The 144,179-nt window shown below is 35.6% G+C and overlaps 2 protein-coding genes across 5 annotated transcripts; both read left to right on the top strand.

Moving 5' to 3' along the window:
- Positions 1-29,028: 29,028 nt before the first annotated feature.
- On the top strand, positions 29,029-56,568 carry RNPC3 (RNA binding region (RNP1, RRM) containing 3). Of its 3 annotated transcripts, none has more exons than XM_028102156.2 (15): positions 29,029-29,346; positions 30,830-30,877; positions 36,452-36,570; positions 37,175-37,258; positions 37,871-37,982; positions 39,272-39,340; positions 40,902-41,044; positions 44,705-44,827; positions 45,841-45,989; positions 49,479-49,640; positions 50,733-50,827; positions 50,916-50,974; positions 52,865-52,997; positions 53,903-53,974; positions 55,006-55,377. In XM_028102156.2, exons 1-14 carry the CDS (start codon positions 29,152-29,154, stop codon positions 53,960-53,962), a joined length of 1,551 nt encoding a protein of 516 aa, XP_027957957.1. In that variant the 5' UTR covers positions 29,029-29,151; the 3' UTR covers positions 53,963-53,974; positions 55,006-55,377. The 3 variants fall into 3 exon arrangements, with proteins under 3 accessions (XP_027957957.1, XP_027957956.1, XP_027957955.1); XM_028102155.2 differs by lacking the exon at positions 55,006-55,377 and adding an exon at positions 56,481-56,568 and having other exon boundaries at positions 29,031-29,346; positions 45,838-45,989; XM_028102154.2 differs by having other exon boundaries at positions 29,031-29,346; positions 45,838-45,989; positions 55,006-55,374.
- On the top strand, positions 56,480-111,005 carry AMY2B (amylase alpha 2B). 2 transcript variants are annotated; one of them, XM_028102153.2, is made up of 12 exons: positions 56,480-56,555; positions 94,272-94,429; positions 102,503-102,710; positions 103,028-103,174; positions 104,007-104,204; positions 104,837-105,067; positions 106,049-106,182; positions 106,963-107,085; positions 107,186-107,285; positions 109,167-109,285; positions 109,388-109,513; positions 110,778-111,005. In XM_028102153.2, the coding sequence occupies exons 2-12, from the start codon at positions 94,422-94,424 to the stop codon at positions 110,965-110,967; spliced, it is 1,584 nt and encodes a 527-aa protein (XP_027957954.1). In that variant the 5' UTR covers positions 56,480-56,555; positions 94,272-94,421; the 3' UTR covers positions 110,968-111,005. The 2 variants fall into 2 exon arrangements, with proteins under 2 accessions (XP_027957954.1, XP_027957953.1); XM_028102152.1 differs by lacking the exon at positions 94,272-94,429.
- Positions 111,006-144,179: the final 33,174 nt, after the last annotated feature.

Below are 144,179 nucleotides of genomic sequence, written 5' to 3'. Positions count from 1 at the left end.
TTCTTTGCCAATTTGGATGCCTTTGATTTCTTTTTGTTGTCTGATTGCTGTGGCTAGGACTTCTAATACCATGTTGAATAGCAGTGGTGATAGTGGACATCCCTGCCACGTTCCTGACCTTAGGCGGAAAGGTCTCAGTTTTTCCCATTGAGAATGATATTCGCTGTGGGTTTTTCATAGATGGCTTTTATGATATTGAGGTATGTACCCTCTATCCCTATACTCTGAAGAGTTTTGATCAAGAAAGGATGCTGTACTTTGTCAAGTGCTTTTTCTGCATCTATTGAGAGGATCATATGTTTCTTGTTCTTTCTTTTGTTAATGTATTGTATCATGTTGATTGATTGGCAGATGTTGAACCAACCTTGCCGCCCAGGGATAAATATCATTTGGTCGTGATGAATAATCCTTTTAATGTACTGTTGGATCCTATTGGCTAGTATTTTGGTGAGAATTTTTGCATCCATGTTCGTCAAGGATATTGGTCTTTATTCTCCTTTTTGATGAGGTCTTTGTCTGGTTTGGGGATAAGGTAATGGTGGTCTTATAAAATGAGTTTGGAAGTTTTGCTCCATTTCTATTTTTGGAACAGTTTCAGAAGAATAGGTATTAATTTTTCTTTAAATGTTTGGTAGAATTCCCCTGGGAAGCCATCCGGCCCTGGGCTTTTGTTTATTGGGAGATTTTTGATGACTGCTTCAATTTCCTTAGTGGTTATAGGTCTGTTCAGGTTTTCTATTTCTTCCTGGTTCAGTTTTGGTAGTTGATACATCTCTAGGAATGCATCCATTTCTCCAGGTTATCTAATTTGCTGGCATAGAGTTGCTCATAATATGTTCTTATAATTGTATTTCTTTGGTGTTGGTTGTGTTCTGTCCTCTCTCATTCATGATTTTGTTGATTTGGGTCATTTCTCTTTTCTTTTGGATCAGTCTGGCCAGGGGTTTATCAATCTTATTAGTGTTTTCAAAGAACCAGCTCTCCTAGTTTCTTTGATCTGTTCTACTGTTCTTTTGGTTTCTATTTCACGATTTCTGCTCTGATCTTTATTATTTCTCTTCTCCTGCTGGGTTTAGGCTTTATTTGCTGTTCTTTCTCCAGCTCTTTTAGGTGTAGGGTTGGATTGTGTATTTGAGACCTTTCTTGTTTCTTGAGAAAGGCTTGTATTGCTCTATACTTTCCTCTTAGGACTGCCTTTGCTGTATCCCAAGGATTTTGAACAGTTGTGTTTTCATTTTCATTAGTTTCCAGGAATTTTTTTAATTCTTCTTTAATGTCCTGGTTGACCCATTCATTCTTTAGTAGGACGCTCTTTAGCCTCCATGTATTTGAGTTCTGTCTGATTTTCCTCTTGTGATTGAGTTCTAGTTTCAAAGCACTGTGGTCTAAAATATGCAGGGAATGATCCAATCTTTTGGTACCAGTTGAGACCCGATTTGTGACCTAGGATGTGATCTATTCTGGAGAATGTTACATGGGCACTAGAGAAGAGTGTGTATTCTGTTTCTTTGGGATGGAATGTTCTGAATATGTCTGTAAAGTCCATTTGGTCCAGTGTGTCATTTAAAGTCCTTATTTCCCTGTTGATATTTTGCTTAGATGAAATGTCCATTTCAGTGAGGGGGTGTTAAAGTCCCCCACTATTATTGTATTGTTGTTGATGTGTTTCTTTGCTTTTGTTATTAATTGGCTTATATAATTGGATGATCCCATGTTAGGGGCATAGATATTTACAATTGTTAGATCTTCTTGTTGGATAGACTCTTTAAGTAGGATATGGTGTCCTTCCTCATCTCTTATTAGAGTCTTTGGCTTAAAATCTAATTTGTCTGATATAAGGATTGCCACCCCAACTTTCTTTTGGTGTCCATTAGCATGGTAAATGGTTTTCCACCCCCTCACTTTCAATCTGGGGGTGTCTTTGGGTCTAAAATGAGTCTCTTGCAGACAGCATACAATGGGTGTTGTATTTTAATCCACTCTGATAGCCTGTGTCTTTTGATTGGGGCATTTAGCCCTTTACATTCAGGGTAACTATTGAAAGATATGAATTTAGTGCCACTGTGTTGCCTGTAAGGTGACTCTTACTGTATATTGTCTGTGTTCCTTTCTGGAACTCTCTTTGCTGTTTTTAGGCTCTCTCTTTGCTTAGAGGACCCTTTTCAATATTTCTTGTAGGGCTGGTTTCGTGTTTGCAAATTCCTTTAGTTTTTGTTTGTCCTGGAAACTTTTTATCTCTCTTTCTATTTTCAATGACAGCCTAGCTGGATATAGTATTCTTGGCTCATATTTTTCTCATTTAGTGCTCTGAATATATCATGCCAGTCCTTTCTGGCCTGCTAGGTCTCTGTGGATAGGTCTGTTGCCAATCTAATGTTTCTACCATTGTAGGTTACAGATCTCTTCTCCCGAGCTGCTTTCAGGATTTTCTCTTTGTCTCTGAGACTCGTAAGTTTTACTATTAGATGTCAGGGTGTTGACCTATTTTTATTGATTTTCAGAGGGGTTCTCTGTGCCTCCTGGATTTTGATGCCTGTTTCCTTCCCCAAATTAGGGAAGTTCTCTGCTATAATTTGCTCCAATATACCTTCTGCCACTCTCTCTCTTTCTTCTTCTCCTGGGATCCCAATTGTTCTAATGTTGTTTCATCTTATGGTATCACTTATCTCTCGAATTCTGCCCTCGTGATCCTGTAGTTGTTTATCTCTCTTTTTCTCAGCTTCTTTATTTTCCATCATTTGGTCTTCTATATCACTAATTCTCTCTTCTGCCTCATTTATCCTAGCAGTTAGTACCCCCTTTTTTAATTGCACCTCATGAATAGCTTTTTTGATTTCAATTTGATTAGATTTTAGTTCTTTAATTTCTCCAGAAAGGGTTTCTGTAATAACTTCCATGCTTTTTTCAAGCCCAGCTAGTATCTTTAAAATCATCATTCTGAACTTTAGTTTTGATATCGTACTAATGTCTGTATTGAGTAGGTCCCTGGCAGTTGGTACTGCTTCTTGTTCTTTTTGTTGAAGTAATTTTTTCCATCTTGTCATTTTGTCCAGAGGAGAATAGATGAATGAGAGAACAAAATGTGAACAGGGTAACAATGTCCCCAGAAAATATACTCTAAACTAATCAGAAAAGACCTGAAACCGGGGGAAAAGAAAGGGAAAGGAAGAAAAAAGAAAAAGATAAAGATAAAAACAAACAAAAACAGAACAAAACAAAAAAATAAACAGAATATGATCAAATATGATCAGGCTGTTGCATAGATCAGTGCCACACAATAGATTTTGGGTGTATTTTGGTCTGTTAGAAGAAAGTGCCTCCCAAAATTTTAAAGAAAGTAAAACTTATATATGTACAAAAATAAGGGTTAATATGATGAAGGGATGGCGTATGACTGTAAAGATGAAAATTATAAAAAATTTTATAAAAGGAATTGATAAGATAAGAAGTTTGAAAAAAGAAAGAAGAGGAATTAAAAAAAAGGGGGGGAGAATGTGATTAGGCAGTAGACTAGAACAAAGCCATACACTAGAGATTTAGGGTATATTTTGATCTGTTAGAAGAAACTGTGTCTCAAAATTTTAAAGAGAGAACATCTGATATATATATGCCAAAAATAAGGGTAACTACTATGAAGGGATAAAATATGACTCTAAAAATAAAAAATACAGATGTTTTTTAAAAAAGGGATTAATAAGATGTTGGTTGAAAAAGGGAAAAAGAAAAATTCACACACACACAAAAAAAGACAGTTAAAAAAAATTAACTTTGAAAGACTAGAGAAGCATGGTAAAAAAGCCGTGAATTCTATGTGCAGTATTCCCCTAGTGTTGGAGTTCTGCCGTTCTTATTGATCAGTAAACTTGGTCTTAGCTGGCTGGCCTTGCTGATCTTCTGGGGGAGGGCCGTGTTGCCTTTGTTCCCAAATGTCTTTGCCAGAAGCAGAATTGCCCCACCCTTTCCTGTCCAGGGTAAGTAATCTGCTCGGGTTTGCTCTTGGGAGCTTTTGTTCCCTGCAAACTCTCCGTACAGCTTTGGAGGAGGAGAGTGAAATGGTGGCCTCCCAATCTCTGCCCCGGAGGAGCCGCGAACTCGGGGCCCCGTTCCTCAATAAGTCCCAGAGAAAAGCAGTCAGTCACTCCCATCTCCCTGGTCTCCGGCTGCACTCCATGCTCACCCGGCCTGTGACCAAGCGTTTCTATCTCTGGCACCCGACTCGGTGTGGTCTCCAAACCCAGCAGACCCCTGAGGTGCGTTCCCACGCCGCTCCTCCCAGGGGAGGAAGGGGGGTCTCCCTGGATCTGCCGCTTGTTGGGTCCCTACTGGAGGAGCAGTGGCCTGACTGTGTCATGGATCACGGTTTATGGCAACCCCGAGCTGAGAGCCCACTCCTCGGCTCTGTCTCTGCAGCCGGCTTCCCAGCTCCGATACCTGCGAGTTCTGCCGCACTCAGGCACCCCCAGTCTTTCTGTGACCCCGAGGGTCTTCAGACCGCACTGTCCCTGCGAGGGTTCCACCGCCTGCTTAGCCACTGGAGCGAAGTCACTCAGCGGAGCCGACTTCTAAAAGTTCCGATTTTGTGCTCCGCTGCTCTATCACTTGCTCGTAGAGTTTGACAGAGGCCGCCTCCCCCGCTGTCTATCTTCCCAAATATCGCCTCGGATTCACTTCTCCGCACGTCCTACTTTCCAAAGTGTTCGCTTTTCTGTTCAGAGTGTTATTACTATTCTTTTCTTCAATCTCCTGTTGAGTTCATAGGTGTTCAGAATGGTTTTATCCCTATCCAGCTAAATTCCTGGGACCTGCTGAATTCCTGGGACCAGATGAAATCCAGGTCTCCTACTCCTCCAACATCTTGCTCCGCCCCCAATTTGATCATTTAGAAGCTGCCTAATTTGTATGTTCCTCAACACTTTCTTTTCTTTCTTTTATACCAGGTGCCTGTTAATAATTTTGCTAAACAAAAGTAAAGTTAGACAAACACAATAACATTGACCCCAACAGTTTCTTTTTCCAAGATGGTACATTGATAGCTAGAGAACAGAAATGGTTCACATCAGTGTACATGACCAATAATCAAAATAAAAGTCAAAGTTCTTGCTCAAGAATGAGGAATAGAGGGTTTAAGGCATAGAGCTACTCATGTCCCAGCCAAAATCATAATGGAATTTTAGAACCAGCAGGTATAGGGTTGAAAGAATTAGGAAACTTTCATTAATAGTGAATACTATAAGAGAACTTTCTAAACACTGTTTTTCAATAGAAAACTATGAATAATGTAACAAGGGGCTAGTAGAATGACAGAAATGCCAAAAAGCATCACTACGCGAGAGATTAGCTGGTCAGAAAGGTAGAACACACAATAGAAGAATGAAGCAGAATAAAATATATGTGATTCTTCTTATTTTATGATTTAACTCTCATCTTCCTACCATCCTGCCACCTAAAAAACATATATGACATTTCCCCCTACCTTGCACTTTAACTCCCTTTATGAGGCTTAACGCTAGCAACATTTGCCTTGCTTAGAACAAGCTTGCCATCTAGTGTCAATCACTGGTAACTACAGAATATGGGAAAGCATTAGGTGCATACAAACATGCAACCATTACCTCAAAACTTAAACCACTCTCTTTTTTTAACATAATGTGTAGAGTTCCTATTATGAGCTGGTGTCTGGAGATACAGTGGTAAGAAAAAATATTAATATGGTTCCTAAAAGTCTCATGGGGAAGACAGACATTCCTCAAATAATCACCCATTAAATGTATACATGACAACAAATACAACTTCAATAGCACTGACACTGTGCCAGATTAATTCATATAATACTCATAAAAAGCCTATAAAGGAAGACATTTTCTCCATTTTACAGATTAGAAAACTGAGGCAGAAAGGTCACAAAACTTCCCCTGGTTGCACAGCAGAACAGGAATATAAACCCAGGCTGTTTCACTCTCAAATCTGTGCGTTTAACTGCCTCTGAATGCAAAATTGAAACTTTGACATATGCAAGCAAGATAAATATATGATTGAAAAACACTTATTAATTCAAAAAATAATTTCTGACCGCCTAAAATGTGCCAGGTACTATATTTGGCCTGTGGATGAAGAAGTGAACAAGAAAGACAAGACAAATATACTTAACCTCATAAAGCTTGTAACATAAACATGCACATGCATGCACACACTCACATATATTAGCATTAATATAATGTCTAGGCTGTTATATGCCCAAAATTTAATACATCAGGATAAGTGATTAGTGATGGGAAGGTGAGGAGGTACACTATTTCCAGATCAGTAATGGAAATCCTCTGAGGAAAGGACATCTGAACAGATATATGTTGAATAAATGTGAGGGATATGAGCATCTAGAAGAATACTAGAAAGAGAGATAACAAACACAAAGGCCACAAGGAAGGATTCTATTTTTCATTCCTTGCCTCTACCCCATCACCCCTACCCCCCCACTGCAGCCAGAATGACTAAAGGGGAGTGCATAAGAAACAGATTAGAGGACATGATAAGGACTTCATATTCCAAGAGTGATAGGAAACCAATTGAAAGGTTCAAACAACACAATCAAATTTGTATCTTTTTTTAAAAAGATTTTATTTATTTATTTGAGAGGGAGAGAATGAGAGAGAGCACGAGAGGGAAGAGGGTCAGAGGGAGAAGCAGACTCCCTGCTGAGCAGGGAGCCCAATGTGGGACTCGATCCTGGGACTCCAGGATCATGACCTGAGCCGAAGGCAGTCACTTAACCAACTGAGCCACCCAGGCGCCCCTAAAGTTTGTATCTTTTAAAGACCACACTAGTTACTGTGAGGAGAATAGACTGTAAGGTGTATAGAGTGGAAACAAAGAAATTGATCAGGAGGCTATTGCAACTTTCCAGTTAAGACATAATGATGAAATCTAATAATCAGGGGTGCCTGACTGGCTCAGTCCGTGGAACATGTGACTCTTGAATCAGGGTTGTCAGTTTGAGCCCCACATTGGGTGTAGAGATTACTTAAAATATTTAAAAAATTTTTAGATCTAATAATCAAATCAAACTTATAAATGACTATAATACAAAGGAAACTGTAAGTGCCATAATAGAAGGTACAAAATATATAGGTCATCAAAGTCTGTATTTGTATGAAGACCAAAAAAATCATCATTAAGGGGCTGGGATATGCAGCATATCTAAGTATATAGAGAAGAATATATGAATGTGTTGAAAAAAGAATAAATACTTCAACTTCCCTGTAGCATAAGGTGAATGTAAGGGTAAAACATGAATTAGAATCAAATAATGGAGCAACTCAAAGCACTAGGGAGATAAAAATTAGTCTCTTCTTTATTTTTTTCTTCTCTGCTTTCTTACACAGCTTCCTGTAACAACTCAGTTACATGCTGGTTTCCATTTGTCAATGTATTTGGTCTGTCTTTTTAAATGTCCTTGAGGGTGCTGGGCACAGAAAATGATGTTCAAAAATGATTTAAAAATCTGCTCAAAGACCACCAAAACATACCACATCTATAGTCTGACAAACATAGGTTTATTTGCTGCCATAAGAAATTTCACATTAGAGGAACTGTCCGTAGAGCCAGTGGTCTTATTAGTTTGGGGACAATGTAAAGTTTAACTAATCTTTTTTTAAATTTTTAAATTTATTTTAATTGCAGTATAATTAACATACAGTGTTATATTAGTTTCAGGTATACAATATAGTAATTCAACAATTCTACACATTACTCAGTGCTCATCACCATAAGTACACTCTTAATCCTTTTCATCTATTCCACCCATGCCCCTACCACCTCCCCTCTGGTAACCATCAGTTTGTTCTCTATATTTAAGAGTCTGGGTGTTTTTTGTTTTGTTTTGTTTTGTCTTTTTTTATTTGTTCCTTTGTTTAGTTTCTTAAATTCCACATGGGAATGAAATCATATGGTATTTGTCTTTCTCTGACTTATTTTACTTAGCATTATACCCTATAGATCCACCCATGTTGTTGCAAATGGAAGATTTCATTTTTTTTGTGGTTAATATTCCATTGTGTGTGTGTGTGTGTGCACACACACACACACATACACATATATATAAAACACCTCTTCTTTATCCATTCATCTTTTGATGGAAACTTGGGTTGCTTTCACATTTTGGCTATTGTAGATAATGCTGCAATAAACATAGAGGTGCCTATATCTTTTCACCTTAGGGTTTTTGTATTCATTGGGCAAATGCCCAGTAATACAATTATGATCATAGGGCAGTTCTATTTTTAATTTTTTGAGGAACCTCTATACTATTTTCCAGAGTGGATGCACCAGGTTGCATTCCTATCAACAGCATTATGACGGTCCTTTTTTTTTTCTCTACATCCTTGCCAATATTTGTTTCTTGTGTTTTTTATTTTAGCCATTCTGACAGGTGTGAGGTGATATTTCCTTGTGGTTTTGATTTGTATTCCCTGATGATTACTAATATTGACAATATTGTGTCTGTTGGGCTTGTGGATGTCTTTTTAGATGAAATATCTGTTCATGTCTTCTACCCATTTCTAAATTGGGTGTTGTTTGGTTTTTTTTTTTTTGGTATTAAATTGTATAACTTCTTTACATATTTTGGATACTAACCCTTTATTGGATTATGTCATTTGCAATAATCTCCCATTTAGTTAGTTTAGTTGGTCTCTTAGTTTTGTTAATTGTTTATTTCACTGTGTAGAAGCTTTTATTTTGATGTAGTCCCAATAGTTTATTTTTGCTTTTGTTTCCCTTGTCTCAGGAAATACATCAAGAAAAATGTTTCTGTGGCTGAGGTCAGAGAAATTACTTCCTGTACTCTCTTCTAGGATTTTTATGGTTTCAGGCCTCAAATTAGGTCTTTCATCCATTTTAAATTTATTTTTGTTTATGGTGTAAGAAAGTGGTCCAGTTTCATTCTTTTGCATATACTTGTCCAGTTTTCCCAATATCATTTGTTGAAGAGACTGTCTTTTTCCCACTACATATTCTTGCCTACTTTTTTGAAGATTAATTGACCATATGTTCATGGGTTGATTTATGGGATCTCCATTCTGTTCCATTGATCTATGTGTCTTTTTTTGTGCCCGGACTCTAATGCTTTGATGACTACAGCTTTGTAGTATAACTAGAAGTCTGGAATTGTGATGCCTCCAGGTTTGCTTGTCTCTTTTCAAGATTTCTTTGGCTATTTGGGGTCTTCTGTGGTTCCATACAAATTTGAAGACTGTTCTAGTTCTGTGAAAAATGCTGTTGGTATTTTGATAGGGATTGCATTAAATATGTAGATAGTTTTGTGTAGTATAGACATTTTAACAATATTTGTTCTTCTAATCCATTAGCATGGAATGTCCATTTCTTTGTGTCATCTTCAATTTTTTTCTACATGTTTTATAGTTTTCAGAGTACAGGTTTTTCACCTCTTTGGTTAGGTTTATTCCTAGGTATCTTATGGTTTTTGGTGTAATTTAAATGGGATTGATTGCTTAATTTCTCTTTCTGCTGCTTCATTATTGATGTATAGAAATGCAACAGATTTCTATAGATTGATTTTGTATCTTGCAGCTTTACTGAATTCCTGTATCAGTTCTAGCAGATTTTTTTTTAGTCTTTCAGGTTTTATATATATATATATATGGTATCATGTCAACTGCAAATTGTGAAACTTGTCTTCTTCCTTACCTATTTGGATACCTTTTATTTCCTTTTGTTGTCTGATTGCTATGGCTAGGACTTCCAGTACTGTGTTGAATACAAGTGGTGAGAGTGGGCCTCCTTGTTTTGTTCCTGACCTTAGGGGAAGGCTCTCAGTTTTTCCCCACTGATGATGTTATCTGGGTTTTTTTGTGTGTTTTTTTTTTTTTATATATGACGTTTATTGTGTTGAGGTATGTTCCCTCTAAACCTACTTTGTTGAGGGTTTTTATCACAAATGGATGTTGTACTTCGTCAAATACTTTTATGCTTCTTTTGAAATGATCATATGGTTCTTATCCTATCTCTTACTGATATGACATATCACGTTGATTGATTTGCAAATATTTAAACATGGTTGAAACCAAGGAATAAAGGCTACTTGATCATGGTGAATGATGTTTTTAATGTATTTTTGGATTTGGGTTGCTATTATTTTGTTGAGAGTTTGTGCATACATGTTCATCAGAGATACTGACCTGTAGTTCTCTTTTCTTCTGGTGTTATCTGGTTTTAGTATCAGGATAATGCTGGCCTCATAGAATGAATTTGGAAGTTTTCCTTCCTTTTCTATTTTTTGGCATAGTTTGAGAAGAATAGGTATCAACTCTTCAAATATTTGGTAGTATTCACCTGTGAAGCCATGTGGTCCTGGACTTCTGTTTGTTCAGAGTTATTTTGATTACTGATTCAATTTCTTTGTTGGTAATCAGTCTGTTTGAACTTTCTATTTCCTCTTGTTTCAGTTTTGGTAGTTATAGTTTTCTAGGAATTCATCCATTTTTTCCAAGTTATTCAACTTGTTGGCATATACTTTTTCATACTATTTACTTTATATTGTTAGTATTTCAGTGGTATTCAGTCTCTGTGCCTGTTTCTGTGTGTTAAGGAAGTTAGCTACAGCTCCTGTTCTTGAGAATAATGGATTTATGAAGATGAAGTCTTTTAGTGCCCTGCCATGTAGCGTTCCCCGTTCCCCAGGCATTGGCACTTCCGAAAGTATAACCAACTGTGCTGCGTGTATTCTGCTGTTCTATCACAGCTGCTTTATCCTTCAAGCCAGTCGTCTGCAGAGACTGTCTGTCTGTTGCGGGCAGTGTTTGGTCCCTGGCCTGAATGTGGCATGTTTTAACTAGGTGTGTTCTGGTCTGCTTGTGAAAAGAGACCTGCTGCTGGAACTGAGGTGCTGTAAAACTACTGGGCTGGGAGACATGGTGTTGGCAGGGGTTTGGGCTGGTCTTCTGGGGGAGGGGTCCCAGGCACTTTGGGACTGAAGCATCTGTGACTGGGAAGGGTGATTCTTGCAGAGCATGGGGTGGGGGTGCTTAGCATAAGCAAATTAGGTAGGGAGAGCCAGCCCTGTACTGGTTCCTGCAGGTGGCTCTGTGTTTATGCTGAGGGGCAGGGGGAGGGAAATTGTGCTTGCCAGTTCCTTTGTTCTTGGAGAGTTCTCTTTGTTAATGCTGTCTCTCTGGGAAATGTTCCAAGATAAGCAACTAACCTCCCCACTCTATGCCCCAGGCACTCTTCAGAAGGCTGTTTCTATGTATAAGTCAGTGGACTGTTTGCCTGCCTTCTCTGCAAGAGAAGCCCCAGTGTCCTCCAAGCTTTCCCAGAGCCAAGCATGCTGACCTTTAAAACTCCAGGCTTTAAGCCCCACTGGTTAGAGAACTTAAAAAATTCAGGCTCTCTCGCTTTCCAAGCCAATTGCTATAGGGATTCATTTCCTCATGTGCTCCTGAGTGTTAGTCTATCTCTCAACCTTCTCTGCAACCATGGCTTCCTCCCACCACAGTGGCCACGATCCATTTCTCTCCCAAGCTACATCTCTGCACTTTCTACCTTCTTCAAAGTGGCCTCTTTTCTACCTTTAGTTGTGGAGTTTTTTCTGTCAATCTTCAGATCAATTTCTGGGGTATTTAGGATGATTTGATAGTTATCTAATTTTATTTGTGAGACAAGGTCAGCTTCAGGTCCTCCTACTCTGCTGCCATCTTCCCCTCCCAAATATATTCTTATTATAAGACTAATATATACTATAATATATATTCTTCAATATGCATATAAATTTTAAAATCTTATAATAAATAAAAATTATATATTCATAGAGAAGATAGATACTAATTTTGAGGAACTGGTTCCTGTAATTATGGAGGCTGAAAAGTCCCATAATTTTCCTTCTATCAACTGGAGATCCAAGAAAGCTGGTGGTATAAAAGTCCAAATCTGAAAGCCTGAGAACCAGGGGAGCTGATGGTATAAATCCCAGTCAAGGCCAGAGGTAAAATATTCCAGTTCAACAGTGAGGTAAGAAAAAAGGGGTGGATTCTTGCATCATCCACCTTTTGTTCTATTCAGGCCCTCAAAGGATGGTATGATGTCTACCTGTAGTGGACTAGGCAAGCTACTTCACTGAGTCCACCAAATCAAATGCTAATCTCATCTAAAACCACCCTCCGAGACAAACCAAGAAATAATGCTTAATCTGGGCACCCTGTGGCCAGTTAAGTTGATACATAAAATGAACCATCAGAGTGTATTACTAGAATTAGCTTTGATATGGTTAAAGAAAAAACCAAAAAACCCTAAACTATCAATGCATTTAACATAATAAAAATTGTTTCTTAATTATGCAAAGTTTGGTGAAAGTCCAGCAATTTCCTAAGGCAGTTGTTACTGATATGGTAACTAGGTATTCTATGTTAAGTTTACCTGTCTGCCTATGTTTGCCTTATCTCTATAATCTCAATGTGTGGCCTCTATCATCACTGCTTTCACATCTACTCTTCCATGATGTAGTCTGGAATTGACACGTTTCTTTCAGTAGCAGGTCATTGACCAGAATGAATTACATAGTCCCACCTAAAAACAAGGGAGTTGGTAAATGAAGAATACATGGAATAATTGTTGAGCCTTATTGTGTCTGTCCAGGGGGCAAGGACAAAAGTAGAATGGCCACGAGACTATTGCAATTTCAGAAAGTTCATGGTGGCTTTGACAGGGTGGTAACAGTGGGGATGGAGAAAAATGGTCCAATTTTTGAGATATTTTCAAGGTAAAATGAGAATTTGCTGAATGGAGAGTCATGGGATATAAAAGATAAAGAGAAATCAAAAGTGATTGAGATAGAAAAAATTTAAGAAGTTTAGAAAAAATATCAAGAGCTCAGTTTTAAACATGCTGTGATTGAGATGATTATTATACAACAGGGAGGAGGTGTTAAAGTAAGCACTTAGATTTATGGTTTTGAAGCATACAGGGAAGAGGTAAAGGCTGGAGATATAAATTACAAGTCATCAATATATGGATGGTTTCTAAAGCCATGGAACTTGTTGAGATTATCTGTAGGATGAGTAGAGTAAGAATAAAAGATTGAACCCTGAGAAATTCCTACATTCAGAGGTCGAGGAGGAACCCGCAAAAGAAACAAAGAGAGTGACCAGAATGATGGAGGGAAAACATGGAAAGTGTGGTACCCAGCAAGTCAAATGAAGGGAGCTTAGATTTGGGGTTGTGTTTTGTTTTGGTTGTTTTTACAGCTGAGAGTAAACCACTGTGTTTAGTGATATTGATAGATCAAATAGGATAAGATCTGAGAAATAACCATTGGATTTAGCAATGTAGGGGTCATTAGTGACCTTGAGAAGGGCAATTTCAGTAGAATAGTGGGGTTGTTAACTTGATTGGAATAAACTGTTAAAGAACAAAAATTCAATGGAATAAATTTGAAGATCTAATTGGCTTTATGAAGTGACTCCTGAATCAGGCGGCACCCCAGTCAGCAAGTTTAGGCTGGAGGGTGGAGCAAGACGTTATTAGCAAAAGAAAAGAAAAGATTTTTCCAGGCAAGGTTACCTTCCCTTAGGGGATCTTAGACAGATTACCTCATCTTCCCTTGGTGGAGAGAGAAGCCCCATGTGACAGGCTGCCTAATTGGTGCTTAACAGAAAATTCCTGACTGGTTAAGACTACATTTCTGGGGCAGGTTAAAACTGCAAATGGCTCATTTGGTTAAGTGTCTTGACTTTTGCTCAAGTCATTATCTTAGGGTCCTGGGATTGAGCCTTGTATCTAGCTCCATGCTCAGGGTGGAGTCTGCTTGTCCATCTGCCCCTCCCCACTATTGTGCTCTCATGCTCTCTTTTTCTCTCTCTCTCAAATAAATAAATAAAATCTTTTTAAAAAAATGCAAGTAGATTATACATTAAGCTCTGGTTTGGTGACTTGACCTAAGTGAAGCCATTTTGGGGTCTATGGTTTTCTTTTTTTTTTTTAAGATTTTTTTGTTTATATGAGAGAGAGAGAGCACATGAGAGGGGGGAGGGTCAGAGGGAGAAGCAGACTCCCTGCTGAGCAGGGAGTCCAATGCGGGACTTGATCCTGGGATTCCAGGATTATGACCTGAGCTGAAGGCAGTCGCTTAACCAACTGAGCCACCCAGGTGCCCCAGGCCTATGGTTTTCTTTTAACAATTCCTCCCTTTTGCTCAGACTCTCAGCTTAACTGAGAGAGATGTGATCAGAATTTAAGGCATCAGAACCACTCTCAGCTATTGCTCTAAAATTCTTGCAGTTTGTGTTTTTCCTTTGTGTGGTATCTATAAGTCATGCTTAATCTCTGTGATATTCACAGGTCATGGCTTCAGGTTCACATTCTTTAAGTCAGTCATTTTCTTGGCTTCTCCTCTGAGGTTCAAGTACAGGGAGATCATCTGCTTGGTAGTTAGCAGCTGCAAATACGCATTTTCAGTTTTTGAGAGGCTACAATGTGCCAGGGAGATTATAAACAATAATTCCCAATGTTCGTAGTACACTTCAAAGCCACAGTCCCCAAGACATAAATATAATTCATAAATTCATAAATATAAATCAATATTAAGTAAAAGAAAGACTGCCCTAAAGTGTCTTTTTTTTTTTACGATTTTATTTATTTATTTGAGAGAGAGAGAGCAGGGGAAGGAGCAGAGGGAGAGGGACAAGCAGACTCCGCAATGAGCACAGAGCCTGATGCAGGGCACATTCTCATGACCCTGAGATCATGACCTGAGCTGAAACCAAGAATCAGATGCTCAACCAATTGAGCCACCCAGGCACCCCACCTAAAGTGAACTTTTTAAGCCAAGTGGCTCCCCCCCAATTTTATGTAATTGAGTTTTAATTTCCCCAGAAGTGTTAATCCAGGTACAGCAAATGGTGTTGGCCACAACACAGACACCTCCTTGCTCAGATGAAAGATAATTAAGGGCTATTCTATTATCAAGAACTTTGGCCATAGAGTCTAAGAATCTTTGTAGGGCCACTATTACTTCAGCAGCAGATTCTTCAATAATTAAGAGTTAAGGAGAAGTTCTTGGTCATAGGCTCATTTGCATTTATCCCTAACTAGGGAAATAGGGTCCTCCTATAAGGAGTGAATCCTAAATTATGAAAGCCTCCTTGGTAGGTCCTTTCTAACTCAGCAATGTAAATTCGGGGGAGTCAACCAGAGATATCTCTTACTTTGCTTGTGAAAAATTAGGGGCACAGTTAGATTTTCTCCTAACCTGAAATAAATTCTAGATTACCCCCTCTTAGCAATGGCCTGAGAGATACAGATGAGGGCATTATCTTTCTAGGCAATGCCAAAGTAAAGGAAAAGAAAACAAGGTGAAAGAGTTTCATGTTTAGTTAAAATATTAAGTTGATCCATTGTCTCGGGCTGAATCAGTTACTTCAATGTCAGCTACTCCTCTTCCTTGTCAATTTGATTCAGAGATCTCCAGTGTCTTCTAGTTTTGCAACAGTGTCAGCAGTCAGGAAAACTTGGTAAAGTCCCTTCCAACTGAGCTCAAGAAGTGTCTTCCTCTGATGATGTTTCCAGAATACCTAGTCACCAGGCTTTAGACTGTGACCAACAGGATCCTTTAAATTGGGATCCACAGAGTCTTCTATAACCTGTTGACAGGCTTGAGCATAAGATATGAGAGACGTACAGTAGTCAGTCATACCAGTATGAGACAACAAGGGATCGGCAGAAGGTTGTACACCAATAGACATTGGTCTGCTTATGACTATCTCACATGGTGTGAGGTTATACTTCCCAAAGCGCTAACTTCTAGCAGTCAGTAAGACCAAGGGCAATATCTTAGAACAGTGAAGCCCAGTAGTTTTGGCAAGTTTAGAAAGGCTCCGTTTGAGGATCCCATTAGTTCTCTCAACCTTGTCTGATGATTGAAGTGATGGGGAGAGTGATAATTCCAAAAAGTTTTCAAGGTTTTCATTAAGGCTTATAAGATTTTCCCAGGGAAGCAGAGGTATCTTGATCACTGGAGATCATGGAAGGTATATCAAGTAGAAAACACATTTTCTAATAGTTTTTTGCCACTATGAGGACATCGGTCTTGCAGTTAAGGGAAAGCTTCAATCCATCTGCAAAACACACATATAAGAATAAGAACATAGTGGTAACCCATACTAAGTGACAGTTGAATGAAGTCCAACTGCAGGTGTTCAAAGGGTCCAGAGGGAAGTGTGAAGTCTCTTGAAAAACAAAACAAAATAAAATAGTTTCTCCAGGATTATGAACATGATGAGTCAGACATTATTGGTAGACTATTTTTGCAATTTTATAAAAGTTTTCCCATCAACGTCCATTAATAATTTGAGTCATCTTGAATGCACCAGAGTGGGTGAAGGAATGAAAACACCAAAAAAGTGAGGCTTGCCAGGGAGCCAGAAAGAACTGTGCAGCCATCTTGGGTTGCCCACAGCCCTAAGTGTTCTTTTAATTTACAATTATTGTTTCTTTGATTTAGAAGCAGGCTGTTGCCATGTGGCAAGGACATCAGGATGGCAAAAGTCTGGCACCAAAGGGTCATTTTCTGCAGAAGCAGAATAGACTTCATCCATATGTGACACAATCTTTACAGGTTCTGTTTCTGCTGCCTTTGCATGAAAGTCAGCTAAAGCATCTCCTTGATACTCAGGCTTAGTCCTTTTAGTACAAACCTCAATTTTGATGAGAGCAACTTCAGAAGGTAAAAGAATAATATAAAGTGATAAAGTTATATCAGGACACATATGTCTAGAAATTTCACATGATTTCTAGAACTCTTATATACCTATACAAATACAATATAAGGAAGGCATAATATTAGATATTATTTGACAATGCTTCCCATATAATTTAACATATCAAATAAGCCTAATTAGGTTAACAAATCCTTTGAAATGTTAAGGGAAACTTCTGGAAAAATTCTAGTTTCTTCTAGGACAAAAGACTTCATTTAGAATTTGATTTTGGGAAGTTTGTTAAAATCACACACAGACAAAAAATTTTAAAGTGCTTGCTTGGGTGGCTCAGTTGGTTGAGCATCTGCCTTCAGCTCAGGTCAAGATCCCAGGGTCCTGGGATCAAGTCTAGCATCAGGCTCCTTGCTCAGCTGGTAGCCTGCTTCTCCCTCTGCCTGCCCCTCCCCCTGCTTGTGAGCTCTCTCTGGCAAATAAATAAATAAAATCTTACAAAAAAAATAAAGTGCTTGCCTGAATAGTATCACAGATTATTATGAAACTTAATAATTATCTATTAGCAAAATTTAGCTCCTTTAATATTAAGAACACTCAGTTTTCCTAGGTAATCAAAAACCTAATAAAGACAGCAGACACAGGAAATTATTTTTATAAAACACAAAATCACTGTTTCTAGGCAGAGCACTTAAAAGGTAAAGAAACTTTCATAATCTGTTATCAAAAGCAGACCAAAAGTCCAACAACTTTGGAATGGGACTTAATCCCAGGACCCTGAGTTCTTGACTTGAGCCAAAATCAAGAGCCAGACACTTAACTGACTGAGCCACCCAGGCGCCCCCGTTTTTCCTCTTTAGACAACCAGCCTCATTTTAGGACAAAATTACTTTCTTTTCCTTCAACAAAAAATGCATCTCAATTTCTCATATCTTCTCTTATTGAAAACACATCCTACTTCTTGGTATAAGAAGATGTTGCCCTTATTATTTCTAGTAGCTTTAATCACATACATTAATTAGAATTCTTAACCCTTAGAAACCTTAATATCTAGTGAAAACTAGATGTAAGCAATTGTGAACCGTTATATCAGTGAGTAAGGGACAGGCAGGGCTAGGCAGGGAGAGACAAGTAGGGGTCTATGCGATCAAGCTCACAAAAATCCCAGAAATGCTGAGGTGTAAGGAAACCAGAGATAAGGGAACATAACCAGACCACCTCATTTGTCTTAAACATTACTGATGAGATATTCAAAGGAGAAGTAATCATGGTGCTATCAGTGGTCACATCAAGAAGATTTAGGTTCCCTCACCAGTTTTGAATAAAAGACTGACCATAAAAGCTCACTGGCAACCCATTCAACCCCTCTCACTCTAGAGGGCTTTCTTTGGGTTCTTACCTTAACTTAAACTATCACTGCACCCTTTTGTGTCCAAGAGATTCATTCTTCACCTCTGTGAGACAAGAAAACTACAACCCTGTAACACCAGCATTCTTTAGGTTGGCAAATTTACAAACACATTTCATAATTTCTAGAAGTATGTGCCTTTTCCAATGTAGCACTAACACATCCAAATATCTTTTAGTTTCTCTGTCATATGAAGCCAAAAATAGATAAACCTATTCTCAGTAATTAATGTTTCATTATTATCTTATTAGGAAATGATGCAGATATTCAATGAATTTAACTTAACTCATCACTTAGCAAAACTTTAAGGTTTCAAGTTACCAAGGTTTGGGGAAACTATTTAAAAAATTTACCTAAAATTATATCTATTCAACCTACTTGTTCTTAACAATTATGCTTAGATTATGCACAAAAACTTTATGAGACACCAAAGTCAACCATAATTCTAAATTAGTTTTGCTGACAAATTACAAATAATATTACATGAATTTAATTAGTAAATAAATTTAAGTATTAAAATAAAGGTTATTTACCAGAATTATATTCAATGTTGATAACTCTAAAGACATGCCTGTTTTAGTTAAACCAATGAACTCATTAAACTAACTTTAATTTACTGAAGATTATACCAGATCACAAGAACTTGAAAAACATGGGGTTAGTTTCTATTATATTTCTGAGAATTTTTATGAATACTAATTTATGTAAAGTGCTTGTTTGTTTAAGCCAATTAAGCAGAGCTTTTACAAATTAATTTTGGCAATACCATCTGGAGGTAGAAAATACCACACATCTACAACATAGATATGGATACACACTAACTGTATGTTCAGATGCAACAGAGACCTTATAGCTTCTGTTTTAAAATTATTGCCATGAAATTGGTGTAAAATTCACTAGTTATAAAAGATAGATCTAGGTTTGTTTTTCTGGTAAATGGAACAAGCTAAAGTTACCTGTATAGAGGGCTAAAGCTTTTTGTAATATTTGTGGAGAAGGCACTTAAGATTTGTTATTTATCCTTAACAAATCAAGTTCTAAATAATCTTTCTGCTTTTGTATTTTTCTTGATAAGAATTACCTCCCCCAAATTTGCTTTTTTTTTTTTAAAGATTTTATTTATTTATTTGAGAGAGAGAGAATGAGAGATAGAGAGCACGAGAGGGAAGAGGGTCAGAGGGAGAAGCAGACTCCCCGCTGAGCAGGGAGCCCGATGTGGGACTCGATCCCGGGACTCCAGGATCATGACCTGAGCCGAAGGCAGTCGCTTAACCAACTGAGCCACCCAGGCGCCCCCAAATTTGCTTTTTAAAAAGATGGTCCAGGGCGCCTGGGTGTCTCAGTCGGTTAAGCATCTGCCTTCAGCTCAGGTCATGATCCCAGGGTCCTGGGATCAAGCCCCACATTGGGTTCCTTGCTTAGTGGGGAGCCTGCTTCTCTGCTTCCCACTGCTGCTTCCCCTGCTTGTGCTCTCTCTCTGTCAAATAAATAAGTAAAATCTTAAAAAAAAAAAAAAAAAGATGGTCTAGATAAAAGTTCTGGGGAAGACCCTAGGTACAACATTTATAATTCAAAGGAAAAAATAAAGCAGGATGTTCCTAGGATGTTTGTTCCCTTGAGGCCAGAGTTTTTACAAGTTTTACTTACAAACCTCTTGAGATAAATAAGGGAGGTTTGGGAATAGGTAAAAAGGATCAGTGGATTCTGAATTGTTTCTGTAACCACACTGTTGGGCCTGTAAAGACTAGGTTTGTAAATAAGGAAAACTGCTTTAAATTCCTCAATTAGGTTAGTTGCTGCCAATGATATCAAAGGACTGATGCACCCATCCACCTACATTAGAATTTCTTCTTTCCTTTTGGTTACATTTAGCCTATGGGACAATGCCTAAAAAACTTCCCATCAGGCTCTGAATATCAGCTTCCACTTTGGTCAAATTTCTGATCATAGAGTTATTAATATCTTGATATCAATATCTTGACAAATATCTTGTCATGTTTCAGCCTGGACAAACAATAAATATTTCTGGCAGTTTTAAACAACTTCATGGACCTATGAGGTGTCCTCAAAGAGGGTGTAAAAGATTTTATCTTCACAAGATTTAGAGTTACTCCCAAAGATAACTAAAGAAAGAACCAATAACCTGCACATCCCAGGCAGGTAAAAAATCAAGCCAAATTCTTAGGATGCAAAAAGTAGATAAACAAAAAGGAAATAGCTATCTTGGGAGAGAAAGAATCAATAACCAATTGGTCTGGATTTGGAAAGGAGAGGGACAATGTGAAATTTTATCTTCCTTTTCTTGAATGGGGTCAGGAGGCAATCTATTTACAGAAACTTTTGAGGATCCTCCCTGGGTTTAAAAAATTCTTAACTATAGCCCTTAGTTTGGTCTTTGACTAAAGAGTGAAAGATACCTGAAGAGGACTACCTGTAGCCTTGAGTGGTTTTAATTTAAAAGGCAACTGTTAATAGTTTCTTCAGAATGGGTAAAAGTCTTATAATCTTTTAGGTACCTTTTCTCTCTTTAATTTTTTATTAGTCTTTTGCAATGAATTTTCCACTGAAATGACTTTGAAAGTTTGAAAATTTTTGGAGACTTCTGCATGTAAATTAAAATAAGTATCCCAAGGGTGCCTGGGTGGCTTAGTCGTTAAGCGTCTGTCTTCGGCTTAGGTCATGATCCCAGGGTCCTAGGATCAAGCCCCGCATCGGGCTCCCTGCTCCACAGGAAGCCTGCTTCTCCCTCTCCAACTCCCCCTGCTTGTGTTCCCTCTCTTGTTGTGTCTCTCTCTGTCAAATAAATAAATAAAATCTTAAAAAAAAAATAAGTATCCCATTCTATTTAATTTGGGAACCATTAAGTACAAGTGTTCTTAAATGATCTTATCTAATTGTAACATTCCCCTTAATAGCCATTGTAATCCCAGGTTGTTTTTAGTAAAATTGTTCCATCTTGCTAGATATCTCCAACTACCAGGACTATAGTTCTTAGACACAAAATAAGCAGGTGTGCCAGAGGCAATGTGCTCAACTCCCTAGATATAAAGAATCCTATTTCTTTTAGCTAGGCCTTTTAGCTAGGTTTCTTAGAGGCAAACTAATATCTAAGAGGGATGTGCCATGGGGATGGTATTTGTGGGGTGTTTTACAGTGTACCTCATTGCACAGCAATTTTCTTGAAGTTGGCAAGTGACCTAGTGTCAGTTTAACCCATTCCATAACCAACTTATCCTATAGTGGGAGACTTCTTGAGGTGGCAAAGCCTTTAAATGCTCAATCCATGACCACCAATATTTGCAGCTTTATTTCTGGCTTCCAAGATTCCCCATTAACAACTAGTTTTTATTTAAAACACCAAGGCCTCACACTAAATGCAGTCCAGCTCAAATCAGACCCGGTCCAATCCCAGACTCATTATGGTTCTTAAATCAGACCCAGTCTGATCCTGAACTCATTCTGGTTCTTAAGTCTAACCCAGTCCAGCTCTGGCTAGTCCAATGTGGACTAAACCAGTAAACCCCAGTAAATGGGGACTGCAGACTAGAACAAGGGAAGGGATTCTGATATGGAACTGTGACCTGAACTGAGGGCTGGCTAATGATCCGTTAGTGCTTCATTTTAGTCTAGAGTGACCTGTTAACCCTGGACAAAAAAGCCAATTAGATCAGGAGCTCAAATGCAGAGCACAGAGCTCAAACTCAGAGGAACTCACCAATGGCCTTTGAAAACAGCAAGAAAGACAGTGAATTCAAAAGGGTTAGCAGGGCACCATGCTTGTGTTTCTCATTGTCCCTCAATGTTGATGGAAATTGCTTTGGATCCCACTGCTGCCACCAAATCTGTTAAAGAACAAAAATTCAATTGAGTAAATTTGAAGATCTAATTGGTTTTAGTAAGTGATTCATGAATCAGGCAATATCTCATCTAGTAGGTAGGGGAGCTCCAAGGAGTTGTACAAAATAAAAGGTTTTCATAGGAAGGAGTGTAGCGCAAGAAGTTTATTAGCAAAAAAAGAAAAAAAGAAAAAAAGAAAAAAAGAAAGAAAGAAAGAAAAAGAAAAGAAAGAAAGAAAGAAAGAAAGAAAGAAAGAAAAGAAAGAAAAAGAAAAAGAAAGAAAGAAAGAAAGAAAGAAAGAAAGAAAGAAAGAAAGAAAGAAAGAAAGAGAAAGAAAAGATTGTCCCAGGCAAGATCACCTTCCCTTATAGGGAATGGTAGGAGGTCTTATTAGGTGGATTACCTCATCTTCCTTTGGGGGCAAGAAAGGGCCCATCTGGCAGATTACCTCATTGATACTTAAAAGAAAATTCCTGACTGACCAGTTAGGATTGTATGTCTAGGGGAGGTTGAAACTATAATTAGGTTATGTATTAAGCCTTGTTTTGGTGACTTGGCCCAGTGATACCATTTTGGGCCTGCAGTTTTTGTTGTTGTTGTTGTCATTTGTTGTGTTTTTCTTTTAACAAAACTAAAGAAAATATGGGAGAAAAAAGAATGGAGACAACAAACATACACCATTATTTCTAGCAAATTTGCTATAAACAGAAAGAAATGGCTGGAGAGGGAAGTGGAAACAAAAGGTTTTCTTTTAAATTTGTATATTGGCTGATATGAAATATTGGGGTTTTGGAGCAAATGGTCAAGAATTCTTGAGATGTCTTTGGTGCAAAAAAAGATGGTTTTATTAAAACACAGGGACAGATCCATGGGCAGAAAGAGCTGCCCTGCAATTGTGAGGAGTGACTGATTTTATATACTTTCAGATTGGGAGGGTGTTAGGGATAGCCTCAGTCCCTAAGGAGTTGGAAGCAAGGTTTCCAGGATCTTGACGGGGTATTTATTACTGTCTAGTAAAACCTTAGTCATGAGACCCTTCAGATATATATCAGTGGGCCATATGTTTGGAGGATGATTGCTAACATATATCTTGGGGCTGATATGGTTTGGAATTGTGGGGTTCGGAGCCAAAGGCCAAGAAAGAATTCTTAAGACGTCTCTGGTGCCAGAAGTGTTTTTATTATAGTAGGGCGACAGGACCCGCAGGCAGAAAGAGCTGCACTGGGGTTGTAAAAGAGAGACTGATTATGTAAGGTTTTTTATCCTACGGAGTGGAGGGTGATGTTAGGGCTCCAGTAAATTGAGTCTATAGGTTTTGGAGGCTGCCTTTTTCTTGTAAATCATTAAGACAGTTGCAAACTAATGGAGGCTCAGGTCCTGCTTGTGATCTCCATCAGTTAACCATTTTTTTTTTCCTTTCCTTTGTTCTAGGGCAGCCTGGAATGCCTGAGGAATGTCACGCATATGGGCGGGGGGCGGGGGGGGGGGAGTGTTGCTGGGTGTTAGCTTGTGCTATCTATGCCCTCATTTTGCCTTTTGCTCCCTCATTATGGGGGTAGAGATAAAGAAAGTTTCCAAAGGGATTTTTATATGTTAAAGAAGACTTTTAGGGTACTGGAGGTTGGGCTATTATCAAGCTAAGGTTGCCTTTTGCCTCTAGCAAAGTATTAACATTGAGGTAGTTGATTTTCTGGAGAAAGGTCACTCTGCATGTCCCAGGTATTTGTCAGTGGGCTATTAAGTTGTGAGAAAGTTTACTTTTTTCCCTATGTTTCCTTTGCCTTTGTTCTCCACATCATTTGCTTTGCTTTTTAAAAAAAAATCAAAATGATAATAGCATATATACTGAATGAGAATGATTCAGTAGAGTACACAAGAAGGCAGGGGATCTAATTCTGAAGTAAGAGGTTGCCTTAACTAAGAAGCACAAATGCAAGTATGACTGATGGGTATGGAAGTCTTCAATTTTTTTCAATGAGAATAAGAAACAAGGTTATCATTTAAGAGCAAAGGTGGAAAGAAGGTTCAAAGTTAGGGAACAAAGGAGAAAAAACTGAAGTTGAAAATTAGAGTCAGGCCAGAGAGAAAGTGAGCTAGAACAGTAAGAGAAATGGTATGTTTTGTAAACCAAGGGAAGATGACATTTCAAAAAGAATGTGGTCAAATGTCTCAAGTTCTGCTGAAAAGTTAAAATGAGAACTGAAAACGTCTATTGGATTTAGCAACTTGGTGTAACTGTTGACCCTAGCAAGAATTACTTTATGGACTGATGGGATCAGGAGCCAGACAGAAGTACATTTTGGAGTACAAGGTAAAGAAATAAGGATAACTTATGTCTCTTGATGTAGGAAAGATGTTGAGTTTTGGAGCCAATAGCCAAGAAATAATTCTTGAGATGTCTTTGGTGCAATAAGGGGGTTTTATTAAAGCACAGAGACAAGACCTGTGGGCAGAAAGAGCTGCATTGGGGTCACGAGGAGTGGCTGATTATATACTTTCAAGTTGGGAAGTGGTTAGGGAGAGCAAGTCTCCTAGGAATTTTGAAAGCAAGGCTTCCAGGGCCTTTGAGGGGACTAGCTATTGTTAGAAAAGGTCATTTATTACTGTCTAATAAAACCTGAGTCATGAGACCCTTCATATTTTTATCTGTGGGTCATATGCTTAGGGGATGACTGCCAACAAATATCTTGGGAGGTAGAGATAAAGGAAGTTTGCAAAGGTACTCTTTTTTTTTTAAATATATATATTTTTTTACTTATTTGAGAGAGAGAGAGTGACATCACGAGCAGAGGGCTGACTAGGGAGCCCAATATGGGGCTCAATCCCAGGACTCTGAGATCATGACCTGAGCTGAAGGTAGATGCTTATCCAATTAAGCCACCCAGGTACCCCGCCAAAAGTATTTTTATATGTTAAAGTAGATTTACAGTATTCTGGGGGTTGGGTTAAGATTACCTTTTGACCTTAGCAAAGTACTAACATTGAGGCAGCTGAGTTCCTAGAGGATGTCAGCCTGTTTCAAGGACTTGTTAATGGGCTGGCTATAAGTAGTAAGGGAATTTAATGTTTCTTTTGTCTTTGCTTCCCACATAATCTCTCTAGAACTTTGGCTGCAAATAATTCATAGAACTGAGAAGCAAAAAAATATACACTAACAATTCAATTAAAAATGAGCAGAAAATCTAAGTAGACATTTTTCCAAAGAAGAAATACTGATGGCTAACAGACACACAAAAAGGTGCTCAACATCGCTAATCTTCAGGGAAATGCAAATCAAAACCACAATGATACATCAACTCACACCTTTTAGAATGGCTATCCTAAGAAAGAAAGAAAAGAAAAGAAAGAAAAGAAAAGAAGAAAGAGAAAAAGAAAGAAAGAAAGAAAGAAAGAAAGAAAGAAAGAAAGAAAGAAAGAAAGAAAGAAAGAGAAAGAAAGAAGAAAGAAAAGAAAGAGAAATTGTTGGCAAGGACGTGGAGAAAAGGGAAGCCCTGTGCACTGTTGGCCACTATGGGAAACAGTATGGGGGCTCCTCAAAAAATTAAAGATAGAACTACCATATGATCCAGTAATTCCACTTCTGGGTACTTAGCTGAAGAAAACTAACTCAAAAAGATACATGTATCCCCACATCTACTGCAGCATTATTTACAATAGCCAAGATATAGACTAAACAACCTATGTATTTCTGAATGAATGAATGGATAAAAAATGTATGATATATAATGAAATATTTTTCAGAAATAAAAATAAAGGAAATCATGCCATTTGTGGCAAAATGGATGGATCTCAAGGGCATTTTGCTCAGTGAAATAAGTCAAAGATAAATGCCATCTGATCTCACTTACATGGGGACTCAAAAACAAAACAAAACGAAGCTCATAGATACACAGAATAGACTGGTGGTTGCCAGAGGCAGGATGGAAGATGGAGAAACTGGTGAAGGGAGTCAAAAGATATAAACTTTGAGTAATAAAATAAATAAATCCTGGGGATGTATGTACAGCATGGTGACTATAGTTATTAGTACTGTATTACATATTTGAAAGTTGCTAAGAGTGTAGATCTCAAAAGTTCTCATCACAAGAAAAAAAATTGAAACTATGTAAGACGATGGATGTAAACTAGGCTTATAGTGGTGAACATTTTGTAATGTATACTAACATATCATTATGTTGTATACCTGAAACTAATATAATGCTCTATGTCAATTGTATCTTAAGTAAAAAAAAACAAACAAAACAAAAAAACAGAGGAAAAAAAAGTAAATTCTTTTCTCAGGTTCTCCAAGGCCTTCCAGAAATACCAGAAATAGGCCCCAGGAGTTCTCCAGGCTTCATGGGAAAAAATAGGAAGTTTGGAAATTGAAAGGAATGCCCAAATAGACACATGGCTAAGTGAGGTAAACTGGAGATGTAAACCAAAGACCAAAGGGGAGGGGGGAAGCTACTCTTGCCTGAAAAGGTACTCAGTGATAGAGGGGGAATTGATGAATATGAGCCACTAAAAAACATTAGCAGAGGCGTCCATCAACAGATAGAACCAGAGAGAATCAGAGTGAGTTAAAGAATCAACATTTGGTCAATGAAGTAAGATACTCCTCACCTCTCACTTTCCTCCGCCTACCTTGCAATGAAGAAAATCAAAACCAAAAAGTAGTTAGAGTCACAGTTCTCAAACTGTGGCTGAGGTGTCCCAGGTGCCCCAACTACATCACAGAGGTGCTATGGAATATTTTATTTTTAACTTCTATTTATTTATTTTTAAAGTAATCCCCACACCCAACATGGGGCTTGAACTTATGACCCCAAGATCAAGACTGAGCCAGCCAGATGCCCCTGCTATGGAATAGTTTCAATATTTGAGGGAAACGGCAATACTCAAAATCTGTCAGACACTACATGAATCACCAGCCTGAAATATTTTTGAATTTAAAAATCTTTGCAAACCTGGGTTTTTTTCCTGTTGCTGTGTAAAATCAGGGTGGAACAGGAAGTGAGGAGGTACCAAGGGATGCTGCTGAAAAAAACTATTGAGACAATAAAAGCACCATGAGCTGAGAAAGTTTGGGAACCTCTGTGGTATCCCAAGAAAAGAAAATGAGAAATGTGCAACACAGAGCAGACCACACCCACTTCTACTTGAACGTGGGAGAGATGAAAGCAAATTATATCTTCCTCCTATCTCTTAGGTGAAGGCTGATATGAGAAGAGGGTAAAAAGTGAGGACTGAATATAATTTAGAGTTGACATTTTGAGTCCACTGGGACTATTAACTGAAAGTGACTAAGAAATTATGAAATCTGCCTGAGCTATTGAAGGGAAGGATAAGATATGATGATATTAGTAAAATGATATGCTGATCATTTTACTAATGGTGAAAGACATGGACAAAAGCCTACAAAGGATAGTGCTTAAAGTAGCATGCCTTCTCCAATCACAGTTTATCCCTCTACCCTGTCCGTATTTTTTCCCCCAAAAGCACATATTACTCTCCAAAGGAACTTATTTACTTATCTACATGTTATCATCTATCTTTACTACTAGGATGTAAGTGCCAAGAGAGAAAGGATTATCTTGTTCTTCCTCTCTCCTCCATTTCCCAACATTGACATGCCCCATAGATCAATACTGGGCCCCTCTCTCCCTGCCTACACTATCTCTTATCCCTTGGTAAATATTATATGTGTTGATGCTGTATGTGCATCCTGTGTTGATATTTCTCTAGAATACCAAATTTACATCCAATTGCCTACTTGAAACATGGATATTGACTAGGTAGCTTAAATTTAATATGTGTTCCTCCCTTTCCCACCCTTCCCTGCAGTCCCCAATCTAGCTACACTTTAGTCCCTCTTCTCATGCTCAAAAAATGGCATGATCATCATCCACCTAGATGGTGAACAGTTTGGGGCTCAAGCTGAAAACCCAGAACTATCCTTAACTACTTTTCTTCATCTACAACTCTTATCAATTCTACTTCCCAAATATATTTCAGTTCCAGATTCTTCTCTCTGTATCCACTGTTGCCAAACTATTTCAAGCAATTTTTTTTTTTTTCACCTGGGCTATTGTAGTAGCCCAACTGTCTTCTGGCTTCTATTATATTTTTCACACAGCAACCAAAGAGAAATTTTCATATCCAAAATTTAATCATCACACTGACGGAGACATTTCTGATTCACTTCTTGGGATGATCTCTGCCTTACTCCCTTCACAAACTAGACAGGATAGTGGATTAAAGTGTAATGCCCAGTTACACTAGCAGGGTGGAATCTCAGCTTTGTCATTTTTTAGCTGTGTGACTTTTACTTCATTTTACATCAATGTCCTTAAAGGTAAAATGGGAAGGAGTACCTACCCCTTAGGGTCGTTATTAGAATTAAATATATGAAGATCTACCGATCGATCGATTTATCTATATAATTATTTATATTCATTAGGGTATATCTCCTTAGAGGCCGCCAATTCCGTGAAATGAACACTGGCCAGAGCCTATTTGACCGCTATATGCACGATGATTCAAGAAAACAAAACACACTTAACTTTTTGCTCCTTTAACTAAGTTCTCCCACCTACGTGCACCTTACTGAGTCGAAGAATTTCCTATCTTTAGGTTTCACCATCCCAAGACTGTAAGCACACACCACTTCGCTTAATCCCACACCAAGTCCTCCTTCCCAGCCAGCCAGTCAAATGAGCTTTCGCAATAGGCCGGGTAACAGGACCCTAGCGAGCTCAGCTCCAGACCGCGCGGGCGCCACGCCCAGACTCGCTCCCGGCTCGCACAAGCGCAGCAGTGGTGTCTTCTGTCCTTGGGTTTATAGCCTTTTTCTTCACGCGGCTGAGGCCCCTTATACCTTCTTTGACAACTTTTTAAATGCTCGCGCTTCTCCATGGAAATTTTTTGTTTTTAATACCTTCAGCAGCTGCCCGGAATTTAAAAATCACTTTGCTCTCCCACCGCTATGGAATCTAGTCGTTTAGTTTGAGGAACCGGTCTTTGAAATAGGAGTCCGCCGTCCCAGCGCAAATCTCGCGAGAAGGTGACCATCTATCGCGGTACTTCCTTGTTTCCAGAATCCTTAGCGCGAGGCGGAAAAATACTCGTTTATGTTCAGCTTCTGTAGATTAGCGCACTTTCACTGCGTGCTCGTTTTTCGCCTTCCTTGTTGCGGTTTCTCCAAGGGAAATGGCGGCCCCCGAGCAGCCACTACCGCCGATGTCAAGAGGATGTCAGAGCTCTGCCTCGCTTTCCCCGCCGCGGGGCGACCGAACCCTTCTAGTGAGGCACCTGCCAGCCGAGCTGACCACCGAAGAGAAAGAAGACTTGCTGAAATATTTCGGGGCGCAGTCGGTGCGCGTCCTGTCAGATAAGGGACGACTGGTAAGGGTGCGCCCGTCTGAAGCCGCCAGGGAAGGCCCTTGGGTAGTGACTCAGGGTGGGGGAAGCTTTGACAGAAGGAAGTAGAAGAGAGTGGGAAAATGAGCTGTGTGGTGGGGTCTTCCCTGTCTTCTCTCTTTTACGTCAAAATGTTTTGCGTACCAAGTGAAGTTTTAAATGTCTTGAGCCTGTGTTACAGCGCTGTCGAAAAGAGCAGTGAAAAAGTCAAGGCAGAAGAATGGAAAATAGCTTACATCCGTTTTTCTGACCTATCTTGAGAATCTCAGAATAAACTCCTCGGAATTTGAGAGCATTTCTTTTAGACTCAGAGTACTCTCAGATATGAAGTACAAAGGACTTGTAAAAAAATGTTGGGTTATTTATAAGCCACAGTTAAGACATTCATTAAAATAGAGGAGAAAGTACAGTAGTAACTTAAGTAAACCAGTTACAGAATTTCTACCAGAGTTTTTAGGAAAAAATTCTTAATAAAAATTTTTCTGACGGAATCCGTTGGAATGATATTTTTAAGACTATTAAAGATTTCTACACAGGAGAAAAAAGTTTCTACACAAGAATTTACCCAATTATTTCATTTGCTTTTGTACCTGAAGATGTTTTGGATGGATTTCTCTCCGTTAAAATAGTAATGGTGATATTAAGTTTCTGCAAGATGGTCTGTGATTCGGCCATATATCAGTGGTTTTAGTCTCCTCACATGATTCTAATATGCAACCAGGGTTGAGAAGTACTGAGACGACTGACCAATTTTGATCAAAGTGTCACCTTCCCGGCAAATACAAATACTCTATGTGATTAGTTTAAGTACTCTTAATTAGGTCATCTTGGATCAGATTAGACAAAATTAGAATATGTTACATAAATACTCAAGCAACTTGTAAATGCTTTAAAAAGCATTTACAGATAGGAACATTATCCGTGGTAATGATTCATTTACTTTTTTTTCTGATAGTTTTTAAACTACTTACAGTTTATATTTTAAAATAGACTTCTCCCATTGAACCCTTATTACAAGGATAAAGCACAAAGGAACCATGCACTTGAGGAATGATTTTCTGTTGGTAAACATTTTTAAACTTTGTGTTTGGCTGTATAGAGGAAAGTTTAAGATTTTTAGATGTATTGTAAACTGAAGATACTTTAAGGGTTGTCCTTTAGTAGAGTAGGGGTTTTAAACTTCTGGTCTGTTGAACTGTTTGAAAGTGTATGTAAAACATGCTGTAGATGTGTGTACACCTTTATATAAAAGGCTACATAGCTGTTATAGCTGTCATCTCAAGGAACTCTGATCCAATAAAGATTAAGAACCACAGTGCTGAAATGAATAAACAGTTAAATGATCTCGATTTTCCATCCTTTTCCATGACCTTACTAATTTGTGAAATAACTGTCAGCTGGTAAAGTCATAACTTCTTACGAAAAACTGAAAGTATTAGAAATAATTTGTACCTTAATTCTTTTTCAGAAACATACAGCTTTTGCTACTTTCCCTAATGAAAAAGCAGCTATAAAGGTATGACTTTTTTTAACTATGAAAGTTACCAGCAATTTCCTATTAACTAATCATCGTTCAAAAATGGGACATAATGTTGAACTACAGTTTTCAAAAACAAAAGCACCTGTATTTCAAGAGTTTACCCCACAGACTGCATTTGGTTTATCAGTTGGCAAATCTTCCCCAAAGTTTAGGTATTTGGGCATAAGAATAGATTAACTGGAGGGGCACCTGGGTGGCTCAGATGGTTAAGCGTCTGCCTTCAGCTCAGGTCATGATCCTGGGGTCCTGGGATCAAGCCCCACATCGGGCTCCCTGATGAGCGGGGGACCTGCTCCTCCCTCTCCTCCTGTCTGCCACTCCCCCACTTGTACCCTCTCTCTCTCTCTCTAGTAAAAAATAAAAAAATCTTAAAAAAAAAAAGGATAGGTTAACTGGAAAGCAAATTAAAAATGAATTGTAATTTATATGTAATTAAAAATAAATTGTAAAGAATGCAAAGACTGATAACGCTCACTGTGGTAAGACAAGATGATGTAAGTATTAAAGGGAAAATACATATATTAAAAAACAAATCCTAGAGATGCATTCACAAAGGAGGTGACCTTTGAGGTAGACCTTTAATAATTGGGTTTTGAGAAGAGAAAGGGACATGGGCCTTTCAGGTTGGGAGAACAGTAAGTGAAGCTATAGGCCATAGAAAGTTGTAGGTAGAGCAAAAACTAAAGGTTAAGATGGAAGTAGGACTTGGAAAATAGGTTGAGTCTAAATTTGGGTGGGAGGGAGGGATTGAATTTTGTTCAGTAGATACTACTTCTGGCATGATACTTGAGGTGCGCAATAATATGGTCAGGTCGTTGAAAGATCTGGTAGTGTTCATGTAATGGATTAGATGTGGACAAGATTAGTGGTAAGAAAACCAAGTGGAAAGTCAAGACGAGAAATGTTGTAATGGCCAACGCAAGATAAAGGATCCAGATAAGTCTAGAAAAAAACAAAGGAAAAGGTAGGTATATACTCAATAAAGATTGAGTTTGTAGGTCTTATGATCCCTATAGATATAGAGGTTAAGAAAGGGAATATTTGGAGATTTTTGGACTGAGGTATTGGGTTATTACATTAGATGACATTAAGGGCAGGATTTAAAGGATGTTTGCAAAGGTAATGAATTCCCACTGTTACCTATTAATTTGAAGAGTTGTTGAGCTACTTCTATGAAAATTTTTTTAAGATTTTTAATTTATTTGAGAGAGAGAGAGCATGAACAGGGGGAGGGGCAGGAGGAGGGAGAAGCAGATTCCCTGCTGGGTGGGGAACCCTATCCGGGACTTGATTCCAGTACCCTGAGATCATGACCTGAGCCGAAGTCAGGCGCTTAACCAACTGAGCCACCCAGGTGCCCTGGAAATATTTTTAATATAGTTAAAAATATGGCTCTAGAGCTGAGACAGGGTCAAAAATGGAGTTTCTTGAATCAGGTGAATGGGTATGGTTGCCCAAAGGAAAGTACAAGCCAGGAAAGGAGAATGGGAGGGAGAAGTTAAAAAGGAAGTAGAACTAGAAAAGAAATTATCTTTCTTCATTGCAAAGAGAAGAAAGTTTTAAGAAGATGAGATTCTGTGATGACACAAAATGAGGAATGAATAGTCTTAATCAGTAAAGGTTTTTTTTTTTTATTGTGAAACAATAGAAATCATCTAAATTCTCATCAATAGGAGGAAAGGACACCTTATAGTATATTGATAGGCTAGACTACTGTCAAAGAATAAGGTCAAATGAATATATATTAGTAAGGAATGTGGCTAGATAGAGTACATGAATAAAGTTGGCAGACATTATGTATGAGATGTTGGATTTTTGGAAATCCAATAGTACATATGTTTATGCATAGGGAGAAAAATGTGGCAAAGCTGTACACCAAATCATTAATAAATGTCTTTCTGTCAAGGTGGGATTATAGAAGACTTTCACATTATATGTATTTTTTAATGTATAGGATTTTTTTTTCTCAGAAAAGATTCTTGTAAATATTATGTAAGGTATTACAAATAAAATATGGTAATGAAACCCGCATTGTTTTATGGTCAAGATTAACCTAGAGATGAGGACGTGGAGCCAGTCAATGTCTTTGGGAAATATTTGTAGTAGAGAAGGAATGAGAAGATAATAGCATCGGTATGGCTTGTAGGCTACAGTGCACGTGACTGATAGATTTTTAAAAAACAAGGGTAGAGAAATGTTTGAGAATAAAGTAAGTAGCTGAGCGAGGTGGGGAAATTAGTTAACATTAAAAGTGAAAAACTATATCCTTGAAGAGAATAGGTGTGATGTCCATTTTGCCAAGAAGAAAGTTGAAGCAGTTGAGCTTAGATGCCCTGTATTTCAGACAATCAAAGGTTCACTGATAATGAAGAGGTTTAGAATTGATTTAGGGGCTTGAAAATTATTGAAACATTTGAAAATGAGAGTCAAATAAGGATGCATAAAGATGGTAAGATAAAATTGTAGTCCTAATTAAGGCTTACAGGTCTATTTGTTCAAAAATATTACATGCTTACAAGGTGGTAGATGCTGCTTTAGTCTTGGGATAAATCAGTGAATAAAATATTTACAAAAAAAAAAATAAGGAAATAGGGCACCTGGGTGGCTCATTCGTTAAGCATCTGCCTTTGGTTCAGGTCATGATCCCAGGGTCCTGGGATCGAGCCCCGCATCGGGCTCCCTGCTCAGCAGGAAGCCTGCTTCTCCCTCTCCCACTCCCCCTGCTTGTGTTCCCTCTCTTGCTGTGTCTCTCTCTGTCAAGTAAATAAAAAAAATCTTAAAAAAATAAGGAAATAAAGACTTAATGTCCTCACTGGGGCTCATGTTCTCAAAAGGGGAGGCAGATTATAAATAATAAACTTAATATTTTAGGAAATGATAAATACTATGGAATAAAAAGGAAAAAGAGCAGTACGATCAAGAGTGCAAGTTGGGGATGGTTGCAGTTAAGATGATTAGGGTCATATTTGAGTAATAATTTGAAGGAGGTGAAATGAGCTAAGGGAATATCTGGGGAAAGTACATTCCAGTCAGAGAAATGGCTGGAAGAGGGCACTAGTGTAGGAGAATGCCTGTCATGTTGAAGTAAGCTAGAATGGCTGAAGCAGACAGAATGAGGGGGATGTAATTAGAATTTAAGGTCAGAGAAGTACTAGATGCCATATCATGTAGGTACTCTAAAGATCCTGGATTTTACTCCGTGTAAAATGGGGAGCTGTTGGGAGTATTTTGAGCAAAGCTGTAACATACTCTAACTTACATCTTTAAAAGGATTTGTTAGGAAGAGATGGGAGGCAGGAAGAGAAGAAACAGGGAAATCTGTAAAAAGGTTATGGTGGTAATTTAGCTCAAAGATGATAGCTGTTTGGACCAAGGCGGTAAGAAGTGGTTAGATTCTGGATATATTTTGAAGGTAGAAGCAAACAAAATTTCTTGATGGCTTGGATATGCAACATGGGGAAGAAGTCTTACAGATGATTCCAATATTTTTGATATGAGTAAGTGGAAGAATGGGGTTATCATCAACTGAAATGTGAAAGGCTCCACATAGAAAACATTTGGGGGTGGGTGAGGATAGAATATCAGTGGTTCAATTTCTGAAGTGTCAATTTTGAGATATTAGACACTTAAGGAGAGCTGTCTGGTGGTTTGGGTATGTTTTCTTGGACTTTGGAACAGGCTTGGGCTGAGGTTATAAATTGGGGAATTACTAGCATAGCGATGGGATTTAAACTTAGGATGGTGATTGGATCACTAAGATAGTAGCTCGAAAGAGGACCAATAATAGAACTCTGGAGTATGCCAGCATTTATAGTTGAAAAGGCACAAGCCAAGAGATTAAGGAGTAGAAACCAGTGAGGAAGAAAACTACGAGAAAGTAGGATTTTTTTTTTTTTAAAGTAATGATGTTTTAACATCAAGTGAAGAACATGTATCAAGGAGGGAGTGATCAACTGTGTTAAATGCAATAAAATGAAGACTGGAAGTAGACCATTGGCTTGGCAGTACAGAATTTGTTGTCTTTGAGTTGGAGACTGGATGGGGGGAGAGGAATTGTAGGTAAAGGGCTTAGATAATTTTTTTTTTTTATATATTTTATTTATTTGAGAGCGAGAGAGAGAGAGAGCGCATGCAGGAGAGCACAAGCAGTGGAGAGGGAGAAGCAGCTCCCATCTAGCAGGGAGCCCAATGCGTGGCTCGATCCCAGGACCCCAGGATCATGACCTGAGCCAAAGGCAACTGCTTAACAGACTTAGCCACCCAGGTGCCCTGGCTTAGATAAATACATCTTTTTTTTTTTTTTTTTAAAGATTTTATTTATTCATTTGAGACAAAGAGGTAGAGAGCATGAGCAGGGAGAGAGGCAGAGGGAGAGGGAGAAGCAGGCTCCCTGCTGAGCCAGGAGCCCGATGTGGGGCTCAATCCCAGGATGCTGGGATCATGACCTGGACCGAAGGCAGACGCTTAACCATCTGAGCCACCCAGGCGCCCTAGATAAATAAATCTTAAGGAGTTTTACTGCAGCTGTAATTAAAGGGGGGGAGGGGAGTAAAGTGGGATTAATAGATGAATTAAGAACAAATTAGGATGGGAGAAGTAGAAGCATATTTGTGTGCTAATATGGATGATTCAGTACAGGACAGAAAATTAGCAATGTAGTTAAGAACACTCCCCATACAGAGTAGAAGAGAGACTGTTGAGTAGATGAGAGGGTGGGATTTAGTATACAAGTCAAGTAACTGGATTTATTTTTTTATTTTTTTATTTATTTATTTTTAAAGATTTTATTTATTTGAGAGAGAGAGAGAGAGAATGAGAGACAGCACGAGAGGGAAGAGGGTCAGAGGGAGAAGCAGACCCCCTGCCGAGCAGGGAGTCCGATGCGGGACTCGATCCCGGGACTCCAGGATCATGACCTGAGCCGAAGGCAGTCGCTTAACCAACTGAGCCACCCAGGCGCCCCAAGTAACTGGATTTAAATAAAAACATGGATAATTAATATAACAAAAGGTAGAATATATGGATTCATCAGCTGGTAGATAGGAGTTATGGTGGGAATTTGAAGTTCTCATTTGGTTGTTTCAGTTTTCCCAAAGTGGAAAGCAAAGTCCTAGGCTAAAAGAATGGGAAAGGAATGTTGTGAGGTTGAGGAGCAAGGAGGAAGTACAAAGTAGTGTCTTAGAGATTAGAAAAAATGAACTAAAAATGTGATAAGTGTGGCATCAAGTTTCACCCCCAGATTTTGCGGTTGTGGTCATGAGTTTAAAGTGAGTCGAGGCTGATTATGTTTGTTTTCTAACCATTCTCAGCTGCCTAGGTATAGGGAGATTTGGATTTAACGAGATTTTTGGTTTTACTAAGTGATAGGAAGCAGTCTCTTAATAAATGACAAAGACTAAGCACCCTCAGGTTGGAAATCGGTAAGAAATAGCCAGGGAAATGTTAGCAGCATTCACAAAGATCATGCATAAACAATTTGGAGATGTTCTCTAATAAACAACTTTTGATGCAATTATCAAATATTTTACTCTTTTGTTTTTCCACCTGAAGGCATTGACAAGACTACATCAGCTGAAACTTTTAGGTCATACTTTAGTTGTTGAATTTGCAAAAGAGCAAGATCGAGTTCATTCCCCCTGTCCCCCTTCAGACCCTGAAAAAAAGAAAAGGTATGTAGATCGTTAGGTTTTCCTAACATTTTAAAGTGTTTTTTAATCAATTATATTGCTGTTGGGTTGTTTTCAGACTAGCAAGTAAATAATTTGACATAATAAATGATACATGTCTCTTGAATCTAGTACATTACGTTTATTTTTGTTCTTACTGTGCATTAGGAATCTGAGTGTTGATTTAATATTGAGAACTAATCAGTGTGAAGTGGGAAGAGGGTGGGGTGAAAAGCATTCAGCTTTAAGTGGAGGAACATAACTAGTATAAAATCCTTGTTGTATTACAGATAGCAGGGTGTCATGGATAGGCATGGCCTTTGAAATCAGAGACTGGTATTTGGTTCCCAGCAGTAACTCTTTGTAGTTATAAAACCTTTACAGATTTGCCTTATACTAGTGGTTCTCAGAGTAGTCCCTGGGCCAGTGGCATCATCTAAGATCTTGATTGGAATACAGATTCTTGGGCCTTACCCTAATCCTACTGAATTTGAAATTTGGGCGTTGGGAAGGGGAATATAAGACCCAGCAGTCTTAGTTTTAACAAACCCTCAATTTTTTACTCTATTTCTAAAAATAAGATCAACTTTGATTCTGTATTTTGTAGATCTGATGACCCTGTGGAAGATGATAAAGAAAAGAAAGAACTTGGTTGTTTAACCATAGAAAATGGAATTGCACCAAACCATGGGTTGGTGTTTTTTGTTTGTGTTTTGTTGTTTTTTGGTTTTGTTGTTGTTGTGTGTGTGTGTGTGTGTGTGTGTGTGTGTGTGTTACAAGTAAGATTTTAAAGGATTGTGTCAAGTCAATATGTTTGTTAAACATGTTGAGCTATTAGAGTTTGTCACTGAATTTGGGTCCATTAAAATGTTAAGAGCTATAAAATAAGCTCTGGTAAGAAATACCTTATTTTTCTTTAGTGCAATCAGAAAACAAGTTTCCTTTTTTTCTTTTTTAAAGATGTTATTTATTTGAGAGAGAGCATACGCACGAGCATGAGCAGGGAGGAGGGGTGGGGGGGAGAGGGGTGCCGCTAAGTAGGGAGCCCAGTGGCCCAAAAGTCATTCAAAACGACCCTGAGATCATGACCTGAACCAAAGGCAGACACTTAACCAGCTGAGCCACCCAGGTACCCCAAAGTAAGTTTCTTCTTAAATGTACTTATTTGGGATTATAAGGAACAAGGTAAATCTAAAAGTACTGAATTATTTGAGCAATTATGTACTTCATCAGGTTACCTAAAAATGCATTATTGATATGAAACTTACTAAAAGATGATAAGCATTTTAAATATATTTTTTAGGCTGACATTTCCTCTGAATTCATGCCTCAAGTATATGTACCCACCACCTTCAAGCACAATCCTAGCAAACATAGTAAATGCTTTGGCAAGTGTGCCTAAGTTCTATGTACAGGTAAGTAGAATGAAACTTAACTTTCCCAAAATAAATGCTTGAATAACTTGATAAGTTATTTTCCATGCTACTTTTTATACTTTTCGTAATAGCATTAATCAGACTAATTCTAACAGGCAATGATATTACAGTTATTTAAAGGTGTCTTCTCAGTTTGGGCTGCTGTAACTAAGTACCATAGACTGGGTGGCTTATAAACAACAGAAAATTATTTCTTAATAGTGCTGGAGATTGGAACTCCGAGATTAGGGTGCCAGCAGGGTTGAGTTCTAGTAAGGGCCCTCTCCTGGGTTGCAAATGGCTATTTTCTCCTTGTATCTTCACCTAGCGAAAAAAGGAGAGAGAGCTCTCTGGGGTCCCTTTTATAAGGAACACCAATTTCATTCATGGACATCTACCCTTATGACCTAATTACTTCCCAAAGACCCTACCTCCTGATATCATCACATTGAGGGTTAGGATTTAGTATATGTATGTGGGTGGTGGTTAAGTCCATTTCAAAACATAATGAAATATTAGTACATTCAAGTAAAGGTTTTTGTAGACTATGGCTTAAACTTATTAATGTGATTAGTATTAATACTAATAAGCATAAGATAATTTGGGAAATTAACTTATGGTAATTTTTGTTACTTGAGCATATACCTTTAATGTGGAGATTTTTTTCTTAAAGGAAAAAACATAGTGGACCCCTCAGCAAATGTTTGAAAGTATTGACAGTAGTACGATACTTTTTTTTTTTTAAGATTTTTTTAAATTTATTTATTTGAGAGAGAGAATGAGAGAGAGCACGAGAAGGGGGGGTCAGAGGGAGAAGCAGGCTCCCCGCTGAGCAGGGAGCCCGATGCGGGACTCGATCCCAGGACTCCAGGATCATGACCTGAGCTGAAGGCAGTTGCTTAACCAACTGAGCCACCCAGGCGCCCCAGTAGTACGATACTTTTAAGGACAAGTTATAGATGATATTTATTTTCTTTAATGTACTTTTTGTTTCATAATTCCACAGTAATTGGGGGAAAGAGAACATTTTGGTAGCACTTACATTGCAAGAACATGGTATTTTTAATAATGAGAATAATGAGTATTTGTAGAATTGACATACATTTTAGGAAGGGTAATCTTCTGAGATATATCAGTGGCTGGTAATAGCCCTATTCTGGGATAAAGCAAGAAGTGGCCAGCCTTTGCACTAAATCAGGAGTGTTATTGCAACGTTTTAAAGTACATAAAATACAAGATGTGAGTTGAATTATTTTACTATGTGATTTTCAATGTTTTGCTACTTTAAGGTGCTTCATCTTATGAATAAAATGAATTTGCCCACACCTTTTGGACCAATTACTGCACGACCTCCCATGGTAAGAAATATCTTAGAATTTTAAAGATTCATGGGGCACCTGGGTGGTGCAGTTGGTTGAATATCTGACACTTGGTTTCAGCTGGGGTCATGATCTCAGGGTCATGGGATCGAGCGATTTGTTGGGCTTCTGTGCTCAGTGCAGAGTCTGTTTAAAACTCCCTCTCCCTCTCTCCCCCATAAATAAATAAATAAATCTTTTTTTTTTTTTAAGATTTTATTTATTTATATGTCAGAGAGATAGAGATAGATAGGGAGAGCACAAGCAGGGGGAGTGGCAGGCAGAAGGAGAAGTAGGCTTCCCACTGAGCAAGGAGCCCAATGCATGACTCGATCCCAGGACCCCGGAATCATGACCTGAGCCGAAGGTGAATGCTTAACTGACTGAACCACCAGGCGTCTCAATAAATAAATCTTTAAAAAAAAAAAAAAAGGAATTTTGAAGATTCACAACTTCTCTTCCTGAGGTGGGATTATTGAGGCTAACCTTCACAAATATTGCACCACTAACCTCTAATGTGCATTGAAATTAAGGGACAAATATAAAGTTAATACGCTAGTAAGAGTTAAGTGGAGAACTATGAATAGGAGAAAGCCAGAACGTGAAAGAGATGCTTTTGGTAATAGAGGCCCTCATTTCTGCCAGTGTTGTTCAATCCTTTGACCCAGAATGTTCTGCCATTTTATAAAATAATTGCACTCAACAAAATTATGTAAAATTTCCATTGTTTTGGTTTTATTGCATATAGAGCTTCATCTGCAGAAGAGAAGAAAGGTTGCTAATAATTTTTATTCAAATCTATTGTTCAAATCTATCTGTAACTTAGTCTTATGTCTGCTATTGAATCATTCTAGTTACTATTTTGTTACAGTACTTAGTACTTGTTTCGATAATAGCAATGAGAAATTATTTTGAGTCCTAACATTTAAATCGAAAATTTGCTTTTTTGTTGTGTATTGCATATTGGCTGCTTTTCTGATGTATATACTATTAGCTTCATAATTTTCCTTTGTAATCCCAGCACTTCAATGTCTGGCACATTACAGGAATATCTTTTAAGATAAGCTAACTGCTATTAACATAAAACTCAAATTTTAGTCACTTAACCAGCATAAGTTATTTCTTGTGCATGTCAAGTGCATTCCAAAAGTAGGGCAGAATGATGTTCTGTTCTAGTCATTCAAAGACCTTACTTGTCTTCACTATGTGCATTCCCAGATCAATGAGGGCATTACCATACATCCTGCAGATTAAGAAGGAAGAGATGATTATGGGTGGATTTTTTTTATGCTAGCATTCTCTTGGCTAAAACTCAGTTACATGATTAAATCCAACTGTAAAGGAGGTTTGGAAATTTACTCCAGCTAGGTGCCAAGGAAGAAGAAACAAGTTTTGTGATCAACTAGCAGTCTTCTGTAGCAGGTGTTCCCTCAATACATGTTGAATGTGTAAAAGAATATCATGAGGGAGAGAGATGAGAATAATGTACCTGAATGGAATTTTTTTTTTGTTCTAGAAATATCATAGATTACCATATGATTACCGTTTTTCTCTTAATTAGTATGAAGATTATATGCCATTACATGCACCTCTTCCACCTGCATCTCCTCAGCCACCAGAGGAACCTCCTTTGCCAGATGAGGATGAAGAATTATCAAGTATAGAATCAGAATACGAAAGCAGTGATGATGAAGACCGACAAAGGTTTGTAATATCAAATAATATTTGTTAGATTTCAAGAACAGAATATGAGAAAGATTCTTTTGCTCTTCTTAAATTTTACCTGTAATTCTTAATAATTTGGAGTCATAAAAATTTGTCCCCAACCCCTCAAGCATATGTAATAGGTATAGGTTAAGATCTGAGACTATATATCCAGACCTAAGCAAAAGTTTTTGATTATGAGTAATTTTTTAGATCAATGTATGTATTATGAAGTGCAATTGGTCCTTGTTATTTGTGGATTATGTATTTGAGAATTTGCCCACATGCTAAAATTTATTTGTAATCCCCAAATCAATACTTAAGTGATTTTATGGTCTTTTGCCAATATGGGCATGCACAGAATGGTGAAAAATTTGAGTTGCTTGATGTGCACATTCCTAGGTGAGGTAGAACAGGGTGACATGCTGTCTTCTTACTTCATCTTCAATACTGTAAACAAGTATCCTTTTTGTGGTCTATTTAATACCAAGCCTTTCACATTTTTTATGGTGTTTGTTGGTGATTTTGCTGTTTAAATTGGTCCCCAAGTATAGTGTTGAGGTGCTGTCTCATGTTTCCAAAATCAAGAAGGCTGTGATGTTCCTAATGGAGAAAACATGTTAGATAAGCCTTGTTCAGGGTTGAATTATAGTGCTGTTGACTCTAAATTCAATGTTAGTGAATCAACAATATATAAAATAAGGTGTCCTTAAACAAAAACACACCGTGAAACAAAGTGTGTATTGATCACTTGGTGAAATGCTAGAGTATAGGCTTGCAGGAACCCAGTCCTGACTTTCCCGGAGGGGCATTGATTCATTATTCACTAATTCTTTGTGGAGACTTCGTAAAACTTAACTCTCTCAAATAACAAGAGTAAGAATATAAATGGATTGTATTAATTTTTTTTTCAGCTTATTCCCCTGAATTTTATTCTCCTCAGAATAAATTTCTAGAGCATTTCTGTGGGATTTTATACAAAACAATTCGTAGTAACTAATGCAGATGAATTTTTTTTTTTTTTATTGGTTGTTCTTGACAACCCACATATATTTTATTTAAAGATTCTGGTGAAGAGCAGTAAATTGTTAATGTTCAGGTGTATAATCCACAGCATAGCCTAGAACAGGAATTGCTAAACATTTTCTGTATAGAGCTAAGAGTTCTGTTGTAGTAGGAAAGCAGTCATAGTAATACCTAAATGAGTGGATGTGGCTGTGTTCCAGCAAACTTTCTGATTATGGAGAGAGGCAGCTAGCTGAATTTGGTCCCAGGGGTATAATTTGCCAACCTCTAGCCTAGAAGACCACTATGGGTATATGATGGGAATCTTTTATTTTATTTTTTTAAGATTTTTTTATTTTAAGTAATTGTTAGACCCAGTGTGGGGCTTGAACTCACAACCCCAAGGTCCAGAGTCACATGCTCCACCAACTGAGCCAGCCAGGTGCCCCAAATGTTGAGAATCTTAGGTAACTGTGTATAGAAGTCAGATACAGGAGGGGTTGACATGAGTCAAAACCCAAGTAGAGGGGCGCCTGGGTGGCTCAGTTGTTAAGCATCTGCCTTCGGCTCAGGTCATGATCCCAGGGTCCTGGGATGGAGCCCTACATCTGACTCCCTGCTCAGCAGGAAGCCTGCTTTTTCCTCTCCCACTCCCCTTGCTTGTGTTCCCTCTCTTGCTGTGTCTGTCAAAAAATAAATAAAAATCTTAAGAAAAAAAACTCAAGTAGAGACTCCAGGCAATATTTACAAATAATCAACAACAATATGACTATTATTGAGTAAATGTTAACTTAAGTAGTCTCTTAATGTGCATTCTTTCTAGAGAAAGAGTTAAAATAAAAATGTATGTAGAGCCAAAACTACAAAAATGGGGCAAATGGGGTGTCTTGAATAGAGACATTTAGAAAGGCTGGCAGTTCTTTTTTTTTTTTTAAGATTTTATTTATTTATTTGACAGAGAGAGATAGAGCACAAGCAGGGTGAGCAGCAGGCAGAGGGAAAGGGAGAAGCAGGCTGTCCGCTGAGCGGGGAGCCCGAAGCGGGACTCGATCCCAGGACCGTGGGATCATGACCTGAGCCGAAGGCAGCCACTTAACCGACTGAGCCACCCAGGTGCCTGGAAGTTCTTGATAGACTAACTTGTTCCCAAATAAAGAACAGTATAAAGTGTTGCATTGGGTTCATTACATAACCTATGTACATTTTACTTTCTTTATAAAAATAGTGATAGTAATTTCAGGAATGCTTTATGCAGGCTGGCCAAAACCTTTTTTTTTTTTTTTTTTTTTTTGGTTTCTATTTGGGGATGTAGTGAGGAATTCTGCAAGTAATTCATCTTGAGTAATGAGAATAAAGTCTTTGCAAGAAACAATGTTTCATGCTTTTCTGTCTTTTGGAAATGTAAACAAAAACAAAAAAAACTATACTATTTAGCAAATATTTATTGATTACCTAATTTATGCCTGGCACTTTTGAGAGGCTTAGTCTGTTTTGGGTGAGCAATTTGTGAATAGAAACATGTTTTGTGTAACTGGATTTATTCATAAAATTTTGGGCAAACTTTGTTAAGAGGCTTTACAAATGTATAGCATGTGTTTATTACATTTTTTGTTACTTAGTTTAAAGCTTATTTTAACCACATTCATCTGTTTGCATTTTTCCTCATTTGGTTTAAAGCTTAGTTCAACCACATTCTCCTTTCTTGCATTTTGTGCGCATGTTTATTTTGCTTCAAATTTCACAAATGTAACTAGAAATAGAGTTGTGACTAGTGGTTGTGAGCTTCTGCTGTGTGGAAACACTGTGTCTGATTCTGTGGAAGATACAAAAATGCCTAGACAGGATCTGTTTGAAATACTACACTCATAATGAAGATAAAGTGGGTACAGTGTATCAATTATCACACCTTGATAGTTTCTTATAAAAAGCCACTTCAAAGTATAGTATTGAAAACTTTGTCCTCAAGTAAGTTATCTTGTTTATATAATGATTCATGTGTAATGATTTTGAAAATGCTTTAAAATAAAAATAACTTCAGTTTAGACTCTTTAATTAGAATAAGAATAAAATAGTTATACTGTATTTATAAGGTCTTTTTGAATATTAGTCAAAAAAAGGAATAAAGTTACATAGGTTGTATTACTGTATCCTGTTCAACTTTCTGGTATCAAGTGCAGCCATTTTATTTGGACAACTAATAATTTTCATAATAAAACATACCTTTAAAAGGTAAATTGAGGGGCACCTGGGTGGCTCAGTCAGTTGAGCATCCGACTCTTGATTTCTGCTCATGACATACATGATCTCAGGGTTGAGAGATAGTCTCAAATTAGGCTCCATGCTCAGCAGGGAGGCTGCTTAAGATTCTCTCTCCCCCTCTCCCTCTGCCCCTCCCCCTGCTTGTCCGTGTGCATATACACGCACACACTCTCTCTCTCTCTCTCTCTCAAATAAGTAAATTCGCAGTTCCTTTAAAGTGAGATGAAAGTTGACCAAGGAAATTTAGAACTTGACCTTATTTTAAATTATCTTAATTGATGGCTTAGAAACTCTGCTTCTGCTATATAGATCATAATTTATAATATAACATGTATAATTTACAGTTTATATTATATGCTTATACATGAAGAATTCTTTACTCTTTTCATAATGTAGAATGGCCAAACTAATGGAACTAGCAAATCTTCAGCCCAAAAGGCCAAAAACAACAAAGCAGCACCACGTGAGAAAAAAGCAAAAAATAAAGGATATGTTGAAAACACCATCTGCTCCACATAGGTAATTTTGTTTTGGATTATGAAATAAGGGTTTTCTGTGTACTTTGTCTACTTGCTTAAACCCTGTCATTTATAAACAATTCTGGCAGACATTTTACCTGCCTGTTTGCCATGGGATTCCATATATTTTAATATATTAATCACATAAAATTAATTGCAATTTTAATTTCATTTAGCTATTCTACAATGTAAATTTCCCTTGAAGTTGTAAGTAACTTCAAAAATTAAGAAAGGAGTTTGTTAGAAACCTTTTTTCCATTTTGAAGGAATAAGTCCTAATCTGTGTTTTTTTTTTTAATTTCACATTAAGTATAAATATGATGTATGTTTCTCACCGATGTGTTTCTCACCTACATATGTCTTGATACCACATCACATGCTTTTAATCTCTATCGCAGCACTAAACAATTAAAGATAAATAACGTGAACCAAATTCAGTTTTCCAGTAGCCACATTAAAGGATTAAAAAGCTGATGAAATTAATTTTGATAATTATTTCATTTAACCCATTATATCCAAAATATTATTTCAGCATATAATTAATACAAAGTTGTCATAGTGTGGTGTGTATTTTATATATTTATATTTGGGCAGCAATATTTCAAATGCTCATTAGGACACGTGGCTAGTGGCAATTCTATTGGACAGCATAGCTTTATTTATGTATGTAGAATACAGTACGTAAAAATGCTTATATTAAAAATAGAATGAACATCTTTGCATATTGGTAAATATCTTTAAGTTTGGAATCAGTAGTCCCCAAGTACTGTCTCTGTCATTTAATGAGTGATACCCCCTAATCTCAGTCTTCTTATTTAACTAGTAGTTTAATAGTATCCATATTAGAAAATTTGTTAGGGTTTATTGAAGTATTAAATATAAGTTATTTTGTGCAATGCCTGTGGTATTATGAGCACTTTGTCAGTGTTAAATTTAAGGTAAATGGGACTAATGTTTTACTTAGGATTTTATTTGCAATTGCAAAGTAATACTGTCACTATTTATAAACAGCAGTTTACATCCAGTGCTGTTACCTTCAGATGTATTTGACCAACCACAACCTGTAGGTAATAAGAAAATTGAATTTCATTTATCTACTGACATGCCATCCGCATTTAAGAAAGATCTAGAAAAAGAACAAAATCGTGAAGAACAAAATTATGGTAAGCACATTCTAGTTCTCTAATATGCTGTGTAAAAATTTTTCTCATTCTGCTTTTTGTATTAGAATTAAATGTTTAAAATACGCAGTTAACCTTCCTTAGTGTCATGGAGTATTATCCATTTTGAACTTTTTCATATAACTAAAATTAATACTTAATGACGAAACCATCACTGTTGCCTTTTGTTACTAATGAACTTTAGGGTGAAATTGAGTCTTGTTTTTGCTGATGTTTACATGAAAAATACAATAGAACAGTTCTACTTCTTATTTTTTCATTGTTAGATGTGATGTTCTGTGGTTTTATTAGTATATTTGAATTACTGATTAGGAAACAAGCAGTGTGATTATTATGTGTATTGTAGATTTCATGTGAATATTTTTTTATCCAAAAGACATGTAAGATTAATCACTAAGATACTTAAGTTTAAAAGATAATTTATTAAAATTACAGATATTGTTTATTGTAGACATTAACTTGGTACTATCTATAATGGCATTCCTTTGTTCTTTAATTTTAATTTCATAAATAATACAAACTACAGAAAAGGTAATCAAAACAGGAGCATATAAAGTAAAAATTTAAAAAATTTTACCATCTCAAACCCCACTGTCCCCTCTCTCACTACTATTGTTAATAATTAGGAATATAGCTATTCTTCCAGACCTTATCCTATATATGTGTAAACACATTTTCTCCTCTTGTTTTTTTATTGTTATGTTAATCACCATATATTACATAATTTGTTTTGGTGTACTGTTCCATGATTCATTGTTTGTTCATAACACCCAGTGTTCCATGCAGAATGTGCCCTCCTCAATACCCATCACCAGACTAACCCATCCCCCCACCCTCCTCCCCTCCAGAAACCTCAGTTTGTTTTTCAGAGTCCATCATCTCTCCTGGTTCGTTTCCCCCTCTGACTTACTCCCCTTCATTCTTCCTCTCCTGCCATCTTCTTCTTTTTCTTTTTTCTTAAAATATGTTGCGTTATTTGTTTCAGAAGTACAGATCTGTGATTCAACAGTCTTACACAATTCACAGCGCTCCCCAATGTCCATCACCCAGCCACCCCATCCCTCCCACCCCCAACCACTCCAGCAACCCTCAGTTTGTTCCTGAGATTAAGAATTCCTCATATCAGTGAGGTCATATGATACATGTCTTTCTCTGATTGACTTATTTCACTCAGCATAACAGCCTCCAGTTCCATCCATGTCGTTGCAAATGGCAAGATCTCATTCCTTTTGATGGCTGCATAATATGCCATTGTGTATATATACCACATCTTCTTTATCCATTCATCCGTCAATGGACATCTTGGCTCTTTCCACAGTTTGGCTATTGTGGACTCTCCTCTTGTTTTAAATGGGCATCATGTTTTATGTAGTGTTTGCCATTGACTTAATATTGACTTGTTGAAAGCATACAGCCTAGCAGCCTCTATGCCGGGCACTAAAGGACAAGTTAGATGTGGTCTCTGATCTTTAGGAGTTTAAAGTATAGTGGGAGTAGCTTACTGTATCAATATAAAAATTTTACCTTATTTTTTTATGGCTGCATAATACTACATAGTACAGTTATATGAATCTTTAATCATGCTCTGTTGATAGAAGTTGAGGTTGTTCCTGTTTTTACTATCTGAGAAACTACTGGAACATACATTTTTGCACATGTATCTTTGAGCATTTGTGTGAATATGCAATCAGAGTTCCAGTAAGTGTTGCAAATATAGTGAGTGGAAAAACTGATTTTAATTCCTGTCTTTTCCAAGATTAGTGAGAAGGCATTGCCTTTTCAGATAGTTGCTTTTATTATTATTATTATTATTATTATTATTATTATTATGGAGAATAGAACATATTTAACAGTTAGACATGATTTGTAACTTCACAATATTTCAATGTATGGTATGAGACCTCCATTTGTACTCTTGTCCTGGCCCTGCTGGCATTAAGGGTGGGCTTGGGTTGGCCATTGGGTCATAATCTCCACCAGAGAGGCAGCATGTGCAGAACCCCTGCCCCAGAGCACAGTGCCTATCACAGAAGAGCAGATGATAAATATTGGCTGTGAGAAACAAACAAGATGATCCAAGTAAAATAAAATGCTTGGCATGGTGCAAATGTCTAAAAATTAACTATTGTTTGTTGAATAAGTGAACAGTAGGTAGGGTACAGATAAGCTCCTTTTTTGTTTCAATATTTATCAGTTTTTCTTTTTGTATATTTTTCTCTCTTATTTCATGTTAGTCCCCAGACACAAATTTTTACTTTTTTAAGCTTAATTTACTCAAGGGTGTAGACCAGTATGAGAGGATGACAGTCCTCCCATTTTACATCAGTGTCAATTAGTAACGTTGAAGTAACAGGAGAAGCAGTCTTAAGTTTTTCTCTTATTGATACTTTCAGGCCACAGGAGATCTGTTTGTACAACAGTTTGTCAACATTATAAAGAGACTTTTTATAATTCTAAGTGTAGCATGTTCTTTGCATCATTTTCATAGCTTTTTAGTTTTTTGCTTGTTTTTTGGTAGTATGACTAGAATTTTTCTAGTGAATATTTAACCCTATCCTTACTGTGCCAGTTTAATTTTTGATGAAGCTAAAATTCATGTTTTGTAAATGAAATCCATTATGTTGCTATCTAAAATTAAAAATTTGTGGTGTTTTTGAATTTTCCTAATTGAGTAATTTCTTTAGTGTGAATACTTGTTTTTCTTCACTTCGTATAGGTTCTAAGAGTAGAATTGACTTCTTTTTGGTGGGAGGGTGGGGAAAGGCTTAATGAAGCTTTTTGGTATCCTCAAATTTTCATTTGTCTTATGATTTCAGGATATATGCTGATCTTAATCTTTTAATCACCTTCAGTAAGATTGAAGATTGAAGGCTGTTTCATAATATTCTGGTGTAGCACTATGAAGTCTTCAAACCCACTGTATGAATAATCTTGAATGAGCACATTCCATTACGGAATGCCTTTGATAACTATGTAATTTATTTAATGAACTACAGATTTATTTCATACAATTATTAATAGTTCAAAGTGGATAGGTTAAACAGAATACTTACTATTGACCCCCCCAACACATATTCTGCCTATCTTGCCCAATGCATTTTATCTTTTCGAGGTGCCCCTCTGGCACCTCAGACTAAATACGTTGAAAATGAATTCATTTTCTTTCCACTTTGCAGGCCCTGTAAGTACACCCATCAAGCAACCATTTGGCTGTTTAGCTATTGTCTGGCTGTTCTCATGTTACAGTGGCAGAGTTTAATAGCCATGACAGAAACCATATGGCCTGCAACGCCTAAAATAGTTGCTATTTGAACCTTTACAGAAAAAGTTTTCCTACCCCTGTTCTAAAGCATTGAGAAGAACACTAAAGAGTTTTAGTGCCAAAAGATATCTTAAAGACTAAAAATGGAAAACAAAACCTGTTTTGAAGGGTAGGAATTTTTAATGGCTGATGTTAATGTTAACTTTTAGATTTACCTGTTCCTGAAAGTGATGCACCCAATGTAGGTTTTGGAAAAATCTTCCCTAAACCTAATTTGAACACCACAGAAGAGATTAAAGAGGACTGTGATGAAATGCCGTCAGAATGTATTTCCAGAAGGGAGTTGGAAAAAGGCAGAATTTCTAGAGAAGGTAATTTCATGAAATAAAACCAGTGCTTATTCTGTGTTTTTGATGTGTCAGAAACAACAAATCTCTTCGTGTTCTTTACCTAATTAAAGGATATATATCAAAACATCTTTCCAGTTAATGTTTTAATCACTGCTTTTGGTTTTAATACCCATATTTTGTAGGGAGGAAAGTATCTCTCGATATAGTGTTTTCAGTCTGTCTATGATTGGATAAAATATTTTTGTTTTCATTCCTAAAACTTTTTATATAACATTTAAAAAAATTAAGGGGCCTATGGTCTGGAGTTTTGTATTCCAGATACAGTGGATATATCATTACAATTCTGTGTTTGAGATGCATGCAAAGCAGTTGTTTAAAAAAAAAAAAATTCAGTTACTTGGTAATTAAAAGTCTTTGTTTAAGGATTTTCTATCCTAACATGATAGTTTTCTTACTTCTTTCTTCTAAAGAATTTAGAAATTTCTTTCTTTCTTCTAAAGAAAAATAAAGAATTTTTCCTGCTTTTAGTACATTTTAGGAAATTATTTAGGGGTTTTAGATTGACATGTAGCATGTTATAATATTTCCCATAATAATGGGAAATAAACTTCCAACCAGCATTTTTGCATAGAACACCTGCTGTCAGGAACTGATTATTGATACTAGGAGTAGTGGTAGAAGCCAGTTTGTATGAATTACTTGATTAGGTTTGAGTAATTCATTCTTACATCTGACTGTGTTGGTGCCTAGTGGTTTGGGAAATTGACTTAAAGCAAGACAATGACACAAATGATTGATAACCTATTTATTTGCTTCAATCTTTTTTAAATAAGGTAACTTTATCGTAAAGGAGCTTCAATAGTAGATATTTTATTGGACAAGTTTTAGTTATTCTAGATGGCCTGAAATTTTTAAGCTTATTTTCGTATTATCAATTCTGATTTTTAATGAGTATTTTTATTAATAACATTGCTATTAATGGTTATGGTTTTGACATTTTCATAATGCTTGTTCTATTTAACACTTGTATTTGAATGTTGTTACAGTTTTTTGTTGAGAAAAGTAATGAAAATATCCTAATGTATGTCCTTCTTTTGTTTTGCTTTTAATAAGAAATGGAAACACTTTCAGTTTTCAGAAGTTACGAACCCGGTGAACCAAACTGTAGAATTTATGTAAAGAATTTAGCTAAACATGTTCAAGAAAAGGTAAATAGAAATTTGTAAATTGACTTTATTGTTTTACTTTTTTTTTCCCTGAACCTTCTTACTTGTCTTTTTCTTATTAAAATTCTAGGACCTTAAATTTATTTTTGGGAGATATGTTGACTTTTCCTCAGAAACACAACGGATAATGTAAGTGGGATTCATATTCTCAAATTATGTTTTGTTTTTATCTGTTACAAATTAACCTTTTTTTTTTTTAATCCCAGCACTTTCCCTTTAGAGATAAAAATTATAGGAAGAAATGCTCTCATGTTGCATAATTTTCAGATATCTAAAGCAGTAGTCAGCAGAATTCTTCATAAATGGGCAGATAGAAACATTTTATATTTTTATTTTATTACAGGCCATACAGTGTCTGTTGGAGCTACTCAGTTCTATCTTTGTAGCATGTAAGCAGGCCTAAACAATACACACACTAATATTTATGACTGAGTTCCAATATACAGACAGCATAAATTCCATCCTTAATCCCCAGCTCTAAAGCAGTGATTTTCATACTTCAACCTGCATAAGAATCACCTGAAGAGCTTAGTAACAGCATTTGCTGGGTCCATCGAAGTTGAGGTAGGGCCTATGATTTTCTGTTTATAAGAAGCTCATGGATGATGCCAAAGCTATTGGTCCAAAGACTACACTTTGAGAACAACTGCATTAATGATTCATTCAGGAGTATATATAGCAGTCCGGCAAAATTTTTCAGATTCTTAACCTTGGCAGTAACTTCCCTTCTTTTAATTAGTCTGCATTAAGGCTCCCAATTTTGTGAGAGCAAAAGAGGGATAGGATTTGAAAATGATAATAAAAGCTAATGTTTCGAGTTAGAATTTTATTTTTTAAAATGCCATAATTAGTTAGCTCCAAAGTGTATAGGACCCTTGGCCATATAAGTTAGAAGTAGGGAAAAGTAGAAAAGGTAAAGAGTTAAGACTTTGAGTGGAGGTAAAATGGAGGATAACTGGAACTGAGTTTTATTTTAATCTTTTGATGTTTTATGTGGCCTGTTTATACTCATTAGTGGCAGATATCTTTTATTAACAGTATACCAAAAGTTTCTTTTGCTACGCATGCAAAGTACTTGTCCTTTTTCTTGTTGCTACCTTTGAATCATGATTATAAGAAACAGAAAAAAAATATATGTATGAAATGTTTCATGTACATAAATATTTGTATACATTCATTTCCTCTATTTTTAGTGTTGCTGTAATTAAAATTTGCGGGGGAAAATAATTCTATGTGGAAAAAGCTATATACATCAAAATGATAAATTAATAATTGCTTTTTGTGGGAGTAATTATGTGAATTTAAAAAGTCACTGCATTTTTTAATGCTCTGTATAGATTATTGGAATTGTAGGAAGTACTTTAGTTGTAAATTATGGTCTGGTTTTTCTGATTTTTGAATATCGTTTTCAAAAATGTTGAAAAATGAACGTTATGGAATAATAGAACATTACACTTGGAATAAAAAAATCTGGTTTGTGTTTCTACTCTAATTTTAGCTGTCTTTATGACTTTGAAGAAGTCATGCATTCTCTTTACGTCACCTGTAAAATGATTCTGACTAGATCAGTAAGGTCATTTCCTACTCTGAAGCTCTGTGTCACTTTTTTGTGGTTCCTCTGAGCCTTTCTATTCTTCGTTATATTGTTGTTTTATTGTCACTTGAGTAGATAGTATTGAGTTGGCTGTATGAATTTTTTTTAAACATAGAGATAGGAAATAAAAATTTAAGTGTTTTTAGAGTTCCTAGTATTATGATTTTTAAATTACATAAATACACTTAACAGAGCTTTAGAAGGATAGATATAAACTCATTATCAAACTTACTTTGAATCAGTTTTAGAACAGTATACAAAACGTAATTTTAGGAAGTCCAAGTAATGTTCTAATCAGACAGTATAGTCATTTTTACTCTGAAATGGCAACAAACATTTAAAATGTTCAACACATTTCTATTCCCGTGATCAAAATTGTTTGATATTCTTCAAATCAAAACCGCTTTTTCTTCCTTGACTCCTAGGTTTGATATACGTTTGATGAAAGAAGGTCGCATGAAAGGACAAGCTTTCATTGGACTTCCAAATGAAAAAGCAGCAGCAAAAGCCTTAAAGGAAGCTAATGGATATGTTCTTTTTGGAAAACCTATGGTGGTTGTATCCTTTAAATAATCCATTCCAAAGACAATGTGTTTTTTAGTAGAAGGGTATACTTGAAACTAATTTTTTTTTTTAAGATTTTATTTATTTATTTGAGATGGAGCATAAACAGAACTGTGGCGGGGGCAAAGTGAGAGGGAGAAGCAGGCTTTCTGCTGAGCAGGGAGCCCGATGCAGGGCTTGATTCCAGGACCCTGGGATTATGACCTGAGCCGGAGGCAGGCACTTAACTTACTGAGCCACCCAGGCGCCCCTTGAAACTAATTTTTAAGTTATCCTTTAGAAATCTCAACAGCTGGTATTCTAGCTTACTCAGTTATAAACATACTTAGCTGAGTCATATGGGTAGTTAGATTTTTATTGGAAAATGAACCTCAGTAGCATGAGGTTATTATAATTTAGCCATGTCTAAACATTTCATTTATACAGATCAGAAGTACATTTTTAGGCTAAGCCTAAAGCACTAAAGTATCTACAAATACACTTGGAGTCATTAAAAAAAGATATGATTCATTGTAGTTTTACTCTTTTATGTTTTATTATAGGTATTATAATTCATATTTCTATTTGAAAATTTTAACCAAAATATATCATTGATTAAACATTCTGCTTTTAGTAGTTAATGCAGTTTGCAAACTAGAAATCAGTGGGATAGATGGAGTGAAGATCTAGGTGTAAAAAATATAAAGAAAAGGTCAATTTTTTACTTCTGCAAATCATGGGCAGCAGGTAGGAGGTACTCAAAAATAAAAAAAAATATTTGACAAATAGTCGAGAGTAGGAAGACAAGTATAAGAGATACATTTTAAAAACTGTACTTCTGCCCTACATTAGGAAGTTTTTAGTAATTATTTAAGACTACTTGTCCTTTTGTGAAAGAAACCTTAATTTTTAAATATTAGCAGTTTGCTCGATCTGCTAGACCAAAACAAGATTCTAAAGAAGGAAAAAGGAAGTGTTAAAAATTAATGAAGGTAAGTGTGGATATAACATAATAAAAGAACAAGACTTTCTTGAGATAAAATGAAGTATAAAAGCCTTCTAGAGTGATAATTCAGGTATTTCCTAAGGTTTTTAAAGGATAATTGATCAGTTGATCATCTATCCATCCATGTCTCTATCACTCTCTGTGTGTCACTGTCTATGCAGTTAATTCTCAATAAATTTCAAAATTATAACTACAGAATAAAGCCCATGTGTATGTAAAATTAAGTTTGGAGAATGAGTTTATGAGGGTAATATGTCTTTGTCTTAAAACTTTTCAACCTACAGGAAAGCAGTGGTTCTTAAACTTTAACATGTATTACAGTCACCTGAAGGGCTGATAAAACAGCTAGGCTTCCTTCACCCTCATCCAGAGATTCTGATTCAGTAGGCCTGGAGTAGGAGCCTTGTATAGTCTACCATGCCAGTTTTCCTGTGCTGAAACCGGGAAAGGGTCCACCAAGCCAAGACCAGTTGGTCACTCTTAATGGGGCCTAAGAATTTGCATTACTGATTGCACATGTCACAAATATTTACATATTTTTTTGTGGAGTGAAATCTTTTGCCTTTCAAACAAGTAATTTTAATGCATACTTAAGTAATTTAATGAATAAAAATGATAGAATTAATCATTTTAAACTTCAAAATTTGTGTTATATTGATTTAAGAAACCTGAGTGGAAATACATTCTTTTTGTTCTATTTTAAATCTTTCTGCCTTTATATTATATTATATATATAGTTATATATAATATATAACTCAGTCAACTTGTGTTAAGCTGAAAAAATAATATAACTAAATAAGGGAAAATTTTGTTTAATGTTATTCTTTTAGTGAAATGCCTTGAATATTTGAATTTTGTGACGTATCTATACTGATATAGTCAGAATTCTTACAAATACCTTAGTGGAATGGTTAAAAATTAACAATTTTCAGTGTGTGTTTGAAAAAATCATTTATTTATAAATCTAATGTGAGAACTGAGAAAAAAATTAAATTGCATTCTGCTGTTCTTCTTTAGAAGCATTCCTGCGTAAATACTGCTGTATTACTGTCATACAAAGTGTATCCTTTCTTGTTGTATCCTTTTTGGGGCAGTTTTCTGTTTTTCCTAGAAATGTTTTGTCCCTCCCCTACCCATTGATTCAGATTAAGCAATAGTTTTTTTTCTAATTTATTCAAATGAGATATTTCTAAAATTACCAATGTTGATTGGACAAATCACTTACGTGTTTTTTAGATCTGTTGCTGAATTTTCTATACTGTTCTTGAGGTTATGTAATTTTTCTAGGGAAAGTTAGTGAATCAGGTCAACTTACTTGGAGAATGTATGCATCTGCTTCAACACAGAATTTAGTCTTGTTTCTTACATTTATGTATTTCCTAAACCTAATTCAATAACATGATTTCTGTTTTATGATGTATCTGGTTTAGGTGTTCTATATAACGTATTGTAAAATTTGGGGAAAGGATTTTTTTTCTTTTAAAAAAGTATTTATTGAAAATTAAAATAACTGAATTTCTTTGTAAATTCCAAGAGTAGCAGACCTCATATCTGAGGTTTTATTATTGATACTTCCTTTGAAATAGGTAGCCAGTAGAAGTATTTTTTTTTTTCCTCTTTCTTTCTCTAAACAAAACAAAAGGAATGAGAAAAGAGGAACAGAGGGAAGAAGACATAATGTTGACTCAGGGTAGCACCTTAAGTGAAAAGAAACAATCTGGTAGGTATATGTAGTAACAGTGGTTTCCAGATGGGTTGATGACCAGAATTACCTAAAACAGTGGTTCTTAATCTTGGCCACATTTTGGAATCACCTGGGAAACTTAAAATCTGATGAAGAAAAAAAAAAGGCTAAAATGTACTGATGCCTGGGTTTCTCCCCATTTTGATTTAATTGGACTGGCCCAGCATAGATACTGGAATTTTTCAGATCTCCTAATGTGTGACCAAGGTTGAGAACCACTGAAGAAGGATTTTTACATTTAAAGATTCCTGGACTCTCTTCTAAAACTAATAAATCAGAATTTCTGGGAATGGGACCAAGAATCTAATTTGAAAAGGTGTCTTTAGTAGTTCCGAGGGCTGACCAGTTTGGATACTAATTTGTTAGATTAAAATGGTTGGGTGCTTATACCAACCTAGCCATCCAACCTTCTGTAAGTAGGAAAATCAAGAATTGGAGCCTCTGCATGTCTTGCAAATCCTGCTCTTGGTAGTACTAGGAAAACAATTCAAAATTCTGTTAATAATTATTATCATTCAAGAGTACAAAAGATTAGAGATATTGAAGTTGCTGTTTTTTGTAGATACAGTTAAAATGTTTAATGTTATAAATCACAGTTTCTATATCAGCTTTTTATTTAGACAATTAAAAATTTGTAGTACTGACATGATTCACTAATTTTCTAAATATGAATGTGTTTTAAAATGACTAAAAACTAATGAACTTTTATAATCATAATTATTTTTAATGAACTCTTATGGTGTTTTAGGTTCCTTTTGATTCCATGTCTTCCAACTGCTTTCCAACTTTAAGGAGAAGAAATTGACACCTGGAGTATGGAACTGTGCGTAACAGCTTTTAAAGTATATTTAAAAATTAAATCTATATGCGTTTAAATCAGTTTATTGGAGATATATTACATGTATTTTAATCATTTTCCTCATATATAATAAATTATTTTCTTTCCAATAAAATAATGTTCTTAATTTTTTTATCTTGTTTAATACATTTGGGAAGTGTAATTTGATAATTACATAAAATTTTGAAGGTAATTTTACAATACTAAACAGGAATTCTCTTTTATGATTACAGATACTGCCCTCTGCCCTTTTTTTCATTCTTACCTGGATACCAATGCAGTTAAACATACTTTTTTATAGTAATAGTATTTCTTATTTCTTGTAATTATTTTAAGAGTGGTTTTGTTTGGCTATGACTTGTTTTTTTTTGTTTATTTTGGGTTTTTTTAGTAGTGGGGGATTTTCCCCACTTTAGGAAATTTGTATTCTTGCCCTAATTTAGTCTTATTTCGGTGCCCTTAAATCGATTAGATTATCACATAAGGGTGTAAATGTTTCCCATACAAAAGTATTGTGTTATCTTAGTGAAATTAGCTTCAGCTATGTGTTAATAAGAAAATTTTGCTATATTTAATTTGTTCTTATTAATACTGTCCTGTGAGTATATAATAATAACTTCACCAGAATCAATGCCCAGAGACTTGGTCTTTGTTGGAATGCTTTTGTGAATCATAGCTTTTGTCTCCTAGCATTGTGAAATAATGAAAATGGGAATTTTAAAGATAAGAATTAGAAGTATGGAGAAGTGAACCCCAGAACATGCTCATTTTTAGATGTCAGATATATAAAGAATAGGTAGAAACCAAACAAAATATCTCAGGTAGGAAGGGCTGGTGAAATATATCAGATCTGTTCTTGACAGATCTCTCCTTGACAAACTGATCTGATGAATGAAAGAAATGAGAGGAGGTATTAAAGAGAATGGTAGAGAGGAATTTAATATAGTGAGAACTGAAGACAACCGTGATAGAGAGTCTTGCTCTCAGGGGGATAGAAATGGGCTGTTAATGCAGGGGGGGAATAGTATCAAGAAGGGTTTTGATTTTGTTTTGTTTTATAAAGATTGAAGATATAGCAGGTTTGTATGGACTAATCCAGTAGGACTAACCCAGCAGAGGAAAAAACAAATATGGTGCACAAAGGAGAGGGATATTGTTGGAGATGTAGATATGGTATGCAAATAGAAGAGTTAGTTTTAAAGATGGGCGTGTAAATGGCTCATTAATAGCAGGGAGAAAGGACTGATTGTGTAGGCCTAGATGTTTGTAGTTTGCTGGATATATAGGAGGAGCATGTAAAAGTTGTATGATAGTTTTTCCGTGAAATAGGAAGCAAGGTTGCCAAGGGAAAGAGTATTGGGTTGAGGAAAGAAAAGGTGTAAAATAGACACTTAGAAAGTGGCAGAGTGAATAGATTCTTAGAAGGATGGCTAGACAGTACTTAAAGTGGTCAGTTTGAAGTCTGTTAATTTAAGTGAGACTAGTCAAATGATTTTGTGTTTTCCTCCAATGATGTTTAGCCTCGGTGCCATCGAGTAGACAAGAGTTGAATTTAATCAAAGTTGGAATTTTCCTAGATGAATACAACAAAGTGAGAGGAAGGAAAAGGTGTTGATATACTCAAGGGAATAATTATAAAGAAAAGACATAAAAAGAGATCTGGGTAAAGAGCAAAGTGAGAAAATGAAGGTTGAGAAACAATGGAAAAATGGTGTGATCAATTATATATAGATTGCAGTATGATTGAAGATCTGTTGGAGTTATTTACTAGAGGTAGGAAGTAGAAATTTGAGAGGTCCAAATAAGAGAATAATGTGACAAATTGACAAAGGCAGAGAGAATACAGTAATTAGTGTCTATAAGTTCTAGGATGTGAACATGGTAGTTAAGTGAAAACAGGGTCATGGAAAAGAGATGAATTAAAGAAATTGAGAAACTTGAGTATGAAAAGGATCATCTAAGTGGATTTTGAAATTATTAAGAATTATGACAGGAATAGTGAACCAAGATCTAAATAAAATTATCTCTTAGAACATATAATTCTGTTAGATATGGAAAAAGCAATATTTAAAAAAAATCATTTTATAAAACTCTTTCTACAATGACAGGAAATTCAGCCTAATTTACTGAAAACTAGTGTATTACAGTGGTTTTATAGGTGTAGATTCTCACATCAAATCTTGTTTCTGAGGTTTAATTGCTTTATCGCCTTGGGCAGGGTCTATCAGTTTCCATGGAGATAAGCAATACTTATCGTAGGGTTGTTGTAAAGATGATTTGGTGAATATAAAATACTTAAAACAAGTCTGGGGTGTGTGTGTGTGTGTGTGTGTGTGTGTGTGTGTGTGTGTGTGTGTGTGTGTGGTCAAGTTCTCAATAAATATTAGCTCTTGTAGTGGTTGTGGTGGTTCTTAACTCACACCAATTCCAGGTGACATAAAGATTTTGATGTCTTAGACAAGACTTCAATCATCTTTCCGCTGTGATGACCTACACTTCTTTTGCTTGCCTCGATTATTCAAAGTTCCTTTAGCTGGTCTAAGAATTAAATTGACATGAGACATAATTCATAATTTCTTAACCTTAAGTTAGCTTTAATACTGAATATTTTCCCAGTTCACGTGAACTTGAAATTCATTTGGATTGAGTTTCTTTTTTTTGAGAATTTTTATGAATGCAAAACTTAAATAAGTGCTTAATTTTCTATAAGCCAATCAAATAGAGCTCTTTTACAAAATCATTTGAGCAATTCTAACTGGAAAATGGCATACATCCACAATAGACACATACTGAATGATGGAGAAAACTTACCATTATTAATATTTGAGGAGAAAGGGGCAAGAGAACCCTTTTGCAGTTTGTATGTTTAAAAAATACCTACTTCCTTCTTTTTTTCCTTTACTCAGGCAATTGTGGGCTGTGTGTACACTTCAGAGATAACAAGATTTATAACTTTAAGGGACAAAGAATGTAAGGTTTTTTTTTTTCCTAAGAATTATAGGGTAATTGCTATTTAGAATTTACCTTCCTTTTTTAAGTACAGGACAATTCTGTTTCAGTATCCTGATTTTTTATAATACCTATAAGCATTTTGAGAGGAATAGGTGAGGTTTTGGGATTGGTAGAGATGGTGGGGGTTGCTTCTAGAGTTGCATTTCTGGTTTTGTAGAGATTTGCCAGGCAAAGTTGTTGCTAATTCCCAGAAAGAACTGAATTACAGCCTGAATATCAAGATATTGATCGGCCTTTTTAACTAAACTTGTCTCCTTAGATCTGGGAGATTTCCACCTAAAGTGGGAATCAGAAGATTTATATCTTTGTAAAAAAAAAAAGTCTGTATAAATCATGTTAACTAAAGCCTTCTTTCTTCACAATTCAATCTTGGCTTCTGTTAGCCCCTGAATTTCAGCCTTCTGCTGCTGTTCATTTGTAGGAGGGCCAGGAAAAATTATGTGTGTCTTTTTTAGTGGGGAGGATGTGAATCTTTCCAATTTCTCTTTAAATTTGGTGGGATCTTCTGAAAGTGGAGGTAAATTTGGGCTTTATAAGTTATAAGATTTGCTGCTATTCCAAGGGACATGAAATTTTTTCCCTCCTGGGTTTGGGGTGGGAGGGTGGGAATCCAGGGTATATCTGCAAAGGACATGGCATAAGAATGCCTAAAGCTGGCAGAGCCTGATTGTAGAGCTTTAGAAAGTAGGAGTTGTAAGAAATTGCCAAGTGACATAAAAAAAAAAAAAAAAACAAAGTGAGCCCTATCACTTGTCTTCAGTGCTTCTGTTAAATTCACTTCATGGGTTTTAGCATTTATATGAGTAACGTATATACACTGACTCTGGAGTTTAGGCTGGAGTGCTCTGTGTAAATCTTAAAAGGAAGGGTAAGTTAAAACAGGCAGATGGAGCTGGTTTTTAAGAAGGGGAATTTATGTTGGATGTGGACATCAATTTTTGTCTTAAGTCTAACTTCTGTTCTTCCACCTTGTTAAGGGAGTCCCTAAGTCCCTACCCCTAGTAAGTATACTAATAAGACAATTGAGAGCTCTGTATAAGGATTTTATTTTCCTTTGAAATGTAGCCAATTTAAAAGATTTAATGTCTGACGGTTGATGAGTAGGCTCTTACTAATATTAATAGCAACTCAAACCAAAAAGCCTTTTTTTTTTTTTTTTTTTTTTTGGAAATACCCAGGGGCAATTTCTAGGCTTAGACCATGGGTGTAAGAGGCATCCGTGGAGAGGGTATAGATGATACAGTCCCCATCATCAGCAAAGTTTACTCCCAAAAATAGTCTGAGAAAGCAAATGCCTTTGTTACACAGGCAGTAAGGATGCTTTAGTGAGAACAGTGTCTTTGATCACCCACAAAAACCTGAATTGCCTCCAGTTGACCTACTAATCTGTGACACCAGGCAGGTGCTACTGGAGTGGGACATTTCAGCACTAACAAGCAACAAAGGTTAAGAGCACAGAAGTCCCTTATGGACTGGGACCTCTTATGACTTACTTTCTGAGGGCTGTCGTGGCTAGACAGAGAGTGCTGCTAGCAACTTTATGTCTCAGAACCCCACTCTTATTTGGCTACCAAGGTGTACCCCAGTAAGTGCATTGTCTGCATGGTGGAGACCAGAGAAAATCAAGTTCTCAAGACAAAAGGAAAAACCTTATCCAGATTTTATGTGTGGGACCCACAGCAAGGTTTGTCGAAAATATGCCCATCTGATAACTATGAACTCAACAGTCTTATAAGGGCCTATGCTGGTATTTCCCTCTAGGAATTCCCTTTTATAACAACACAAAAGACAAAAATAGTGAACATCTCTGGGGAGGAAATGGATTAGTAAAATCAAGAGTACTCTACTGAATTTATCAGAGATGCTGAGCCCATGAGTATTTCCAAAAATACTTTCCTGCTAATGCTAAATTTAGAAAGAAAAAGGACTCACCTCACTCTTGTTCCACCAGATCTTGCAGACAGATTCCAGGAGGCTGACACGGTAAAATCTTACTTTTGCTAGCTGTTTATCAGATGTCCCAGAATTTCTCAGCTACGGCAATCCCAGGGTGAACAATATTTAGCCAGTTGAAATTTATCCTGCCAACTAGCCAACTGTTGGGGAGGAAAAAGTTTCCTTCAAGATTCTTCTTACTGGTCTAAGAATTAAATTGACATGAGACAGATTAATAGTAGAAAAAAACAAATTAGAATTACATGTACATGAAGGCCTAATAGTAGCATTGAGTCTCAAAGAAATGTCCAAGTCCTATGCTTTTATGTATTTTAAGCAGATGTTGCCAGGTGAACTGCAGAGACCCTAGGCCCTGGGTTTTCAACCAAGCCCATCCTGAAGGAGTCACCGAAAGTTCTCTTGTCTTGTCTTGAGAAAAGATTCAAGGAAGACACTCTTAACAGAGTGGATAAGTGACATAAGTGGGAAAGTTTATATAAAGTGAAAAGTGATGGACATTGGGGAGGGTATGTCCTATGGTGAGCACTGTGAATTGTGTAAGACTGATGAATCACAGACCTGTACCCCTGAAACAAACAATACATTATATGTTAAATAAATAAAGTGAAAAGTACACTCTAGAGATAGGAGAGCAAGTGAGCTCAAGAGAGTGAGCTACAAGCTACGTGCCCTGAAGGTTGGGTTTCTGTCTTTTATTGACAGTTGTTAACTAGAGGGTGGAATATTTATTACTTGGGGTAGGAAGCAGGGTTTTGTACTTTTTCTTCCTAATTTGGTCAGGGGTTTCCTGTCATGGCATCCATCATCTGGGGCCTGTCTGCTTTTTTTTTTTTTTTTTTTAATTAATTTATTTATTTATTTGACAGAGAGAGAGACACAGTGAGAGAGGGCACACAAGCAGGGGGAGTGGGAGAGGGAGAAGCAGGCTTCCCGCGGAGCAGGGAGCCCGATGCGGGACTCGATCCCAGGACCCCGGGATCATGACCTGAGCCGAAGGCAGACGCTTAACCATCTGAGCCACCCAGGCGCCCCGGGGCCTGCCTGCTTTGATCAGGTTTCTTGTGGAATGCTGCCAGGACAGGCCTCTGATTTTCCCAAGAGCTAGCCATAATTTCCTCCTTGTTGGCCTCCACGTGTTTTGTTAGAACCTAACTGCCTACTCCCAATACAGAGAGACATTAATCAGCAAGGAATTGACAAGATAAAGAAAACTTAACCTTTTGAAGCTTTAAATAGTAAAGGATTCTAAACACTATGGACCGTGGTTGTAAATTACTGAAAGTAACAAGGCTTGTTTATACAACTTTCTTGCCTCTGAATTCCCTATGTGGTGATAAGGATATCTCAGGGAGAGTGCCTTTCACGTGGGAGATTTATTTCCAGCTTTCTGGAGACACAGTGGGAAGGGGAAGAGCATTCTTAATAATCAGTATGCCAGAGTGGCACATTTGGGACTGCCTTGTCCTAGACCTCCACACTTCTTGCCACAGCTGCACCCTGAGACTTTAACAAGTGTAAGAACATTGGTGTCTAGGAATTAACCTGTTTGTGGTTAATGCACAACCATTCCACTCTATTTCATTAATTGAGCATATGACCCAAATAGGTCCAATTAGAAGCATTTCCAGTTCTTGTACAGATTTTTTTTTTTTTAAACTGTACAGAGCTGTGCCCAGAGCTGCTAACCATTATCCTGATAATTGTGATGATAGTTCATTTTCAGTTAGATTTAAAAAAAGAAAATTCATCATGGAGAAGTACTAGTAATTTAAACCTGTAGCAAAAGCCCTAACAGCTAATGTATCATGGAATTTTTTAGTTACTTTAAATGAAATAAACTTGAAATTAGTACTTTTTCCTTTTTTTTTTTTTTTAAGATTTTATCCATTTATTTGACAGAGACACAGCGAGAGAGGGAACACAAGCAGGGGGAGTGGGAGAGGGAGAAGCAGGCTTCCCGCCAAGCAGGGAGCCTGATGTGGGGCTCAATCCTAGGACTCTGGGATCATGACCTGAGCTGAAGGCACACACTTAATGACTGAGCCACCCAGGCGCCCCAGTACTTTTTCCTTTTGTTGGAGGGATTTGGCACTCTTACAGACTAAGTATGGGTCATATATGTCACCCTTAAGATAGGAGGAGTGAAGTTTCATATAAACCACGTGAAGTGAGAGTTTAAAAGCCTTGTTCTCCAAAGGAAAAGCATAGAGCTATGAAATCAAGAGAGAAAGTAGGTACTACACAGCCAAAAACAAATGTTTTACTACAGTGTATATAATATATAAAACTCATATTTCCACATGGTGGTTTTCCACTTATGCCTTATACAAGGGCTGGAAATAGTATGAGGCAAGTGAGGCAAATACGGTGAAGATTTAGGGAGTCACTCAGCATAATGCAAGTACTCTTCATCCCAACCTAGCATGGCTCTGCCTCCTACTATTAGTAACATGAATAAAATCAGCATAATCCTGATTAGGTAAATAAAACAAAAGGCAGTAGCATTCAGGATCTGCTTTAGATGATTTGAAAAGTATTTGCTATGCAAATGAGACTCCATTAAAATCAGTATCAAGAGATACCAAGGCTTTTATTTATTTTTTAAAGATTTTATTTATTTGACAGAGAGAGACACAGAGGGAACACAAACGGGGAGTGGAGAGGGAGAAGCAGGGAGCCTGATGTGGGGCTCAATCCCAGGACCCTGGGATCATGACCTGAGCTGAAGGCAGACGCTTAACGACTGAGCCACCCAGGCGCCCTGATATCAAGGCTTTTAAAAGAAGTAAGGGGAAATATTTATTAAGCACCTAAAACTCAAAAGGCACTGTACTGAGTGCTTGTAGCAATTTGATCTTAACCACTCTGTAAGAAGAGAATACTTCCCATTATGAGTAATGGAGGAGGTTTTTTTTTTTCTTTAATTTTGCTGTAAGTTAATAAGATACTTTGTTAGATATATAACTTATTATTGCATATAAAATAAAAATATTGACCTTAGTATGATTGTTTAGGAGAGATGAGAGCCAGCCACATGTGTTAGGCACTTAACTGATGATCTCAGGAGGAATACTGTTCTCACTCCAAGAACTTAAGCTACTACATATCCGTCAGAAAGCAAACTGTTGTAGAGGTATAACATTCATGTAAAGGCCAGTAGGGAATCTAAAATAAACAGCTCAAACTCACTAAATTTGGGGAAAAAAAAAAAATACTGGGAAAGGGAGACCCTGCACCCAACAAGCATAAGCTTTAATGCCTTGGGGTAAAGCTAGGGGATCAAACAACACCTTAGAACATCTGTGATTAAAAGGGGTTATATCCATTAAAAACTGCACCAACTGACAATGAGAAAAGGGGTATTTACACAATAAATTTTAATTTTTTCAAATTACGACATAGTGATATACCAAGATATTTGAAAATCTTAAGAATTCAAGAAAGTCTGAGCAAGGGATTATTTGTTGTATGAAACTTCTCAGAGCTTAGAAAAAGATACACAAAATACCATTAAAATTATTTATTCTCCGGAGACATAATATCTTGCTGTGTAAGAAAAGGATGGAAGGGAAAGATTGAGGTTTGAATTGGGCAGTTCTCTATATACTGTACATGTCTTTTGAAAAAGCTATTTGAAGAGAGTTTGGTAAAATTAAAATTATTTATTCTCCGGAGACATAATATCTTGCTGTGTAAGAAAAGGATGGAAGGGAAAGATTGAGGTTTGAATTGGGCAGTTCTCTATATACTGTACATGTTTTTTGAAAAAGCTATTTGAAGAGAGTTTGGTAAAATGTTAACATCTGTTAAATCTGGGTCTTGGGTCATGGGGCCTGTAATTTTTTTGTTTTACATTTTTCTGTATGACATATATATATCACAACTTGAATGAAAATAGTGGAACACCTCTAATCCAGTGTTTTGCAGCTGTTTTCTTATTGCCCTCTCCAAAGCAACATATTTAGAATTTTTTCACAATTGCTCTACATGAAATTTTAATATCCTAATATACTTTTTGATTTTGAACTGTGTAAAAATCTGTCTCTATGGATAAAAATTGGAAGATTTTCTGTCCTTCCCATCTCAAGAACTAAAACAGTGAACACATGATTTGATACCATAAAATATTAGCAAGTTCAAAATCAGATCATATAATGTTCTCTGACCTTAGTTGAACTAAATTAGGTGTCAGTATCTTTAAAAAAAAAGAAAAGGGGGTCACCTGGGTGGCTCAGTCGTCAAGCGTCTGCTTTCAGCTCAGGTCATGATCCCAGGGTCCCGGGATCGAGCCTCGCATCGGGCTCCCTGCTAAGCGGGAGACCTGCTTCTTCCTCTCCCACTCCCCCTGCTTGTGTTCCTGCTCTTTCTTTCTCTCTCTCTCTCAAATAAATAAATTCTTAAAAAAAATTAAATAAATTAGGTATCCATAATAGAAAGATTTGAAAAATGTTTAAATTTCTGAATAAATAATATTTCTAAATAACATGGATCAAGACAGTTTTTAAGGGAAATTAGATAGTACTTGAACTGAATGAAAGTACAAATTGATCAGAAATTTGTGGAATACACCAAAGGATAAAGGGAATTTGCTTATATTAGAAAAGAAGAAAAATCAGATTGATGATTCAGCTTTCTACCTTAAAGAACTAGAAAAAGGAGCAAATTAAATGCAGAACAAGCAGATAAAGGAAATAATAAGCATAAATCCATGAATTTGTAAGCAGTAGAAAATACTGTAAACAAAACTGGTTCCTGAAAAGACCGATAACATTGAAAAAGTTCTAGCTAGATTGCAAAGAAAAAACACCCCCAAACTGTAAGAAAATATTTGGAATATTTTGAACAAATTTATGGAAATAAATGGGTCCATATCATAAAAGAGACAACTTTGATGAAATGGGTCCATATCATAAAAGAGACAAACTACCAAAGCTTGTGTGAGAAGTAGGTGACCTGAATGAACTTATATCTACTTAATATATTTACTTTGTAGTTAAAAATCTTTCTTTTTTTCTTCCAAAGAAAACGTAAGGTATAGATAGTTTCACTGGTGAATTTTGTTAAACATAATTGAAACCAAAAGTTCTATAGAAGACAACACATCCAAATTCATTTTATGAGTCCTATACTACCCTGATGCTAAAACGAGACAAGATAAAAGAAAATGATGTATCACTATTTCTCGTGAGAGTAAATGTAAAAATCCTCATCAAAATATTAAGAAGTTGAGTCAGGTAACATGGGGGGAGAGTATTTTATAAATCATGATCAAATGCAGTTGATCTTGGGAAATGCAGGCTAATCCAACCTTTGAAAATCAATTGTAATCCATATCAACAGACTAAGGAAGAAAAAGCATAGCTCGGGGTGCCTGGGTTGCTCAGTTGTTAAGTGTCTGCCTTCAGCTCAGGTCGTGTTCCCAGGGCCCTGGGATCGAGCCCCACATCGGGCTCCCTGCTCTGCAGGAAGCCTGCTTCTCCCTCTCCCACTTCCCCCTGCTTGTGTTCCCTCTCTCGCTGTGTCTCTGTCAAATAAATAAATAAATAAAATCTTAAAAAAAAAAAAAGCATAGTTCATCGTAATGAATGAAAGCCTTTGATAAACATTCCTAATGAAAACTCAGTAAAATAGGAATGGAGAAGAGCTTCCTTAATCTGGTAAAGTGTTTACAAAACTTAACTGCTGGGGCACCTCAGTGGCTCAGTTGTTAAGCGTCTGCCTTCGGCTCAGGTCATGATCCCAGAGTCCTGGGATCGAACCCCGCATCGGGCTCCTTGCTCGGCGGGAAGCCTGCTTCTCCCTCTCCCACTCCCCCTGCTTGTGTTCCCTCTCTCACTGTGTTTCTGTCAAGTAAATAAAATCTTTGAAAAAAAAAATGCTATCCTAACAGTTAAAAAACTGAATGTTTACCTCCAAGATTGAGAACAAGGTAAGAAAGTGCACACTAATCCCTTCTTTTCAACATCTGACAGCCAGTACATAAAACAAAAAAGAAAAGCCATACAAATTAGAAATGAAGTAGATTTGTCCCCATTCAGAGATGACATGATTATTTATGTAGAAAATCCCGAAGAATTAAGAAGTCTCCTACAACTAATAAGGTAAGGAAGGTTGCAAGATTCAAAGTCAATAACTGGATATTGAAATTTTTTCCTAAAAAATGGTATTTACGGTATCACCAAAAGAAATAATAGGTAGAAATCTACCCAAATGTGTACTGAACCTGACAACCCTTCACCAATTTTGATAATGAAAGACGAAAATCTAAATGGGAGAGATCCTGTGTACATGAGTCAAAAGACTCATGATTTTTAAGAATATCAACTCTTCCAAATTGATTGATTACTACTACAAAATCCTAGCAGTATATTTTGTTGATATTGCTGAGCAATTTCTTTGGAAAAGTGACAACTAGAATAGCCAGCATAATTTTGAAAGAAAAAAAAAATGGATGACTTAGACTACCTAATTCCAAGACTTACTACAAAGCTCGGATAATCAAATTGTGGTATTGGCAAACAGATGGACACAGATCACTGGAACAGAAAAGTCGGGAATAGACCCACACATACACCATAATTTTTGACAAAGGTGAGAAGGGAATTCAGTGGAGAAAGGTTGGTCATTTCAACATAATGATGCTAGAATAATTGGACATCCATAATGCCAAAAATTGAAAGAGTATGTTGTTCTCATGCAAAAAATTTCTTCAAAAATGAGTCATAGTCCTAGGTATAAAGTGCAAAAGTAAAGAACTGGAGGAGGGGGGAAACAAATAGGATAAAGTCTGCATGACCTTACTTAGACAAGTTTTTATATGCAACACTATAAAAAGATAAATATGCCTTCATCAAATAAAAACCTTACACTTTTCAGAAGACACTACTAAGAAAATGAAAAGGCAAGTAACAGACTGGGAAAAACTTTTGCAAAGTATATATTTGATTTCATCCAGAATATATAAAGAACTTTAAAAACTCAGAAAACAAAAATCCCCCCCCAAAAGACAATAAATTTAAAGATACCTTACCAAAGACTTAGAGAAGGCAACTAAGCACATGAAAAGATGCACGTCGTTAGCCCTTAGACAAATGTTAGACAGCCACAGTAATATAGCACTACACACCTATTAGAATGGCTTAAAATGAATTCTGACAGTACCAACACTTCTCAAGAATGGAGCACTGCAGCTTTCAAACATTGCTAATTAAAGTACAAAATGGTCCACCTGCTTAGAAAAAGTTTCAAGGTTTGCTATAAAGTGAGAAGTATACACTTACATGTGACCTAGCTCTCACACTTCTGATATTTAAGAGGAACAAAAAGTATGTTCACAGGGAAGAATAAAAAAAAAAAAAAAAACTTAATGTGAAAAGATACTGGGAACAGGGCAGAGAGGGAAGAACCAGGAACCCATCTCCCCACCCAGATGACAATTAGAGTGATAGGATTTATTTGATTTAACTATTTTGGAACTCTGTCATCTATTAAGGCCTTTCAATTTAACAGGAAAAAGCTTGGACAGTAAATTGAAGTTAATTCATTCAAATTTAGCTCTAAATGTAGTAGTAGCTACCCGTTTCCCAACCTCAGCCATGTAGCAGGCAATTGTGCATGTGTTCCTGGAGCAGCTTGCACACAACTAGTGGGAGCCAGGGTAGGCAAAAAGAACCTTCACCTCCAAATGTTGGAAGCAGGCTGATGGCTGATTTCTGCTTTTGATCACAGAGGTACAAAGAAGTGGGAAGCCATGGTTCTACCTCTTTACACTGTAAACACACACACCCTCACCCTGAGAAATGACTTCCAAGGGTATAAAAGGACTGACATCCCTTTTATTCCCTATTCTTTTTTTTTTTTTTTTTTCCTTTTGGGAGCCATCCATTAAAGACCAGGGCATTCATCAACAACTGTATATATGGTAAAAATGAGAAATTGACCATGAATGCCCAGGGAAAGACTCAAACGATCTGAGAAGATCTTAGGTTTCATACCTTAGACTGATCCTTAGCACAGAGAGCAAAAGATAATCAAAAGCAAACAATAGGGGCGCCTGGATGGCTTAGTCGGTTAGACATCTGACTTGATTTTTGGCTCAGGTCATGATCTCAGGGTTTCAGGTTTGTGAGATTGAGCCCTGAGTCAGGCTCCATGCTGGGGGTGGAGCCTGCTTAGTATTCTTCGTCTCCCTCTGCCCCTCCCCAGCTCTTAAGCGGGCATATGTGGGCATACACCCCTCTCTGTACCTCTCTCTCAAAAAAAAAAAAAAAACAAAAAAACCACAAAAAACCAGCTAACCCCAGGGAAAGAAAGAAAACTGATTTCCAGAATTGTAAAATGTCATTTTCAACAGAAAACCACAAGACATACAAAAAGCAAAAAGAAAACAGGAATGTCTGACACATTCAAAAGGGAAACAAATGACCTGAAGTAGACTTGATGGCTTTTACTCGACAAAGACTTTAAAACAATTTAGAAAGATGCTCAGATTAACGAAAGATGTCCAGAAAGCTAAAAAGCAAATGGAATTCTGGAGCTGAAAAATACAGTAAGTGAAATGAAAAAAAAAAAAAAAATCACTAGAGGGATTCCAAGGACGATTAGAGTAGGTAGAAGAAAGAATCAACAAACTTGAAGATAGGACAATGAAAATACTAAGTCTGAAGAACAGAAGGAAAAAGGTGGAAGAAAAGTGAACAGCCTGAGGGACCTATGGGACACCATCAAGCAGATGTATATACACTGTGGGAGTCCCAAAAGAGAGGGACAGAGAATATTTGAAAAAATAATGGCTGAAAACTTACTAAATCTGATAAAAATTATGGATATAAAGATCCAGGAAGTTTAACAAATTTCCAGTAAGATGAACTCAGAGACCCACATCAAGACACACTGTAATCAGACTTTCAAAAAATCAAAGAATCTTGAAAACTGTAAGAAGTGAATTGTCACATACAGGGAATACTAAAAGATTATCAGCAGATTTTCTTCATCAAAAACTTTAAAGAACCAGAAGGCACTGGGCTGATAGATACAAAGTGCTAAATGGAAAAAAAATAACTGCCAACCAGGAATCCTGTATCTAGCAAAACCATTTTTCAAAAGTGAGGGAGAAATTAAGACAACCCAAATAAAGTTTGAGTTTGTTACCATCAGATCTGCTTTGGGAGAAATACTCAAAATGAGTCTTGCATGGTGAACTTAAAGGACACTAGACAGTGATTCAAAGCTGTTTGAAGAAATACAGAGCTCAATAAAGGGAAATACATGGGCAATTATAAAAGTTAATATTGTAATAGTGGTTTATGACTATACCTGTTTTCTACATGATTTAAGAGACTAATACATTTTTTAAACAATTACTAGTTTATAAGCCAGTATCATGACTGTGGCTAGTAACCCCAAATGTGGTTTTCTACATAATTTGAGACTAATGGCATTTAAAATAATTATTTATGTTTTGGGTTTTGGGGTACACAGTGTATGAGGATGTCATTTGGGGGACTTCAACAATGAAAAGAAGTGAGGACAGAACTGTAAAGGCAGAGTTTTTGTATGATATTTAAGTTAAGTGTTAAAACTCTAGGATTGTTAAGTGTAAATTATTTGTGGTTATCACAATTGTCTTGCAATCTTTTCAATTTAAAGTCTCTTTTGTCTGATATCAGTAAAGCCATCCCTGATCTTTTGATTACTATTTGAATGCAGTATCTTCTCCCATCCCTTTTTTATGTCCATCCTTTCACTTTAAATCTCTGTGTGTCTTTGCACACACATAATAGAGCAGCAAAATAAACAGAAGGAAATGAGTGAGAAGCACAAATAATAGAGCAGCAAAATAAACACAGAAGGAAATGAGTGAGAAAGTAAACATGTCACTACAAAAAATCAACTCAACATAAGACCGTAAGGCAGGAAGTGAGGAACAAAAAACGCTATAGGGCATATAGAAAACAGGCAAATTGATATGAGTCCCTCATTTTAAGTAATTAAGTATAAATGAATTTAACTCTTCAGTCAAAACACAATTGGGAGAATATATAAAGACACCTGATTCAACTATATGCTATATACGGGAAACACATTTTAGATGCAAAGACACACAGAGATTTAAAGTGAAAGGATGGAAAAAATAAAGGGATGGGAGAAGATACTGCATTCAAATAGTAATCAAAAGATCAGGGATGGCTTTACTGATATCAGACAAAAGAGACTTTAAATTGAAAAGATTGCAAGAGACAAGGATTTTAATAAAAGTTTAAATAGAGCAAAATAATATATTTATTAATTGTAAAAATAAATATATAAGTTGTAAACATTTATGTGCCTAATATGAAATGAATGAAATATGAAGCAAAACTGACAGAACTGAAATTGAAATAGACAATTTTATAATAATACTTCAAAACTTTAGTACTCCTTTTATGATAATGGATAGAATGAGACAGAAGATAAGGAAATAGAAGACTCATACAATAAACCAACCATATCTAACATATACAGAACACTCTACCTAAGAACAGCAGGATACACATTGTTCCCAAGTGCACATGAGATATTTTCTAGGATAGACCTCATATCAAGCCACAAATTGTTTCAGTAGATTTATAGAAAGAGGCATACAAAGTATGTTGCCTGACCACAGCAGGATTCAGTTAGAAGTCAATAATAGAAGGAAAGTTGGAAAATTCACTTTACCATTGAAATTAGACAACAGTATTGAACAACCAGGGCATCAAAAAATAAATCACATGGGAAATTAGAAAATACTTAGAGACAACTGAAAAACAAAACAATGTACTAAAACTATAGGATGCAACAAAAGTGTTGCTAAGGGGAAAATTTATTGTTATAAATCACACTAAAAAACAAAGCTCTCACCCCAACAAGCTAACTTTACAACTTAAGGAACTAGAAAAAGAAAATAACAGTTAAATCCAAAGCTAGTAGAAGGAGGAAATAATAAAGATTACAGACAAATGAAAGAGAATAGAAAAACAATAGGAAAAACCAATGAAACCAAAAGTTGATTGGTTGAAAACATCAGCAAATTTGACACACAATTTAACTGGATGGACTAATAAAAAAGACTCAAAATTACTAAAATCATAAGTTAAAGTGGGTACATTACTACAGATTCTACAGAAATAAAAAGGATTATGAGTATGATGAACAGTTCTACTCAAATTGGATAACTAGATGAAATGGACAAATTCCTAGAAATACAAAGCCTACTAAGACCAAATTATACACAAAAATAGAAATTCTGAATAGAGCTATAACTAGTAGGGAGATTGAAACAGTAATCAAAAATCTGACAATGAAAAGCCCTGGAACTGACAGCTTTAGTATTGAGTTCTACCAAACATTTAAGGGAGAAATAACACCAATCCTTCCTAAACTCATCCTAAAATTTGAAGAGGAGGGAACACTTCTTGACTCATGCTGTGAAACTAACATTACCCTGATATCAAAGCCAGACAAAAACACTACAAGAGAAAAAATACAGAACAATATCCCTTTTGAACATTGATGCAAACAAACAAAAAAACCTTTCAACAAAATACTAACAAACAATTCAGCATATTATAAGGATTATACACCATGACCAAGTGGGATCTATTTCTGGAATGCAAGGATGGTTCGACATAAGAAAATTTATCAGTGTAGTACACCACAGTAAAAGAATGAAGGACAGAAACCACATGATCATCTCAATTGAGATACCTACATAAAAAGCATTTCACACAATTTAATATTTTTTCATGATAAAGGCATTCAGTAAACTAGGAATAGAAGGAAACTACCTCAAAGTAATAAAAGCCATATATGAAAAACCCACAGTGAACAACATATTCCATGCTGGAAAGTAGGGAAGAATTTTCCTGTACAATTAGGAACAAATCAAGGATTCCCAAGTTGACCATTTCTGTTCAACCTAGTGCTGGATATTGTAGCCAGAGGAGTTAGGAAAACAACAAAAACATTCAAATTGAGAAGGAAGAAGTGAAATTATCTCTGTTCACTGATGATATGATCTTCAGTTTTATTGAAGTATAATTGAGAAAATTTTAAGATAAAGTGTACAACATGATTTAATATATACATACACTGTGGAAAGAATCTGCACCCCCCCATCTAGTTAATTAACACATCCATCATTTGACATATTTACCTTTAAGTTCTACTCTCCACAAATTTCAGTTACAGAGTAGTAGTATCACTTATAGTCACCATGTTATACATTAGGTCCTCAGACCTTACACATTTTATAACTGAAAGTTTATACCCTTTACCAAACTTTTCTGTATTTATGCCACCCTCCAGTCCCTAGTAAACACTTCCCTACTCTCTGACTATAAGTTTGACCCCTCCCTCCCTTTTTATGCAGTATTTTCCTTATTCTCTCTGGCTTATTTCACTTAGCATAATGCCCTTCAAGTCCATCCATGTTTTCACAAATTACTGGGATTGGTGGATCATACGGTAATTCTGTTTTTACTTTTTTGAAGATCCTTCATACTGTTTTCCATAGTGGTTGTATTACTTTACATTCCCATGTACAGTGTACAGGGTTCTCTTTTTTTTCACATCCTTGACAGCATTTGTTATCTCATCTTTTGGATGATAACCATTCTAACAGGTGGGAGGTGTTAGCTCTCTGTGGTTTTGATTTGCATTTTCCTGATGTTTAGTGATATTGAGCACCTTTCATGTACCAGTTTCCTATTTGTATATCTTCTTTGAAAAAATGTCTGTTTAGGTCCTTTATCCACCTTTTAATTAAGTTATTTGGGTTTCATTTTATTGAGTTGTAGATATTATCTAATATGTAGAAAACCCTAAAGATTCCACCAAAAAAAATTGTCAGAAAAAAAACTTGTCAGAATAAATGAATTCAGCAAAATAGTAGGATACAAAAGCAGCATGCAAAAATCAGTTGCATTTCTGTACACTAATGAACAATCTGAAAAGGAAATTATGGAAATTCATAATTTATAATGGCATGAAAAAGAATAAAATACTTAGGAATCAACCAAAGAGGTGGGAAACATGTATAGTGAAAACTATAAAATATTGCTGAAAGATGTTAAAGACATAAATAAATTAAAACATTGCTGTTTTCATGGGTTGGAATACTTAGTAATATCAGAATGTTAGTACACCCAAAGTAATCTACAGTTTCGATGCAATCTCTATCAAAATCCCACTGACCTAAAAAAAAAAAAAAAAATTCTATCCTAAAATTCATATCTCAAGGGACCCTGAATAGCCAAAACAATCTTGACAAGAAGAACAAAACTAGAGGACTAACTTCTGGTTTCAAAGCCTGTTATAAACCTACAGTAATCAAAACATAGTGGTACTGGTGTAAAGACAGACCTATAAATCCATGGAATAGAATAAAATCCAGGAATGTGTCCTCTCATATATGGTCAAATGATTCTTTTTTTAAAAAGGATTTATTTTATTAGAGAGCAACTCTGAGTGGGAGGAGCAGAGGGAGAGAGAGATTGAGAATCCCAAGTAGACTCCATGCTGAGCATGGAGCCTGATAATGGGGCTCGATCCCAGGACCCCAAGATCACGACCTGAGCTCAAACCAAGAGTCAGATGCTTAACTGTGCCACACAGGCACCCCTGGGCAAATGATTCTTGACAAGGATGATGCCAAGACCATTCAGTGGAAAAGGACAGTCCTTTCAACAAATGGTGGTAGGAAAATTGGATATCCACACAAAAAGATTTCATTTGAAATATTACCTAAGACTGTATACAAAAATTAATTAAAAATGGATCAAAAAATCTAAATTTAAGAACTAAAAACCCTCTTAAAATAGAACTAAAGCTTCACGACATTGGATTTGACAGTGATTCATTAGACATGATGTCAGAGGCATAGGTAACAAGAAAAAGACAAATTGGACTTCACAAAAGTTTTAAAAATTTTTTCATCAAAAATGTACAGAATGAGAGAAAATATTTCAAATCATAAAATCTGATAAGAGATTAATACTCGGAATACATAGAGAACACCTAAAATTCAACAACAAAAAAATCAACCTAATTAAAAAATGGGCAAAGAATTTGAATAGACTTTTCTCTAAAGATGTACAAATTATTAGTATGCACAAAGATATCATCTCACTCTCAGGATGTCTGCTATCAAAACAAACAAACAAGAAAAAACAAGAAACAAGTGTTTTTGAGGATATAGCAAAATTGAAGCCTGTGCCTTGTTGGTGGGAAGTTAAAATAGTATAGCTGCTGTGGGAAACAGTGGGCAGTTTTTAATAAAACTAAAATAGAATTACCATATGATCTAGCAATTCCACTTCTGGGTATATACCCAAAAGAATTGAAAGCAAGTTCTCAAAGTAAGTATGCACCCATGTTCATAACAGCATTATTCACAATAGCCAAAAGGGTGGAAACAACACAAGTGTACTTCAACAGATGAATGGATAAGTCCCATGTGGTAATATCCATACAAGGGAATAATATTCAGCCTTTAAAAAGGAAATTTTGCCATATGCTACAATGAAGATAAACTTGTTGATATGATAAACTAAGGCAGTCACAAAAAGACAAATATGATTCCACTTATATGGGGTACTTGGAGTAGTCAAAATCACAGAGACAGAAAGCCCAGCAGCTGGGGAGAGGGACAAATGGAGAGTTTCTGTTTAATGGATAAAGAATTTCAATTCTACAAGATGAAAAGAGCTACAGAGATTGATGGTGGTGATGGTTGCACAATATTATGAATATATTTAATAGCACTGCATTGTACATTTAACAAAATTAAAATGGTAAACTTTGTTGTATGTATTTTACCACAATATAAAAATTTTAATAAAAAAATATGTGCACATTTATAGTGGCTTTATTCATCATTCTCCAAAGTGAAAATAACCCAAATGTTCTTCAACTATCATAGCTCTGTATAGAAATATTAATGACTGGTATAATATGGGCCTATCTCTACTGCATCATTAGTAAAAAAAGCCAGACTCACAAAGTCACACACTGTGTGACTCCCATTTTCTTGAAATTATGTAAAGACAAAACTCATCAGAGACCTGATGAGTGGTTGCCAGGGGGTAGGTGTGGGTGGACGAATTGACTACAAAGGGATGACGGTATTTTCAGGTGTGATGGAATATTGGATATTGTGGTTAAGGTGGGTATATACTATGAATTTATTAAAACTCAGATTTATACATTAAAAAGAAACTTTATTGGATTGCTTGTAAATTGCTAGTGAGAGTATGAAGTGGTACAATCACTTTGGAAACAGTTTGACATTCTGTAAATTTTACATTTAGTTATAATAAGAACCAACAATTTCACGTCTAGGTTTAACCCATGTGATATGAAAATACATGTCTATAAAAAGTCTTGTTTATCCTTCACAACAGCTTTATTCATAATTGCCAAAAAATATAAACAGCCTATATGTCCATCAACACATAAGATAAACAAATGATGGTACATGCATATAATAGACTATGACTCAGCAGCAGACTACTGTAATATATTTTTACAAATGCTTTCTGGTCCAGTTTTTTGAGGCCCTGCCTACAGGTCAGTCAGACCTTCTTGGGCATCTGATTAAGTCCACATCCCAAACAACTTCCCTTATCAGACTTTCACACTCTGGATCACTATGTACCTTCTCTAATCACCCAAGGACCAGGTATCAGACAAGGAATATCTCTATACCCCACAGTCCACTGAAATTACTGAGACATCCTAAACCTGCCTACCCGCTTCACCCATTCCTTCCTATGGAAACCGTAAAAAAGGAACTTGCAGGTAGTTTCCTTCCCTTCCTCTGCTTGGTGAATAACCCTGGTGCTTCTTTTGAGTGGGCCTGTGTGGTGTCCTGTTTCCCCTCAGAGGACTGTCAGCATAACAAACTGCAAATCTTTCTGGTTTCACTTTCTCAATCTGAGTCTTACCTCACCATACCAAACCCACAGTAGTAAATATGATTAAAACTACTGATATACAAAACAGTACATATTTGCATTAGTTTCCTATGGCTATTGTAACAAATTACCATAATTTTTGTGGCTTAGAACAACAGAAATTTATTGTTTTACAGTTCTGGAGGCCAGAAATCCAAAATCTTTTTCACTGATCAAGGTGTTGGCAGGGCCATGCAACCTCTAGAGGCTTTAAGGAAAAAGCAAACCTTTCTTTCAGCTGTGGTGGCTGCCAGCATTCCTTGACTTGTGGCTGCATCACTCCAATCTATGCCTCCATGGTCATATGCTCCATGTTTTTTCTATTTCTATGTGTATTAACTCTCTTTCTTCCTCTTTCTTTTAAGGTACATATGATGGTATTCATGACCCACCGGATAATTGAGGTTACTCTAGTCATCTCAAGATCCTTAACTTAATTACATCTACAAAGGCCTTTTCCAAATAAAGAAACATTTATGGGTTCTAGAGAATAGGGCCTGATATCTTTTTAAAAAGTATTTATTTAAAACACTTTAGTTGTCTTTATTTTTTAAAGCAGTTTTAGGTTCGCAGCAAAATTGAGAGAAATTACAGAGTTCCCATATAATGCCTGCCCTCACACATGTACAACCTCTGCTACTCTCAACTTTCTGCATTAGAGTGATATGTTAATTATAATTAATATACCTACACTGACATATTATTATCACCCAGAGTTTACATTAAGATTTCCTCTTGGCATTGTACATTAAAAAAAAAAATTTGGTTATGTTAATCATCATACATTACATCATTAGTTTTTGATGTAGTGTTCCATGATTCATTGTTTGCGTATAACACCCAGTGCTCCATGCAGAACGTGCCCTCCTTAATACCCATCACCAGGCTAACCCATCCTCCCACCCTCCTCCCCTCTAGAACCCTCAGTTTGTTTTTCAGAGTCCATTGTCTCTCATGGTTCATCTCCCCCCTCCGATTTACCCCCCTTCATTCTTTCCCTCCTGCTATCTTCTTTTTTTTTTTTTAACATATATTGTATTATTTGTTTCAGAAGTACAGATCTGTGATTCAGTAGTCTTGCACAATTCACAGCGCTCACCGTAGCACATACCTTCCCCAATGTTTATCATCCAGCCACCCCATCCCTCCCACCCCCCACCACTCCAGCAACCCTCAGTTTGTTTCCTGAGGTTAAGAATTCCCCATATCAGTGAGATCATATGATACATGTCTTTCTCTGATTGACTTATTTTGCTCAGCATAACACCCTCCAGTTCCATCCACGTCGTTGTTTGTTTTTATAAATGCATAATACGTATCCACCATTATCATAAGAATAGATCCATTGCTCTGAAAGTTCTCTGAGCTCCACCTGTTTATCCCTCCTTACCCCTAACTTCTGGCAACTACTAATCTTTTTACTGTTTCCAAACTGTTGTCTTTTTCAGAATGCTATATTCTATTACAGTATGTAGCTTTTTCATATTGGCTTTTTTCACTTAGTTATATGCATACAAGACTCCTCCATGTCTTTTCATGGCTTGATAGCTCATTTCTTTTCAGCACAGAATAACTTTTCCTTGTCTGGATGTAACACAGTTTATCCATTCACCTACTGAAAGACATGTTGCTTTGAATTTTGGCAATTATAAATAAAGCTGCTATGAACATCTGTGAGTACACTTTTTTTTTGTGGACATAAGTTTTCCATTTATTTGGGTAAATACCAAGGAGCATGATTGCTGGATTGTATGGTAAAGAGTATGTTTAGTCTCATGAGAAACTGCCAAATTGCCTCCCAAGGTGTTTGTACCATTTTGCATTTGCTCTAGCAATGAATGAGAATTCCTGTTGCTTCACATCCTCAGCATTTGTTGTCAGTGTTCTCGATTTTTGTCATTCTCATCAATGTGTAGTGGTATCTTGCTTTAATTTGCAGTTCCCTAATGTCATATGATGTTGGGCATCTTTTCATATGCTTACCTGCCATCTGTATATCTTCCTTGATGTTTGTTTAGATCTTTTGCTCATTTTTTAATTGCATTGTTCATTTTCTTGTTGTTGAGTTTTTAAAGTTCTTTGTATACTTTGTATAATATGTCTTATGTATATATTTTCTCCCAGTCTGTGGCTTTTCTTTGGATTCTCGACAGTATCACAGAACTTTTAAATTTTAATAAAATTATGCTTATCAATTTCTTCCATGGATTGTGCCTTTGGTGTCGTTTCTAAGAAGTGATTGTCAAACCCAAGGCTATCCAGATTTTCTCCTATGTTATCTTCTGGGAGTTTTATAGTTTCACATTTTATTTTTAAGTCTACAGTCCATTTTGAGTTAATTTTTGTAAAGGGTGTAAAGTCTGTGTCTAGAATCCCACCCACCCCCCTTTTGGGGCATGTGGATGTCCAGTTGCTCCAGCACAATTTGTTGAAGAGACGGTCTTTTCTCCATTGTACTGCCTTTACTACTTTGTTAAAGATCAGTTGACTATATTTGTGGGTCTATTTATAGACTCTTTATTCTGTTCCATTGATTTATCCTTTTTTTTTCCCCCTAATATCACTCTTCTGAATACTGTAGATTTATAGTGTGTCAAGATCAGGTAGTGTCAATCCTCTGTTGTTCTTTAATATTATGTTAGCTGTTCTGTCTTTTTAATCTCCATGTAAACATTAGAATCTGTAGATATCCACAAAATAACTTGTTAGTATTTTTATTGGGATTGTATTGAATCTATAGATCAAATTGGAAAGAATTATTATCTTGGTAATATTGAGTCTTTTTACCTATGGACATGGAATATCTCTCCATTTATTTCGTTCTTCCTTGATTTTGTTCATCAGAGTTTTATAATTTTCTTCATACAGATTTTATATATATCTTGTTAGATTTTTACCTAAATATCTCATTTGGGGGGGCTGCCAATAATAATGATAGACAATGTAGGAGAGAGATTAAGAGATAGGGTCAATAGAATGATACCTATCATATGTTCAATTGTAGTTCCAAATAAATAAATGATTTGTGGAAACAGTGGCTATATAAAGTATACCCTTAGAATTTTCTAGATCTGATAAGAAACACACACACACAAATGCATACACATATACACACAGGTTTCCAAGAACACAGGATGAATTTTTTTAAAATACTTATTTAGATATAACATAGGGACAATATTTTTAAAGCAGTAAAAAAAAAAATAATGATTTCCTCCATGGAATGTCAATTAGAATATCTGACTTCTTTATAGCAACAAAGGAAGCCAGATGTCTCTATATGCAAAGTAGTGAAAGAAATAACTTCTATAAATTTACACAGAGAAAGTAGTTTTAAGGAATGAAGATAAAGACATTTTCAGAAAAGCAACGAAGAGGGTTTGTCAGAGTGTATGTCAACTATACTCAAATTTAAAGAAATACATATTTCACTTAAAAAAGGATTTGTGAGCAGATATTCACCAAAAGAAATTGTAAAGTAAATATTTTAGACATCTGTAGTTACCCCAGGTAGGAGATCTGAGGAGTGAAGAACAAAGTGGTAAATATCTGGGTAATCTAAATAAAAATGTCTCTATTAAAAAATAATGTTTTGCAGGATTAAAAATATAAGACATTTAAAAAATAGAAACAATGAGTATAAATTAAAATAGAGTTGAATATTCTCTTTGACAACTGACATAATGATTACATTTGAATTCTGAAATTAACACATGGTATAATTTCCATGTTAACCATTAATAATGTACAAACAGAGTGTATGATTTCTACTGTGTTAGATGATAAAATACAGAAAGATAATTAAAAGAAGACAAGAAATATGAAAAAAATTGGTGGGGCAATAAGGTGATAGATTTAAACTTAAATATGTCAATAGTTACATTCAGGGTAAATGGACTTAAAGTTCCTATTAAAAGACAAACATTTTCCCACATGATTAAAATAAATGCATAGAAATAGGTAAAGGTAAAGGCAAGCACAAAATATACCAGGTAAATTCTAACCAAAGGAAAGCTGGTATAGCTTTATTGGAATTAGATGAAATAGATTTAAGGCCAAATCAGTACAAAAGATAAAATGGTTATATGTTATAATAAAAAATATTAGACTATAATTTTAACACATTAACTAGAAAATTAGTAATTTTAAATTTTTTACTCTCTAGAAGGTAGATTTAAAATAGATAAAGCAAAAAATTTGACAGAAATGGTAAGAATAAGTAATTCTATATATAATGGGAGATTTTAGATGCACCTATCTCAGTAGTAGAACAAGCTGATTTAAACAAGTTTTAATTAACTTGACCAAATGGACATATAGACATTTTATTTAATAATTGTCTACATACTGGGTCATAAGGCAAATCTTTTAAAGGATTGAAATAAAACAGAATATGTTCATTGTACTAAGATCACATAGCAAGCTCTTACTGAATGGCTTATGAAATTAATTGCTACATCTTTGGGGAAGTATATTTTCCTGATGAAAAATATTATATATGGAATATATGTATATTTTGATTGTTCAGAATTGTTAAAACATTACAAGTTAAGCTTCAGTTGAGCACAGTCCCTAATCTTGGTTTCATCCCTACTTCCTCAGAGATAACTTCTGTTACTAGTTTTTTGTATGAATGTACATGCAGTTTATTTAGATGCATGTATGTACACATATAAACGCAATTTTTGGAATGCTTTTTTTCATATATAAATGGAGACATACTGTTATGTGTTTCTTCATTTAAAATGACCTTTCATGTTGTTACAATGAAATCTGCCTTTTTAAGAAATAAAAGCAAATTATTTTACCTGTCAGAGTATGGCTGTACCGTATTTTATTTAGCCATTTTTCAGTGTAATGACATTTAAGTTTTTTCCAAAGATTTTGTTGTTGTGATAAATGTTGTAATAACCTTTTGTGTTTACATGTCTCTCTGTACACATGGGTGAATATTTCTGTAAGTAGATAAGTAGAAGTGCATTTTAAATACATTTTTATATTTTAATATTATGTGAAATTGTGCAAAGGTACCAATTTTTACTCTCTAGTAGTATTATAGTATATCAGAGTACCTTTTATAACACTCTCACCAAAAATTAATATTATGAAGCTTCTAATTTTTGCTTTTCTAATAGATGAAAACTGAGTTATTTTAATTTGCATTTCCCAAATTGCTAGCTAGGCTGAGCATCCTCTCACTTTTTTTTTTGGACATTTGGGTTTCCTCTTTTGAGATTTGTCTGTTGCTCCTTTTCCCATTTTTAAAAAAAATTTTCTTCTTATTGATTACCTGGAGTTGTTCTTATGTTGTGGTTATTGTTTCTTTGTTATATATTACAAGTGCATTCTCCCAGTCTATCATTTGTTTCTTGAATAGTCTTTCTAGTGCAAATTTAAGAAATCATAGATGTTGCTAAAAAAAACAGGATAGTGCCAAAGATATGTCTGCTTTATTTTCTTCAACTATTTACCATGCAAAAAGGATCTGTTACTTTTTATTTTGATTTATTTTTAATTGAAATATATTTGATATGTAACACAAATTTAAGGTATACAATATGTTAATTATGACACATTTATATATGTAACATAGCAATAATTAACATTTCTATCATGTTACATTAATTATCCTTTTTTTGTGGTTGGAATAATTAAGTTCTATTCTCTTAGCAAGTTTGATGATTGTAATACAGTATTGTTGTCTATATTCAGTATACTGTGTATTAGATCTCTAGGACTTATTTACTACTCAGTGTAAGTTTGTACCCTTAAACAGCTGTCATTTCCTCTCCTCCCCCACTCTACCTCCCCCCCCCCCGCCAATCCACTGACAACTATCCTTCTACTCTGTACAAGTTTGCTTCTTTAGAATTTACATGTAAGTGATATTGTATAGTACTTACCTTTCTCTGTGTGATTTATCTCACTTAACATAATGTACTGAAGTTTCATCCATATTCACAAATGGCAGGATGTCCTCCATTCTCATGGCTGAATAATAATCCTCATTGTATATACACAAAACATCTCTATCCATTCATCCACTGAGGGACACTTAGGTCATTTCCATATCTTGGCTGTTGTGAATAATGCTTGCAATAAACATGGGCATGCGGATACATGTCTTGGAAATCCTATTTTTATTTCCTTTGGGTGTACACCTAGAAGTGGAACTGATGGGTCATATCATAGATCTATTTTTAATTTTTTGAGAAAACTTCACGCTGTTTTCCACAGTGGTTAAACCAATTTGCATTCCCACTGACAAGGTACAAGGGTACCCTTTTCTGAACATTCTTGCCAACACTTAACTATCTTTTGTCTTTTTTTTTTTTAAGATTTTATTTATTTATTTGACAGAGAGAGAGACAGGGAGAGAGGGAACACAAGCGGGGGGAGTGGGAGAGGGAGAAGCAGGCTTCCCGCTGAGCAGGGAGCCCGATGCAGGGCTCGATCCCAGGACCCTGGGATCATGACCTGAGCTGAAGGCAGACACTTAAGGACTGAGCCACCCAGGTGCCCCATCTTTTGTCTTCTTAATGATAATTATTCTAGCAGTGTAAGGTGGTATCTCATTGTAGTTTTGATTTGCATTTCCATGTTGATTCCTAATTTTGACCGTCTTTTCATGTACCTGTTGACAATTCGGATGTCTTCTTTGGAAAACCATCTTACTTAGTTATGCCACAAAATTTAATTTAGTTAAATTAGATTGGTTTTTCATTATAGAGTTGTATGAGTTCTTCATGCATTTTGAATATTAAATATATTCTGATCCGGGGTTTACAATTTTTTTTTCCAATTCTATAGGTTGTATTTTAATTTTGTTCATTGTTTTCTTTGCTGTGCTTTTAAGTTTGATATAGTCCCATTTGTTGATTTTTGTTTTTGTTGTTTGTACTTTTGGTATCATATCCAAAAAAATCATTGCCAAGACCAGTTTCAAGGAGATTCTTCCCTACAGTTTCTTTCCATAGTTTTATATTATCAGGTCTTATGATTAAATCTTTGACCCATTTTGAATTAGTTTTTGTGACTGGTGTAAGATAGGGGTCCAGTTTCATTGTTCTGCATGCGTTTTTCCAGTTTCCCAGTACCATTTGTCAAAGATCCTATCCTTTCCCCCTTGGATGTTCTTGGCTCCCTTGTTGAATAGTAGTTGACCATAAATACAGGGGTTTAATTCTGAACTTCCTATTCTGTTTTGTTGGTCTTTGTGCCTATTTTTATGCTAGTATCATACTGTTGTTATTACTACAGCTTTGTAATATAGTTTGAAATCAGGAAGTATGCTACTTCCTGCTCTGTTCATTTTCCTCAGGATTGTTTGGCTATTCAGAGTCTTTTATGGATCCATACAAATATTTTTTTTTAAGATTTTATTTATTTACTTGACAGACAGAGTGCACAAGCAGGGGGAACGGCAGGCAGAGGGAGAGGGAGAAGCAGGCTTCCCGCTGAGCAGGGAGCCTGATGCGGGGCTCGATCCCAGGACCCTGGGATCATGACCTGGGCCAAAGGCAGACGCTTAACAAATGAGCCACCCAGACGCCCCTCCATACAAATTTTAGAATATTTTTTTCTATTTCTGTGTGAATGCCATTGGTATTCTGATGGGGATTACACTGAATCCATAGATGACTTTGGATAGTATTGACATGTTAACAATATTCTTTCTAATGAAAAAAGGATGATTTTCCATTTTTTTGTGTCATCTTCAGTTTCTTTCAGGAAAGGCTTGTAGTTTTTGTTGTACGGATCTTTAACTTGGTTATATTTTTTCCTAAGTTATTTTATTGTTTCAGGTGCTACTTTGAATGTGATAGTTTATTTTTTTCTCAGATGTTTCATTATTAGTGCAACTGATTTCTGCATGTTAATTTTGTATCCCACAATTTTATGAAATTGATTAGTTTCAACTGTTTTTGGGTTTAGGCTTTGTGATTTTTTTATACATAAAGTCATATCATCTGTAAATAGTGACAGTTTACTCCTTACTTTACAATTTGGATGACTTTTATTTCTTTTTCCTACAGGACTAGCCAGGACTTCTAGTACTATATTGAATGAGTGGTGAGAGTGGACATCCTTGTCTTGTTCTTCATCTTAGAGTTTTCAATTTTTTTTCCATTGAGTATAATATTAGTGTGGGTTTGTCACATATGGCTTTTATCATGTTGAGGTATATTCCTTCTATACCTCATCCGCTGAGGGTTTTTAATCATGAAAGGATGTTGTATTTTATTAAATACTTTTTCTGTATCTACTAAGATGATCATGTAATTTTTGTCTTTCATTTTATGAATGTGATATATTACTTATTGATTTGCAACCGTGCTTGCACCCCAGGGATAAATCCCACTTGGTTGTGATGTATATTCTTTAATGTGTTCTTGAATTTGGCTTGCTAATATTTTGTTAATAATTTTTGCATTTATATCCATCAGGGATATTCGTCTGTAATTTTCTTGTGACATCCTTATCTAGCCTTGGCATCAGAGTAATGCTGGCCTCATAGAATGTGTTTTCAAGTGTTCGCTTTTCAATTTTTTAGAAGAGTTTGAGAAGGATGGATGTTAATTCTCCTTTAAATGTCTGGTAGAATTTACCAGTGAAGTCATCTAGGCCTTGGGTTTTCTGTGTTGAGAAGTTTTTGATTATTGATTCAATCTTTTTACTCATTATTGGTCTGTTCAGATTTTTTATTTCTTCCTGATTCAGTATTGGTAGCTTGTGTGTAGCTAGAAATTTACCCATTTCTTTTAGGTTATCTAATTTGTTGGCATGTAATTGTTCATAGTAGTCTCTTATGATTGTATGTATTTCTATAGTATCCTCTGCAGTGTCTCCTCTTTCATTTCTAATTTTATCCACTTCAGTTTCTCTCTTTTCTTGGTTAGCTAGCCAAAGTTTTCAATTTTGTTTACCTTGTCAAAAAAAACCAAAACTCTTAGTGTCATTGATCCTCTCTATTGTTTTTCTGGTCTCTATTTCATTTATTTCCACTCTGATCTTTATTATTTCCTTTCTTCTACTACTTTGAGCTTGATTTGTTCTTCTGTTTCTAGTTCCTTGAGGTAGAAAGTTAAGTTGTTTATTTGAAATCTTGTGTCATTTTGATTTTACATTTTACATTTGAAATAGGAAACACTTTTCTTATTTAAGAATTTGTGTAATTTGGCTATTATAGCTCAACAGGCTAGCAATTAGGAAACTTTCTTTGGTATTCCAGAAGGGGGCACTATAGCCCCCCCTTTTTTTCACAGTCTGCAAATAATTTTATTGAAACTAAACAAATAACACAACAGCCTTCTTAAATTGGGGGCCGCCCTTCCCAAGCCATTTCCCATACTCTTAAAAGCACAGAGCTTGCACAGTAAGGAATTAAAAAAAAAAAAGTCATTTTAATGTAGAAATCAGACTCTGTCCCAACATCATGGACTAGACTATTTACAGACTTTCACATTTTAAGTATTCCTTTATGGTTGATTTCTCCTTTCTGTCTCTACCCAGGGGCTCCATTGACTGATCCTGGGAGATGGGTATACAGTAGGGAAAGGGGTGGTGGGCTCCTCACAGCTACTGGCACCAGCCCTAGGGGTGCTGTACCTCACCAAAGGGTGGCAGATGGTCTCCTCCCTATGGCAGGGGTGTAGGGGGGTGCAGGGGAGCTCGTACAAAGGCAAGGAGGATTAGACAAAGTAGGTGGGTTAGGGCAACTCCCCATAGGCACAGGCATCATAGCCCTTCCTGATCCCGTCTTATGCCCTCTCAACTGGGTGTGTGTGTGGGGGGAAACAAGTAGTTGCAGTGGGGGGGGTGGTCAGTCCAGCCGTCGGTGGAGGGAGAATCCTCCCACACCAGTCCCATCTCCTATTAACAGCCAGAAAACTGTCCATCTGGGAGTGGGAACAGAAGGGCAGGTAGGCAGGAAGAATCAGACTTGCAGTGCCCCCCACCTCTGACCAACACAGGAGGAATCGAGGTAGCAAATGGCTGAAATGCTCCAACAAGGTGGTAAAGGAAATGAGGGAAAGGAAGTTCCCACTTGCATACAGCTCCCACAGCCCAGGGGCTGGAAGAAGGCAGACCTTGGTTTCTCCTACAGGAGATGGCTCTTGTGATAAAGTATGCAAAAAGAGCTGGCAGCAGAGTTGGGGGACATGTGGTCTTAACATCTGGAACTTTGGGGGTGCCTACAGCCCGTTAGGTGGATCCTAGTCTAGGGAACTTCAAGAGATCCATGCACAGACCTACAGCTGAAATCCTGAAGCATAGAGAAGGAAATAAAGTTCCTTCGGTGCCATTTGATATTCCTTGTCTGCCTCCTTCCCTTCCCTCTCCCTCCCCCAAGTCATGGCGGTCCCACATTAGAACTCTTGTGTCGCAGGAGAGAAACAAGCCCTCTAGCTGCAACCCTCGTGCAACTAGGCACTGTGTCACTTCTTTCACATATCACTTCCTCTGCCAGAGAGGTAGCTCCTTCTGTTGCAAAGCTCAGAGTGTTGCACTGTTGCCCTGGAGAGGGAGCCTGCCTCAGTGGGTTCCTCTGCCTCCAGACTCACCTCTATTCCACTCTGATGGTGTGCCAGGTTCTCCTGTCAAGCTGACTAGACCTCCACAGATTTTTCAGCTCCCATGAGTATCTGTCTACTTGTGTACTCTCCAGGTTCCTCTTCTCTAATCAGGGCAAGTGCAGGTGGAGCAGGCTCACCAACTCCCCTGAATCCACAGTCCGCTCTGAGATCCTCTCCAGTTACTTTTGGATGCACAAGTAGATAGAAATTTCCTAGGCGTCCTGGTGTAATGTAGAGAGGCACTTTAATTCAGTTATAGGTGACTAATTGTAATCAAAGAGGAGAGGAAAAAGGAATGACTCACACTACCATGAAGCTGACATTACAGTCCATTTTTTTTAAGTTGTTATTTGTTCAATATAAATACTGCTTGTCTCATTTCTAGTAAGATAATTAGATTTAGATAAGTGGCTCCAACTTTTATTTTTTTCCTTTAAATTTTTTTATTGTTATGTTAATCACCATACATTACATCATTAGTTTGTGATGTAGTGTTCCATGATACATTTTTGTGCATAACACCCAGTGCTCCGTGCAGAACGTGCCCTCTTTAATACCCATCACCAGGCTAACCCATCCCCCCACCCCCTCCCCTCAGTTTGTTTTTCAGAGTCCATCGTGTCTCATGGTTCGTCTCCCCCTCCAAGTTACCCACCTTCATTCTTCCCCTCCTGCTATCTTCTTTTTTTTTTTCTTAACATATATTGCATTATTCGTTTCAGAGGTACAGGTCTGTGATTCAACAGTCTTGCACAATTCACAGCACTCACCATAGCACATACCCTCCCCAATGTCTATCACCCAGCCACCCCATCCCTCCCACTCCCGACCACTCCAGCAACCCTCAGTTTGTTCCTGAGATTAAGAATTCCTCATATCAGTGAGGTCATATGATACATGTCTTTCTCTGATTGACTTATTTCACTCAGCATAACACCCTCCAGTTCCATCCACGTCGTTACAAATGGCAAGATCTCATTCCTTTTGATGGCTGCATAATATTCCATTGTGCATATATACCACTTCTTCTGTATCCATTCATCTGTCGATGGACATCTTGGCTCTTTCCACAGTTTGGCTATTGTGGACATTGCTGCTGTAAACATCGGGGTGCACATACCCCTTCAGATCCCTACATTTGTATCTTTGTGGTAAATACCCAGTAGTGCAATTGCTGGATCACATGGTAGCTCTATTTTCAACTTTTTGAGGAACCTCCATACTGTTTTCCAGAGTGGTTGCACCAGCTTGCATTCCCACCAACAGTGTAAGAGGGTTCCCCTTTCTCCGCATCCCCGCCAACATCTGTCATTTCCTGACTTGTTAATTTTACCCTTCTGACTGGTGTGAGGTGGTATCTCATTGAGGTTTTGATTTGGATTTCCCTGATGCCGAGCGATGTTGAGCACTTTTTCATGTGTCTGCTGGCCATTTGGATGTCTTCTTTGAAAAAATGTCTCTTCATGCCTTCTGCCCATTTTTTGATTGGATTATTTGTTCTTTGGGTGTTGAGTTTGATAAGTTCTTTATAGATTTTGGATACTAGCCCTTTATCTGATAAGTGATTTGCTAATATCTTCTCCCATTCTGTCGGTTGTCTTTTGGTTTTGTGGACTGTTTCTTTTGCTGTGCAAAAGCTTTTTATCTTGATGAAGTCCCAATAGTTCATTTTTGCCCTTGCTTCCCTTGCCTTTGGCAATGTTTCTAGAAAGATATTGCTGTGGTTGAGGTCAAAGAGGTTGCTACCTGTGTTCTCCTTTAGGATTTTGGTGGACTCCTGTCTCATATTTAGGTCTTTCAACCATTTTGAGTCTATTTTTGTGTGTGGTATAAGGAAATGGTCCAGTTTCGGTCTTCTGCATGTGGCTGTCCAATATTCCCAACACCATTTGTTGAAGACACTCTCTTTTTTCCATTGGACATTCTTTCCTGCTTTGTCAAAGATTAGTTGACCATAGAGTTGAGGGTCCATTTCTGGACTCTCTGTTCTGTTCCATTGATCTATGTGTCTGTTTTTGTGCCAGTACCATACTGTCTTGATGATGACAGCTTTGTAATAGAGCTGGAAGTCCGGAATTGTGATGCTACCAGCTTTGCTTTTCTTTTTCAATATTCCTCTGGCTATTCGGGGTCTCTTCTGGTTCCATACAAATTTTAGGATTATTTGTTCCATTTCTTTGAAAAAAGTGGATGGTATTTTGATGGGGATTGCATTGAATGTGTAGATTGCCCTAGGTAGCATTGACATCTTCACAATGTTTGTTCTTCCAATCCATGAGCATGGAACATTTTTCCATTTGTGTCTTCCTCAATTTCTTTCTTGAGTATTTTATAGTTTTCTGAGTACAGATCCTTTGCCTCTTTGGTTAGATTTATTCCTAGGTATCTTAAGGTTTTGGGTGCAATTGTAAATGGGATCAACTCCTTAATTTCTCTCTCTTCTGTCTTGTTGTTGGTATAATGGAATGCCACTGATTTCTGTGCATTGATTTTATATCCTGCCACTTGACTGAATTCCTGCAGAGTTCTAGCAGTTTTGGGGTGGAGTCTTGAGGTATGTGCCCTCTATCCCTATACTCTGAAGAGCTTTGATCAAGAACGGATGCTCTACTTTGTCAAATGCTTTTTCTGCATCTGTTGAGAGGATCATATGATTCTTGTTCTTTCTTTTGTTAATGTATTGTATCACGCTGATTTATTTGCAGATGTTGAACCAAACTGGCAGCCCAGGGATAAATCCCACTTGGTTGTGGTGAATAATCCTTTTAATGTACTGTTGGATCCTATTGGCTAGTATTTTGGTGAGAATTTTTGCATCCATGTTCATCAAGGATATTGGTCTGTAATTCTCCTTTTTAATGGGGTCTTAGTCTGGTTTGGGGATCAAAGTAATGGTGGCCTCATAAACGAGTTTGGAAGTTTTCCTTCCATTTCTATTTTTTGGAACAGTTTCAGGAGAATAGGTATTAATTCTTCTTGAAATGTTTGGTAGAATTCCCCTGGGAAGCCATCTGGCTCTGGGCTTTTGTTTTTTGGGAGATTTTTGATGACTGCTTCAATTTCGTTAGTGGTTATAGGTCTGTTCAGGTTTTCTGTTTCTTCCTGGTTCAGTTTTGGTAGTTGATACATCTCTAGGAATGCACCCATTTCTTCCAGGTTATCTAATTTGCTGGCATAGAGTTGCTCATAATATGTTCTTATATTTGTTTGTATTTCTTTGGTGTTGGTTGTGATCTCTCCTCTTTCATTCATGATTTTGTTGATTTGGGTCATTTCTCTTTTCTTTTTGATAAGTCTGGCCAGGGGTTTATCAATCTTGTTAATTCTTTCAGAGAAGCAGCTCCTAGGTTCGTTGATCTGTTCTACTGTTCTTTTGGTTTCTAGTTCATTGATTTCTGCTCTGATCTTTATTATTTCTCTTCTCCTGCTGGGTTTAGGCTTTATTTGCTGTTTTTTCTCTAGTTCCTTTAGGTGTAGGGTTAGGTTGTGTATTTGAGACCTTTCTTGTTTCTTGAGAAAGGATTGTATTGCTCTATACTTTCCTCTTAGGACTGCCTTTGCTGCTTCCCAAAGATTTTGAACAGTTGTGTTTTCATTTTCATTGGTTTCCATGAATTTTTTTAATTCTTCTTTAATTTCCTGGTTGACCCATTCGTTCTGTAGTAGGATGCTCTTTAGCCTCCATGTATTTGAGTTCTGTCTGACTTTCCTCTTGTGATTGAGTTCTAGTTTCAAAGCATTGTGGTCTGAAAATATGCAGGGAATGATCCCAATCTTTTGGTATCGGTTGAGACCTGATTTGTGACCTAGGATGTGATCTATTCTGGAGAATGTTCCATGGGCACTAGAGAAGAATGTGTATTCCGTTGCTTTGGGATATAACGTTCTGAATATGTCTGTGAAGTCCATTGAGTCCAGTGTGTCATTTAAAGTCTTTATTTCCGGGGTGCCTGGGTGGCTGAGTGGGTTGGGCGACTGCTTTAGGCTCAGGTCATGATCCTGGAGTCCCAGGATTGAGTCCCGCATCGGGCTCCCTGCTCAGCAGGGAGTCTGCTTCTCCTTCTGACCCTCCGCCCTCTCATGTGCTCTCTCTCTCTCATTCTCTCTCTCAAATAAATAAATAAAATCTTAAAAAAAATAAAGTATTTCCTTGTTGATCTTTTGCTTAGATGATCTGTCCATTTCAGTGAGGGGGATGTTAAAGTCCCCCACTATTATTGTATTGTTGTCAATGTGTTTCTTTGCTTTTGTTATTAATTTCCTTATATAATTGTCTGCTTCCATGTTAGGGGCATAGATATTTACAATTGTTAGATCTTCTTGTTGGATAGACCCTTTAAGTAGGATATAGTGTCCTTCCTCATCTCTTATTACAGTCTTTGGTTTAAAATCTAATTTGTCTGATATAAGGATTGCCACCCCATGGCTCCAACTTTTAAAAAAAAAGATGAAAATAATACATTAATGGTGGATTTTTTTATGAAACTGAATTTCATGACTTTCATATGAAAATATGTTTTTATACAATTTTTAAAAAAATTCTAGTGATTAGTTAGACCTCAAAATCTGGAAACCATTGGACTAGCTTATTCCAGTAGTCTCTTTCAGTATTAATGTTCTTTGATCTTATTGTTTATTCTTTTTTCCTACATCCCAAGAGAAAGGAAATGTCAAAAAGAATGTCTAAGAATCAAAGAGCTTAAGGGAACTTAATTGTTGTATCAATCAGGATAGAATCGGTGATGCCACAATAACAAAAACCCTGAATTCTCAGTGTCTTAACAATAACCAAGTTTATTTCTCATGTTTACCTTAGATCAAGGAGATTCTTCATATTAGTCCCTTTATGATCTGTCACTGAAACTTCATTTCGATACATGCTAACAATCACAGAGGCCCCAGAGTAAAACATATTACTTCTGCTTTTATTTCATTACCAAAGCAAATGACATGGGCATTCCCAAATTGAACAGGACAACATGTATATTTCACCTGCAGGGAGGAGCACTGAATATTTATGAATAATAATACGTTCTGTGGGTGTGAGATCAGGAATAAAAACTGTAACAGACAGGGGTGCCTGGGTGGTTTAGTTGGTTAAGCAGCTGACTCTTGATTTTGGCTCAGGTCATAATCTGAGGGTCCTGAGATCAAGCACCATGTCAGGCTCTGCACTGAGTGTGAAGCCTGCTTAAGATTCTCTCTCTCCCTCTCACTCTGCCTTTCATGCTCATGCTCTCTCTCCAAAACAAACAAACAAAACCCACATTGTAACAGAGAAATACTAATTTTGTTTAGTGTAAAAATTTGAAAAACAGGAAATATGAGATGAATACTTACTACTTTTCAATTTTCTAAATATTAATATTAGCTAAACAGAAATTTCCAAATTCTAAAATATCTTCACATTAGAGTATTTGATTTTCTTTACAACTCAGTGGTGGAGACTGATAAGCCTGAGTAGGCTAAGAACTCACTATAGAGTTAAACTGCTTGGTTTTGAATTTCAGTCTCAGCAATTACTGAAATTTGACCGTGGACAAATGACCTTACTTAATGTGCTTCAGTTCCCTTCTTTTAAAACTGGGTATAATCATAGTTCTATCTTGTATTTATGTTTATGTGATGAATCAAAGTGATAATATACTGAAATGACACATAGTAACACTCAATTCATATTCTTAGCTGTTTTAGTTATTTTTGTATTTTTATCATATTTATCAATAATACTATTACCCCCCATTTTCCAACTGAGACCTAATGCAATCTACAGTCTTGGGTTTCTCTAACGTTCACATAGTAGATGGCAAAGCTCAGATTCAAAATAAGATTTTTGGTTTAGAGGCTTGTTTACATCCTAGTCACACTTATTTAATTTGACACAATCATTTTAATCTATGTCTTTAAGGTTATTTTATCAAAAAAATTATTTGCAGATTGCTATAGATAGTTCAGGAGAAAAAAAGATGAATTGAGATTGGGAGAGGATACTGAGAAAGAGAAAGGAAGAAAGCAAAGAGAAAGAAAGCAAACAACCAAGGTCCAGTGTAATTAGGAGAGGTGGTGGGGCAGCAAACTGAGCAGAGAGAAGACAGTGGTTTGTTAAGGAATCAGGAGTGATAGTGGCCAATCAAGAATCATTGTAGAGCTCACATGAGACTTTTTTTTTTTTTACAAATTAGGTTCAGAGAATTAGACTCTAATAGGACTATAAAGTCCTAAATTCAGCATTTTTTTTCCTCACTGAAGAGAAGCAAAACAAGAACTGTGTGATTTTTGTTATTTTATAATTGAAAAGACTGATGTGGATTTGAGTTTGCTGATTTAAAGAAATGATGTGGTAAGTTATTTTAATGTTTTATGAATATCATGTAGTCCCTACCCCCCACTTTTTGTCTTGAAATAAATGGTTTCTGTCATATGATTTGATATTGTTCAGAGTTTCACAATCTATTCTAGGTTTCTTGACAACTCAAGTTTCAGGTTCCAGTGGCACAAAATGTACTATTTATGCTCTTTGGGTTTGAAGTGTGTCTGAGCTGTGGCTCAAAATGTTTCTCTCATTTAAGAAATTTGGTAGGCAAACTTGATTATATTTGCCTCTTTTCTCTAACCTTCACATGTGATTCATTATCTTGAGCTCAGTTTCATTTTCCTGTTTTTCTTTTCTTTTTTTTGGTGGGGATAGAGAGCTTATGGGAGACAGTTTTGAGAAATTTGTACATGATTCAATGTAAAATTTAGAGGAATTACACTTTTTTCAGTAAGACAAACCACTAACTTGATCAAATACTGTAGTAATAATACTACCTGAAGCGCTAGAATATTGAAAACTATGAAAATAGAAAAAAAAACAGTTGGAGATAAATAAAAGTGACAAAATAAGCATAGATGTGACATTTAAGGGATTTCCATTGAAATGCTTAATGATACTTTAATTAAAAAACGTGTTAAAAGATATTTAACTATGAGGTATCTAGGCTAATAACTATAAATGATAAGAGTAGATGACTTGTTTCTTCTTGGTTAATGTTAATTTATTTACATGTTAAGAAATACACTACTATCTGCCTGAGAGGTGAGGCTGCTTTGGATAGGGGGAAAGAACATTGTCATAGCTAATACTTATATAGGTAACTGACATTTATATAAGTAGGAAGAAAGCTATACAAATAGATACTAGTTTTTTTTACTACTACTTTTTACCTAGCATTTTAATAGAGCTCCTTTATTCTATTTATGACGTGGTATGATTTCAGTAGAATTTAAGCTGAATCACTAAATTTATGGTATTTCATGTATTAAGAGAAATCCTGGATTTATTCTAGAGCCTTTCCCCTATGATATCATTTATATTGTGGACATTAAATAAAATAACAAATATCTCAATAGTGATTGAGGAAAAGAATACTTGAGAACATCAGAAACTAGCAAACTTATGGAGAAGTCTAAGTTAATAGTATTTTTTTCTTCTTAACATTGTATATGTTTTATTGGCACTTCAAATATAAATACTTCTTAAGGAGGATTGCTTTTTACCAAATGTCCTAGTTCATATTTTTAAGGAACTCCCAATACATCTCATTTGACATGTTGTAGTAGCCCTTAAAGCTTTAAAATAGAAGGAAATTTCCTCTTTGTAAGATAATCCAAGCAATATGAGATGTGGACAATAGAGCACTGATATTAGTATTAATAACTGTGAATATCTTCTCTGAGGAGAACAATTTTAGGAAATCCATAATGGGAATTAAACATAACAACTATTTCAAGTTCTTATTTTTTGTTTTGTTATTTTTAAAAAATATTTATTTATTTGAGAGAAAGAGAGCTCGAGCTGGGGGAGGGACTGAGGGAGAGGGAGAATCAAGCTCCCCACTGAACAGGGAGCCCGATGACCTGAACTGAAGGCAAATGCTTAACTGACTGAGCCACCCAGGTGCCCCTTTTTTGTTTTGTTATTGATATCAAAGATGTCAAGGATTTGTTTGCAGATTTTACTTCACAAGATATAAATATGCTTTAGTTGTTGGTGTTTTTTTTAAGGATTTTATTTATTTATTTGACAGAGAGAAAGAGTGAGTACAGGCAAGGAGAGCAGCAGGCAGAGGCAGAGGGAGAAGCATTCTCCCCGCTGAGGGGGGAGCCCAATGTGGGACTTGATCCCAGGACCCTGAGATCATGACCTGAGCTGAAGGCAGAAGCTTAACCGACTGAGCCACCCAGGCGCCCTGCTTTAGTTGTTTTAATGCCTCTGCTATGGAGTTTATAGCTCTTTAGATTGATTGAGATGAAAATTAAGACTAAATGAGAAAATCTATGACAATGACTGACCCTTGATAGAAGATTATTGTATAATGTATACATCCACCTATGCTGTGATGCTAGTAAGATTTCTCAGCTTATGTCTGCAAGTTATCCGTTATTTTAATAACATCCTAAAATACATATGAAACACTATTAAAAACATTTCAGAGTTAATTGATGCAGCGATGAGAAGTTATTTCAAAATCAACAGGAGATCTCCTAGAAGCTCTAAAGAGGTTAAAACAAAAAAAGAGGAGAAGAAAAAAAAAGTGTGGAAAAAAGAGCAGATGGAAAACATTGCTAGTTCCTTCTTATCACTATCTATTCCTGTGGCGGGGGGAGCAGAAAGTATTATTAGAATTTGGAAAGAGTGGAATGGAAAGAGAGAATGTCCAAGTGACTATAAATGAAAGTGGAAAGAGAGCATAAGTTTAGAGCAGTTTGAATAGTACCAGCAATAAAAATAAAACAGTAATAACAACATTACAGAGACCAGATATATTGGGTTTTTAATGTATCATGCACTGGGGTAACAGCTTTATTGGTGTTAATTCACTCAATCATTATGACAACATTATGAGGTACATAGTCCTTTTTCTAGTTCATAAACTTAAAAGAGATTATTTAAAAAAAAAAAAAGATTGTTTTCCAGGGTCACACAGATAATAAATGACAAGGTCAGTATTTGAACTGTAGTTTATCTAACTCCTAAGGTCATTTTCTTAACATTTGGAAGCTTAAGTACAAAGTTCAAACCATGCTCTTATCTAATTCTCAACTCTTTATCACCATCAGCCTTATATCATCCACTGTCTAGTCAGCCTTCATCTCTTTTTTCTCATTTGAATATTCATCTACATCCAGTTAGTCTATTGTCCTCCTTGCAAATTTTCCTTCCTATTTGTTTTTGAAAACCTTTCTCTGGTGCCTGGGTGGCTCAGTTGGTTAAGCATCTGCCTTGGGCTCAGGTCATGATCCCAAGGTCCTGGGATTGAGCCCCGTGTCAGGCTCCCTGCTCAGCGGGGAGTCTGCTTTTCCCTCTGCCCCTTCCCCCTGCTCCTGTGCACTCCCTCTCTCTCTCTGGCTTTCTCTCTTGCTTCCGCTCTCTGCCTGAAATAAATAAATAAAATCTTTTTTAAAAAAAGAGGTCAAAGGAAACTGGGGAAATTAATGTTAATAAATTTTATTTAGCCTAATGCATCACAAAATATTATTTCATATTATAAATGACATAAAATTAATTTTTACATTAATTTTTAATACTAATTCTTCACAATTTGGAGTATATTTTACACTTATAGCACATCTGTGTTCAGACTAATATTTCAGGATCTCAGTCACCAAATATTGCCTGTGGCTACCGTATTGGACATTACACCTCTAGAACTCTATGATGAATATTGGTGTGTAATACAGAGAATGTTAATTTGTTGTAGGACCTGTTATCAAATCACTGGCTCTATTTACCATATGAACCTGGACAATTTATTCAGTTTGTCTGGCTTTAGTTCCTTCATGTGTACAAAGGTTTTACAAAGATTAGATTATATCACATAATTTCTGACAGTGTTTGTTTACTTTGAAAAATCATTGAAGACATAACCCAAGTTATGCCAGTGTCTTGTACAGTGCCTGGAATATAGAGTCTTTTTTTTTTTTTAGACTTTATTTATTTATTTTGACAGAGAGAGAGAGAGAGGGAGAGAGAGAGAGTACAAGCAGGGGGAGGGGCAAAAGTAGAGGGAGAAGCTGGCTCCCTGCTGAGGAAGGAGCCCAATGTGGGACTTGATCCCAGGACCCTGGGATCATGACAAAGGCAGACGCTTAACGACTGAGCCACCCAGGTGTCCCTGGAATTTAGTCTTATGTTACAACAATTTATTGATCACATAAGCCATTATGCTTTTTGTTTTGCTAGTGCCTAAGAATATTAGGAAGTCTACTTTTAAGAAGTTTGGTACAGAATGATGAACATGTAAATCCTTAGTTATTTGCAATATATTTACAATATAAATCAAATACAGCTTAATAATGTCATATAAGTTAAAAAGCTCTCAGAGGAATTATTAACTATGCCTGGGAATATCAGGATAAGCTTTGAAAGATGTTGCTTCAACTGCATCTGGAAGGAAGCATAGTTACTAAGTCCACAAGGATGTTGGAAGGTGATCCTAGAAAGACGGAAAATACTTGGAAAATCATGGAGCAATGAAATTGCTTGTGAAATATGAGGGAATTTTAGTTTGGCAATGGGTAAGTGTTAGGGCCTGTACGTTTGTATCTCCTTTCCCCCAAAATTTACATGTTGAAACCCTAACTCCCAGTGCAATGGTATAAGGCTGTGGGGTCTTTGAGAAGTAATTGGGTTTAGATGAAGTCATGAGAGTGGAACCCCATGATGGATCAGTTTCCTTATAAGAAGAGAAAAAGACTGGAGCTCTCTCTGTTCTCCACCATATAAAGATAAGAAAAAAATGGCTATCTGTGAACCTGGAAGGGGGCTCTCACCAGACACTGGAACTGCCGACATTTTGATTTCAGGCTTCCCAGCCTCCAGATCTATGACAAATAAATATTTGTTGTTTAAGCCACCCAGTCTATGATGATCATGTTTTAACAACTTGAACTGACTAAGAAAGTAGGACAAATTGTGTTTACGTGGTGGGTTAGAAAAAGGACCAAAGGAGAGCATTAGGGTTCATAGAGGAATAGTTAAGGACCAAAGTGTTCTACATAACCCTTCCCTAAAACTGGTACTTACTTGTTTTTCCTCATCTTAATGAATGGTATCACCAAATACCTTTCTGTAATTTTTCTCTTTCCCTCATTCTTCAGCTCTAATCTATCCATAAACCTTTTGCCTTTCTATCTCTGAAACATAGCCTGTCAGTGCCCTTAGTCTGAGCCACTCATCTCTTTCCTAGACCACCAAAAAAGTCTAACTGATTTCCTTACCTCTACTTTTGTCTTCATATAATCCAATTTCTTCATGACAGCAAGAGTGATCTTCTTTTAAAGTATACCAAAGTTTCTTAGCTCTGCTTTTTATAGACTCAAAAGCTCTCTCATTATATTCTACAAGGTCCTACATGATCTGGCCTAATAGACCTCATATCATTTTACCCTTCATTTTATTACACATTGTTTACCTACACTGTTGTTTTGTTTTGTTTCTTAATTTTTTTTTAATATCACTTGGGTTTTTCCTTTCCGTGGGCTTTTTCTGTTGTGCTTTCCTCTAGATTGCTCTCTCGTCTTCAAATGACTGGCTCCTTCTAATCCTTCAAATCCTAGCTGAAAATCATTTCCACAGAGAAATCCTCCTGACTATCCAGTTTAAAATACCTTGATGACAAAGTCACTTGCTATTTTATTATGTTAATTCATACTAGTTCTTATTGATATCTTCAATTGTTTTATTATTATTATATTATTATTTATTCATATATTTCCTTTTTTTCTTTATTTTACCAAATTTTTATATAAATTTTAGTTAACATATAGTGCAATATTGGCTTCAGGAGTAGAATTAAGTGGTTTGTCACTTACACAACCCCCAGTGCTCATCATAAAAAGTGCGCTCCTTTATGCCCATCATCCATCTTGCACATCCCACACCCATCTCCCTCCCTCCACCCTCACTTTGTTCTCTATTGTTAAGAGTCTCTTATAGTTTGTTTCCCTCTCCCCTCTTCCCCCCATATGTTCATCTGTTTTATTTCTTTTTTAAAAAATTTATTATTTTTAAAGATTTTATTTATTTGAGAGAGAGAGAGAGTGCAGATCGAGAGAAAGAGCGTGAACCCAAGTGAGTGGCAGAGGGAGAGGGACAAACAGACTTCCCGCTGAGCAGGGAACCCCCCCCGCCCCCCGCAAATGGGAGACTCCATCCCGGGCCTGGAATCATGACCTGGACTGAAGGCAGACGCTTAACCGACTGAGCCACCTAGGCACCCCATCTGTTTTATTTCTTAAATTCCAAATATGAGTGAAATCATATGATATTTGTCTTTCTCTGACTGACTTATTTTGCTTAGCATAATAAACTCTAGGTCCATCCATGTTGTTGCAAGTGGCAAGATTTCATTTTTTTTATTTTAAATTCAAATTAGTTAATATATACTGTAGTATTGGTTTCATGATTAGAATTTAGTGATTCATCACTTACATATAACACCCAGTGCTCATCCTAACAAGTGTTCTCTTTAATACCCATCTACCATTTAGCCCATCCCCCACCCAATTCCCCTCCAGCCACTCTCAGTTTGTTCTTTTACCTATACAGTCCCTTATGGATTGCCTCCCTTTCTGTTTTTATCTTATTTTTCCTTTTTTAAATTATGTTCAGTTAGCCAACATATAGTACATAGTTTTTGATATAGTGTTCAATGATTCATTAGTTGTGTACAACACCCAGTGCTCATCACAACACGTGCCCTCCTTAATACCCATCACCCGGTTACCCCATTACCCCACTCCCCTCCCCCCTGTAACCCTAAGTTTGTTTCCCAGAGTCTGGAGTCTCTCATGGTTTATCTCCCTCTCTAATTTTTTCCATTCAGTTTTCCCTCCCTTCCCCTATGGTCCTCTGCACTATTCCTCATGTTCCACATATGAGTGAATCCATATGATAATTGTCTTTCTCTGCTTGACTTATTTCACTTAGCATAATACATTCTAGTTCCATCCACATTGTTGCAAATGGCAAGATTTCATTCTTTTTTATGGCTAATATTCCATTATAAATAAATAAATGTACACACACACACACACACACACATATACACACTACTTCTTTATCCATTCATCAATTGATGGACATTTGGGCTTTTTCCATAGTTTGGCTATTGTTAATAATGCTACTATCAACATCGGGGTTCATGTACCCCTTTGAATCTGTATTTTTGTATCCTTTGGGTAAATACCTAGTAGTGCAATTGCTGGATCATAAGGTAGTTCTATTTTTAATTTTTTGAGGAATTCCATACTGTTTTCCCATAGTAGTTGCACCTGTTTTTTTATTATGTTATGTTAATCACTATATATTACATCATTAGTTTTTGATGTAGTGTTCCATGATTCATTGTTTGCATATAACACCCAGTGCTCCTCTTTTTATTCCCACCAACAGTGTAAGAGGGTTCCCCTTTCTCCACCTCTTTGCCAACACCTGTTGTTTCTTGTGTTAATTTTAGCCATTCTGACAGGTGTGAGGTGATAGCTCATTATAGTTTTGATTTGTATTTCCCTGATGGTGAGTGACGTTGAGCATTCATATGTTTTCTTTCCACAGTAGAATGCAAATTCTTTGAGAATAAGAATCCTGTCTTATTCATCACTGTATCTCGAATATCATCCACATGCTTAAGCAAAAAGCAGTATTCAGTTAATGCTTGTTGGATTAATGGATTAAGTTTTCCCCACCTGTACTGTTCTCTTTTATAGGTTTTTACTTACATTAAGAAGGAAATGGGATTGAATTCATGACTGTAGTGTCCTATCAGGTATAAGAGATATTTAGCTAAAAGGAGAAAAAAACAAAACATTCTACTGCTGTAGCCATTGCATTAAACACATGATTTGATGGATGTGGGGAAAGGTCTGTTTCCTCAATTCATGGGCATTCACATTCCAAATAATTTCTTAAATCTTAATGCAGAAATTTAAATAACTAAAAATAAGGGGTGGGTGGTGTAAAAACAGAACTGAATTGAATATCCTATTTCTTTTTGAAATTGAAATGTTATAATGTTTGTAGATAGATAGTTAAGGCAATGTTCTGACTATAAGTTCAGTTGGCTTTCATTGTGATTTTCCTTCTGTTAGTGAAGGACTTCAGAGATAAAACCTAATCCTAATTAAATAATACATGATTAAGGATTCTTTACGTATAAACTGCCAGATGTTTAAAAAGGTTAATATTCCCTCAATAAGGAAAACATTAAGTTCTAAAAGGTCATTTAGATTGTTTTCCTGGCAGGTTGTTTATAGATATTCTTCACCTGTTAATATTATTATTGATAATCATTTTCTGATTATGAATAAACACTTTATGCTGTATGTATTTATTCATGTTAACATTTACTTAGTAAAATGTTTCTTACAGGAATATAAATGGGAAAGAATGCTGGCAACTTCAAAGCAAAATGAAGTTCTTCCTATTGCTTTCAGTCATTGGGATCTGCTGGGCTCAGTATGCCCCAAACACCAAATCTGGACGGACATCTATTGTCCATCTGTTTGAGTGGCGCTGGAATGACATTGCTCTTGAATGTGAGCAATACCTAGCTCCAAAAGGATTTGGAGGGGTTCAGGTGGGTATTGTTCATAGTATAAACTGCAGTTTTCTATGCTTATAGTAAAGGGTATTGTGATCTGTATCTGTGAAGCTGGAACATTTTACTGAGGAAGAAAAAAGTTTAGTATTGTTGGCAACTTTATGTTTTGTTTCTGATATAATCTTTCAGCAGGACATTTCCAATATGCTGTTAATATTTTCATGTGGTTGTTAAAAATGTAAGTGTATATGCAAAGATTCAGAAATTATTTTAGATTATTGATTAGTTTTGAGAGTATCCAATGATGTAAAGTAACCCATAATTTGATACTTATTATGATTTTTTATTTGTAGATCTCTCCACCCAGTGAAAATGTTGTGATTCATAACCCTTCAAGACCTTGGTGGGAAAGATACCAACCAATTAGCTACAAGATATGCACAAGATCAGGAAATGAAGATGAATTCAAAGACATGGTGACTAGATGTAACAATGTTGGTGTAAGTGAATTAAAAGTTTCCTTTAAAAATATTTAAAAAAATAATTTCTCTCTCCTCTCTCCTGTTCCTTTTGAGCAGAAATTTTTCCATATTTATTTTTTATTTTACTTTATACTTAAGCTATAGCTAAAAATTATTACCTATGTTCAGCTTTTGTAAATTTTTGTATACGTGCTCTTTGTCTACTAAAGAAATTTAAGTCAAGGTTTAAAGTTGAACTTACTTATAAAGCAAGTATCAACTTTTAGCCCTATAACTATACACGTTTTCTGGGGAATCCCATACACATTTGTGGGGAATTGGAAATTCCAGTTGCAATATTGCTGTAATTTTTATGTAACTTGTATTTTTACCTATAATTTCTGGGTCTTCTTTCCCATGGGGTTTTTGATGGTGAATAATTATATTCTTTTTGACGAGGAGCATGAGAGACAATATTTACCTTCAGATGCTTAGTAGATAATAGAGGCTAGCTGCTTCTTTCTTAGGATGATGCATGGAAATTTCAAAGACCACTACTCTCTCCTGTCTCAGCTGATTCTTACCTCCCCACCCCAAAAAGGCTGTTTGCATTTTTTCATAGTTATGGTAGTTTTAGTTCTATCAGTTTATCATATATGTAGGTATTTTACCAAGGCGGTAGAATGCAGATTGGTATTCAGTTCACAATGATTTCCCTTCACGCTTGACTTTTGGTTTGCTAAGAAGATAAGCTAAAAAATAACAAAGACCTATTTTGGAGTGTGATTAACATACCATAAACTTTAGTTAATAATACTATAGATTTCTACCTCTCTGTAAGTCAAACTGAAATAGAAACTTTGTTTTTCAGGTCCATATTTATGTGGATGCTGTAATTAATCATATGTGTGGGAATAGTGTGAGTGCGGGAACCAGCAGTGCTTGTGGAAGTTACTTCAACCCTGGAAATAGAAATTTTCCAGCAGTCCCATTCTCTGGTTGGGATTTTAATGATCGTAAATGTAAAAGTAAAAGTGGAGACATTGAGAGCTATAATGATCCTTATCAGGTAATTAAAGAAAAAAAACCACAGTGATCTGAATAAAGAGATATCTGTTCCTTTAATTATCTACATGTAGTTTATTGATCTTCATTTTATTTATTTTTTTTAAAGATTTTATTTATTTATTTGACAGAGACACAGCGAGAGAGGGAACACAAGCAGGGGGAGTGGGAGAGGGAGAAGCAGGCTTCCCGCTGAGCAGGGAGCCTGATGCTATGTGGGGCTGCATCCCAGGACCCTGGGATCATAACCTGAGCCAGAAGGCAGACGCTTAACTGACTGAGCCACCCGGGCACCCCGATCTTCATTTTAAATACTGGCCTGGATTCCTAAGGAAAATAGGATTCCAACTGTGACTATTTAAAAATAAGAAATGCAAATCAATATTTAAAACATTTTTCCCAGTTTAATTTGTTCCAGTCAGAAAAGCTCATCTACTTTATTTTTTACATACTCCATTTTTATACTAGAAAATATTTCCGAGGTATATCCATACTAGAATGTCAGTATTTCCAGTTCCCAATGCAAAGAAGACACTACAGAAATATCTGTTAATGAATAGATGAATGCATAATCAAATGGATTCTCAGGTAAAGGCAATGTTTTGTGTATCAATCACAAATTTTTTACCGCAATAGGTCAGAGACTGTCGTCTGGTTGGTCTTCTTGATCTTGCACTGGAGAAAGATTATGTGCGTTCCAGGGTTGCTGAATATCTGAACCGCCTCATTGACATTGGTGTAGCAGGGTTCAGAATTGATGCTTCTAAACACATGTGGCCTGGAGACATAAAGGCAGTTTTGGATAAACTGCATAATCTAAATACAAGGTGGTTCTCTGAAGGAAGTAAACCTTTCATTTACCAGGAGGTACATTAATCCATATATGTATCTATATTTCATGTGTATATGAAATAACATCATATAATTCATTATAAAATAAGTGATAGATTTAATTAAAACAATTTCTGTTATTTAAGGGTTGAATAAATCATTTATATAGAAGAGTTTTCATGAACCCTCTTTTGTTGAGACAGTATCTAACATCTAACTCTTTATCACAAGAGATTTTATGGAAGTGCAGAGGATTTATTTAGGCTGCAAACATCTGTGTCATTTGCCATCTCCCCAAGACAGATAATATTATAGTGGTTTTCTTGACCCAGTCGTCTATCTGAGTTTAAATCTTGGCTATAGCACTATTAGCTGTGTCACACAGGCAAACTGATTTCTTTTTTTTTTTTGAAAATTTTATTTATTTGAGAGACAGAGAATGAGAGAGAGAGAGCACATGAGAGGGGGGAGGGTCAGAGGGCGAAGCAGACTCCCTGCTGAGCAGAGAGCCCGATGTGGGACTCAATCCAGGGACTCCAGGATCATGACCTGAGCCGAAGGCAGTCGCTTAACCAACTGAGCCACCCAGGCGCCAACACAGGCAAACTGATTAACCTCTATATGCAACATTTTTTTTCATATGAAGATAAAGGATGATGATAATAGTTATGTCTTTGTCTAAATATTAATAAGTTGATATTTGTCAAGCACTTAGAAATGTTGTGAACCAGATATCAAGTGCTATAGAAATGCAAGCCATTGTTATTATCATTTATGTGCAAGACTAAAGTTAGGTCAACATTCTTGCAGGACAACAGATCACCTTGTTATCGTGTTATTTTTAATATTGTAGCATATAATTTAGCACAAAAAAAGAATCTTGCTTTAAGGAAAACCATTTGAGGTATTTCAAATAATATAAATAGTTTCAAGCCATTTTCTGTATAATGTTAACTTGCTGGTTAAAAGCCTCTGAAGTTCTTATTTAAAATGATATTTTCCCTATATTTCTACTAGGTAATTGATCTGGGCGGTGAGCCAATTAAAAGCAAGGAGTACTTTGGAAATGGCCGTGTGACAGAATTCAAGTATGGTGCAAAACTAGGCACAGTTCTGCGCAAGTGGAATGGAGAGAAGATGGCTTACTTAAAGTAAATGAAATATGATTTGTCTTTTAAATTATTTCACAGATGTATTCGTCTTATTATCCCAATCTGAGTTATCTTAGGAACTTATTTAAAGCTTTTAAGGATTCAGTTACTGGTAGTAAGGGTTATAGTCTTTCAAGTTCCAATTTATCATCTTTATTATTAAGAATGTCAATCGTGAGGATATTGAGAAACCCAAAACACACTCTAGAGACTTTATGTATTATATAACTATACTAGATTTGACTAATGTTTGTATATAATATGTGAAGACCACATTATTATTAAAATGATTATATCATTTATGAAGTACTCACAACATGGCTATTTTTTATTTACTTATATTTATTTACATATTTTACATCAAATATTTACATATATTATTAACTTTTTTCAAATATTAGAATATTCATAATATAACAATACAAGATTGAAACCTACTTTTAACCCAGTTTTCCATTCTGTATGATATCATATGGATATTAATCATTCTGAAGTTTTATCTAAATTATAATGTACTGAAATCTCTAAAATGACTTTTTTATAACAAAAATCGTATAACTGTAACATGAATGTAATACAAGTAATTCATACATATATACATACAAGGAATGTATATCTATATATAGTTTGTATATATTTTTTAAAAACTCCTAGAGAATAATCATTTTAATTAGAGAATTTCATTTAGGCCTGCCATACCAAAAGAAATACACCTTTAGTTTACCCTAAAGCTATTGCAAAAGAATACATATGTTTGTGTGTGTATATGTGTTTTAATAGGAACTGGGGAGAAGGATGGGGTTTCATGCCTTCTGATAGAGCACTTGTCTTTGTGGATAACCATGACAGTCAGCGAGGACATGGAGCTGGAGGAGCATCTATTCTTACATTCTGGGACTCTAGGTAGGAAATAAAGTCCCCCCCCCTTTTTTTTTTTACCTACCTTTTAATGATGCTAAAAATACTGTTTTCTTCTCTGCTGATATCATTTTGTAACCTTCAGACTGTACAAAATGGGAGTTGGATTTATGCTTGCTCATCCATATGGATTTACACGAGTAATGTCAAGCTTCCGTTGGCCAAGATATTTTGTAAATGGACAAGTAAGTTTTGGTATTATCAAAATATCTTTTTCTCAAGAAAGGGAAGGCAGTTTTGTTGTGATTGTGCATGATGCTATTATATTTACTATTTATCAAATATTGAAGTGTAAACCTGATATAGGACACTTTTAGTAAAGCAATAGATATTAAGAATTAAAATTCATGGTCTCTATTGTCAGAGTATGCAAGCTATATCAGAAATATGACAAACACACCTTCACCCCAAAGAAGCACTTAAAAATAAGGATATAGTAAGTAAAATATGTACTTTTCGTAAGTGCCTACTTCATGGGGTTGATATAAGGAGAAGTTAACAGTTGTAAAGAACTTAAAATAGCACCTGCCCATAATATGAACAATATATTTTTTAAATATTTTGGAAAAGAAGTTGTATGGAATGCAAAGAAATTATTCAGTTGAACTGGGGTTAAATAGGGAAAGTATCTTATAAGTGGAAGGAAAATATATGTATTAAAGAAGAGAAACTTGCAGACTATTTTGGGAAAGGGAAAGATAAGAAAAATATTTGGGGTAATGTATGGGATATTGAGTAGCAGTTTTAAAAAGAAATTGAGAAATAAAATTATGAATGTATTTGCAAAGTTAGTGGAAAGTTTTTTTTTTTTTAAACTGAAGATTTCAGATAATCATTATACAGCAACTTCATACCTAAAGTAAAAAACACTTCACTACAAACCAGGCTGATATTTACCTGGTTTCTTCCCTTTTTTTTTTTTTTCTATGACTATTGTTAAAAGTGCCGATCAGAAAAGCTCAAAATTAAAACTTTGATCAATTTGGTAAAGAATATTGTGATGTATTGATTGGCACATTTATCCAGAAGGAAGAATGAGAGAAATGAATGCTTATTTAGAAATGAATGCAATTATCATACTCAAGGCATTTTCACATACATTATTTAATTTTTATAGCAACTAAACAATATCCCCATTTTACAGAAGAAGAAACTTAGGCACAGAGAAGATATGTATATTAACTGTTTTCTTTTTTTTATTAATTTTTTTATTGTTATGTTAATCACCATATATTACATCATTAGTTTTTGGTGCAGTGTTCCATGTATCACATGACCTCACTGATATGAGGAATTCTTAATCTCAGGAAAGAAACTGAGTGTTATTGGAGTGGTTGGGGGTGGGAGGGATGGGGTGGCTGGGTGATAGACATTGGGGAGGGTATGTGCTATGGTGAGCGCTGTGAATTGTGCAAGACTGTTGAATCACAGTTCTGTACTTCTGAAACAAATAACGCAACATATTTTAAGAAAAAAGAAAAAGAAGAAGATAACAGGAGAGGAAGAAAAAGGGAGTATGTCAGAGGGGGAGACGAACCATGAGAGATGATGGACTCTGAAAAACAAACTGAGGGTTCTAGAGGGGAGGGGGGTAGGGGGATGGGTTAGCCTGGTGATGGGTATTGAGGAGGGCACGTTCTGCATGGAGCACTGGGTGTTATGAACAAACAATGAATCATGGAATATTAACTGTTTTCTTAAGTAATAGTAATACAATCTTTGTTTCCATTCTGCTGTTGCTGACACTGAAGTCCTTGCCATTTCAATATCATTGCACTACTGACAGTGATATTAAGAATTCCATGGCAATTCCTTGGAAAGAAAATGAAAGGGCAAAAAAAATCTTACCTTTAAAATATGGCACTAGAGAATGAAAAATTGGGGAGAAAATGGTGAGGACTTGGTAAAAGGCTTTAAAAATACTGAGGGAGTTAGATTCTACATAAAGACAATGTAGAGACACAAGACAGACTGGGTTTGGTGTACTGGAGAGGAAAGAGACAAATACATGAAATGTTAAAAATCGGAGCTTTTTCAGTTTTTCTCTTTTTTTCTCTTTACTTAAGGATGTTAATGATTGGATTGGGCCACCAAATGATAATGGGGTAATTAAAGAAGTTACTATTAATCCAGACACTACTTGTGGTAATGATTGGGTCTGTGAACATCGATGGCGTCAAATAAGGTGGACATTCTTATTTAGAGACATCCTCTAATAACATTCTTAACATTTTATTTTAAACTGTTAATGTATTCATCAGCATTTTATGTGGTATTTTATTTTTAGGAACATGGTTATGTTCCGTAATGTAGTTGATGGCCAACCTTTTACAAACTGGTGGGATAATGGTAGCAACCAAGTAGCTTTTGGAAGAGGAAATAGAGGATTCATTGTCTTTAACAATGATGACTGGTAAGTAGATATCAATTAGAGATAACATTTTATACTAATATATTCTTGGTTTACTATTTTCTTGCACATTTACTTTTTTTGTATCGGAAAAATCCTTTAGTCAGTGGATTAAGAAACCACAGAAATCAGAAAAAAATGATGATGGCTTTTATTCTTCTGATCTCTTCTTTATAAGGGCTTTCTGTTCTAGATAGAATTATGTTATATGCATTCTTGCATTTCATGTACAGGTATGAGGCACACACATAAGCTCACATATACACCCCACACAAAATACACAAAGTAGTTAATATAAAGGTTGTGAAATCACTAGAAGAATTGTCTTATAGCCACCCTTCCCTTTTTAAATAATGGAAAAATATTGCCTCAATATTGAAGTACATCTTTTTAGCTCTTTTTTTGTTAAGTATTCTTGTATCTGTTTTGTCTTCTTTTTTCACTTCCCTGTCTCTCTGATAAATAATATATATTTTTAAAGCATCTGTATAAAGAACTTGTATCTTATGGTTGGTCAGTGATTCACATCAGGAGATTTTCAAGTTTTAGTTCTGAGACTTCTTCTTACCTTCATTGGTTATACTTACATCCTCTGCTTCTAGTATATTGATTCCCTGATATATAGAACTATGACTTAGAAGATGTCTTTGAAAGCAGTTGAAATGTCTCTGTTCCAAGGCCAACTTTCACTCATGCTTAGCTCATTTTAGCCTACATTATATTTTACTGACAAAAAGATAAATCAAATATATCTCTTTCTTGCCAAAAGAAGCTATGGCTAATCCTTTAATTTCTGTCTTTTAGATGGGAGAAGCAAGATAAATTTAGGAGACAGCTTTATATTTAAAACCATGTATCTCTTCATAAAATGCTAGATTATTTTTATTTCCAGCCCAAATTCATTTTCTTCTCTTGTGAAAAAGATTTTTGCAGAAATAATCAAATTTAAATTACTGAAAATAATTAGTATTTGCTTACATTTAGATGGGGAAAATTTTAAATATTTATGTTTACCAAAGGAAGTACTTTTATCTAAGGGTGACAAGTCACTAAAATCTTTAGTGATATTCCTCAGCCATAATTTTGTGATAATACTCACTGCTGACTAGGAAATTGCTAAGTCTTCTGTAAGATTACTTTTAGTCCTGGAAAACTGTTCACATCTACTGGAGAGGTCTTTGGCACAAAGTTAAGCTTTTAGAGATAGTCTGAATTCTTGCTTTTTATTGTGCTGAATTCAAGTTAAATCTTAAATTTTATTTTACAGGACATTATCTTTAACTTTGCAAACTGGTCTTCCTGCTGGCACATATTGTGATGTTATTTCTGGAGATAAAATTAATGGCAACTGTACAGGAATTAAAATCTCTGTTTCTGGGGATGGAAGTGCTCATTTTTCCATTAGTAACTCTGCTGAAGATCCGTTTATTGCAATTCATGCTGAATCTAAATTATAAAATTTGAAATAAATAAATACACATACTCACAGAAATAACCAAGTGCATTTCTTTTCATGTGTGCATGTGTATGTGTGTGTATTCTTACAGTTCATTAATTTTTGGTAAAAGCTATAAGTGATCAACTTGAAAAAACTCAGAAAAGCATAAAAATCACATATAATTATATAATTATAAGATAGCTACAATTAACACTATATTATATTTTAGAAGACTCATGATGACTTGTCAAAGGAATGTTTAAGAATTCAGAGAGGCATCTTAACAAATATGTTTCTTGCCATTAACACCATTTCCCAGTATGCATTTATGTATCTCTTCCATCAAGTGTTTCTAATAATTAGTTAGGGATAGCTGATTTAATTATTCCCATACAAAGTTAGAGCATTTGAGTGACTTCAACTTATGAAAGCACTTTTACAATTAATAAGTTAAAAAATAAACTTGAATTATGCAAGGTGTAAGTCTCAAGTATATGGAACTCAGGAATCTCCTACTTTCTCTATTTTTCTCTTTCTGTTTGTAATGTCTTTAACTTGATGTAGATGTATGGTTTTTTGGTTCCATTTCTTACCCCCCATATGGATGGATGTAACTATTTAGGACTTTTATTACACCATATGTTCTGGATTTTCTTCCTGATCCTCTAGCTATTTATTTTCCTTCACCTTGACTTTAAATGTGGAATTTGGTAAGGATCTCATCTATGTTTTATAAGTCTCAGTTGTTTTTCTTATGCTTGAGTGATAAAATAAAAGCCATAATTTGGAAACTCCCTCTTCTTTTCACCTGTAAATTTATCTGTAATTATTCTTATCCTTATTATTATTATTATTATTATTATTATTTTGAGAGAGAGAGAGCAAGAGGGGTGGGGGAGAGGGAGAGAGAGAATCTTAAGCAGACTCCAAGCTCAGCATGGAGCCTCACGTGGGTTTTGATCTCACAACCCTGAAATCATGACCTGAGCCAAACAAGAGTCAGGTACCTAACAAACTGAGCCATGCAGGCACCCCATCCCTATTATTTTCTTCTTTCCTCCTGTAATAATGAAGAAAGTGTACATCATTTTACCAAAGGCCATTCTCCTCACTTGTGTTAATACCATTTCATTTTTATCTCATGGGGGATTTTATTTCTTAGATTACCCTTTCTTGAGGTGCCTGGGTGGCTCATTGGTTAAGCATGGGACTCTTGATTTCCACTCAGGTCATGATCTCAGGGTTGTGAGATCAAGACCCGTGCGTGCTCTGCAATGGGCATGGAGTCTGCTTAAGATTCTCTCTCTCTCCCTCTTCCTTTGCACTTGCCCCCACCTCTCATGCTCCCTCTCTTAAAAAAAAAAAAAAAAAAGATTCTTTCTCTTCTTATTGAATAATCTTTCCCTTTCTGCTAGATTTGTCCCCTTAGATTACATGTATTAGTCTTCCAACTAAAAAATCCGTGACTCCCAGATTTTTTCTAGGTATAACCCACTTCTTTGCTTCCCTTCCTAGTCAAGCTTCTGTTTTTACCACATAGTCTCTACATCTTCAACATTAGTCATTTTCATCTCCTCATCATCCAGTTTCTAATCATGACTTCACTGAATCTGCTCTTGTCAACATCATGAAAAACACTATTACTAATCCAATGTGCTTCTCTATCTTCATTTTACCTCATTTTGCAACAGTATTCAACATGGTGAGCCAACCTCTCTCGTCCTCTCTTCCTTCAGCTTCTATCTACTTTCTGGTTTTCCTTCTTTCTCACTGGTTGCTTTTTTTCAGATTCTTTTTTTTTTAATAGGCAAATTCTACCAAACATTTATTTATTTATTTATTTATTTATTTATTTATTTATTTATTTATTACCGTATCATTTTTTTTATTATTATGTTATATTAATCACCATACATTACACCATTAGTTTTTGATGTAGTGTTCCATGATTCATTGTTTGTGTATAACACCCAGTGCTCCATTCAGTACGTGCCCTCTTTAATACCCATCACCAGGCTGACCCCTCCCCTATCCCCTTACCCTCTAGAACCCTCAGTTTGTTTCTCAGAGTCCATAGTCTCTCATGGTTCGTCTCCCCCTCCGATTTTACTGGCTTATCTTCTGTTTGACCTAAAGATTCATTTGGATCCAATTCTCATCTTTTTTTTAATCCTCTATTTTCTAAGTATTTGCAATCTTTTCCATGGATTTAAAACGCAGACTTTTACATGAAGACCTATATCTCCAATGCAGATCTTTTCTTGGACTCTAGCTTCACATTTCCAACAGATGTTTGACTCCACTTCAAGATTTCACAGACATCTTATCCTTAATATATTCAAAATGCAACCTTCAATTTTTTTTTCTTCAAGTCTTTTACTACTCCCTGATGCCCTGTCTCACCACTTACTTAGAAACCTAGGGTATCCCCCTGACCTTTCCCCTTCTCTCAACAATGCCCAATCCCCTCCCATAAATTTTAGCATGACCTATTAAGTGTATCTTCAAATTATCTCTTGGTTCCTTGCACTTCTGCTTCTTCTACTTGGAAGGTTTTTTTCTCAGCTCTTCTCCTAATAACTTCTATTCATCATTCAAATCTTAGCTCAAAGACCATTTCTACATGGACATTTACCCAGGATTATGTCAAGTCCTCCTATTATGTCATGACTTTCTGTAATTTTCTTTTTATCACTCATCATAGTACTATGGAACAATGTCTATTTTCTTTATTGAATCCTTGAGTCAAGACCGTGTTTGGCACATATTAGGTAGGAGCTCAGTAATTATTTATAAAATAAATTGAGATAATGAAGGAGAAGAAAAAATTTGTTTTTGAGAAGGAGTGCTAGTGATTCTTCTTATTCCCTCTCCAGTTCTTCCCCAATTAAATGAATTCCTGTTTACTCTCATTTATTAGGTCATAAATGCCATGTAATTTCAATAGAAACAAAAATGTATTTTACAAAATTAAACATCTTTTTATAATAAAAACTCTCAATAATTAGGTATAAAAGGAATTCACCTCAACATAGTGAATCTCATATATGAACAAGTCCACAGCTAACATCATGCTCAATGGTGAAAATCTGAAAGCTTTTCCTCTAAAATCAAGAACAAGACAAGGATGTCCATTTTCACCACTTCTATTCAACATTCTACTAGAAGTCCTAGCCAGAGAAATTAGGCAAGACATAAAAATAAAAGGCATCCAAATCAGAAAATAAGTAAAATTTTCTGTGTGCAAATGACATGGTCATATATATGGCAACTCCTGATGACTCCACCAAAACCTGTTAGAATTAATAAATTTAGTAAGTTGCCAGATACAAAGTAAACATGCAAATATCAGTTGTATTTCAATACACTAACAATGAACTAGCAGAAGAAAAATTAAAAAAGCAATCTCATTTGTAATGTCATGCAAAACAAACAGGGTTAAATTTAACCATGGAGGTGAAAGATCTGTACACTGAAAACTGTAAAACATTGATGAAAGAAATTGAAGACACAAATAAATGGAAAAATACCCCGTGTTCTTGGATTAGAAAAGAATGTTGTTACAATGTCCATACTACTGAAAGTGGTCTCTTGATTCAATACAATCCCCATCATAATTCCAATTATATTTTTTCAAGAAATAGAAAAAAATCCTAAAATTCATACAGAACCACAAAAGACTCCAAATAACTAAAGCTGGAGGCATCACATTTTCTGATTTCAAACTATACTACAAATGTATAGTAATCAAAATAGTATGGAACCAGCATAAATACACATACATAGACCAACGGAATAGAATACAGAGCCCAGAAATAAACCTATGTATATATAGTCCACTAATTTTTGACAGGAGTGCCAAGAACACACAATGGCGAAAGGATAGTCTCTTCCTGGTGGTGCTGTGAAAACTATATCCACGTGTAGAAGAATGAAACTGGACCCCATTCTTACAACACCCACAAAAATTAATTAGAAATGAATTAAAGACAAATGTAGGGGCATCTGGGTGGCTTAGTCCATTAAGCATCCACCTTCAGCTCAGGTCATGATCTCAGGGTCCTGGGATTGAGCCCCACATCAGGCTCCCTGCTCAGTGGGGAATCTGCTTCTCCCTCAGCTTCTGCCTCTGCTCCTCTCCCTGGTTGTGCTCACTCTCTCTCTCACTCTCTCTCCCTAAAATAAATAAAATCTTAAAAACAAAAAGACTTAACTGTAGAAGCTGAAACCATAAAACTCCTAGAAGAAAACAAAGTTTCATGACATTGGTCTTCGAATGATTTTATGGATATAACCCTAAAAGCGCAGACAAGAAAAAGTAGAAATAAAAAGTGAGACTACATCAAACTAAAAAGTTTCAGCATAGCAAGGGAAACAGTCAATAAAATAAAAAGACAACCTACAAAATGGGAGAAAATATTTGCAAGCCATATATCTGATAAGAGGTTACTATTCAAAATATATAAGGAACTCTTACAACTCAAAAGCAATAATAATAACAGTAATATCCTCTTTAAAAATGGGCTAAAGACCTAAGTAGACATTTTTCCAAAGAAGTCATACAAATGTCCCATAGGTTCATAAAAAGGTGCTCAACATCACCAATCATCAGAGAAATGCAAAACAAAACCATGAGATGTCACTTTACACCTGTTAGGATGTCTATTGTTGAAAAGATAACAAATGTTAGCAAGGTTAAAAGGGAACCATTGTACACTGCTGTTAGGAATGTAAATTGGTACAGCCATTATGGAAAACAGTATGGAGGTCCTCAAAAAATTAAAAATAGAACTACCATGTGACCCAGAAATCTCTGCTATATATCTGAAGGGTATGAAAACATTATTTTTTGGTTGATATGTGCCCTCCCATGTTCACTGCAGCATTATCCACAATAGTTAAGATATAGAAGCCATCTAAATGTCTGTCAACAGATAATGGTAAAGAAAAAAATGTATATGCAATGGAATATTATTAACCATAAAAAGAAGAAAATTCTGTAATTTATGAGAACATGTATGGACCTGGAGGGCATTATGCTGAGTGAAATAAGCCAGGCAGACAAATACTGCATGGTATCACTTATATGTGAAATCTAAAAAAAAATAAAGCTGAACTCACAGAAACAGAAAGTGGAAATGGTAATTGTCAGGGCTTGGGGGTAGAGAATGAGATGTAAGGTAAATGATATCAACTTCTAGTTGTAAGATGAGTAAGTTCTAAGAATCTAATGTACAGCAAGGTGACCATAGTTAATAATAGGGTATTGTGTTACTTGAAATTTTCTGAGAATAGATCTTAATAGTTCTCACACACACACACACACACACACACAAAGCTAATTATGTGAGGTGATGAATGTGGTAATTAACTTGATCTTGGTAATTATTTCACAATGTATATCAAAGCATCACCTTGTACACTTTAAATATATACAATTTTGTCAATTATTCCTCAGTAAAGCTGGAAACAAAATCATGGAGAAGTCAAGTACTTTAGCAAAATACCATCATGTTTTCAGGATCTTTAAGTTATAATAGCAGTCAATTTTTTTGGTAAGCTATCCCCCTCTTTTGTCAACATAGTATTCTTAAAACAGGAAAAATGATGCCACATTGATCTGGATATAATATATTTTAAATCCATTTATGCTATGTTCTTAGTGATTTCTCATACTTAAGAACTTAGTAACAGTTTCTTCCTTTAGATGTATCATTTTATGTAGAGAAGCAATTCTGCTTGAGAATCCTGAGCCGTTTCTCTTCTCATGGAAGGGAAAATATGTTGAAGAATCATTGTTCATGATTGGACTCTCACTTGCAAGTCAAAACTGAACCACTAAACATCATCATGGAATATGATCACAGAGAATGATTGAAACAAGTCAATGCCCTTCCAGACTAATCTCAACATTGTGATTAATAGTAGCGTTATTATTATCATTAAACTTCCAAATAAAGTACATCTAGATGTTGGACCAATAAATGATAAAAGCTTCCAAAAAGACACTTATGTTCAATAAACCAAACCTCTAAAGAGATCACTCTCTGTGGTATTAAGAGATAAATGAAACAGTTTGTGCAAAGATAGAAAAATCTCTTGAGTATTTAAATCAAAGTTTTTGAACATTTGTATTTTGTTCTTATGGATATATTAAAGTAAATTCCTTCTTCCAATTTGGAATTGACTGGAAAAAAATTCAGGGGCCTAACTCAGGGCTAGTTTGAGTGAGTCTTAGTTTTTCTTCCGTTTTATTTGCCCTTGCAAGTCTTTCTACACACACACACATGCACACACACACACACACACACACAATTAGATATAAAGCAGAAAAATCTACATATGTCAGATGTAGCTCACATTTTTTTGCAGAAAATCCCAAGGTTTTAGATGAAATAATCTAAGAACTCTAGTAAAAATAGAAATTAAAAAAAAACAGAAGTAAAGTGATACATTAAAAGACCTTTAAAGGTTTTTCACAAGAAATGGAACAGATGGGCAAATACAATCTGTTTGCTCTTTTTGTCCTTGAACATAAGTCTGAGGGAAAAAACAAAACAAAACAAAACGTGTGGCTTGGAGCCATTCACATAACCTATTTAGAAAGAAATAGTTGTGTTGAAAGGGTTTATGTTCAAACAGCACCACTTACACTAGAATATAAGGTGATGTTTATTATTTCCTTATAATCGTAAATCTGTCAAATCCAACTCAATATTTTTCTTTGATATTTTTAAAGATTTTTGAGCCATGAAATAATTATATTTTCATAATCCAGTGGACATTTTAAAAACACCTCTCTGAACCTGTTTCCTCATCTGGAAAAGGAAAGTAATATCTACTTTTTTAGTTTGGTGTATTGAATGAGAAATTGTATATAATACACTAATCACTATTTCTGGTTAAATACACACTTCTTCATCTCTTCAGTAAAGATGTGTCCTTAACGCTGAGGGCTAGCAACTTGATACTCTCCTAAAATGTAACTCAAAAAAGGAGAAAAAAATCCCACAAAACATTGGAATTGGAACAGAAAATAACATCTATTCTAATTTGAAAGTTTGCCAGGTTCAACCTATGTGCCGTTCACTGAAAGTTAGTTGACAGAAAATCCTTGAGTATAGTGTTTCTAATTCAGTTCTAGGTCCTGTATAAGAACTGTAGAAATTCCTCTATCAGAAACTTAAGTCTCAGCTTTGTATATTATAATCTTACATGTGTTATAAGAGCTATAAGTAAAGATTAAACAAATCTGTTGTTACAGTGAAAATGCACATCGCGGGCGGAGGGGATGAACCATGAAAGACTGCGGACTCCGGGAAACCGAGGGTTTTAGAGGGGAGTGGGTGGGGGGATGGGTTAGCCCATGGTGGGGATTAAGGAGGGCACTATTGCATGGAGCACTGGGTGTTATACGCAAAGACTCATGGAACACTACATCAAAAACTAACGATGTACTGTATGGTGACTAACATAACATAATAAAAAAATTAAAAAAACAAAGATTAGGAAAAAAAAGAAAATGCACATCAATCAATCCAACATATTAAGTGCACAGCACTCTTTTAAGTACTTTGAACTATGTTATCCATGTTTAAATACGAAGTATGGTTGGGAAAACAAAATATAACTACATGATACATTAATGAAATTAGAGGAAAATATTTAAAGTTATGCATAATAGAGTATGGATAATAGGTTGTTTGATTTCAAAGTGGGGAGATAATGCATGTGCTGAAATGGTCTGAAACAGCTTTATGGAAAAGGAAAGTCTTGATATGGGTGAGGACAATTTGTAAGGAAGAGAAAAGAGGCAGGGATATTCCAAGAAGAAGAAAGGCACGACAAAAACACAAAGAAATGAGACTACATGGCAAGGAATAGGTTAGTCGATTAGTTCTGGAGAGGGGGACTTATGGGATCCTAATGGAACATAGATTAGAAAGGTAGAGTAAGACTAAAAACAGAATACATTTTTCTCTTAAGACTTTCCTATTAGGTTTGATATATTGATAACCAGCAATGACATTTCTGAATATAAAAGATATCACTTTATATCTGCTATGTTAAAATACAAGTTTGTACTTGTATTTTATGAAATAAATAATGAAATGAATAAAGCTGAACTCACAAAAACAGAAAGTGGAAATGGTAATTGTCAGGGCTTGGGGGTAGAGAATGAAATAATGATAATGAAGATAATGAAATTCTAGGAACTATCATCCCTTATATTAATACAGAATTAGTTTATTAAGTTTTAGTGTATAAACTTTATGGTTTGCTTCCCTCCTCCCACCATCTCCCAGCTATGTAGTTTAAATGAAACTGAATTCTGCAGTCCACTAGCTCATATGTCTGCCAGTCTTTGAATTGTTTCAGATTTGCATGAACCTGTATTTGTCAGTCCTCACTCCATGCTTCTATTGTCATATGTTGAAATAATTGATTTTGAATGACAGACTGCTTCCTGCTTACTATTTTTACATGTTTGGGGATGGAAATAATAGCTATCTCTTGATTTAACTGTCAGTCAAGTGGTACCTCAAACATACTATAAACCAAACAAAGCTCAATCTGCCAGGAACTAATGATTCTTGTAATACTTGTGGCTTTGTAGAAGAATGTTCATATATAAAATGCTTCCCTATAATATAATGAGTATTAATATATTTTAAAATTAAAATATGGAATTATGACCAGTAAAATTCCCCTTCAGTGAAAGTAAACCTAAGTTTTCATTTGAAAGGAAAAGCGTTTGGTATATTGTCTGCCTTTTAGTCTAAAGGTAACAAACCAATGAAGAAATGTGTATGCATTTAACAAAAGCAGCTTAAAAAGGGTAGAAAAGAAGGACTGATATCTCAGTAGAAATTTTTCTGGGAAAGTGAATGTTTCAGCAAAATGCAGTGTTATTTTATAGAGGTTTAATTTCAGAGATACTGTATGGAAATATTTTAGAGGTACTGTATGCAGGCTTAAATGCTTCCCAATATGTAGTACATTTTTCTGGTGCTAGGGTCAAACTAAAAAGCAAACAAGAATAAGGAAGATGGAAACCAAAACATCACCTTTATTAACAAGCTGATATAGGAGAATGCAATTTGTATCAATGCGCAAGTGGCATTTCTAATGGTGAACCCAAGACTTAATTAGGCAATCCCACTCAACAGCCTGAAATAGGGCAGAGTTCTCCCAAAGAGATGAGCAAAGCATCTCTAGAAAACAAAAAAGCAGAATGTCTTTATCAGCAGACTATCTGAATCCCTCCCAAGGGAAAGAGAAGAAGCTGGGCTACATGTGTCCAATATTTCTTTCCAAACATCAAGAAGATGCTACCCTCGTCCTCTAGTGAGTGAAGTAGCACAGTGAAGCCAGAGTGTTCTGTGATTGTAGCTATTCCTTAGGAAAAGAAGCAAAGGAGTAGGGAAAAATCATCTTCATGTTTTTTGGTATTTTAGAAGGGTAATAAGTATTTTGTGTTAAAATCAACAATTTTAAAGGAGAAAAAAGAAGAAAAAGAATACAAAAAAAACCCCTTCTGAATTATAGTTTCTTTCTCTAATCTTTCATTATTCTTTGCTAGTGACATTTTAAATAGAATTTCAGCACTTTCTAGAGTAATAAATTTGCTTTTAGTTCCCCATGATGGTTGTTGGTCTTTTGTTTATTGGAACCCTCCTACCCTTATGGAACAAGAAGAGCATCCTGAAATTATACAATTTTACTCTCCAAAATTCTTTCATTAAAACTTTTTTCCTTTTTGTTAAGTAATCTTAAAGGTAACATCTTTGTCATTCAAAGAAGATTCTAACTTCATTATAGTAAATATAAAAAAGGGATTACTGAGGAGTGTTACAAAAACATATTATAGACATTTTATTATTCCACTGAGAGTTATGCTTTGACTAGCACAGTACTCCAGTAAAAAGGGGCCCCCACTCCTAACAATGTGACATAAATATGGAGAGGGAAGAGTAAATAAATGACTCTGTTAGAAAAGGTGGCTTCTGGAGTCCAGTTTCTGGTAATACCTTTTCTCCCATTGAGTTTGCTCAGACCTGAGGTGTCAGCTTGTTGGTAAGCTATCAAGACAGAAGAAATGAGTCTTCAAAGAAAATTGAATTTATCTCTCTTCTCTGCCTCAAAGATTTAGTTGATGTTAATGGCTTAATATAGTTTTTATTAAATAAATTAATTTTTTAACTGAATTAAATTTTAATAATTATTTAAAAATCTGGAGATAATGTCTTAACTCAAAGGTGTGACTTCAGTGGTAGTAATTATTAACATCATAATGGGGAAGATATGTAGGTAGGCTCTGGGTAGTCTTCCAATCTCTAAATGTCAATCACTGCCTACTATTTCATTTTCCACTTAAGGTTAAAGAATGCTCTGAATGTCAAAATCTGTCATAATCATTTTTACCCATATATCAGCTGAAAATTAGCATGAAAATATTTTTTTTTATTTTTTACTTATTAGTAGCATATATATTCCATAGGTGTAGACCCTTCAGAGTGCAAATGACAGAAAATGTTTCATTTCCTCCTTCAAGAGTATCCTTCCCAAGGAATACAAATTTTTAAAATAGACCATTTTTAACCTGAGACATATTCTGGTAAAGGCATGGTGAAAGGGGTGATAAGAAAAACACCTGCATTTCATAACATGATTACTTAGGCTGTGGGGGAAAGGAGGATTTCCTCCATGATGCACAATTTAGCATAATTATTATTTTTTAACTATAGTTGGATTTAATTACGGTATATATAAACAAATTACTTTTAGGAGTAGGGAGAAAATTTTTATTTTTCTAGGTAAGACCACTGTGTAGTGAATAGGTTACAAACTTGTATTTTAACATAGGAGAAGAATCCCCTCCCCCTCCTTAAAAACTGAAACTTTATGTGGAATCTCAGTGTATAAAAATCTAGCAATGAGATTTCTCTGAAGTTGCAGGGGGATGGGGTGAGGGACTGGATAGCTTGCCTCCATCTTCCCCCTCCCTATTCAGAACAGCTTGACAGCACCTAGAGGGGCACGATACATTGTTTTTAAACTTAAGTATGGGAAGAAATTTGTAAAATGCATTTTTTATATTTTTTAAATTTCGCTATCTTATATGGAAAATGTTTTTGAGTAGTTTAAGAGTTAAATTGCGTTAAATCGTATTGTAAAATAATGTTACATGTCAAAATTTTCTTACTATTTTTAACAGCACCATTTTTTAACAGCACCATTTTTATACAATATACTATGTTGAAAATAAGTGGAATATAACTCACAAGTAGTGCAAAAAGTTTAATATTTAGTTTTCTGCTGCAATAATGCTGTATAATCAATAATTTCAAAATCTCAGTAACTTAAAACAACAAATGTTTATTTTTCTTGTCTGCAGGTTATTTGGAGAGCCTGGTTCATGCTGCAATTACCTGAGCTTGACTCCAGGCTGTGGGGTAAAGTCAAGTCTGATCCATTTTCTTTAATCAGTGGCTACTCAAGGTATGTTCTTTTCATGGTACAAGGGACCAAGTCATTGAAAGGACAATTTAGGCTTTGCTTGCCTCAATATGCAGAAATTCCACTGGTCAAAAGAAGACACATGAACAAGCCCAGTATCAGTTGATTGAATGGGAAAATACTCTGTATATTCCAATAAGAATTGCAAAGTCATACAGCAAGAGACATGGGTATATATTTCTTTAACAGTGACAACTAAAGAGTTTAGAATAACAATCCAAATGAAAAATATCAAAAGCAAACAAAATAATAAAACAAACTCAGGTTTTATCATGGATACTTCAGGACAAATATGATTCTGAATTCTGAACATATTAGACAGCATTACATGCATGTGCACACTTTCCACTACCATAATTCTAAGATTTTATACTTCCCTTTTATAATTATTTTGGTTAGCAATAACTTTTAGTGATAGTATCTTCTAGGGTCACCTGAACCAGAAGTTCTCAACATGTGCATGTGATAAATATTTATTTTTTATAGCTGTCAAACATCATTTCCTCCTTTATTGGTAACACTCACCTTCCTGTTAATAAACCACCCAGAGACCATGTTTCACCCATGCTGGGAAGGCACAGTTGACCTCATTTCTCATCTCCAGGGGTAAGAATGTGGTCTATGCTGCTTGTTTTCACAACATCCATTCCCCTGTCACAAAGTTTGGTTCCAGGATGGGCTTATAAATTGAGCTAAATCAATTAAAGGTCACCTTTCTGTCTTTGGCTTAAATTGTTGGGAAAGAGGTGCTTACTTTTTTTCCCCGAGTTTGCCAATCTATTAGGAAGTAAGCTTCACACTATGTTTGAATAGCTTTGCCACTGCATGGGAAAAGCATGACTGAATATAGCCAAGACATAAGAAGGCAGAGCCAAGACATGGAGAGGGAAAATGTTTTGAGGTTTTTCTGAGCTACTAATTCCAGTCTGAAGCCATCTGTATTCCTGTATTTCCCAGTTATAAAACTAACAAATTTTCACTGTGCTTGAGTCAGTTTGTTACTTAAAATCCATACCATTCATACTAACACCTCTTGCTGTTTTTTGTTCTGTAGTCTTTTTTCCAAGATCCTCCTTCTCTGGACTTACTTGTCATATCACCTTACTTGCACACACATGTCCCTGTATCTCTCAAGAATCATCTATTTTCTTATGATCTTAATTTTTCACCATAGTCCTAATGCATTTGTTATTTTTCCTAAAAGTGCCGACTTGCTGAATAAAATGGCTATTTAACCAATACTTTTATTTCCTCAGTTAAGCATTCATATTAACCTCCAGATCTCAGTGAAAATGTATCCCAAACTTTATGTATTTCATTGTATTCTTAGACTCTGACTATATTTTTTACTGTGTCATTGACAGCTTCCCTCCAAAGTCTCCTAAATTCTGTGTCTGGAAGACTTGATGCCATATCTCATGGCTGAATGTATTCTTCTAAACCATGTAGTACCTGCCATTTTTCTGGCTTCCTCAGTGCTTGTTAAGATACCATGTGAAATTGCCTTTTGATCAATATAGATTGCCAGCCCCTTCCCTGCTGATGCTAAGTCTCCTTGTAAAAAGGCCATGATGTAGTGAAGCCACACTTCTATGCCAAAACTACTAATAGAGCTTGTGTGCTTACTGATGGATGGGAGCTCTTGATGTGCCAGTCTTGTTTTGAATCCCTTTCTCCCACTTCCAACAATGATAAACATATCATAGGTCTGAAATCAGTGTTGCCTTTTAATTAAAATATATCACAAAGATTATCAATTTACATGCATAATTTCCTTCTCTAGACCTTACCAATTAATCTATGGGTACTTGTCAAAAAATATTTGAGAGATGGAGGCAATATTATGGTACTCAGAATTATTCCTTTCCTTTAACCCTTTGATCAGGTTTTGCCTTTCTTTTTCTTTCTTGAGATTTTGTTTATATATATATATAGAGAGAGAGCAGGGGTAGGGGCAGAGGGAGAGGGAGAGAGAGAATCTTAAGTAGTCTCCATACTCAGCATGGAGCCTGACGTGTGTCTTGATCTCACAACCATGAGATCATGACCTGACCTGAAATCAAGAGTCAGATGCTTAACTGACTGAGCCAGCCAGGCACTCCCAGTTTTGTTTTTCTTTCTATGAGTTCTCTCCTCAAGCTTTCTTGATTTTTTTGGGAAAGAGAGAGAACTTGCCCCTTGCAGTCTTCTTCATTGGTAGAATTCTATCATTATTACAGGTTCTGATTATGTTGAAAATCCACCACAAAAAATAAAACCTTTCAGATTGGATATATTGGGTTCATGGATTCTTATAGGCATGAACTTAAAGGCTAAATTTTCTTCATTATCCCATCCTATTCTCAGAATACAAGCAAGTAGATCAACGCAGGTTAAGATCACAGAAGCTTAACACTAAAATATAATGGAGTATACCTTGTAGGTATAGGCAAGCAGAAACACTTCAGAATTCTCAATGGATCCATCATTCTTTGATAGAAATTAGGGAGCTATTAGAATTTATTTATTTATTTATTTATTTATTGTGTGTGAGAGAGAGAGAGAGAGCATGCACACGAGCTGGGGGGAGGGGCAGAGGGAGAACAAGACTCCCCCTTGGGCAGGGAGCCCGATGTGGGGCTGGATCCCAGGGACCCTGGGATCATGACCTGAGCTGAAGGCAGAGGTTTAACTGCCCGAGATACCCAGGTGCCCTATTAGAATTATTTCGATCATCAGACTTACCCTTTGCTTCCTTTTTTGACTACCTGGGATGGTTATTTGGGGCACATGTTAGCCCCTAACTCTGCTCCAAGTCCCCTACTCTTGAGCACATACATTTAAGTAATTCTACTGGGAACTGACTTGTTGTTTCACTTATTTTAATGTATTTATTAGGTTACCAATACAGTTGTTATAACATTTAAATACACCAATGCTTATATTTTGAAATATACTTTTAACTCAGTACTGTGATAATTATTAGCATTTAGTAACTTATTTAACCCCCAAATCTTTGTGCAATGACACTGTTTTTGATGGTACACCTATAGTTTCCAAACTTTTGTTCCTATGAGATTCTGTGAGAGAGCAAACTAAATCAGGAAAGATGTACAGTAAAACGCTGTCACTGTGGGGCTTGCTCAGATGCTCTATGGTGCCATAGTTGACTGAGTGAGTTAAAGTGTAAAGATCTTACCTCTGGTCAGATATGGGCCCTGCGATAGTGTCCTAATGGAATAAAAGCCACAGAATTACCTTCTCTATATTTAGTGTCTTGCTGTAGCTGATATTCTGTGGTTGTACGTATTATTAATATCTATTAACCTCAGAATAAAATGTCATATTGAAATTGAAAAGGGATGTTGGGACTCTGCTAAAGAAGATTGCTTTTTCAGATGCAATGAGATGTAAAATGGAACCTCTGTTTCCTAGTGGTACATTTTATAAGAATTGGGTGTTACTTTAGGAATTTTGCACAATTCTATCTTAGATACTTGTATTCTATCAATGTCAATCCTCTCTGTAATTTAATTTGACTGGGATATTTCTTTTTCTCTTTCTTCCCCCCTCTTTTTTTTTTTGACAAGTGTTATTTTGCTGAAGATTTTCTATTTCCCTTCCAAGAAAGAATAGTTTGTTTTCTTTTAACTCATTGAAAATAATATTTAGAGTCCATAGAGACTAATGAGATGGCGCATACGAAAAAAGTACTATGTTATACTTGACATATAAAAATTATTAGAATAGTGATAATAATAAAAGGATATTGCTTAAATATTTCTAGCACATTTTTTACAGCAGTTCAATGCACACATACTGGAAGAGTGACTACCACCAGCAAGGTAAAATGCTAGGTGTGAGAGGTAAAAAGATAAGGTGCTCTGAAGAGCCTGTCATTTACTGAAATCTGGCTAGTAGTTCTCTGAAGATCAGAGAATTTTACATCTTATTCTCTTGTTAATACAAAAATATATAAGAAGTGTAATTCAAAAATAAAAAAAGAACCATATAGTAAAATACAGTATTTTCCACTATATCCTTGAAATGAATTAAATCCCTTATTGCTGCAGATAAAATTTCACACTGTAGATACTGATTTAAAATAGTTGAAAATGAATCAAATTTTAGTTCTGTTTGTATTTATTTACCCTTATATTTATCTGCCAATTATTTACAGGTAACATCCAAAAATTATTTTAAAATTTAAACATTTACTTTCCCAAAGCTTTTTGCATATTTTGAAAGTTAAATTGATAGGGTTTTTGTTGATTGTAAGTTTTTAAAAACTGATTTACAAAAATTCAAACACATGAGTTTGAAGCAAGTTTTGTTTTTGGAAACTTCTTCAAATCATAGAACTTTGAGTTATAGCAATAGAAGGCTTTTAAAACAATATTTCATTTTCTTATGTTTGAAGATTACAAAGTTATTCCCACTCCAACCCCCCTCCTTGGTGAAAACAGAAAATAACAAGAACAAAAATCATAGGAAAAAAATTCCCTTCATCTCTAATAAAACTGTGGGATTTCCAGACCAAATAATAAACAATAAAACTAGCACAGAAATACCAATCAAGTGGAATTTGAAATAATCTATAGAGGAAGTAGTACCACCAGATTTTGTGCATGGCACAAACCTCTTAGAAACATGGTGGTCTCTGACCTTAAAGATCTAATCAAAGATTTCTTTCTTTGAATGGTGAGTTACTAGAATGTAGTGGGGGGTTTGAAACTATACACAAATCCTATTCCATGGTGAGAGAATAGAAAAGCCACAAAGAAAACCTATCTTTTCCAGAAGCAGTTAATTAGATTTGCGAGTAGTAGCAAGCAATATGTTTGATGATCAGCCTGATAATTGTATCAAGTCCATTTAGGGCTGTCTAGAAGTAATTAAAGCAGTTAACCTAAATCTATTAACTCTCTTGACTGTCAGATGCCCTGGGAGGAAGAATAGGAGGTAGGTGCCTTGGAATCCTTTTGCCAGCTATATTTCTGGGGAAAGATTCTACTGATATTTGGTGGGAGGAAGAAACCTTATCTTTGAAATGCCCTTTGTAGAATGTCTCTGGCTAATGGTTACCTATAATAACTGGAATCTATAATCTATCAGGCAAGGTGATGTCTTATAAGTTATACAATGCTCAGATTTAAAATGGAGATATTTTATATCTTAAAATCTCCTGTGTGTGAGGTAACTCTATGATCCTTATTTAGAGACCTGATCTATCATTCTGATCCAGTGCTGGAAGCTGGGACCTGGGGAGATGTTGTTGATATCTTAGGCCTTTCTCTGTTTTGTCTAAACCTCCTGACTGACTATATCTTTGAAATTACTGGTAAGGGTGATGCTGAAATAAAATCTCTGACTTGATAATCCAGTTCTATGTTTGCCTTGGGGGAACAAAATGCACAAATACTACAAATGAAACCTATAACATAAAAAGCTTCATAATGAGCCATACAGATTTTCTGTTCATTCCAAAAACATATTTAGAAACGGGCAAAAGTACAAAGAAGAAAATAAATGATCTTAGAGCTGACACAGAAAAGTTGATGAAAAAAGTGTCCTGAGACAATGTACACAAAATGATGCTGTCCCAGCTCACATGGGCCACCTAAACCCAAACACACACATGCAAAACTTTAGCTAGATTGAGACCCACTCATAATAAAAATTGTTATTACTAAATGACATATGGCCCACGTTAAATAATTATAAGAGAAGGAAAGGAATATAAACAAAAGACAGCAGTACAAAATCAATGTCATTCTTAAAAAACACCAAAAAATTTGGAAAAAGTAATTTAAAAACATGATTTACAATAACAACAAAACCCTAAGGAATGTAAGAATAAATGTAACAAAAATGGAAATTGATACTATAAAGAAAATTCTAGAATGTTTTAAGATACACAAAAATGAAATGGAAATATATTTATATATATGAGTAGAAAAATTAAATTTTCAGAAAATTAAATATTTTGAAATTAAAAATGTGATAACTAAAATAAGAAAACTCAATAGAATGTTGGAATGTAAAACTAAGGAAATATCTTAGGAAATAGAGGAAAAAGACAAGAGAGAGAAAATAAAGTAGATAGAAAATTAGAGGATTATTCCAGGAATTTCAGCATTTAATTATGGTGATTTCTGAAGAAACTATAGGGAAAACAGACAAAAGATAATTGTGAGTTCAAGCATATGAGTATATAGATTAAAAATTGAAATGTTGAAAGCAATGCATATTGTAATATTTCAGAAAATTAAGGGGGAAAAGGGAAACAATTTCTTTGGACTTCAATTTCCTTGTCTGTCATTAAGGATATTACTTTTTCATAAGTTTGTTATAAGAAATGAGCAGGCTAGTATAGAACTTGGAATAAAATTTAGAATTTAGGAATGTTAAATTAATGTTAGGTATTATTAGAAAACTTATTAACACTGGGTTAGCCTGGTGATGGGTATTAAAGAAGGCACGTCCTGCATGGAGCACTGGGTGTTATACACAAACAATGAATCATGGAACACTAAATCAAAAACTAATGATGTAATATATGGTGATTAACATAACATAATAAAAAAACTTATTAACAGCAACACTGGAAACTTGAACATAGTAGAACAATATCTTCAAAATCCTGAGGAGAATTTCTAACTTAGAATTTTGTAGCCAGCCAAACTATCAGTCATAACTTGTGGGAGAGCATAGATATTTATCATATGTGAAAACCTAAAAATATTATAACTCCCATGTACTTTTTTTTCACCAAAATGAGGTAGTAAACTCAGAAGGAGGAAAATACGGTTTCTGAGATAGAATTAAATACCAAAAAGAGACCAGGGGAATGTTTAATATAATGACAGAAAGTCTCCCAACAGTAGGGTTCCAGCAGGCTAGAGGTAAACAAGTAACTACTGGATCAGGACATTAGTGGGCTTTGTGAGAAAGGTGTGTTTAGAAAAATAAACTTGATCCATTATCTGACAGTTATGGCCATGTGAATAATTTGATTAAAAGGCATTATATAGAGAACTGTTGGAAGTTTGAGAAGACTTTAGTGGATATTTGTGTTGTTTTGTTTTGTTTTGTTTTAAAGATTTTATTTATTTATTTGAGAGAGGAGAAAGAGAGTATGGGCAGGGGGAGGTCAGAAGGAGAGGGAGAAGCAGACTCCCTGTGGAGTGGTGAGCCTGACATGGGGCCTGAACACAGGACCCAGAGATCATGAGCTGAGCTGAAGGCAGACACTTAATTGACTGAGCCACCCAGGCACTTCATTAGTAGATGTTTGAAGACTGTCAAACAAATAAAAGTAAATTAAAAATTAACCTGGAAAAGTAAAAATTATTGTCTAAGGGAGATAATGAAATGCTTGGCTCAGATTGAAAAATGTTTAAATAGACATAATATTGGATTTAACTAATAAAACCAAATTGGGAGGATGGGAAACAGAAAATGTGCATATGTGAGGGATGTATTATATTGTTAAATTATAGTCTTCTAAATTTAGAAGTCAATCCATAATATCCACAACAGAGAGAGAGAGAGAGACAATACAGACATTTTCGTAATAGGTATACCCCAAAAAAATAGAAGAATCTTTATTTTCACTTCAAGTTTATTTCTAAATATCAAAGGTCACCTGAATTAGAGTGCTAAAGCCATTGCTAGATTCAAAATTGTAGAGTCATTAACTACTAAAATCATTTTGAAACCCACATTCCTTTGTAATAATAATTTTTAAAAAGATTTTATTTATTTATTTATTTGAGAGAGAGAGAGAGAGAGAGAGGACACAAGCAGTGGGAAGGAGGGACAGAGGGAAAAGCAGACTCCCCGCTAAGCAGGGAGCTTGACGCGGGGCTCAATCCCAGGACCCTGAGATCAGGACCTTGAACCGAAGGCAGAAGCTTAATCAACTGAGCCACCCAGGGGTCCCTGTGATAATAATTTTTTTAAAAAGAAACAAATGAAATACTAAAATGCATATAAATGCAAGGAACTCTAACAAAGTTATGAGTTTTGTATTATATTTAAATGTTTTTCTTTTTAAAAATACAAATATAAAAATTTCCAAGCTATATATATATTTTTTCCTATATCACTTTTTCCAAAGCCACAAGCATAGATTAATTTGCCTATTGCATGATCAGTCTCAGGTTAAAACCTAGGCAGTCCTGCTGTAGTCTCCTCAGAGTATTAAACAGACTTTGGAAAATTCTAGGGATCTGTGTCACACTGCATAATGGGGATTTGGAAAAACATGCATTCTTACAGCATGATCAACATAGTAGACAGAGTTGGATTTTACTGAGTGTTATAGATCTGTAATATGGTACTTAAAAGAAATAGGTACTTGTAGTGAAGAGTTAGCTTGATGAATGGCTTAGTCTTTAAGAATGAACCATGTCTGGGAAAAAACTCTGTATTTAGTGTTTAACTGGTTTTCTACCTTTTCTTTGAACTATGAGGAAAATCAAATTTACTGTCTTGAATTCTTCCTCTCCTATATTTGCTCTAATTTCTCCCAATCTTCAGTAATGACTGAATTATACAGGAGAGGATAAAGGTCCAGGGCAGTAACAGGCAAGTGTGGCCAGTCCTTACTTCTGCCATTTAAGTGTAAGGGGCAACATTCTTCAAAAGAATTCTGAAAGGATAAACAGGGACATGAATAGTGGCCTACAATGGAGTTTGAGGCAGTAAGGATGAGAATTTGTATGGTGGACCATCCAGGGATAGATGTGGGACGACTGTTCTTTTCCTTTATATACCATAAAATGGTGACACTGATATTTGGATGTATATTAGAATTATCCCTATAAGGATTTTGTATTCTCTCTTTTTCTCACATGTCTCAGACAATACCTTATATCATTTTGTCTTTGATGTGGAAGGAGGTGCACAAGCTAATATGGATGCCCTGGTGTGGGTCCTAGACAATTCCCAAAATTCAGGGTTTCTCTGAAATCTCCTAGTTTAGGCAAAATTAAAGTAGGTCCAAAAAGGTTTCTGCTGCTCTTGACCTTCTATCTCCCATCCAATTAATTGAAGCCATATTAGATTTTGGAACAGATTTGTATCATTTAGCTCATCCTTGATAGATGATTAAAGTCAAATCTGTATTTTAATACATGAGTTTAAAACTTTAAAAAATGACTGCTTTATTTTGGAAGAAAAAAGATTTATGCTGGGAATATTGGCTGTTCATGTAGTTAAATCATCTGTGTTACATGAGTGCTTTACATGTTGCTAGGTCAATTATGCCCATGCTCTTACTGCTGCCAAGTCCATCATTACATTCACCCAGAAAAATGCTGACATATTGCCAATTAGGTAGAGTCTTCCTGTCACCCCATCCTAGATTTTATTGCCTAAAGATGAATACTGTGCAAGTATGAACCAATATGTTAGGGACAGTCAAAAAAGCTAAGAAAATAGATTCAATATAATTGGGAGATTGGGTCCAGGTACAGGTCAGGCAAAACAGCATTCTCATTATTCCAGAGATTTTGGAGGAAAAAAATTTAAATGAGGAACTGGTAAGGCTTATAAGAGGAAAAATATCTCAGACAGCTTAGAAAAAGATTTTCAAAGTTTATTTTGCAATAAGTATTTCTAGTTATCTATTTTAATAAATATATATAATTTGAGAAAAGCTCATAAAATGTTAGGAGGACAAATCTTTTATAATTATTTAAATACTTATATACTTCTAAAGATATACTAAATCTTTAGCACCTAACATGATATCTGATACAAAATAGGCTTTATATCATTTTTTAAAAGATTTTATTTTTTTTATTTGAGAGAGAGAGCAAGCACAAGTGGGTGGAGGGCCAGAGGGAGAAGCAGACTCCCCGCAGAGCAGGGCTTTATCGATCCCGGGACCGGGGGATCATGACCTGACCTGAAGGCAGACGCTTAACCAACTGAGCCACCCAGGCGCCCCACAAAATAGGCTTTAAATAAATATATATTGAGTGAATTGGTGAGTAATTGAAAGAAAATGTAATTCTTCATTAAATAATCAATTTTCACATTAGTAAAAGTGTGGGTTTTGGGTGGGACAGAGAGGGGTTTAAATTTAATACCTTCTACTTTGTTGTGTGGCTGGAGGAATTTATATAACCTTTCTGAACCTTAGTGTTCTTAATTATTCTAAGTAATACTAACTTACTGAGAAGTTACAGAAATAGGATAATATATAGGACACAGTGCCTGCCTCAATGAATGTGCAACAAATTATAGTTATTATTATAATAAAACCTTCTTATCTTGACTAGAAAGAATAAATAAATAATTATATAATTATATAAATTGAGTAGATACTAACCAATTTAATTTAGTTATGTCAATGGATTCTTTCCACTTAAACATTTTTTTTAATTTTTTAAATTGAATTTACATATATTGAACTAAAAATGTAAATAAAAATTGACTTCACAGCACTGATGAATTTGATTTAGCAATTGTATTACTATGTAGCATTTTTTTTTTTTAAGTAGGCTTCACACACAACATAGAACCCAACATGGGGCTTGAACTCATGACCCTGAGATCAAGACCTGAGCTGACTGAGCCACCCAGGTGGCTCACAATGTGGCATTTTGAACTATGATTTGTAAGTGAAACTATGATTTGAAACTATGATTTGAAAATGAAACCATGATTTGAACTATGATTTAAATCATAGGCATACATAATCAGTTTTTAAATGTAAACTCACAAAGAACATCTGATCCATGAGTGGTTACTATCAATTTAAATATTAGTATCAAGGAAAATATAAGTTTAAATCTTCTTATTAAGTATTTTGAATTTTTATCATTTGATTAAATGAAGAAAATTCAGTGAGTTGCCTAAATAATGATTGCATTTATTTGGAATATCAGTGCAGTATGGAGTAATAGAAAGAACACTGGAATGAGAATCCAGAGGGTCAAGATGCAGTATGGCTCTGATTAATAGTGAGATCTTGGGAAAGACATTTTCCTCTATAGGTCTCAGGATGTTGGACAAGATGATATTTATAATACTTGATAGAGCCTCCTTTCTATGGCCAACTTTACAGCTAAGAAATAACTTCCCAAATTATAGAATTTAAATAAAAAGACAGTTGTGAGAAGGTGAAAATGTATTATATTAGTATCTGGCATGTGAATTCTCTTATAGGTAAAATGTTCCTCTTTAAGAAGATATCTTGAAAATCCACTGGCAGATAGAGAGTGGGATTCTGAGACAAGACCTCAAGAGTAAATATGGTTTTCTAGTCTGTACTAGAAAGGAGGGGATTTTTTTTCTAGGAAAGGAAATAAAATTAGGGACTGAAGAGGGAAGAGAGTTAAAAAAGTCAGTGAAACACTGTGAGATGACCATGAGCATATTAAATCATTCCCTCCCTACCATCCTTTAACAGAAATCTTGATGGTTTGGATTTCCAAGGTAAGATGGATTGGGAGTTTTATCAAGTCTTACCTAGCTTTCAAGGGGCAAGCAAACCCTAAATGACATCTGGACCACATTTTGTGGGCTCATCCAGGATCATGTGAACTAAGGCTTTTAATTAAATCACCACTCTTTTATTTCCCCTTTTTCAAATTTTTATTTAAATTCTAGTTAGTTAACATATAGTGTAATATTGGTTTCAGGAGTAGAATTTAGTGATTCATCACTTACATTCAGCACCCAGTGCTCATCATAAGTGTCCTCCTTAATACCCATCACCCATTTAGCTCATCCCCCACCCACCTCCATCCATTAACCCTCCGTTTGTTCTCTATAGTTAATAGTCTCTTATGACTTGCCTCCCTTTCTCTCCTTTTTTTTTCTCCCTTCCCCTATATTCATCTGTTTTGTTTCTTAAATTCCACATATGAGTGAAGTCATATGGTATTTGTCTTTGACTGACTTATTTTGTTTAGCATAATACACTCTAGCTCCATCCACGTCATTGCAAATGGTAAGTAAATCACCACTCTTAAACTAAGCCAGGAGTAACAAAGTTTTGGACACATGGAACAAAGTAAAAGACTTGAGATGTCTTTAAAAATGGAATAATTACCACAATTAAGTTACTTAACACATTTATCACCTAATATAGTTATTTTATTTTTTATTTGTTTGTGTTGTGAGAATGCTTGAGATACACTCTCTTAGCAAATTTTTCAAGCATACAATATTAACTACAGACACCATACTGTACATAGACCCCCAGAACTTACTCATTTTATAATTGAAAGTGAGTACCTTATAAATGATACCTCCTCATTTCCCCAGTCCTGGCAACCACCATTCTACTCTCTTTCTTATGAGTTTGATTTTTTTTTTTTTTTTTAAGATTCCCTATATGAGAGATCAGTGAGTGTTTGTCTCTCTCTGGATTATTTCAATTAGCCTAATATCCTTCAGTTTCATTCATGTCATCACAAATAGCAGTATTTCTTTCATTTTTATGATTGAATAAATATACCATATCTTTAATCCATTCATCCATTGATAGAAACTTGGGTTGTTTCCTTATCTTGGCTTCTGTGGTAATGTTGCAATGAAAATGAGAGAATAGGTATCAATTCATGACACTTCGTTTCTTTGAGATATATACTCAGGAGTGGAATTGCTGAATCACATAGTAGTTCTATTTATAATTTTTTGAAGAACCTCCATACTGTTTTCCATATTGGCTGTGCCAATTTACATTTCCAACAACAATGTACAATTATTCCCTTTTCTTCATATCTTCTCCAACATTTGTTATCTCTTTTTGATAACAGATGTGAGGTAATAACTTATTATGGTTTTGATTTTCATTTCCCTGGTAATTAGTATTGTTGAGCCCTTTTCCATATACCTGTTGGCCATTTATATGTCCTTTTTGGAAAAATGTCTATTCAGATCCTTTGCCCATTTTTAACTAGGTTATTTGTGTTTTGTTTTGTTTCTGCCATTGTGTTGTAAGAGTTCCTTATATATTTTGACCTTATCAGATATATGGTTTGCAAATATTTTCTCCCATTCTGTAGGTTACCCGTTTCCTTTGCTATGTATACGCTGCTTAATTTGATGTAATTTTACTTGTTTATTTTTGCTTTTTTAACTTGTGTTTTTGAAACACAAACCATTGCCAAGACCAATGTCATGAAGCTTTTTCCTTGTGATTTCCTTTTAGGAGTCTTATGGTTTCAGCTTCTACATTTAAGTCTTTAATTAATTTCTAATTATTTTTTGTGAGTGCTGTAAGATAGGGATCCAGTTTCATTCTTTTGCATGTGGATATTGTTTTCCAAGCACTATCTATTAAAGAGACTATCCTTTCCCCATTGTATGTTCTTGGCACTCTTGCCAAAGATTAGTTGACCATATATGTGTGGGTTTATTTCTGGGCTCTGTATTTTTTTTTAAGATTTATATATTTATATTAGAGAGAGAAAGTGTGAATGAGCGAGTGGGGGGAAGGACAGAGGGAGAGGAAGAGAAACTCAAGCAGACTGCCTGCTGAGCACAGAGCCTGATGTGGGACTGATTGCAGGGCTCAGTCTCACAACCTGGAGATCATGACCTGAGCCCAAACCAAGAGTTGGAAGCTCAACTGACAGACTCAGGCACTCCTGAGCTCTGTATTCTATTTCATTGGCTTATATGCCTGTTTTTATACCAGTACCATACTGTTGATTACTATATCTTTGTAATATAGTTTGAAATCAGAAAGTGTGATGCCTCCAGCTTTGTCTTTCTCAAGTTTGGTTTGACTACACAGGGTCTTTGTGGTTTCACACCATACCAATGGGTCAAAGAAGAAATCAACAAGATGTAAAAAAAAATATCTTGAAACAAATGAAAATGGACACACAACATACCAAAATTTATAGGATGCAGCAAAAGCAATTCTAAGGGAAAAATTAGCAATAAATGCTTACATTAAGAAAAAGGAAATATCTCAAATTAACAACCTCACTTTACACCTTAAGGAACTAGAAAAAGAGGAACAAACTAAGCCCAAAGTAAGAAGGAAGAAAATAACAAAGATCAGAGCAAAAATAAATAAAAGAGAGACTAGAAACACAGTAGAAAAAAAATCAATGAAGATATGAGCTTTTTTTTAAAAAGATAAAATTGACAAACTTTTAGCTAGAGTTAAGAAAAAAAAGAGATAATACTCAACCAAATAAAAACAGAAACGAAAGAGAAGACATTATAACTGATGCCAAAGAATACCAAGAATATTCAGAGACTACTATTAACAATTATATACTAACAGATTAGAAGAAATTTAAAAACCTAGAAGAAATTTAAAAATTCCTTGACATATACAACCTATCAAGACTGGGTCGTGAAGAAATAGAAAATCTGAACATACCAATAGTAGGTAAGGAGTCATAAAAAATCTCCCAACATATAGCTCAGGACCATGTAACTTCACTGGTGAGTTCTACTGAACATTAAAAGAATTACTATTAATCCCTCTCAAGCTCTTCCCCCCGCCCCCCCAAAAAAAACAAAGAGAAAGAAACACTTTCAGACTCATTTTATGAGGCCAGCATTACTCTGATACCACAGCCAAAGACAATATAAGAAATGGAAATTACAGACCACTACCCCTGATGAACACAGATGCAAAAATCCTCAACAAAATTTTAGCAAACAGAATTTAATAGCCCATTAAAAGGATCATATACTATAATCAAGTGGGGTTTATATGTTTATACCTGGTGCCAAAGATGGTTCAATATGCCAAATCAATAAATGTGACACATCACACTAACAGAATGAAGGTAAAAAAATTATTTCAATAAATTAAAAAACACATTGGTCAAAACTCAGTACACTCTATGATAACACGTATCAACAAATTGGATATAGAAAGAATGTACCTCAACATAATAAGGGCCATATATGACAAGCCAACAGCTAACATCATATTCAATGGTGAAAAATTGCAAGCTTTTCCTCTAAGGCCAGGAACAAGACAATGATGCCTGCTCTTGCCACTTATTTTCAACACAGCACTGAAAGTCCCAGCCAGGACAATTAGGCATAACAAAGAAATACAAGGCATCCAAATTAGAAAGGAAGTAGTAAAATTATATCTTTTTTCAGATGCCATGATCTTATGTACAGAAAATCATAGTGACTCCACCAAAATAACTATAAGCACTAACAAGCTAATTCAATAAAGTTGTAGGATACAAACTCAACATATAGAAACCAGTTGCATTTTCTACATACTAACAGTGAACTATCTGAAGAGAAATTTAGAAAGCAATCCCATTTACAATAGTATGAAAAACTATAAAATACCTAGGAATAAATTAAATCAAGCAGGTGAAAGACCTGTATGCTGAAAACTACAGAACATTGATGAAAGAAATGAAGAAGACACAAATAAATGGAAAGATAACTCATGTTCATGGATTGAAAGAATTAATTTGTAAAATGTCCATCTCCTTGAAGCAATTTACAGACTTCAATGCTATCCTTATCAAAATTCCAACGCCATTTTTCGCGGAAAAGGAAAAAACAATCCTAAAATTCATATGTAACACATGTTTTCTTAACAGGTTAGAAATTTGCTCAAAGGTAGCCTGTAACATTTTTGTTTGAAGGCTTAAAGTCCCCATCACATTCCATCCATATTCTGTAGCTATAATACAGTTGATCATTGAAATTCTTTTTTTTTTAAGATTTTATTTATTTATTTAACAGAGAAAGACATAGCGAGAGAGGGAACACAAGCAGGGGGAGTGGGAGAGGGAGAAGCAGGCTTCCTGCGGAGCAGAGAGCCCAATGCTGGGCTTGATCCCAGGACCCTGGGATCATGACCTGAGCTGAAGGCAGACGCTTAACTGACTGAGCCTCCCAGGCACCCTGATCATTGAAATTCTAAGAGAGAGAAAATGCAGCTAGTAACTAGGGTTGTTTGCAAAAATGACACCAAAATGGTGTAGGAGTGGAATGCTTAAAAGCATGGCAATTGAAGGAAAAATATAGATTGACATGGCCCAGCATTACAAATCAGATATGTTTCCAGAGAAGCCAGTATTTGTGTTTTTTTTTAAAGATTTTATTTTATTTTATTTATTTGAGAGAGAGAGAATGAGAGACAGAGAGCACGAGAGGGAAGAGGGTCAGAGGGAGAAGCAGACTCCCTGCTGAGCAGGGAGCCCGACGTGGGACTCTATCCCAGGACTCCAGGATCATGACCTGAGCCAAAGGCAGTCGCTCAACCAACTGAGCCACCCAGGCGCCCAGTATTTGTGTTTCTGTCACCAACTACATGACATCTGATTAGGCAGTGTAAAGATTCACTGTCAAATGTTTGGCAACACATGAGTGGGAAAAGAAGACCATTTTATTTGTGTTTGTTCTCCAGAGATAGTATATTTCATATTTACTATATCTGTGGCGATAAGGGAGATAACAAGGAACTTTTATTTAAAAAAAAAGACAAAGAAAGCAATGGTTGTTATTACTAGTGAGGATGATGATTTTGATGAGGTTGGGAAACTAGTCAGGTTGTTGCTAGTGAAAGATGGGGAGAACCTGAATATAGACAGTGTTATAAAGATAGAAATTAAGAAAATGATCTTAAAAATATTCAAGAAGTAGAATTAAGGGAATGGAATGAAATGTGGATGGTGAAGAAGAATGCTTTAAAAATAACCTATACATTTCTGATTTAGTTTAGGAGATAGATGGTGCCATTACTATAATGGGGAACATAGTGAATATGAATGGAGAAGTGGAGGTTAAAGAATTGAATAAAGGATAAAGAATGGAAGTGAATAAAATGAGATAAGTATAATAATTAACTCAGATTTGAACACATGAGTTTCCAGGTAGTGATGTTCAACAGACAGCTGGACATATAGATGCAGGCTTTACAAGAAAAATCTTTGCTATAAATATGTATTTGGGAGTTTTCAATATATAAGTGTGGTTGAGGCCTTAAGTGGAGTTTTACTTATATTTATAGACTAAAAAGAGAGGAGGAAAGGGAAGGAAGAAAAGAAAAGAGGGTGGAAAAGTTGGGAATAGAAATAGTGAAAGATTGGAAAAAGGAGTTAATACAAGGAGATAAGAAACGGCTTTGGAGGTCAGAATTAGCGTTTATCAGTGTAATAAAAACAAAGGAGCTAAATCAGGAAAAAGAGTAGTAAGAGAGACATAAGGGGCAGAAATGTTGAAGAGAAAATTGGTTACCTTGCTAGTGGTGACCTTACCAGGAGCAGTAGGGTGGTCAACTGGAAGCCTCCTATCTAAGATAAACAATTTCAAATAACTGTGTTTAGAAATCCATATCTTAGGGGTGTCTGGGTGGCACAGTCAGTTAAGTGGCCAACTCTTGATCTCAGCTCAGCTCATGATCTCAGGGTTTTGAGTTCAAGCCCCATGTTTGGCTCCACAGTGGACATGGAGCTAACTTTAGAAAACAAAAAAACAAAAACCCTGAGCTAAAGCTTAAATTCACTCAGAACATAAGAGTAATTCGAAGACAATATGCATAATAGGGGCATTATAGAGCTTAAATGATTTTGTAAAAGAAATGTATATTTACAAGGAGATTAGTAAATGCTGGATAACAAAGTTATTTTTATAAAGATTTTAATTTAATTGTATCAATTTTTCATAGTTTGTGTTTTCACAGTACTGTGGCATTTAGATTTTTAAGCTTGGTAGAATTGCTAGCTGAATTGAAATAGATAGCTTAGGTTCTCTGATTTCCATTTAAATGCTCAACAAACTGTCTCAAAGAAGTGGTATTGCATGGTTTATAACAACTTTAAGAGATTTGAGCTGTGCTATGAATACCTCCAATTATACAAATATGACTTTCAAAATTACTTTTTGCTATTACCTGGACAAGTTAGTATGGAAGGAAGTGGTTTGCCTAGATATAGGAAGCTAATATAGATTTGAACATTTGATATATTCAAATAACCTCCTGTACAAAAGAAGGAAAAATTGCAGCAACTATTTATTACAGATAAAACTTAATTAAAAAGAAAGAGTTGAGTTTTCAGGATTATTGTTATTTTTTTTAAATTTCAGAGCCAGGTATTTTTATTAAGTGGCAGGGAGGTCAATTAGAGTTCTCAATATTATCTATTGAATTTTAGATGACTCCATGTTTAGTTTTGGTAAGAAATTGATTGCATGGGAGGGCAGAATCTAGAATCATATAATCTTATATCAGGAAGATAGCTGGCTGTCATCTAGTTAGATCCAAACTCTGAAGGTGAAGAAATTATAGCTTGAAAAGTTAAAGAGAAACAAACAGCGTGGGAAGGTGGATCTAAATGGAGTGTTGCAGTAGATGTGGAATAAAGAGATATTGGCTTCCCATCACTGGGTAATTACAGGATGTAGGGGATAAACCATTAGGGGAGATTGGATTTAAAACGAAAGCAAAGGCAAAACTCAAATACCATGAAAAAATTGCAAAACTGTAACAGAAGCAACTCTATTAGCTACAGGGTAACATATTAGGTACTAGTTTGATGAATGCCAGTTCTTATTCTACAATCACCAGCTTTTATAAGATTTTAAATATTACAGGTTGTATAATTAAGAGATACATTTGGTATTTTTCCTTACTAAAAATAGATATCACAGTTTATGGAGTTCATTCTCTCCTATAAAATTGCACATTAATCGCTAACACTTTTGTTGCCAAATTGAGAGACAGAGAGATGCATGGGTTTGGAGGAAGGAGCAGGGTTGGGGGAGAAAGAATAATTATCCATGAATAAAGATATTTATGTTATCTCTTAAAGTATCACTTTAAAGGTTAAGAGAGTTGAAAGCAGACTAAATTTTAAAAAACAAGAGAAAATGGAGTAAATAAATTAAAATCTAGCTTTATAGTGCCATTATTCAGTCATTAAAAAGCATGGATTCAAAGAATTTATAATGACTTTGGAAAAAGACAATTTATAATAAGCAGGAAACAGATGTTTAAACATATATATAATATAATGTAAGCAATACAGTACAATACACATTACATAATATATGTGTATATAAGATGATACAGAAAAAGAAAAATCAAAAGCAAAGGTAATAATCTGCTATGATTCCACTTAATTTTGATGTTTTCTCCCCATCAACTTGTAAACTTCTTTCAAACAATGACCGTTTATTGCTTTTATTATGCTCTGTACTTGTATCATTTAGGTTTTAGTCACACAAATAACTTCAATAAGATGTATTTAATATAAAGAATAACTAACCAGGTAAAAAGGGGTTAACTACGGAAAGGGGTAAAAGTAAGCTCTAAGTGTAATGGGTTAACAACTACAGAAGGCTGTGGGACCCCTAGGACTGGGGAAGTTTGAACTGGGAACCAACTCAGAATTTAGGGAACCATCTCTCCTTTTCCCCCTCTCCCAAAACTGAGATTCATTTCTCTGGCAAGTTGCTGCAGATATATGCCTTCTCATCCCCATTCCCCCTGCAGTGAAGAATAGACTTGCTGGAGGCTGCTCTCAGATTCATGAAAGCTGCCAAGAAGAAACTTTTTGTAGACCATCAGAAACCACAAGAGCATCTTGTTGCCACAGGGAACACACAGAGAACCATATTTTCAGCCATTTGCTACTTGGGTGAGGGAGGGCAGGGAAAATGAAAGTCATTTTTTTCCTTCTCTAGTTTTGTTTTAAGTGATTTAGTAAGCAGTTAATAAAAATGGAAACTATGAAAATGGGTAACATAGAAATGTGTCTTTTAATAATTTTTTAATTAATGCATACAACCTGGAGTTACATAGTTTTAACTGTTATCTGGAGTTAACATCTGGTAGAGACAATAAATCGGTGCCTCGCACATTCAGACATTGATATGACTATTCTCAGTCTAATGATTAAGTAGTGGATGCCTGCTGACTTTATTAAGAACGGATTAATGTGTTTCAAAATGCAAATCTAAAACTACAACTAAAAACATTGTTGTGTTGTTTTTGTCCAATTTTTTCTTTTTCTGTTGCTACATTTGATACTGTTTTCATCCTAAAAATATGTATAAGCATTACTTGTGACATAGCTGATTGCTCATGGCTAAAATTTTGACATAGAAATCTAAAATCCTTGTTAATTTTGAACTGTTAAATATTCTCTAGTTTTTTCCCTTAAATCACATCAAAAATAAGCTGTAGTTTGATCTGTACTTCTGAAACAAATAGCGCAACATATTTTAAGAAAAAAGAAAAAGAAGAAGATAACAGGAGAGGAAGAAAAGGGGAGTATGTCAGAGGGGGAGACGAACCATGAGAGATGATGGACTCTGAAAAACAAACTGAGGGTTCTAGAGGGGAGGGGGGTAGGGGGATGGGTTAGCCTGGTGATGGGTATTGAGGAGGGCACGTTCTGCATGGAGCACTGGGTGTTATGAACAAACAATGAATCATGGAACACTGCACCAAAAACTAATGATGTAATATATGGTGATTAACATAACAATAAAAAATTAAAAAAAAAGCTGTAGTTTAATATTAACTTTGTTTTAAAATTTTATACATTGTTTTTTTACATTTGAATTTTTATATCGATAGATATAGTGCTAGATATTAATTATGTTTTTGATATAAGTGAAAACCAATAAAAAGAAACAAAAATTTTTGAGGAAATCCAAATTGAAATGATTATAACCAGCCCCAATTCTTTACCCTCTAGGTTCATTCTTTGTCTTCTTGGTTTGTATATTGTTTCTTCTTTTTTTTTTTTTTGTCTTGCTTTTGGCTTCTAAATGTCTTTTACTGTCAAGAGGGAAAGTGCCTCATCAATGTACAAATTTCCAGGGAAAAAATGTTCTATTTTCTCAAAACCTATGCAGTGAGGAATTTCTTCTTTAATCTCTCTCATTTCCACTTAATCTAGCCTAGGGGAAAAACATACTTCTTTAATTTTCTGTATTAAAATATCAGGGGATTTAGGAAGGGGTTTATATTTAGCAGTCTTGAGAGGGTAAAGGACCGCTTAGATTATTGTAAAATTATGAATAGACATGAATTATAAGCAACTTAATGTCTGGAAAATATCTATTTGTTATAAAAATTTTTTTTGGAGGATAAGGCTTTATTTTTAGGGGTACTGATGGCTAAATTTCTTATCAACAGCATAATAAAAGAGCTCCAAAAATGTTGAAATATATTGGGCTTAACAGCATTGATGAAGGAATTAAAAAATTTAATTTAATGAACATTTTTTTATTATGCTATGTTAATCACCATACATTACATCATTAGTTTTTGATGTAGTGTTCCATGATTCTTTGTTTGCGTATAACACCCAGTGCTCCATTCAGTACATGCCCTCTTTAATACCCATCACCAGGCTAACCCATTGCCCCCCCCACCCCTCTAGAACCCTCAGTTTGTTTCTCAGAGTCCACGGTCTCTCACGGTTCGTCTCCCCCACCGATTTCCCCCCCTTCATTTCTCCCTTCCTACTGTCTTTTTTTTTTTTTTAACATATAATGTATTATTGGTTCAGAGGTACAGGTCTGCGATTCAACAGTCTCACACAATTCACAGCACTCACCATAGCACATACCCTCCCCAATGTCTATCACCCAGCCACCCCATCCCTCCCACCCCCCACCACTCCAGCAACCCTCAGTTTGTTTCCTGAGATTAAGAATTCCTCATATCAGTGAGGTCATATGATACATGTCTTTCTCTGATTGACTTATTTCGCTCAGCATAATACCCTCCAGTTCCATCCATGTCGTTGC

Source organism: Eumetopias jubatus, unplaced genomic scaffold, assembly GCF_037043125.1.
Source record: "Eumetopias jubatus isolate StellerSeaLion01/CBP00866 unplaced genomic scaffold, mEumJub1_p1.0 scaffold_4, whole genome shotgun sequence".
Lineage (NCBI taxonomy): Eukaryota > Metazoa > Chordata > Mammalia > Carnivora > Otariidae > Eumetopias > Eumetopias jubatus.
The sequence above is the reverse complement of the archived record's forward strand: the minus strand, read 5'-3'. Positions and strand labels throughout refer to the sequence as shown.

Bases quoted from the DNA above. Each gene is read 5' to 3' on its own strand.
- RNPC3 (XM_028102155.2), top strand. From the start codon at position 29,152: ATGGCGGCCCCCGAGCAGCCACTACCGCCGATGTCAAGAGGATGTCAG. The intron at 44,828-45,837 runs GTAATTTTGTTT...ATTTATAAACAG, and splicing joins ACACCATCTGCTCCACATAG to CAGTTTACATCCAGTGCTGT. The intron at 50,828-50,915 runs GTAAATAGAAAT...TTAAAATTCTAG, and splicing joins CTAAACATGTTCAAGAAAAG to GACCTTAAATTTATTTTTGG.
- AMY2B (XM_028102152.1), top strand. The intron at 103,175-104,006 runs GTAAGTGAATTA...TTTGTTTTTCAG, and splicing joins CTAGATGTAACAATGTTGGT to GTCCATATTTATGTGGATGC. The intron at 109,514-110,777 runs GTAAGTAGATAT...TTTATTTTACAG, and splicing joins GTCTTTAACAATGATGACTG to GACATTATCTTTAACTTTGC.